Source organism: Rosa rugosa, chromosome 5 (assembly GCF_958449725.1).
Source record: "Rosa rugosa chromosome 5, drRosRugo1.1, whole genome shotgun sequence".
Lineage (NCBI taxonomy): Eukaryota > Viridiplantae > Streptophyta > Magnoliopsida > Rosales > Rosaceae > Rosa > Rosa rugosa.
In genome coordinates, this window is record NC_084824.1 from 48,311,139 (window position 1) to 48,454,811 (window position 143,673).

Below are 143,673 nucleotides of genomic sequence, written 5' to 3' on the forward strand. Positions count from 1 at the left end.
TGTTCAATCTTCATCTGAGAATGCCAGCGAACACGACGTCCAAAATTTAGCAGTTCAAGAAGGCCAAGCTCCTCCACCCCTCTTAGATACAGATAACCCTTGTCAACCAATCCCTGAGGAGCGTCCCAATCTTGAGGTTAGTGGTGTTTCTTCTAACTTTGATAATTGTGATAGTGTGTATGTTTTGCCTCCTAGGTCCACCCGTGGTAAACCACCTCGTCAATATGAGCCAAGTTTAGATGTTAAGTCTAAGTATGCCATAGCTAACTTTGTATCCACCCACCGGTTATCCAAATCCCATGCTTCTTTTGTGAATCAAATATCCTCTGTATGTGTTCCCAGTAAAGTGCAGGATGCTCTCAAGGATCCCAAATGGTCTCAAGCAATGAATGAAGAGATGGAGGCATTGGAGAAGAATAATACTTGGGAGTTGGTGCCACCTCCACAAGGAAAGAGAGTTGTTGGATGTAGATGGGTGTTTACTATCAAACACAATGCAGATGGTTCAGTGAACAGGTATAAGGCAAGACTTGTTGCAAAGGAATATACTCAAACATATGGCGTGGATTATGAGGAGACCTTTGCTCATGTAGCAAAGATTAATACTGTTCGAGTGTTGATGTCTCTAGCAGCTAATCTATATTGGCTTTGCAACAGTTTGATGTAAAGAATGCCTTTCTTCATGGAGAGCTATCTGAAGAAGTCTATATGGATCTACCACCAGGATATGAGGCAAGCACAAGAGGTAGATTTGTGTGTAAGTTAAATAATCCTTGTATGGACTCAAACAATCACCACGAGCTTGGTTTGGAAGATTCTCTCAAGCTATGCGTCGGTTTGGGTACAAGCAGAGCAACTCTGACCCTACATTGTTTCTGAAACGCAGTGAAGGTAAATTAACTGCCTTGATTATTTATGTTGATGATATGATAATTACTGGTGATAATTCAGAGGAGGTTGAAAGATTAAAAGATCTGCTTGCATCAGAGTTTGAGATGAAAGATATTGGTTCTCTTAAATATTTTTTGGGGATTGAGGTCGCTAGTGGGAGTTTAGGAATTTTCTTGTGCCAGAGAAAATATGTGCTTGATTTGTTGACAGACATAGGAATGCTAGGGTGTAGACCTGCTGATACTCCTATTGAGCAGAATCATAAATTGGCTGAGTACCCTAATCAAACTCTTACAGAGAAAGCTCGCTATCAAAGATTAGTTGGTAGATTAATTTATCTCTCACATACTCGGCCAGACATTGCATATGCAGTTAGTGTTGTGAGTCAATTCATGCATAATCCAAGTGAAACTCATATGGAAGCGTTGATCCGTATTCTGAGGTATTTAAAGTCTGCGCCTGGAAAAGGCTTGATGTTTTCAAAGCATAATCATCTGGATGTTAGTGGTTATACAGATGCAGATTGGGCAGGTTGTGTTACAAATAGAAAATCCACTTCTGGTTACTTCACTTTTGTAGGTGGTAATCTTGTTACTTGGAGAAGTAATAAACAAAAGGTTGTGGCAAGGTCAAGTGCTGAAGCAGAGTATAGAGGTATGGCTCATGGAGTTTGTGAATTACTTTGGTTGAGAAATTTACTTCGTGATTTGGGATTTAAACCCAAACGAGCCATGGATTTGTATTGTGATAATAAGGCAGCGGTGGATATTGCTCACAACCCAGTTCAACATGACAGAACTAAGCATGTTGAGGTTGACAGACATTTCATTAAAGAGAAGCTTGATGCTAAGCTTATCTCTTTTCCGTTTGTCCACTCAGAAGAACAGTTAGCTGATGTTCTCACGAAGGCAGTATCGAGCAAGGCATTTCATGACTCACTTGGCAAGTTGGGCATTCGTGATCTGTATGCGCCAACTTGAGGGGGAGTGTTGGCGTGAGTCATACTTACCTTATTTATGTAGATATTCTGTAATATTATGTGATCTGTAATATTCTGTAATATCTGTAGTATTATTAGATTTACTACTTGCCTTAGGAGTAGTACTTGTCTTATTAGGCACAATTGTAATTTGTATATAATTCATTCTTGTAAGGTGAATAAAATATCAAAAAAGTAGTTCAGCCAAAATTGTCTCTTGTTTCTTGTTATATTTTGACTTATCCTGGCTATGTCCAGCAAGGGAGGATTTTGTTCCTCGTTTTTCTTTATTTTTCTTCTCATTGTCAGAAGATCCCTCACGTTTCCAGGTCAAAAATCAACCAACCTCATATCAGATCTCTTCTCTCTATCCTCAACCTCCAACAGGTATCTCATGGCTGCAATTTAAAAGTGCAAGTCACTTACCTAGGCGAGTATGGGTGCTCACGCATGGGTTTTTCACCCCCCATTCTCCATTGTTACTGTTCTTGTTCTGGTTCTTTGCTTTGGATCTCTGATCCTGTTCAGCCATGGCTTCTTCTTGGTCTTGATGGTGGAGGAAACGATGTTGTTATGAGGGATCTCATCCCTTTGGTTGTTGGTTCTATTTTGATTTGTGTTGTAGGAGTTGAATGGCAACAGTTCACCATTACAGAATTTCTGGTTGTTCTGCTTATGGCGTTACTTCGACGATGGTTCGTGGCTGGCAGCGCGGGTTGGACAGTAAGGGTTTCAGTAGTGGGATGGGCCTCTTATTGGCCCTATGCTTTAGTTTTCATTGTTTTAAGGATTAATTTCCTGATTCTGGCTCTTTTGGAGCTCAGGAGGAAATTAATTTTCCTTTTTAGTTTCTGTCTGGTTGGGCCTGTCCAACAGACTGGTTAAGTATTTTTATTATCTGCCCATTGGGCTAGATTTGGGGCAGCTTAATCGATCCCCTTGACCAAAAAAAAAAAAAGAGAATGGGCTGCAGCGTTTCTTTCTTTTCTTTTCCCCCACGCACGCCAGCTCAGTAGCAAGTGCCCATTTCTTGGTGAATAGCAGACCTCATCCTATCTTCTCTTTCTTGGATTCGTGGAGACCATAGATATATATAAACCACGACCTAATTCTTCCTCTTCTACCACCAAACACCCACCAGCGCCGGCTCTCTAAATTTCCAAAGGGGAGGGCTGCTGCCCTCTCCTTTCCACCCTTCCATTTCTCTTATTTTCTTTAATTTTCTTGTGGGTATTTGGAGGATTTCTCACTCAAGCTTCAAAGAATCATCATCAAGAGCATCACACCTCTATTTTGGGTAGTTGGGTGAAGAAATTACTTGGTTCATACTAGCTCATAGCTAGAAGTGACTAAGCTAACTCTCCCCTCTCTTCCTTATTATCTATTCCATAATTTTATTTGCTATTGATGATGTATTTGACTATGGATAGTGAGTAGTTCAATTTTGGGAGTTAGGATTGTGAAGCTCTAACTCATCTTGTGTAAATATTGATGCTTTAATGTTAGTGCAATGTTTATTTTGATTGGCATTTCCTAAGCACAACAACCAAGAGTCATGTTTTCATGTAATAACTTTCTACTCTTGGATCTTTAGAAGAATGGAATGCTTCAAGCTTCAGGCACAACTCTCATCAATCAGGTATGTCTTGCATACATGTGCATGCTTGTGAAGTGGTTAGGACTGAACTTGTCTTTAAATCCTATTGTAGGATGCGAAAATATTTTCAATCCTAATGTACTAATCTGCGAATTTTCAGAAGGTTTTATCCAAAGCATTCAAACTTTCTTAAATTGGTTTATGGGCTTTTCTAAATGATGATTATATTTTAATCCATGCTTTTTAAAAGACGTCATGAAGCCCATGTACATACATCAGCAACCCTAGCTCGTCCTCTCCTATGTATGTGTTTCTCTTAGGGTTGTTTAAGGTGTGGAACATATCAGAATATTTGGTCGTTGCCTTCTTGAGAGTTTTCTGCCTTTATCTTCAGAAAGCATTGAGCTAAAGGTTCATGTGAGAATCCTTCATAAGCTGTTCCTTGTTTAGCTTTTGAAGGATTATCAAATCTCAAGTTTTTCTGTCAAAAAAGTTTTCTGGTTTTATGCTTCATGTGTGTTGGTAGTTCATGCATGATTTGTGCCTTGAGGTGATTGACAACCGAGGTGAGAGTTGTGCCATCTCAAGATTGACAAAGGAGAACAAGGTCGCTGATTTGAAAGTAGCAAAGACGAGAAGACATCGCTGCCCACTAGATTGGTTCTAGTAGATGAGTTGTGTATGATCTTTATGTACTTTCCTATTCATATAGTGGATTGTTCACCGGCATAGTGCCCGCAGTTGTTTACCTCTTTAGAGGGTTTTACTGCGTCAACAGATCTTGTGTTATGTGTGATGATTTTACTTTGGATGGTTTGGAAGATTGAATAGATCATAATATCATCAGAAATCTGCATCTTCGATTAGGACTCAAGTTCTACTGCAATCCTATATTAGGATGCGAATAGGCCTGCACTCCTAAGACTGATTTCTAAAGTTGTTCACATTTTGATCAGTTGCTTTAGTTAGGAAATACATATATCCATTCTGTAATTACATTTAATGAAATAAATGTAATTTTTCTTGTGTATGCTTTAAATCCGAATTTATTGGTCCTTAGAAGCATGTTTCTAGGCTTTGTCACCCTTTGAAATTATGTTGTGGGCAATTGTGATGGTTAGATTGATAAATTGACAACTTATTAGTCTATGGCATCTAGGATTTAAGTGTGATAACCATTAGCTAGCTTAATTGCGGCTAAGCTTGCTTGAGTCTATATTATCTTGCTCTCTAGGCCTCTAATTTTAGATTTTGCGGCCTTGACCGGCGTAATGCCCAAATTAGAGAGTTGATTGTGGCCCTAACCGGCATAATCGATACACCGAAAGGATAATCGGTTTAGTAGCCTTAACCGGTACTAGATACGGGACTCGATACATATAGGAAATGCATGCATTTGTGAAGTTGGCATCGATATTTGCAAGATAGTTAGTGTGAATCATCCGACACTCCCATGTTTCCATTAATTTGAAATCTGAATTTAATTTTCTTGTTCGTTAATTAGTTGTTTAGTTTACTTTTCGGTTGCATTTAATTTAGTTAATTCACAATTCAAAACTTCCTACAATTTTCGACTCATTTGTGCATATCCACCATTAGGCTCTTAGTTTTGATTAGGCTTTGGTGAAAACCAAAGCCGAGCATTGCTAAGGATTGGTGCCTTAGAATAGCATTTTTATTTATTTTCTTTTACTTTTTCCTTTATTTGCTTAGTGACTCTAGTTCCGACTACCCAAGGATTATGGGTTAGCCACTAATCCCCGTGGTACGATAATCTTGGGTTTAATACTTTCCTATCTTGACAATGATACGTACGCTTGCGTATATATGTATCAAGTCAACCCTTCACCCTCACTTTTGAGTGTATGAACATGCTGGATCACAAGAGTAGGTTAGGTAACATTGCTTTAAAATTAGGAATATTGCCAAAGCTTTTGATACAGTTGATTGGTTTTTTCTTCTTAAGTTGCTTAATGCTTTTGGTTTTGAGGGGTTGGCATAATGTTTGGATTGATTCTGATTCTGTAATGTTTGTGCATTATTTTAATAACTCAAAGCTCATTCCTTAGAGGTTGCGGATGAAATCGGTTAATGGAATGACAATGGCAAGGAACATGCAGCTTCGGGTCACACACATCTATAGGGAGGATAATGTTCCAGCTGATGTCCTTGCCAATTTTGGTGCTTCTTAAGAGGGCAGTCATGCTTGGTGATTTTAATGCGTGACCAACTTATAAGTTCAGGTAGCTTGATATTTTATGTACTGTCTTCTTTTGTTTGTTCCTTTTTTAATTTGCTTTCTAGCATGTACACTCAATTTCTTGCTTTAGGCTGTTTTCTTGAGTCTAGTTTGGTTTGGTCCGCCGGCTTCTATGTACTTTCACTTTTTTATTAATAAAATTTCAAGTTAGGGCGCTGAGTTAGTCTTATTCCCGCTTCCTAAAAAAAACAAAAAACAAAAAAAAAATTAGTTTGAGCTCCCTACTAAACTGATAAAAACAAAAAAATTTGGTTTTGTGGACATCATTCACTTTAATTAAAGCTATTCTAGAAATCAAGTAAATAGGATATTATATGTCTGCTCCCTTTAACAAACTCATGCCTCAAACTCCATTACTCATGATTCCTAGTGGTGAAATAAAACGATGTCCATACTCGTCGCTTCTTCAACCTTGTACAGAACAAAGCTTACAATCTCGAAAACTTGTTCAGAGATTTTCCAGATTGTTGGTGTGTGGTTTCATCACATGGATGAATGGTGAATATGGAGGGGAAAGAAAAATCGCATCTTTTTAATCCTTTTCCTGGTCATTGGATTGAAATCCCATTGATTTGGACTCTTCCTAACTTCACCAGGACAACTATTTACCCCATCTTTTGGGAATGTCTTAAGTTTTATATTGTTAAAGTTGTCGTCTCTTCTTCTAATTTGTCTTTCAACAAGAACTTGTTAATTTATAGTGCCGTTAAATGTTTATTTTGTAAGTGTAGAGACCACACATGGATCAGCTTTAGGGATGAGTCTAAAAGTGGCTATCGTGATATTACCTTCCACTTGGCCACTTAGTTGACTTGACAATATTTTTCCCCACAAAAACTTTCAATCTTCAGCCATTTGTAGATCGGTCAGAGATAAAACACTTTTCCCCTATCAAATTTGATGTTCACAATTATTTAGTAGAGTTGTTGGGTGACCTTTTTTTTTTTTTTTGGTGATTTATACAAATTAGTATTTGTCGTGAAAGCAAAGCTAAGCTCTCATATCACTACTACAAAAAGGTCATCAGACGACGGTGGATTTGTGTTGTGTGATGACCAAGCTCACCGTGGTCTAAGTGAGTGTTGTGTGATTGAAACATCAGACAACGGTGATTTCACCGTTGTGTGATAGTACTTTGCTCAACAGAATACTAGTTTCCGTTGTGTGAATTCTGCGCAGGCATGTGCCTGGCATGGCATGCGCGGGGATGCCGTGGCATAGTCAGACAACAGAAAAGAAAATTTGCCGTTGTCTGAGATTCATAACACACAACAGATATAACTCATTCTTTGTTGTCTGAGATTCATAACACACAACGGATATAAATCATTCTTTGTTGTCTGAGACTAATAACAGACAACGGATATAACTCATTCTTTGTTGTCTGAGACTAATAACAGACAATGGAAATAACTTAATATTTGTTGTCTGAGGTAAGTAACACACAACTGAAGTAAAATTATCTCCCTTGTCTGTTGATTACTTAGACAACAGTGATCATTTTATTTCTGTTGTGTGTTATGAATCTCACACAACAGAATTTTGTTTTCTTTTGTTGTTGGTTGTTAGTTCACACAACAACTATATTTGGTTATCCGTTGTGTGAATATTGTAATCAAATTGGGTACCAACCAGTGACTGTTGTAGGAGAAGCCTCAATTTTGAACTCTTTTATCATCATACAACACATGGTTTTGTATTGTGTTGTATGACTTAACCTTGGACAACTTGGATTGCCTTAACAAATTGTGTGAGAAGAACTCAGACAACATATTATTTTTATTAACCATTGTGTGAGCATTATAAACCATTCAGAAAACATAGAAAATTGAGTCTGTACTTGTAAAATGTTCTAGCTAGGAAGACCTAAAATACATAGATTACTGGCTCTTTCCTTTAATGCACCTTCATTTGTTCTTGCCGAAGCTCTCTTGTAGGCAAAGATGATAAGTACCCTCTCGATCTTTTACGTCATCGATCCTACACATGATGGACAAGGACCTTGTAGAAGCTCTAGTATTGACTCCAGTTCTGCTCACCCAAAGACCTTACCCTTTGAACACATTGAAGACTCTCTAGCTGATTGAAACATTCTTCAACAAGTCCTAAATGCTTTGCCCACAGTGCCACTCTACCCATATATCTGCACGTCTGCAACCATGCAGGTTATAATAATTTTTTACATTAGTTTCTTGTGGCCATGCATTTAAAATGCCATTAATTGCTTGCTGCTATTGAACACAAGTTCTGAGTGAGTACCTAGCAGGTTACCAAAGAAATTAACAACTGAAATATGTTGGAAAACATAGGTACTGGAAAAGAGACCAACTAAATATGCTCAAAAGAAATGTAAGGGAACTTACTTCAGGAGTGTTTGCTGTATTTGATAATACACAAACACATATTCCGAGTAGATTGACGAGTACAATGGAAAGCTGATCTATTTCACATTTAGAGCAGACAATACCTTTTGAAGAGATTTGTTCTCAGCAATGAAACATTCACCATAACGATCATCAATGACTCCTTCATAGACCCACCTATAAGAAGTTTCATTTCCAAACATTGAGATCAAACCCACCACAGATCAAATGTACCACATACAGAGCACATAGAAGGTAAACGTTGATAGAATAAATTCTCAGTTTGTTTAATTTAAACAATAACAAGCATAAGATAGCAATTAATTGTCTAACCTGCAAATCCTCGGAAAGAGCCTCTGAAACTGCAAGTGTAGCAAACTGTTCAACCAAGCAGAAATTGGAGAATAGAACTGTACAAGTGTTAATAGAATCTTAAGAAACTAAAGATTGAGATATTTGACAAGACAAACAAAGCATATAGTAAATAAATAAATAAAAAAGAAAACATATTGTTTGATGCAGATAATTGTTTACTTAACTAACTTTCTATCATAAAACTGTAAATTGGATGTGTTTGACTAGTCGCAAATCTATGAACTTAAGAAGTTTGGAACATGTGCACAATTACTGAGATACGGGGAATAACAAAAAGCAATATCACGGAGTTTCGGCTATCTGCCTCTTTCTAAATTATCTCAAATGAACCATATTTATCTTGCAAGTAGAAACCAGAAATCACAAGGTTATGATGACGCTTCATTCAACACTTCTAACAAATTCAAACGGAAAAGTTCAGAATCTTGGTCATATAGTACTACAGTCAAGAACACAAACATCTAACTTCATTTATTTGCAAGCAATCAATCATATAATGCTGGAAACAAATTATTCACTGGGACATCTAATAAAAACAACATCAAAACAAAGGTCATTTCCAATTAATCTTGGACTTGGACTATTTTCAAGAGCTGCCCAGCCACCAAATCAAAAGTCAAGTTCATTGGAGCTCATTTCGCAGCTTGGTAAAATGCCTAATCCAACACCCAAATATGCTTAACACCTCAAACAACCAATTATTCAAACTTTGCAAACAAATCCCAGCTAAGAACAAGAACATGTTCAAGAATTAATTAGTACTACCTTGACATTAGTGTTTCTGAGCCTAATTGCTTCCTCAGCATCAGTAAGAGCATGTCTGTAATTACCAAGCTCCTTCGATAACATCAACACATCACAGGAAGTCAGGAACCACGCTACAATAACACAACCAAGTGGAACACTCCCAGATAATAATAATCAATCACTGGAACAATCACTTCACCAAACACCATACAACTGTTCTAAGACAAAGTCAACTCAAATACACAAGCAAACCACATGGGAGACGCATGTTCAGACCCAACAAAGCATCTCAGTAATTCAAATCTCGGTACGAAAACCCATAAATACAAACACGAAACGATTGGAGTGGGTTCATTGTTCAAAGATGTACACAACTGGGCATTAACTTACTTGGAGTTCTATGGATACAAGTTATTCAATATTACTAGCGGCATTGATATTCAAGATGGGGCCATCTGATATCCTGTTTTTACTATGAAACTACCATAAATAAAGTTCATGGATTGAAACTATATATAGTAAAGGGAGAAGAAGAAGGACAAGAAAGTTACCTTACATAAGCATAAAATGCCCAAGAGTTTAGCAATTTTTACAATCCAGCAGTCCTAGCAGCATTCAAAACAAAAAATAGAATTGACACATTCAAACCCAGTACTGCATAAATTCAGTAACTATTTCACTGCCTTAACTAAACCCCATCCAATTTTACACACTATCTTCCAAAAAATAACTACACTCTCATGATCATCATCTTCTTTTAGTAATGCTTATATGCGCAAATCCAATAACTTAAAGAATCGTGGCATACAAACCCGACGTTGAACAAATTTAGTAACTATTTGACTGGCTCAACTAAACCCCATATTCATTTTACACACTATCCTATCCTCCAAAAAAAGTTGCTAAATTCACAATCATGATCATTCAAGTATAAGCTTTACCTCCTCTCGAATCTTCGCAGAGCTGTTCTCAACTTGGCTGGCCATTGGCCAAGCTCTCAATCTTCACAAGCATCTTCTCATACAACTCCTCCACTCCACACAAATGTAATTCACAGCCTCCGAACCCATCAGCCTACTCAGGCCATTCACCTCTAACCCCTTGGCGCACATATCCAACTCACTCTGGGCCTTCAACCCCTGCTTTTTTCATTGATTTGTTAATTAGGAAACATGTTGTAGATTATATGATCCATAGAATATGTATCCATAGAATGAAGTGCAAACTTACCCTTTCATTATTGAAATTTCTGTCAGCTGAGCGTTTTTCTACCATTAGAAATAACAGAACCCTGGCTACTAACTAAGGTCACAAAAGTAAGCATACAGCAGATACCAAAACATAAGCATAGTTCATTGTACGAGAGGAACCTCTAAGACAATTGCTTCAATTCAAATCACACAGAAACATAACAAAATGGAAGAAATTAAGGGAAAACATCAAAACAGCACCCAAACTCATTTCATCAAAATCATGGTACTAAACCCAAACCCAAATTTCTCATAAGCATTTCAAACTAGAATCAAAAACAACCAACCCAAAACCCCAATTCATACCAATTACCCTAATTTCTCAAAAACCCAAGTCACCAACGAAACCAAAATCATCAGAAAGAAAAGCAACTCAGTGGAGGAGAAAATGGGAAACTGACGAGATGTTCATTTGGCGGAAGAGAAGGCCGAGGGTGACGAGAGAGCGGAGGAGGACGATGAAGACATCGGAGACGAGAGAATAGGTCGTCGAGAGCTTGGTCATCGCTGATCTCGACTCAGACGGAACGATGGCCATGGAGATGGTTTCAACTGTAGGAGATTTTGGGGATTTCTTGCTTGACGGCTGAAACGATGAAGGCCATGGTATTATGCGATGGATTGAGATGAAGGCCATGGTTGCAGACTTGCAGATCGAGATTGAGAGAGCTTTCACGAGAGATAGGGGTTTCGTGCAGAGATAGAGAGAGAGGATGGTGAGAGAGATCCAAATAGGCCGCTTTAGGGTTTGTGAGAGAGGATTGAGAGAGGACTGAGATTTAGGGTGTGTCTGAGAGGACTGACTGGGAGTTTCATTTCGTTTTGTCGAGAGAGTTTCAAGAGTGTGGGAGGCATAATTAAACTTCAAATAAATTCTAAAGTGACTCACACAACACAAACCTAACAAACTGTTGTAAGAGTGCACTACAAAAATCAAAATGCCAAACACATGGAGGGAAATGTACCGCGCCCATAGCATTTTGGCTTAAAATGTTGCCGGCTATATTCCAACTTCACACAACAGAAAAGTATAACTTCTGTTGTCTAATTTCTACAACTTGCACTAGGTTTACCTTGTGGAAGACATTCAAGCAAGCTTCCTCAAAATTTGGCATCCAGTTTTCAATCACACAACGGAAACCTCAAGCACCGTTGTATCAAGTAGCCCAAATTTCAGATTTCAAGAGGCAACCAAGACTCGAGAGTGGAGGGAAATGTGCCGCTCAATTTTTAAGGCTCAGAGCCTCAGACGACGGACCATGCTTAATTCCGTTGTGCAATGTAGTTCCGATAAAAAAGTTATCACTTTGTTGGCATTCACACAACAGACTATAATCAGCACCGTTGTATAATAAAACTGACTTCAACACACAACAGATGATTTGTGTTCCGTTGTGTGATTAACTTTTTGTAGTAGTGTATGTTTGTCCCTATAGAACCTTTGACTTTTATGGAGAATTCTTGGGTACCTTGGTGTTTGCCATACCCTCATTTTGTTAAATATTTTGGACCATTGGATTAGTAATATATCCAATGGTTCAAAATGTTTATTACCCAATAGAGGGGCAATATACCTCTATTGCTCCCCAATAGACAACTATCAGTCATGTATTGCCCCCCAATATATGTCTATTGCCCTAGTAGTGTATTGCCCCCCAATAGAAGGGTAATAAAGGTCTATTGCCCCCTAATAGACATCTATTGCCCACAAATAGATGTTTCAATTACCAAAATGGGAACTAATCTTCCTAAAATTACACAAATAAAACTTTGATTAAAGAAAAAAACGAGGCGATTACATCAATTCAAAACGTCTATTGCCCCTCAATAGACATCTATTGCCCCGTAATAGTAACTCCCCCTCCCTTCTGGGCATTCTGCTCTGCCCCCATTTTACCCAAAAAAAAAAAAAAAGGTGCACAAGCAACATGACAATGATATGATACTGCTGTTGTGAATACAAAATGTTTCCTCCATTTCACCACCAAATAAGATCTATTGAACATATATGCACAACTGTTTCCATTTCCCACAAGTCTGCAACTATTGAACATAAAAATGAATCAGACCTCTTCAATACTAGCAGTATACTCATCAAGGCGCAAATCATTAGCTTAGTAAGTGCATTGGCAGCACATTTTCGAACATACACAGACGGATCTCTAGCACATTTTCCCACAGCAACCACAACCAAAGGTGCAATAACATGCAGCCTAATCCCGGCCATGGCTAGCAGTGCCCATGCCCTCACCAACGGGTTTGGATCCCCTAGATCCTTCTGGAAGCAATTAATCAATAGCAAAGCCTCATTCGGACGCCTGCAACATGAAATTTCACACACAATAACTCAAATTCCAGCTCACAAACAACTCCGAAAGCTTATCAAGTAGTCAGTAATTCAGATTAACATACTTCTGAGCATGATGCAATAGGTACAAGTAAACTAGCCTCTTGACCTCCAGTGACTGAGTGGCTACGTTCTTAATAACCTGCAATTCCTATTCAGGAGCTTCAGAGTATATATACGATTTGCTCGGATCAAAATTTGCTGCCAAACAAGGCCTTAGGAATTAGATTTTCAAACCTGAGGGAAGAAATTGGAGACATCGAAGCCATGGGCGATGAGAGCGAGGAGGCGTTTGAGAGCTCCCTGCGGAGGAGAGAGAGCGTCGGCGTGGAGGAGAGAGAGAGACGGTGCCGGAGGCGAGAGAGTCGGCGTGGAGGAGAGAGAGAGAGCGCGGTGGAGAGAGAGAGCGCCGGAGGCGAGAGAGACGGCGCGGAGGTGAGAGAAACAGCGCCAGAGGGGGGAGAGATCGGGATGAGAGAGTGATTGATGTCGAATGGCGTGATTGTTAATCTTTAATTGGGTTGAGGGTAACATGGTCATTTGGTGTCAAATTGTGTATGTGGGAATAAAAATTTGTTGCTGGGGTAAGTAGGATAACTTTTGCTCATTTTGGGGCTTTGGGTCAAGGACCCTAAAAAAAAACAAAAACCTTCTCACCTAAGTTCGCAAAATTAGTATTAGTTAAGTAATCTTTATTACCAATTAATTATATCATTAGTAGTTTCCTTAACCAAATAAAATTCTTTTTAGGGCAAATTACTGGTCACTCCCTCAACTTTTGGGGAGTCGACAGTTCAGTCCCTCGTATCATAATTTTAACAAATAACTCCCTATACATTCAAATCTCACACAATTTGGTCCAAAATGACCATTTTACCCTCACTTCTTTTTTTTCTTTTCTTTTTTTTCTATCCTCTCTCTCACTTCCTCTTTTTTTTTTTTTCCTATCCTCTCTTTCTCTCTCTCTCATTCTGCGAGGCATCCAGCCTTCCCGACCCAAAGCAGCGAGGCATCCAGCCTTCCTGACCCAAAGTAGCAGCTTTGTCGCCACCCTGCCACCAACACCGCCTTCCCACCGGCGTGGAGCCACCCTCACGCCTTCCCACCAACACCGCCTTCCCACCAACACCGCCTTCTCATTCTGCGAGGCATCCAGCCTTCCCGACCCAAAGCAGCGAGGCATCCAGCCTTCCTGACCCAAAGTAGCAGCTTTGTCGCCACCCTGCCACCAACACCGCCTTCCCACCGGCGTGGAGCCACCCTCACGCCTCCGACGTCGTCCAAGCAACGGTGGACAACTTCAGGCCACCCAACACCCGCCGGCACATGGAATCTCTGCAAAAGGAGCCGGAACCATCGTCTCCGCAAGCCACCGATCCCAACCGGGCTTCGATCTGCACCAGATAGCCATCGAATCCGGCCGGCCAACCATCGACCCCCAACAGACGCCGCTCCGACCCAAGAGAATCCAATTCCTCTTCCAATCCCAGCTCGCTTCCCCGACTCATCCACTCCCTTCGACCCAGAAAGACACCGAACACCCACTGATCCAAAACTTCGAGCTTGAGACACAAACCTGAAACAAACCACCCGTCCGGCCTCACCGGGTTCTGAGTCGAAGAGGAAGTGAGAGAGAGGATAGAAAAAAAAAAAAAAAAGAGGAAGTGAGAGAGAGGATAGAAAAAAAAGAAAAGAAAAAAAAGAAGTGAGGGTAAAATGGTCATTTTGGACCAAATTGTGTGAGATTTGAATGTATAGGGAGTTATTTGTTAAAATTATGATACGAGGGACTGAACTGTCGACTCCCCAAAAGTTGAGGGAGTGACCAGTAATTTGCCCTTCTTTTTACATGCATTTTACGACAACGACAACAATTAGTGTAAAAATAAATAGGGCTAAATACTGACTACTACCCTGTAGTTTGGGTCTAAAATCAATTCAGTCCCTGAACTTCTAATTTCATCAAGAACACCCCTGCACTTTCAATTTTGATATAATATGTCCAATTTGTTAGTTTTCCAATAATTGAAGTTATGTAACTTGTTAATGTGGCTCATATATGGCCTATGTTTTATGATGTGATGTCGAGGTGGCCTGCATAGTCAATTTAGGAGTGAGTTCTACTATAAAATAAATAGTTTTTTTTAACAAATAATCCAACTATAACTTAAACTCATAACAGAATATTAACGAATTGGACCTATTAGATCAAAATTGAAAGTGCAGGGGTGTTTTTGATGAAATTAGAAGTCCAGGGACTGAATTGATTTTGGACCTAAACCACAGGGTAGTAACTAGTATTTAGCCCAAATAAATATTATGTAGTCAAATGAGAACCTACTTTAGGACTTAATTTACTCAAATGAGAATCTACTTTACTCTAATGAGAACCTATTACAATTACCACTTTTAGGACTTAATTACTCAAATGAGAACCTACTTTTCTCTAACGAAGACCTTATTTACTTTAATGCGGTTTTTTTTCTAATTACCACATGTGTCCTCAAAGTGGTTACATGAGTCCTCAAAGTGGTAAATATTATATAAAATAGAACATGTATGAAACTTTATGTTTTTATCATTAGTGAAATTATTACTACAATGACTACACATTTTATCACAACCCACAACACTTGATGTAAAAGCGGTAACTTTTGTTCTATTTGTAGTAATTACTCCACCTAAACTAATGTACTAATTTATAGACAATTTAATAAGTATGACAACAAATTTGTTGTCATAGTGGTAAATCTTTATGTTTTTATCATTAATGAAATGATTACTACAATGACTACACATTTTACCACAATCACAACAATTGATGTAAAAGTGGTAACTTTTTTCCTATTTATAGTAATTACTCAAGCTAAACTAATGTACTAATTTATGGACAATTTAACTAGTGCAACAACAAATTTGTTGTCAAAGTGGTAAATCTTTATATTTTTATCATTAATGGAATAATTACTCAATGACTACATATTTTACCATAACTCGCAACTATTGGTGTAAAAGCGGTAACGTTTGTTCTGATTGTAGTAATTACTTCAAAAACTATACTATTTACAAGATTACCAAACATTTTACAATTCCGACAACATTTGTGTTGTGAACATGGTAAAATTAAAATTAGACCAAAAGATATGTAACAACTCAGTATTGTAAGGAGCTTCTCCACTTGATAATCAAGGTTCTAAATTTGATAAAAGTTGTCCAAATATGATATTTACATCTTTGACCACTCAATTACAATAACCACAACAACTGTTATCATAAGTCGTAATTGTAGTTCAACTATGTGTAATTTATTATTTTGACAATACTTGTTACATGATTTTTAACAATGTTACATATCAAGAAAGAGTGTGTTGTTAATACGGTAAATTTTATTTTTAAAAATGACACATGTCGATATTTAATTGGGTAACCTGTTGACCAGTTCAGTAGGTTTCCACTATATTAATTTACTAAAAGTAAAAAAAATAAAAAAATAAGAGTATGGCAAACACCAAGGTACCCAAGACGACCCCGACTTTTATATATATATGTCACCGGTGAAGTGTGCAAGAAAGTGGAATGCTTACCTGATCGAGCTTTGTACATTTATGGGTGGAAATCATTCAATGGCGTTGTCCTCCCAAGAGTTTCTAGAATGCCAAAAAAACTCAATATACTTTACAGATGATAAATATTGAGAGATGAGTATGAGATAGTTTGCGAGTAATGGTGAATTTAATTACGGTGGTCATGATCTTAGAACATACAATTTGAAAGGCGAGGTGTGAAGTCAATGCCATGTTATAAAATGTTCAATAAGAGGAGAATTGATCTACCACCCTGGTGGAATATTGTTCCTAATCCATGATCAGCTGGTATGTCTATTCCAGGCTGAGCTATATAATACATTGATTTTTTTTCTTTTCTTTTTTCTCAATTGAGAAATAAAATTATGAAAAACATGAAAACCCTATTCTCTCTATTCTCTCTAGCAGCGCCTCCCCTTGCGCTCACTCCAACCCATCCTCCTCTTGATGGCGAGGTGCTTAGCAGCTCCGGCCGGTCTCCAATATCAGGGCACCTCTGCCCTTTCATTGCTTTATCTTTGTCGGATCTGACTGCCACTTTTGACAATTATTATGGCGTCGGTCTTGTAGCCCTGTTCATTCGGGCGGGCAAAAGCCATGGCGGTGGTCATAGGGTGGAACGCTTCATCCACAATGGAGACCCAGTTTCCTCATCCTGGTTGCCTCCTACAATTGCTGGGACCGGTGTGACACCTATGTGGCTGCGATTGAACATCCCTGAGGCTGCTGAGGGCGGGCTGCTAGTAGGCGGAGGAGCCAGCGGAACCTTTTGGCTGCTATGGAGTGAGGAGATATGCTTTGCCGATGCCACTGGGTATGGCGGCGATATTGATCTTGGGTCCTTGGGGTTTCATCTATTCGGACAGGAGACCAAAGCAAAGGGTGGAGGAGTGCTGTTGCCGGCGAAGCTGGATGCTGGTGGCGAAATTTCATGGGCTCGGGCTCTGGTGCATAATTGGCTCTGGGTGTCCAGATCTGTATGGCAGGCAGTCTGCCGCTTTTAGGCTCCTATCTGTGCCCACCTCTCGATGGCTTTGACGGCGGAGACTATGTCAGTGTTCATACCATGGCTGGTTGAATGGCCGTCGGCGATTCTGGTGGCAGGGGAAGCATGCTGGTGGGTCCTTGGGCTTCTTGGGCCGCTGGTTGAGACTGCAGCTCTGCACTCAAGTTTTGGGCCAGGATCTCTTGGGTCCAAAATGAGTATTGGGTCTTTGTACCCATTTTTAAATTAGTTTTGTTTTTAACTAGCCTATTACTATGCGAGATTAGTTCATAGTTATAGGCTTGCTTTAAATAAGTGAGCATGGGTACCGTCAAATGATCGGATCTAATCTATGTATCGCTGTGGTTTACCACAAACTCTTTATCTACCCATAGATGGTAGAGGGAGGATATGTAATGGTCCTTTCTGGCCTGAGTATTATTAATATATCGACATGATATTCTTCAAAAAAAAAAAATTGAGAAATAAAATTAAAAAGGAAACCATCTAAAACAACCTAAATCTAAACTGTGAAAATGGAAAGCATTAGCAGCAAAAAGAGGAAGAGAATTCCTCCAGACTTGAGCTAAGGATTTGTGTCTTGTATCTGCAATAACATCCACCAAGAAATTTGATTCCCTTTTGATGTACCCGGAAGTAACAGAATGTAGTTACTTTGCTAAGGAGTTCTGGAGTTTGGTGTCTTGGACAATGAATTTGATCCTCAAGGGGGAATGTTGTAATCCATTATACTATCCGGCAACACTTTTGAGTCACCTCAACCTCTAGATCCTTGAATTCATGAATCACAGTAGTGCAAACCAGCTCTTAGGGCTAGAGCTTCTGTAGTGAGAACATCAGAACTTCTCAAGTTTTTAGAGGCAGTTAAAAGGGCTCTCTATTTGCATTTTTTGAAATAAAGCCACCAGCACTTTGACAGTTAATTTTAATCGATTTATCACAAGTCAGTTTAACATAACCATTTTTAGGGGGTTGCCATTTTATCACTTTTGCAATGAATTTCTTCCTATTAGAAGAAGGAATATTTCTTTCAAAAAAAAGAAGGAATATAATTTCTGTAGTTAGAAAACAAACGTAGCAGCTGAGAACATAAATCAAGCCAATCCTTGGCCTTCAATTTTCCCAAATTTTTGTCTCTTTTCACGACTAGTCTCACTCTACTATCAAATATCACCCTCAATTCTTTTTTTTTGGTCTAATGACCTTTACTCTAACCAAGTTCAATTTGTATGAACCTTTAAATAACTCGGATGCTTCTTATTCATCTTTGATAATTAGAATATTTCAATAAGTTGATATATCATAGATAACTAGAGCATGCTTGTCCGGTAACGTTTTTAAAAATGATTTTTCAAAAACCGATTTTGAAAATGAAAACGAGAAAACAAGATTGGATTTTTGAGATCCGAAAATGTGTCCGGTAGTTTATTCCGAAAACAATTTAAAGACCTTCATATAATAGACCAAACAAATGCAAGAGCGACGTGAGAATATGGAAGTAAAGAGCACGTTCTTTTTTTTCTTTGTTTTGGAAAATATATCTCCGTGTTTTCTAAAATATGAGAATGAAAAGGTGAAAACGTCTATTTGTCGTTTTCCTGTTTTACGAGTAAAATAAAAAATTATTTTCAATTTTTATTTTCTGCATTTTTTAAAACAGACCAACGAACGCATTTTCAAGCAATTTTCATTTTATAAAATGAAAAAGATGACTTGAAAACGTTACCGAACGCCACCTAAGTATGCAAAGAAAGAAGAGTAAGATTTTTTAATTACCTAACAGTAGATAGTCTGAAATTTAAAACTATACTTGCAAATAAGAAAAATATATTTTACCATAATATTTTTAAATTATTTAGAACTAGGTCAAAAAAACATTCCGACACTTTGAGAAACACACTATATTTTCTTAAATAATAGTATATATAATATTTTTTAATTATTAAAGTACATACATATAACTAACTAGGTTAAAGGGCATTATTGTAAATTTTAAACAAACCTTCAAAGGGCATTATAAGAAATTTTCTATAATACCCTTCTAATGGTTTATTTGGTAGTATAAATTCAACCACGTACATAGCCACAATTCTTATCTTTTTCACTCACCCCTCACAGTCTCTTGTTATCGTAATAAAAAATGGGAAAGCTCTCTAAGGCCGAGAAGAAGATCAACTACGATGCCAAGCTCTGCCGGCTTCTCGACGACTACGCCCAGGTTCTCATCGTCGCCGCCGATAACGTCGGCTCCAATCAGCTCCAGAACATCCGCCAGGGCTTACGCGGCCACTCCATCGTTCTCATGGGGAAGAACACCATGATGAAGAGGTCCATCAAGATCCATGCTGAAAAGACCGGTAACAATGCTATTCTCAACCTCGTCCCCCTCCTCGTGTTAACTTTCTCGCCCTCCCTCTTAACTTTTACCGCACATGTTTTTACTTTTTACTGCTATTCATCATTTGCGTGATTTGTTGCCTAGGGTAATGTGGGTTTGATCTTCACCAAGGGGGATTTGAAGGAAGTGAAAGAAGAGGTTGCCAAGTACAAGGTGAGATTTTACTCGATCGTTTTTTATTTTTATTTTTTTGTTTATATAATTTGTTTGACATGTTGAGTGCGTATTGGTCTTGATTGTGTTACGTTGATGATATGATAGTGTTGTAATATTTGGTTTAGAGAAATTTGGAAATGAATTGGATGAGATTCTTAGTGTTAGTGATTTCCTAGTAGATAATAGTAACCATACTCCTGGCCTATGGTATGCGCCTCAACCCAGAAAAGTGTTTCTTTGGCGTCACCGCCAGCAAGTTTCTGGGTTATATCGTCAGCGAACGAGGCATCGAAGCTAACCCGGACAAGGTACAAGCCATCCTCAACCTGGAGGACCCTGAGTATAAGGTAAACGTCCAGTGCCTACAGGGCAAGTTAACCGCCCTTTCTCGATTCATCTCCAGACTCACTGATAGGTGTGCCCCATTTTTCAAAGTCCTCAAAACGACCCACAAGAAGGTCATCGACTGGAACCCAGAGTGTCAGGCGGCGTTCCAGGGCTTGAAAGAATACCTGGCAGCAGTCCCACTCCTTTCCGTTCCTGTGCAGGGAGAAACACTGTACATATACCTAGCGGTATCAATATCAGCGGTAAGCTGCGCCATTGTCTGGCGTGAGGGCCAGGAAGAACTCCCAGTATTCTACAGCGGCAGGGGCATGAACGGAGCAGAAACAAGATATCGTCCCTTAGAGCAACTCGCTCTTGCACTCATCGTTGCCGCCAGGCGCCTCCGCCAATACTTTCAGGCCCACACAATCCATGTGTTAACTAATCAACCGCTGAGGCAGGTAATGCAGAACCCTGAACATTCGGGACGCCTCAGCAAGTGGGCCATTGAGCTCATCGAGTTCGACATTGATTACAAACCAAGAACCACCATGAAGGGCCAGGCGGTGGCGGACTTCATTGCTGAACTCACCGAGCGTCAGCCAGAACCCGGCGCGGAGACAAAGCCCGGAAAGGAAATAATAACCGCTGAAGAATCAGCTCCCCTACATTCAGACTGGAACCTGCATGTGGACGGCTCCGCTAGCGCCAAGGCCAGCGGCGCCGAAGTCATCTTAACAGGACCCGGGGGACTGAACGCGGAGTACGCATTGAAATTCAACTTCAAAGCTTCAAACAATATGGCGGAGTACGAAGCACTCATCGCCGGCCTACTCCTCGCCATCGACTCAGGTGCTGACAGCGTCAACATCTTCAGCGACTCTCAATTAGTCGTTAACCAGGTCAACGACAGCTTCCAAGCCAAGGACCAACAGTTAGCGACATATTTGGGGTACGTCAAGACACTGCTCAAAAAATTCAAATTTCACACCATCACACAAATCCCCAGGGAAAAGAACACCAAGGCTGATTCACTGGCGAGACTGGCAACTGCCCAGCCACATCAGAGTCCAGCGGACACAAGAGTGGAGTGCCTTGACAAGCCAAGTATCACAAAGACCCTGGCGGAGATCTTCAACATTGAAGTCAATCCCAGCTGGATGGACGAGATTATTGAATACAAGCGCAACGGGACATTGCCGGAGGACAAAGTCAAGGCGCGACAGCTCAAGCGGAGAGCAACCCGCTACAACATCCAGAATGGCAAACTCTACCGCCAGGGGTTCACCCACCCCAACCTCCGCTGTTTAACCCCAGAGGAGGGAAAGGTCGTGCTGGCAAGGATCCACGGCGGAGAATGCGGAAACCACTAGGGCGCCAGATCCTTGGCCAATCGCACAATGCGACAAGGCTACTTTTGGCCCACACTCGGTGATGACGCCCGGCGGATATTGAGATCTTGCCACAAATGTCAACAGTATGCTGATCTCCCACATGCACCGGCAGATTAGATGTCAATCATCATCGGCCCATGGGTTCACTCTACGTGGGGCCTCGACTTGATGGGAAAATTCCAAACCGCCAAGGGCCAGTTCAAATACATCATTGTTGCTATCGACTACAACAGCAAGTGGATAGAGGCAGAGCCACTGACGGCAATAACTACCGCCAAGGTAATTCACTTCCTCTGGAAGAACATCTACTGCCACTATGCTGTCCCACATACAATCATTACAGACAACGGCACACAGTTCAACAACAAAGAACTCATCTCTTTCACCGCTAACCTTGGCACCAAGTTGAGTTTTGCGTCTGTCGCCCACCCCCAAACCAACGGCCAGGTCGAAGCAGCAAACAAGATAATCAAGAAGTTGCTGAAAAAGAAACTCGACAACGCCAAGGGTTTGTGGGCGGAGAAGCTTCCAGAAGTTCTATGGGCCATCAGGACAACTCCAACTTCCTCCACCGGCGAAACGCCTTTTTGTATGATGTTCGGAACAGAGGCTGTCCTACCCATTGAGGTCACTCAACCTACCTCTAGGGTCGAAGGCTACTGCCCAGAGACCAACAGCGACGGCGTCAACCTGGACAAGGACCTCCTAGAGGAAAAACGACACAAGGCCCACTTGCACAACTTGCAAAACAAGCAGCGGGTATCGCGTTTCTACAACGCCAGAGTCAAAGCCCGGAACCTCCAATTGGGGGACTGGGTAATGAAGGAAGTCATTCCACCGCCAACAAAACTCCGCCCAACTTGGTAAGGTCCATACAAAATTGTGGAAGTCGTTAGCCCAGACACTTTCTACTTAATGGGCAAGGATGGCGTCACAACGACCCACCCTTGGAATACCAAACACCTTCGGTATTACTACAAATAGTCATGCCGCTACCCAGGAGCATCTTGACTTAGCTAAATTTTTGTTCAATATTTAGCTAAGGGAAGCTACCCAACGGGTACTACCCCACTTTTGTACACGCTGATCAATCAGCTATCAATGAAACGAGGAATTATTCAAACCATTGTTACCAAGTCTAGCACTGAGGGCAACTGGCAACGCCAGCAATCGTCAGCGGACCACGTCCGCTACATAGTGCACTTGGACCAATCTTAATTACTTTAATGTTTCATTGATTGACAAAAGAAAACTCTAAGTCAAAACCCTAGCGGTACAAGCATATCACGACAAACACCAAATTTCAAAACTTCATTCCATATAAAGGGCTGGGACTCCCCACCCAAAAATGTTCATTACAAAAAAATTTACGCCTCAGCGGCCACAAAAAAAAAAAAAAAAAAGAGGTTCCAACATCTGTCAGTGGTTGGCCTCAGCATCTTCACCTTCAACATGCGGCGGCGGGTGTGCGCGGCTTGTTTGGTCAGACCCTCGGGCGGTGGTACTTGGAGTCTCTATGGTACCATCCGCCCGAGTATGAGCCACCAGGAAACCAACACGGGACACCTCCGACTGGGTAGGAGGAGGAGTTCGCTGGGAGCCATCCGCCGGGCATGCGCCACTCTCTCCGCTTCCCGAGCGAGCGCCTTCAGGTTGGGCGGGGACCACACCCTTCGCCGGCGGGGCATTCTGAGCTGGCGGCACGTTGGGCTGTGACGCCTTCGCCCAGTCGATAGCGCCCTTCTGTTTCAGCATCTCCACATTGGATAGGGCCCCAGCCCTCGCCGCCTCAGTCATTGCCTTTTTATAATCCGCCGACTGTTTGAATGCCTCAACAGCGGCGGCCGCGGCGCGGGTCCCTTCAGCTTTCAAGCCGGCGACCTCACCCTCCAGCTTCTTCACCTCGGCTAGCCTGACAGCGGACTCCCGCTGCAGGATATCAATCTTCTTATCCTTGGCGGCCACCCGTTCCTGCAGCAGGGACATGTCTTGCTCCAGCTTGGAGACATGTTCATTCCGCTCCAAGTCCCGCTTGATGGCCACCGCCAGCTTGCCGCGGGTGTCTGCGGCATCACAGTCCGCCTTTGTCAGGCGCCGTTCCACCTCCGCCAGCCTGTCCTTTGCCTCCGCCAGCTCTCTCTGAAGACCCTGGACCTCCTCCCTGAGCTCCCGCTCAACCCGGGGCTGCTTCGACGCCGCCAGGAACATTTCATGCAGCCCAACTGAAAAGTGACCAAAGGCCGAGCTAAAGGGCGACTGGTTAATGGCCGTTGGGCGTGAAATCCCCACTAGGCCGCCAAACCCCAGCCGCTCGCAGAGGTGGTAGAGAAATTCCCGCTCACCGTCGGTCATGAATTCTGCATACGCGGCGAACGAGTCTAGGTCACTCGCGGGCGCCTCTCTCTCCTCGACCACGGGAGCCTTGAGCGGAGCTTGCCGAGCCCTCTTCTGCTGGCGGGCCCCAATGGTCTCCACATCGTCCCCCTCTTCCTCATCAGGGGAGTCATTCTGCCGGCGCCTTCGCTGGAGCACCCTTATGTTCCTAGCAGCAGGCCTCGATCCCCTCGCTGGCGGCTCCTCCCTTGCGGCGGTGACGGTCTCTGCCGGCGGCACCGTTCTCTCCTTATGAGAGCCGCGCCTGTTAGCAGGCACCCTCTCCTTCTGCGGCGCGGCGGCAACAGATCCCTTCTTCCCGCCATCCACATTGGCCCCCGCCTGAACGACCGGCAGGCCGTCACCACCAAGGTGGGAGTGGTGCGGCATAGGTAGCACCACTGGAATCTCGGACGGACTCAGTGCCAGTGTTTCCGGGTTCACGACCGTCTGCTGGGCCACCAGCCCAGAGGCATACATGGTCTCCAGGAAGTTGTCGATCTCTGCGCGGTCCATTGCCTTATCAAAAGCGTCGCGGCTCGCTTTGTTACCTGGCGGAGTTTCTAAAATAAAAAACAACAAACCAGTCAGCCTGAGGCACTCTGATCGAAAGCACAATGTGGCAGAGATTTCTTACCAAAGGCACGAGTCAGTCGTTGATCGACCAACAACTCCCAACCGGTAAGAAGGCGAAAATCCAGCAAGTTACGATTCCGCCAACAGCCTCTGATGCGTGCCACGCGACACTCTTCTTCACGAGTCAGGTTATAGCGCAAGCCCGCTGGACAAGCAAACAGTAATCGTTAGCAGAAATACAAGGCTATGCATAAGAGAAACCGCCAGCTATGTTCAGCGGAGACCGGTAAACAACCTCGGATATGTTGAAACTCCGACTTAATCCTAAACGTCGGCTCCCCCTCGTTGGACCCAGCTTGGTATTCCCACCTCGCCGTGGAACCATAGAAGGTCCCCCGCCAGTAGGACATGGAATCCCTTAGGTTCTCGATCAGCTTGGGCGCTCCATGGCGGCGGCTCAAATTCACCTGCCCTCTGCAACCTTGGCGCTTCACATACACCAGCTCGTAGAAATGAAGCACTTCCGCCACAGTAGGTCCCTCACAACCGGACAACCACCATAGTGAGTTCAGCGCCAGCATTAACCGCCACATATTGGGACAAATTTGCCCAAAAGCAAGGCCAAATTCGCACACCAAGATTTGAAGATTTGGCACCAGCGGGAGTGTCACTCCTTAGCGGAATATCGCCTCGTGCACGGCAGCAAACCCCTCTGGAAGAATCGATGCCTTCTCGTCCACCGTCGGCGGACACAACTTCACCTAACCTGGCAACCGGAACATCCGCTTCACCCGATTAACGGCGGCAACATTCATCCGCCCTCCTGCCTCGTCAACAGGGGTGCCGTCCTGGAGGACCCATGCTGACTCAGCATCCTCCCCCGCCATCTCTCCCCCGCCAGCGGAGCCACTGGCAACGCTGTTACTTGCCAACCGCTCATCACGCCTATTTTTGGCAGCGGCGACCTCCCCTGCCCTAGAACTCTCTGGACGCGAGGCACGACCCATAGCTACTTCCCAGGGTATGATCTGTAGCGGCTCAACCTCTAGCGGTTCTGGCAGTGAGGTTCCTGCATGGGCAGACGGATGCAAGGAATCAATAAATATTCTATCCGCCACGCTGAACGACACGTCAGACCCGGAATCCTCACTACTCGAAATCTCTACGACGTTAGCCATCCCAAACCCTAAAACCCAAATCAGTTAGCTCAAACAAGATCTAGCCTATGCCTATATCAGTTATAGCCAAGAACATCAAGAACAGTTTACCAAGAAAATGCCAAAACAAGAACAAACACACTCAACCCAGATTCGACCATCTAGCAAATCCCTAAACGCCAACTCTATGCCATCCCAAACCCTAAAACCCAAATCAGTTAGCTCAAACAAGATCTAGCCTATGCCTATATCAGTTATAGCCAAGAACATCAAGAACAGTTTACCAAGAAAATGCCAAAACAAGAACAAACACACTCAACCCAGATTCGACCATCTAGCAAATCCCTAAACGCCAACTCTATGCCAACCACCATAACCCACCCCCCCCCCCCCCCAAATCTCACTTCACACCTCAGAGCACACTAAAGAAGACCAGATAGCACCCCAAAAACAGAAACAAAAAAACCCAGCAACCAACAGATCCAATGAAACAGGGAAAAGAATCAAAATACCAACCTTGGTGGCGAAAACTCCGGTGTGATGGTGAGCAATAGTCTTCAATGGGGAAAATCTTCGTTTTTCTGGGAACGGTATCTCCAAACTCCAGCAGCCACTTTCTTGAGTCTCGGACGAGCAAAGCGTGAAGACGACGAGTAAGAGTTTGAAGCAAAGTGTCAAATCTCGCTGAGTTCCCCCTCTTTAATGTTAACATCAACGAATTCTAAACCGTCCACTGAAAAACGACATCGTACACCAGCCGTACACGTGTCCCACGTCTCCATTTACTCTCCGGATTAACCGAGGCGTCGCCTCGGTTACGGAATCCATAATTACTCGCATTAATGGCGAGAAGACGGCCAAGCTTAGGAGACAAGCCTCCAGACGCTAACCCTCTCTAGGAGTTGGCCACGTGTCTACCACCATCACACGAAGCGTCTACTGAAAGTAACCACTTGAGAAGAAATCACCAACCGTCCGAAGTCTCCGCTGAGCGAAACCCCGCCAGCGGAACTTCTCCCTTGTCACCTTCCAAGTGACGAAGTCTCCGCTGAGCGAAACCCCGCCAGCGGAACTTCTCCCTTGTCACCTTCCAAGTGACGAAGTCCCCGCTGAGCGAAACCCCGCCAGCCGAACTTCTCCCTTGTCACCTTCCAAGTGATGAAGTCTCCGCTGAGCGAAACCCCGCCAGCCGAACTTCTCCCTTGTCACCTTCCCAGTGATGAAGTCTCCGCTGAGCGAAACCCCGCCAGCGGAACTGCTCCCTTGTCACCTTCCGAGTGATGAAGTCTCCGCTGAGCGAAACCCAGCCAGCGGAACTCCTCCCTTGTCACCTTCCGAGTGATGAAGTCTCCGCTGAGCGAAACCCCGCCAGCGGAACTTCTCCCTTGTCACCTTCCAAGTGATGAAGTCTCCGCTGAGCGAAACCCCGCCAGTGGAACTTCTCCCTTGTCACCTTCCAAGTGACGAAGTCTCCGCTGAGCGAAACCCCGCCAGCGGAATTTTCCCTTGTCACCTTCCAAGTGACGAAGTCTCCGCTGAGCGAAACTCCGCCAGCGGAACTTCTCCCTTGTCATCCTGCAAGCAGGGCGTCTTCCGCTACACACCTCTAGCGGAACCCCCTTTTCATCTTGCAAGTTGCGTACTTTGTTCAGCGCAATATCGCTCAATAAAATACCACCAAGCATGTCTACTGGACGCTGCTTCCTGCTACAGTCAGCGGGGGGATATCCGCCAGCGGCGGATCCCGCTGCCACGCCTTACTCTGACAACGACCGCCATGCGGCGTTACGGTCAGACCGTCCCTGCGGGACACGGGGACTTGTCAACAGTCTACGACGGCCCTGATCAGGCACGTTGACCCCCATCACTTGGGTACTAAAGATTGGGCTCGCTACCCAACACCCTCTGCTCCGTGTAGCTCCCCCTCAACAAACAATTTTCCGACCATCCGGAGGTCCATCTTAGCCGGGGAGTGGGGGACTCCCTGGAGGGCCTAGCAGGGGCCCACCCGAAAGGGTATAAAGCGTTTGCTCAGTAAATCCATGGTTGACAACGCACTGACGCTAATTATGTTGTTGCAAGTCTAGCGGAAGATAACACTTCAAACCGTTGAACAACTCCCCAACCAAGATTGCCCTCCTTGACTGGGGACTTGGGGGACTTGTACATACATGTACATTTACAAGCATAATTAGCTATAATGGGCTACGCTCATTGTACCATCAGGACTACTAATTCCCGCCAAAGGAATAACACACAGATACACAGCCAGGCGAGCTACAGCTTGAGCCTCGGATCACCCCCAGATCACCGCCGACGCGCCGCCACACGCCGTGCCAAGATGGCATCAGAAGCTCCTGAAGCTGGGGACTGAAGCACATCAGTCCCACATCGAAAACAAGGAGAATATCAGTCTCCTCCTCACCTATAAAAGGTTCTCTCCTCTCTCCTCATTAATTACGCATTTACTACTCATTTATTGTTATGCTGTCTATATGCATTGACTGACTTAGGCATCGGAGAAGTGAAGACCGCCCAACGCGGTCTCCCTCTGACACCCTGTCTTTCGTTTGACAGCTAGCGAAGATCACCGAATCCACAGAGTAGCGGTCCGCCCACCGGACCCGCGTTAAACGAAGGTTTGGCTACCGCCAGACTTTGAGCATTAACACAAAAAAAAAAGAAGGAATATAATTTCTGTAGTTAGAAAACAAACGTAGCAGCTGAGAACATAAATCAAGCCAATCCTTGGCCTTCAATTTTCCCAAATTTTTGTCTCTTTTCACGACTAGTCTCACTCTACTATCAAATATCACCCTCAATTCTTTTTTTTGGTCTAATGACCTTTACTCTAACCAAGTTCAATTTGTATGAACCTTTAAATAACTCGGATGCTTCTTAGTCATCTTTGATAATTAGAATATTTCAGTCAGTTGATATATCATAGATAACTAGAGCATAAGTATGCAAAGAAAGAAGAGTACGTTAGATTTTTTAATTACCTAACAGTAGATAGTCTGAAATTTAAAACTATACTTGCAAATAAGAAAAATATATTTTACCATAATATTTTTAAATTATTTAGAACTAGGTCAAAAAAACATTCCGACACTTTGAGAAACACACTATATTTTCTTAAATAATAGTATATATAATATTTTTTAATTATTAAAGTACATATGCATATAACTAACTAGGTTAAAGGGCATTATTGTAAATTTTAAACAAACCTTCAAAGGGCATTATAAGAAATTTTCTATAATACCCTTCCAATGGTTTATTTGGTAGTATAAATTCAACCACGTACATAGCCACAATTCTTATCTTTTTCACTCACCCCTCACAGTCTCTTGTTATCGTAATCAAAAATGGGAAAGCTCTCTAAGGCCGAGAAGAAGATCAACTACGATGCCAAGCTCTGCCGGCTTCTCGACGACTACGCCCAGGTTCTCATCGTCGCCGCCGATAACGTCGGCTCCAATCAGCTCCAGAACATCCGCCAGGGCTTACGCGGCCACTCCATCGTTCTCATGGGGAAGAACACCATGATGAAGAGGTCCATCAAGATCCATGCTGAAAAGACCGGTAACAATGCTATTCTCAACCTCGTCCCCCTCCTCGTGGTAACTTTCTCGCCCTCCCTCTTAACTTTTACCGCACATGTTTTTACTTTTTATTGCTATTCATCATTTGCGTGATTTGTTGCCTAGGGTAATGTGGGTTTGATCTTCACCAAGGGGGATTTGAAGGAAGTGAAAGAAGAGGTTGCCAAGTACAAGGTGAGATTTTACTCGATCGTTTTTTTTTTTAATTTTTTTGTTTATATAATTTGTTTGACATGTTGAGTGCGTATTGGTCTTGATTGTGTTACGTTGATGATATGATAGTGTTGTAATATTTGGTTTAGAGAAATTTGGAAATGAATGGGATGAGATTCTTAGTGTTAGTGATTTCCTAGTAGATAATAAGAAACTGATGCCGTGTGTTTGTGTATATAGTGAGTTTCTGGATGATTATTCACTCCTTGATTACGTGCTTTATTTATGATTTGCGTTTAGCTGATGGAATTAAGGTGATAGTTTTATTATTGTTGGTTCTTTCTTTGATTGATTGATTGATTGATGATCACAATGCCACTTTGTTTGCGGCAGTGTGATACTCCGAGGCTATCCGAGGCTATAGATGTTTATGAAAGATGCTGTGTTTATTTAGGACAGTGCACTTCTGTGTTTGATAGTAACAAATTGGTCTTCAAAATGCCTTTATATGTGCTGTTTTGTTTGGGGAGGTGTAATACATTGTTCTTTGTTTATATGTTTTACCGCAACTAGCTGATCTTACAGTTCATTCTGATTGTATAGGTTGGGGCCCCTGCTCGTGTGGGTTTGGTTGCTCCAGTTGATGTTGTTGTTCCTCCTGGCAACACTGGACTCGACCCATCCCAGACCTCTTTCTTCCAGGTTTGTTGCATTCGTTCAGGTTCACTAACTTCTTTTATTATTTGTTGAGGACTTGGGAATTCTGACCTGCACATTACCCATTTCAGGTGCTTAACATTCCAACTAAGATTAACAAGGGAACTGTGGAAATCATTACCCCTGTTGAACTTATTAAGAAGGGTGACAAGGTTGGGTCTTCCGAGTCTGCTCTGCTTGCCAAGCTCGGGATCAGGCCATTCTCTTATGGTCTTGTTGTCCAGATGGTGTATGAAAATGGTTCTGTTTTCAGCCCAGAGGTGCTTGATCTTACTGAGGATGATCTTGCGTTGACGTTTGCTTCTAATGTCTCCAATGTCGCAGCATTGGCATTGGCTATTTCCTACCCAACAATTGCAGCTGCCCCCCATATGTTCCTCAATGCCTACAAGAATGTGTTGGCAGTTGCTGTGGCTACTGAGTATTCCTTCCCTCAAGCAGATAAGGTCAAGGAGTATCTGAAGGTAATACATCATATACTTGTATTCTTTTCTACTCCCTCTATCCATAGCTTTTGTGTTGTTGCTTTTCTAATACGTTCCTTCCTCTTGCATGTTACTAATTGTGTCATGCAAATGCAGGATCCTACCAAGTTTGCTGCTTTGGCTGCCCCTGCCCCTGCAGCTGCTGCTGCTGCCCCTGCTGCGGCTGCTAAGGTGGAAGCGAAGAAGGAAGAGCCTTCTGAGGAATCAGATGAGGACATGGGTCTTGGTTTATTCGATTAAATAGTTATGATTACGTAGTTATAGCCTCTTAGGTCAACAAGACTTTAGAATAAAGTTTATATTTTGTTCCTTGAAATTTTTGGGTTCCTGATACCGATCTATGGTAGCCTTAAGCCCTCCTAGCACTTTATGTGTATCCACAAAAATGATTGGCAGGGTGACTGGTCTTTTATCTTGTTCATTGTTTTTTCATTTGCAGGTCGACTATTTATGATTCCTTTAAAGATCCATTACTTAACAGCCACAGCGGCATCCTCTACTTAAAAATTGATAGTAGGGATAATATTGACCTTTACACTTGGAAGTCACAACCAATGTGCGAGAGCCGTGCTGTGACATGTAATCCGGCTCATTTGAAGTTTAAGACTCCCCACAGCTTTGTTTTCGATGGTCTTGTTCTTTGCTATGCAGATTGGTGATATGTCGATATGTCTGGCACCCGGGTTAGCTAGGATGATGGGCAGGGTCTTTAGGCCACAATAACCATATCAACATATTCCTCCCGCTTTCCTCACATCATCAAAATCACGTCTCAGTATTCGGTATTTTAGTGGCGCGTCAAATCACGTGACATGGTGATGCAGTTTGATTGTAGTACTGAATATCTTTTCGTGATTTTTTGTTTACATTTATCTATTGTGAAGATATATGATCGACCAAATTAAAATGAAGGCTGGATAAATATAAATAACAACTGCATGACTATCAACATATATTTAGGATGAAATTAAGGAAGCATTTCAAAAGAAAAGACTCTTGAGAACCTATTAATGGCATGACTATCGAGACCCTGTTACAAAAGTTGAGGAACTGATCACCACTACAAATTTTTGAGTAATTTTGCAATTTAATTGAGATGTTGGAAGAAACTAATAGTGAGTAACGAATTATTAATTTTTATTGCCTAAAGAAAGAGAGAGTGGAAAGAAAGGGAGCGAAACAGAGAGAAACCTAATAGGAGATCGAATGAGTTTTGTCACCAAAAATATCCAGGATGTCTTGGCCCTTTGATTCTCTAGGATATTCTAGGATAGATTTTGGCAGGGCTTCATGATCTTTAAAAATGTTGAATTACTTAGGTAGTGACTCTTTTGACAGTCCCCCAGGGATGAGTCATTATGTGTAATTTCGCTGATCAATATTATGAGTTGACAATTATCTCAAAAAAAAAAAAAGGAGATCGAATGAGAAACTCATGAGGGGGGAAGGAGAAATCCAAAGGGAAAGAGAGTTTTTTTTTCTTCTGTTATGAAAAAGTGTTGGAAATTAAGCTAGGTGGTTCTTTATATATATAGATAGTAGCATATGGATAGTAACTCAGTTACCCTATTGTAAGTTTGACAAAAAAATTCATCCGGACTATATTCAATACGGGGTGTGAGTTTTGGACTTAGATCCAATGAACTCTTATTGGTTTTCATGTACTTTTACTTTTAGTATCTTAGTAATAACTACTGCAAACCAACCTATTATCAATCTAATTCTCAAAATGTTGAATGGTGTATAATTCTTGTTAATATTTGATAACTCTCTGTAGAAGATCACAAGGGCATAATATTTTTTTTTTTTTTTTTTTTATGTTTAATTTAAAAAAAGGACATCTGAAAGTAATGAACTCGGGCATTTGAAATTTACCCGAACTTCCTGTCAAAAGTACATAGTTGGGCCGTTCATAGGTATAGGAAATCTCTCTGTTCCATAAGCAAGGGTTTGAAATTTTGATTTTGAGAAGAAAAAAAAATTGAGTACTTCATGTTTATCATAATCTCGATAAAAACTTCAATACATTTCCGTTAATATTGATACCTAAAAGTTAATTTTAAAGATAAAAATTAATTAAATTATTATACATAGCAAATGGGGAAATTGACGTAACCAATGTGTGGGATGCTAATTAAAAAATAAAATAACAAAAAGTAAAACGCCATTTTCCAGCTTTGAAGGAGCAAACTGAGACAAACCAAAATCAGACAGAGCAATGGCATCACTAGCAACCCATTTCTCAGCGTTCGTGCTTCTCTCCCCGGTGGGCCTCCGCCGCCTGCTCTGCTCCTCCTCCCTGTACCTGAGAAACCCATCTCAGTTCCGCGCCAAAACTTGGTACTTCTCCGACCCCAAATGGAAAAACTTCGATCTCTACTCTCTCATCATCGCCCTCCCCATCGCCTCCTTCTCCGAGATCTTCCTCTTCCTCGCCTTCTCCGGCCACCCCACCTACCGCTTCGCCTTCTTCCAGCAGTCCGCCATCATCTTCCTCTTCTGGCTCCTCCTCCTCTTGATCATCTGCCGCGAAAACCTAGACCCCATGCACATCGACGAGGGCTTCGTCTTCGTCTTGGCCGCGATCACGTTTTTCATCGAGTATTCCGTCATCGGAAAAGGTATCTCCGGTTTGGGTGGGACCATGTACGACATGTTGGGTGCACTCACTCTCGCATGTGCCTTTTCTTGCTTGTACTTGTCGTTCCGCCCGTGGTCGTTTTTCGCCGAGTTTTTCTTGTCGTCCGGGTTGGTTTTTAAAGGTACGTGGATGTTGCAGCTAGGGTTGTCATTTTACACTGACACGTTTGGGCTGAAAGGGTGTAAGAAGATGGCTGTGTGGCCCCATAAGTCTGAGAATGCCGAGTTGAAGTGTGATCTTGAGGAGGATGGGTTGAGGGGTTTGGCTGTGATGACATTGTTGTTTATTGGGCATGCAATTGGGGTAATGGTGTTGAGTTTTGTGTTGTTTGGGTGGCTGGCAAGGAACTGGAATTGGCGGAGCGGCGAGGCTAGCGGACCGTTGCTGCAACAGCTGGAATCAGAGCACCAACTTGTGTTGATGCGTGCTACGAGTCAAGAGATTGAGCTGGAATGAAATGTATGATTTAGCATTTGTTTTGGTTAGTTCATTCGCTTCAGGTTGGTAGTCTTTACCTCCTTTCTTATAGATGGCATTGCTTTGTGTTGATTTTGGGATTGTGTCTTTGAATGCAGATTTAGCAATATATGCTTCCTTTTTATTATATAGCTGTAGCCTCCGGTTATATACCTTTCTTGAATGGTATAAGAAAATCGAATTAGTGGAGATGAATATGTTTGAGCACAAATTGTATGGTACTCTCATAGTGTAATAGATTAAGACTTACAAATTAGGCTATTTTGTCATTTGAAGAACATGAAGGTTCTAAATGGTACTGACTGGTATTAGCTATTTAGTAAATATTGATGACACACTTAACTTGTATTCATTCTGTATAAGAATTAGCAGTAGTGGAAATGCTTCTTTATCCTAAGTTATTCTAATTTGGTATACCCCATTGAAGAAGAGAACTTTGGTATTTTCAACCATCGGTGACGAAATCGCCCGAATCCATGGATTCTAATTCGAGATCGGATTCTCTTGATCGTCCTGCTGAATCCATTATATCTTTGTTTAAGGACAGAAAGTTTTGGTAGATTGGCTATCTTTATCGTACACTTGAATCCTGCATTTTCTTGAATGCATACAATGAATGAGTAATTATAACCAGATTTTAAGATTGCAATGTTGTTTAGTGCACCCTAGTTCTGTGACAGAAGCTAATATATAATAAAAGATATAGTTAATGAGCTTAGCTAGGTTCATTTCCGACTGTATGTCCAGTAGAAACTGGAGGCATCAGCTGGTGCCACCGTATGGGAAAAAAAAAGGTTTACTGCTCATTCCTTTCCCTTATAGATATATTTTAGTCTACTAATTGTGATGTTATGGAAATAAGCTGAATATACCTTGAATCTTGTGTCTTCGCTTTTCTTCTTCTTCATCTTCGACTTTTATGTTGCGCTTATGAAGGAGCTGCAAGTGTGTAGAGCAGGTTAGTGTTCTCTTCTTATTAGGGTAGGTAATCCAAAATATCTTTGATATGACACAAGGAAACATATATTATACTGGCAGACTTTTAAGTACTGAGTTGCTTTAGTATCTAAAGATATCTGTTCAGCACCTCAACTAGTCCCTCCAAACGCTTTCTCATCCTTCTCTGAATAAAACTTCTGGTACTCTGTTTAGACAATCTTGTCAGCTAAAGGTGTAGCAGTTCTAATGGTTTCCAATTTCTAGAATAATAAAGGAGAATGTTCACAGCAAAGAAAAACACAGAAAGAATAAGATAAAACTTTACCTTTACATGGAATTTAACATAGGCATAGAAATTCAATAAGCTCCATACTGTCTTGTCCAGCTTTTTACCTTTGACATGCCTTGGAGAAATCTCTGTAAATAAGTTAATATCAAATGGCTTAGGGTGAGTCTACCCAATCTTTATCTGGTCTGTGGAAAGCAATTCATACCGAAAAAGCTAGTAGCTGATGTTATTATTCAAACTAGCAAGTTATGGGGTTAGCGAAAGGTATTTGCTCTTCCTCTGTAACTTCTTGTTGGATAATCTGTACGGGAAGTTTGATATTTAAAGCACTTGCTGTTCCGTATATATGTACACATTCATTTTATTAAAATTTGGTCTGTAATCACTTGATGTGTGGTTTCTGCACAAAAATATTGGGGAGTAAGTATATACCAAAAGACACAAATCCTCCTGTAGTACTCAAGTCTTCAAAAAGTTCCCCTCTTAACTCTGGAGGTGGAATTGGTGACCAGCAACAAGGAGGTGCTTTGGCCCATTTTTCAGAGCTTCCAACATCCATAAGTTCCTGTTTCCATTCCCCAGAAGGGGATAAAAAGAGAAAATCGAAGAAAAAAGGAAAAAGAAAATTGAAAGGATTAGCCATAGAGGTGTCATCTAATTAGCAGTCTTGATAGGAAAATCTGTAGTTCACTTTTTAAGCCACAAACCTGAAAGAAGGTTGTTGCGATAATGACATCTGGTTTGTCTGTAAAATGTATGGGGAATACTGCTATGATTTTCTGTGTCTGCAAAACCCAATCAATATTTTTAGTGTAAATCCAGGTATTAGAATGTAATGAGTTAATTGATCAGAGTAGGCTTAGTTGCTGATAAGTTGCGTAGAATGTGGTTAATGAATATTGTTGGGTGGTCTTTGTTCATGTTAGATGCATGTTTTAGAGAAAAGAGAAATAAATGTAATTGTTGCCACCTTAGAAATGTAAAGTTGTAAATCATGTATAGATATTAATATAATTTTTCTAACTGCATTTTCCATATTCTGGAAACTTCTCAACATGCTAGAAAGAGTATATGGGAAGCTCACATATTAATGGCTACTGGGTGTTTATCTGTAAGTGACAAGCATTGTTATTCTGCTGTTTCATTGTGTTTATCAGCACCTTATTACCTGTATAATTATGAAGAAAGGCTCACTTGGGCGATACACAAGCTTGATTGGCTTATACATCCCTTGATATGAATCTTGGGAGTTGACATTCATCAAAATTTCTTTAAGCCGAGAACTTAATATTCTTGCTTGCACAGCAGAAATCTCAGCAATTACCTTCAGTGACTCTGGAGAAGGAAAAGGAATTGCATGAATACAATAAGAAATTCTTAGCATCAGTTCAATATGCTTATTATATTATTGAGTAATTCTTCTGGCATACTGAGTATCATTCGCTAACCAATTACTTTGAGAAAAATGATAATTTTTCCTTCTTTTGGTTCTGGTTAAAAACATTTCATAAAGTTCTTATGCTCCTTTAGCCAACCTACTAGTAGGAGGAGAACGAAAACTAGTCATGTTTTCAGTGTTCCACAGATTACCACATGACTATTCCAGTTCTTCCCCAGATAGTTATCTAAGATAAGTTTGCATTGTATTTGACACATGAAAAGTTGCTCCTGTATATTTTATGGAGTTCTATGAAGTCTCAGCAAACGAGATCTCTACTAGTGACACAAAGCGACTACCCAAGGTCAGCAAATCTGCTTTTAGTTCTTTCTTGTCAATTTAATAGAGTGAAAACCTCAGGTTATTGAGAATCTTTTGCTGTTTTATTTTAATTCCTCGGCACCAAATTCTTATTTTCCAGTTCACCCTGTTGTTCATTAACTCGTTTCATCATCTCTTAGTTCATGTATGTATGTAAGACATGTTTACAAATACTTGGAAGAGCTTTTCTCCTTTCACCTTGTTTGGTGGGAAGTTCTATCATTTCAGACTTTATGTTGTCTAAACTAGACTCCTACCCTGTCTTAGGTATGTTATTGATAATGATTAACCTTTTCTATCTTTGTACGTGTAATGCACTGATGACTGGTTTTAAAGGGGAAGGAGCTTATAATTCAAGAATTATCAGAATAACATCAAAATAAATATCATCATCAATTCTGCTCTTTTGGCTAACAACTAATCACTGATTTATAAAAAACAAAATTGTTAATGTAACAGCAAAGAAATGCAGTCAATGTATATTACTTATGCAGCAAAAATATCGATATTTAAGACAGACAGTATGATTAAATGTTTGTATGCAGTGATGAGGCAATGTGAAGGATCAACAAACCTTTTCCGTTTGGCAATTTAGCAAAATCAAGCCTTAAAGTAAGCTGGTATCCTTCTTTTGCAGGTTCAATGATCTCAACAGCATCAGGACAAATTGCTGTTACCATCTGTTTGGTACGATGTGAAAACCCATATGGTAACAGGACTTCTTGGGTAAGTAGTGGAGTTGATATTGACAAGTATGTAATGTGTTCATCTGAAGCTGATGACTGTTACATTACAGGACAATCATCAGAATTCTGAACATACTTATTTGGAATCCCTTGGGATTCTTTGTTACCACTCACCCAACCATTAAGGTTCCACTAAAGGGGATTTGAAATGAAAACGAGAACATTGTTTCAAGAATTTGTGTGAGAGTAGTGCCTTTATCATGCATTATGTCCGAGATATGCATATTAGATCAAGACATACTTTCCTCTTTTCCTTTGTTTGATAATACAATTATATGTTTATATATATATAACATATGGCATACTTGTATGAACACTATAAGTCTATAACATATATCACATACCTCTTTCCTGTGTGATTCACAAACCTGACATTGACTAAGTGACCTTTAAATTCATAGATGCTGAAATGCTAATCATGCTATTCAATTTTAGTCATTTGTTTGATGCTTTTCTATTGAAGGCTACGATAGGTAAGGAAGCAGAAATGACACACATAGATCCACATTCATTTTGTGAATACCGAGTTGTTTACCTGGATATGGTATTCCACAGACCCAAATTCATACAAGTGATGATCAATCTCTGTGGACTTGTTGGCACTGCTGTGAAAGCAACAATAATGATCATCAGAATGAGTATCAGTATTGCAAGAACACTAACAGGTTTTGAGCTTTTGATTGTTTCCTTCTTTTTCATTACTAAGCATATGAAACAAAAACAGTAGGACTATAAAAGGATTGAAACTATATGGCCTCTACTTTCTGAGTTTAAATCCTTACTTTCCTGCTGCCTCCAGACATTTTGATCATCAGCATCTAAGTTATTCACTTTGAAAAATTAAAACCATTTCATATTCACGAGGCATTGACTACAACAAGTTTTCTTACAAGTTTAGTAGGCGTTTTTATTGAAGTTATACCCTTTTTTTTTTGCTGGTCTAATAGCAAGTTCATGTTTTTGGCTATCTGCAAGTATGATTATTTTTTAACATGCAGTACAGATTATTTGGTATGATTAGTGGCTCTACATGCATGCTAATTATATATATGTAGGGATGCCCCTCCTATTCTGGCATTGTGAGAATGAAAACTGAAATGTACTTACTGGTATATTTTGAGCAGGATTTCCTTCAAAGCTGGGGAGGCTCTCTCTAAACATGCCATACTGAGAGATATCCCCTTCTTTCTCATCAAAAATGGGTGGTGGGATGTATGATGTGATATATACAATGTCACGCCCAAACTGCTTTTTGTGGTTGTGGACTTTGAGTAAAATTTAAGTTCAATGTTGTACTCAAGTTTATCAACCTCTGAAGCAAGTACCTAACCCTCTCCTTTTCTGCAACCAGAAAATGGGGAATGTTATAGTACTCTAGAGCATAAAAGCTCCTCAAAATTCAGCGGTTGGATCTAGTCAACAGGTATAAAAGCAGAATCTATTGACGGTTAAAAGCATAATCTAAAGAGAAATTCAGCATCAGTCCCTCAACTTTGGTGTTAAAGTCAATTTGATACCCAAACTCACAACACTATCAATGTAATATCTAAACTCTTATTTTGCTATGAACGACGTACTTCCGTCTATTTTCCATAACGTCGCCGTTAAATCTAGTGACGTGGCAAGCATGTGAAAAAAAGAAGAAGGGCAAATAGGACTTTTTTCCCCAAATATCATGCCTTAATCTATTGAAACTCCATTTCTCACCCACCGCTCTAATCAAGGAAATCCCAAACCTCATCTCCTCCATAATCTCTCACCTTCTCACAATCTCACCCACCGAACCTCACTCTTCCGCCTCTCACCCTCTACAACCCCCAAAACCACTTCTCTCCGATCTCCACCATCTCCCGACGTAGCTTCCTCCGCCTCTCCGCAGCCGCGTATCTCTCTGTACAGCTTAAGCCAACATAAAAATCCCCAGCTTCTCATCGATTGCACCCTTCTACAGTTCTACTACACAACTAACTTTAGATTAGTAGTCGGGTGGAAACTTTCCTTTTTTATTCAATGCAATTTATGTATAAGTAAATTGGGATTAATTTTGATCAATGCCATGAAATGCCAGCTGCAATTAATTTTCAGTTTTGTCGAACAATCATCAAGATTATTCTATTTGGAATCTTGCTGCTTTGGGTGCATGTTGTTTGGCTCCAAAATCAGTCTGGTTGCAAACAGTCTCTTTTGAGCGTGCGCAGGTGTGCCAGCACCGTGGGGTGTAGTCGTCGGGGAGTCCCTTGACCTGACTTCTGAATCAAACGATGTGGACGAGGAGAGCACCAACCTCGTCACAAGGTTCTTTTCTATGCCTTTCGGAAAAGGACTTCTTGCATTACGGATAAGGGCTTGTGTTGTGATCTCTTGCGTCACCGAGTCGATACTTAGTATTGTAGACTAAGCAGAGCAATCACCGGGAAGTAGGAGAAAGTACAGGGTTTGCTAAAGCGTGACTTTAGCTTCGCTGGGTTGCGAGGGAGTTACCCTTGCTTCGCTGGTTTTCAAATAGGTTGAAGGTAGGTTTGCTCCGGAGAGACTTTGATAATCGTTGCGATTAGTTGATTGAAAAGTTGTGTTCTTTTTTTTCGTCCTTGAAACCAGGTATTTATACCCTAGGGTTTCGACTGTTCCTTGCCACAGAAGGATTATTTATTGAAGTTTCCTATTCAATCTCCGCTACTTGATTACAATAAGGGCTCGTTTTCTTTATGGATCTCGGAATGGGTGAAGCTGTAACCCAAACCCAAGCAAACTTATTTTTGGGCCGCAGGTATCAGCCTGTTGTGCTAAATCCCCACGGATCCAAACATTAACATTGACGCCGTCTGTGGGAAGCCGATACAATGACTTCGTCACTTACCATGCGTTAAGTCTGCTTAACGGAGCTCAAAGAAATTTTTTCCTTCTTCTTTGAGTTATTTAAATCTCACTGGGCACCCATTTCTTTAATCATCATCCTTGAGTCATCATTGTCTCCCAGTGAGTGCAAATTTGAGTTGATGCTTCTTAGCGGCAACTTATACCCAACTATGATCAACATCATCCTAGCGGTAAAACAAAAACAAAATTTTGCATCAAGTTCAACTTGGGGTCATTGCTTGCAAAATTCCAGGTCAAGATGTGGTCCCCCGCCAACTTAAAGGGCTGATCAACCCCGGTCAACGCCCATAGAGCTGGTCAACGTCCATACAAAAATATATATATATATGGGCAGAGACCAACAAAATCATCCCAATTCTTGGAGTCATTAAGACAACGATGAGCCTCCGCCAGGAGACCTCGCTTCCGCTAGGAGCCTCCGCAAAAGCAAGGTAAACCAGCCTCAGTCGAGCAAGCTTCAACGTCAATGCCAAGCTTCACAAGCGGCACTCCGCCAAGAACTCTGCTGATGTCCACGCTCCGCTAATATGCTCCGCTGACTAGAGCACCTCCAAGCCTCCTCCGCTAAGCGCCATCAGCGGCAACTTCTTCCGCTAAGATACTTCCGTGGCAACTTCTTCCGCTAGGATCCTCCTGCGGCAACTCTCTTCCTCTAAGCTCCATCAGCAGCACTTTTTTCCGCTAAGCTCCTTCCGCGGCAACTTTCTTCCGCTCAGCTCTATCAGCGGTAACCAATGGCAATCCCGCTCCCAGTGAGCTAACTTAGCGGCACTTTTCAGCGGCAAAGCCCAGCAGCAACCCACCGCCAGCGCCTATCTGCCTGCAACGCAGCGGTGAGCTGCGAGCTTCGGCGGAAGTCAGATAACTCTAGCGGCAATATTTAGTGGCAATCACTGTCGGTGACCCAGCGGTAGCTACCATTAATCAGCGATCATCAGCCCAGCGGTAGCGCCTGGCTGCCAGCGGTCAACGGCCCAGCGGCAGCGCCTATCTGCTAGCAACCCAACGGTAATCCAACACCCATAACCCAGCAGTAACCTTGCACAACCTTAACGCACAACACACCACTGTCTGCTATGGGCACCCACGAATCTTCTCTTTACACCCATGGCCATTTCTGGGTTCTTCCGGTGGCTCAGTCCGGCAACACTTGTACTTGTCGTCGATCTTCTATAATGGCCGCTCCATACTTTCATTAAGAGGCTTAGTTTGCTACACTAAGATCTTGGGAGTTCAGGCACCAGAGTTCCCATCTGGAGCAGCCCCTTCTGCATATCAAGCTACTCTTGAATCTGGAGACACAACCCAGTCGTCCCTGTGTCTGTTTGACGCTTATGCTCTCACGGTAGAGCATCCTGCTGAACAATCTCTTTATCCAGATAAGTCTTTGTCTTCGTCTGATTTACCTCCAGTTAATAAAAGATCAGCATGCCTTCCATGAATTAAAAATTCGTTTTCAGCCCGTATGTGCTCGTTTAATTATTAGGAGCATGCTGACCAGAAGGTCATGATTCATCCCTATTATAATTATTAGAAAGCACACATGTCGAGCATGGCTTTCTCGGTACATAGCTGCTACATGCAATATCACACGGGTACATTACCATGAAAATATCACATGGTTTTCTTATCACACATGTCAAGCATGACAAGTACACGTACTTGGTTACTTGTAGCATGATTTCATCAATTTTCGTTATCACATTGCCTAGCATCTCTATGACAATTCATAGATACCAACTATCATACCAAGTATACATGGTCAAGCATCATCCCGTGCAAATGTACACTAGCGGATGTTACACAGTAATATAGTACATTTGTTTCATTTCTATATTTTACCTCTTCACTTTCACATGAAAAATGTTGATCATTACATGCCATACTTACCCATGATTACTATTTCCATGCAATGGTTGTGATTAATACGTGAGGGGACCATGTCACCCACGATTGTTATTGTGCACTCAATTCTTATTAAAACATGATCATTTAATCTCCTATTATTGAGCATGATCATACTTATATGGACAAATTCGAACTTGTGTGCTATCTAAATCAATTCAGATAGCCATTACATCTCTCATACTCTATTAGAGCATGCAAACACTTTATGATTAGTTCATCAGTTAAACCATTTGAATGAGCTGCCAATCATTTATCTTACTTTATGTTAAGGAGACATAATCACCGATCACCTCTCCAATTGGCGAAATCATCACCCTTCTACTAGGATGATTCGCAGGAGCAATGGATCGTCATGCTTGGACAACTCCAACATGATTTGGGTACTTATATCAAATCCAACTCCAACTCGCTCCAAATCGGCATAAGATGAGTAACTATATCTTCTCTTTTACGCTCTTTCAATTTGAGCTATTGCCATGCCATGCTTTCATAACTTTTGAGCATGCCTACAACATTTCATAGATTTAGCAACACTTGCTAGGCCTCACATGCTATCTATGCCATGCTTTATGTACCAATCTCAATGATTCCTATGCATGTTCACAAAATACAAAATGTTATTAGCAACTACGCTACAAGTACATGCTAACATGCCATGTTCTATTTAATTACAATTTAATTAAATAAACATGTGACCATCAAACAAACTAGGCCATGTCTAGAAGCTTATGACACTTATGACTTAATCAAACATGCTCGGATAAACACTTACAATGGTTACGACTCGCTTGGGTATCGAGCATGACCACGACTTGCTTGGGTCACGCCCCGCATGCTCGCATAGCGCCTATCCGCTCAACTACACCCAACTTCCTCGAACACAACCTAACTCGCTCAAACATATCCAACATGCTTTAGTTAAGCTCTAGGTTCACAATGCTTCATAGCTTTCATCGGAAGCTACTCTCAAAATTTTATGTGGACACCCATCACACTTGCCACTATCTATTGTGCATGTTACATTATAAGATCCATATATTATTACTTGCTATACTTATTTGTCATTGTTCATACAATTACAAACTTTACATATACTCTATATGTAAACATATGGTCTAGCCTCCGGGCACCATACTTTGTCAAACTCTCCCCACGGGAAAGAGACCTAAACGGGTCTAGGCTTCACGAGTCTATGGTCTACGACCAACCCCCAAGCGGTAAGGCAACACCTCATAATGACGATGACCGCTACGCGGCATTACAGTCAAGCTTTTCTCCTCCGGGAAAGAGTAAAGGGACCGGTTAACACAGCCCACGGCAGCCATTGATCCGGCGGTTAACCCCTGACGCTTGGGTATCAAAGATTAGGTTCGCTACCTAGCACCCACTGCTTAAACGCAGCTCCCCTCATCAAACAATTTTCCGACCATACGGAGGTCTATAGCCAAGAGTGGGGGACTCCTTGGAGGGCCTAGCAGGGGCCCACCTGAAAGGGCATAAGCGTTCACTCCGACCAATTCTAGATGGACGACGCACTTGCACTAATTATGCTCGCAATACGGCGCAAAGCTACGCTTTGGTATCAACCCCGCAAGAAAACCCTCCTTCACTGGGGACTTCGGGGACTTGTACATACAGCCCAGCATAATTAGCAACGTTTACGTTTACGCCTCAGGGCATCACATTCGAGCTTTCCGCTCACGAGCTTATCGCTCCCGCCTTCCCAGCACCCGAGCTTCCGCTCACGAGCTCCGCGCTCACGCCTTCGTGGCACCTCAAGCTTCCGCTCACGAGCTCCGCGTTCACGCCTTCCCGGCACCCCGAGCTTACCGCTCATGCCTTCGCGGTACCCCGAGCTTCCGCTCACGCCTTCGCGGCACTCCGAGCTCCCCTCTCACGCCTTCGCGGCAACCCCAAGCTTCCCTCTCATGAGCTCTAACGCTCATGCCTTCGCGGCAACCTCGAGCTCTAACGCTCATGTCTTTGCGGAAACCTCGAGCTTCCGCTCACGCCTTCGCGGCACACCCGAGCTTCCCGCTCACGAGCTTCCGCTCACGCCTTCCCGGCACCCCCAAGCTTCCCGCTCACGAGCTCTAATGCTCATGCCTTCGCGGCAACCTCGAGCTTCCGCTCACGCCTTCGCGGCAACCTCGAGCTTCCGCTCACGCCTTCGCGGCAACCCCGAGCTTCACGCTCACGAGCTCTAAAGCTCATGCCTTCGCGGCAACCTCGAGCTTCCGCTCACGCCTTCGCTGCACACCCGAGCTTCCGCTCACGAGCTTACGTTCGCGCCTTCCTGGCACCCCCGAGCTTCCCGCTCACGAGCTCTAACGCTCATGCCTTCGCGGCAACCTCGAGCTTCCACTCACGCCTTCGCGGCACCCCCGAGCTTCCCGCTCACGAGCTCTCCGCTCATGCCTTCCCGGCACCCCCGAGCTTTCCGCTCATGCCTTCCCGGCACCCCCGAGCTTCCCGCTCACGAGCTCTCCGCTCATGCCTTCTCGGTACCCCCGAGCTTCCCGCTCACGAGCTCTCCGTTCATGCCTTCCAGGCAACCCCCGAGCTTTCCGCTAATACCTTCCAGGCACCCCCGAGCTTCCCGCTCACGAGCTCTCCGCTCATGCCTTCCCGGCAACCCCGAGTTTTCCGCTCATGCCTTCCCGGCAACCCCGAGCTTTCCGCTCATGCCTTCCTGGCACCCCCGAGCTTCCCGCTCACGAGCTCTCCGCTCATGCCTTCCCGGCACCCCCGAGCTTCCCGCTCAGGCCTTCCCGGCAACCCCTAGCTTTCCGCTCATGCCTTCCCGACACCCTCGAGCTTCCCGCTCACGAGCTTTCTGCTCATACCTTCCCAGCACCCCTGAGCTTCCATGCTCTTGCCTTCCGGCATTCCCAAGTTTTACACTCACATCTCCTCGACATAATACACATTAATGGAACATTGAATTCTTCTACCATTTGTCCTTGGCAACAAATCAAATTCTTTTCGCGTTCCATTAATACGAGCGAAAACCAAACTAAACACAAGCGTTCACGTATTCATCGTTCGCGAATCACAAACGCTTGCCTTCATGGCACTCATGCAACTTAAACCGAGTGTAACCTCGTCAACTCGATCTCATTCGTTTTCTTGCCCGCATCACGCATTTATCATATGCAATTCATATGTTCATACAACCATATGCGTGCTCGAGTTTATATGTCATACTCGATCATACTCGGCGCCATTCACATGTATACATCAACATGTATCATGCACCTCGTACATTCGTATATGCCAACGCATATCAATGCAACGCACAATTGTGGCCCAATACAACAAGCATTCTACATATGCGTGCATTTGTCTTTGTTGTGCAGGTTAACGAGTCCCTTCTTGCTTACGGAGTTCGGGGACTTGTAGGGGCTAGGCGCCTCTCGGACGTTACTTATGCTTGATGACATCATGTGTATAACTCCCCAACCAAGAAGCTCCTCTTACTTGGGGACTTCGGGGACTTGTACATACTTCCAACAATATGGAGGATTAGCTACATCACCAAGCATAAGTAACACCCTCTTGGGGGGCCCACAAGCCATGGTGGGGCCCAACCGAGACATGCATCCAGTAGCCCGATGTCCAAGCTACGCCACGGTAGTCGGAAGCGGCCAATACCTCGCCGGGAAGCCACCTTCCCGGCCTTGCCAACATGCCTCCACAATATGGCTTTCTAGACTAGAATAGTGGTTTCTTATCCCACATTGGAAAACATGTAAAGGAAGGAGCCTCCCTCCCCTATAAAGGGAGACTCATTCCCACTTACTCAACATCCCATTACACACTTTGTAATCACCTTTGGGCCGCAAGGCCCAACACACATAGTTAAACATTCAAGTGGATGTAGTCTCCCGCTAAGGCGGGAGACAAACCACTATACTTCTTGTGTCTCTCTTTATCTCTCTCTCTCTTTCTCTAAAGCTAACTAGAGCCTTCGGTTCTAACGTTAACAGGCTCCACCAAAGAAGGTCATCATCGATCAAGAGGAGGAAATCAACGAGGAGGCTGCTCACACCTGGGGAACCGGCATCGGTGCCGCTGCTTTATCCACACCACCATCCAGAGACCTCTGCTACTCAGACTCCCCAATTTCCATGCCGGACTGGGTCCTTCCCCGCTAGATTCCATTCCAGAAGACGCCCTCGCCCTCTATGGTCTACCCATCCGTCGACCCATTCCAGTCCTCTGAAGGACCCCTGGAGATTTCAGTAGCTGGGTTGCGCATCTGCATAGAGCCAAAATAGGGTTTTGGCCCGCCATTAGTGCGGCGGAACTCTCCTGGTATCGTGAAGCGCAAGCAAGAGATCTGGCTCGCTGGAACGCAGCGGGTATTACCCACACCATCCATTTATGTTTTCGCCTTCCACGCGATGGCAATCGCTCACCGCTGGCCGCCATTCTTTGCTTCTGGAACACCGCCAGCAATACTTTCGACTTCCGATTCGGCCAGATGAGCATCACATTGCTAGATATTCTCACCATCACTGGTCTACCCATCGACAGCGAGCCCTACGTGCATGGCCAATTTGACTCCGTCAAATTCCCTTTGCCGATGATTCAAACCGGCCGTGGCACCTACAGCGGCTCCTACCCACGGTGGTTGGCCCATTATCGCAAGGAGCACAACGCGACCGGTGGCATTGCTTTCCTGGAATACTGGCTCTGCAAATTCATTTTCTGCACTTCCTCTAACAAGCCTACTGGTCCCTGGACTTCTCTAGCCACGGCCCTCTACAACGGCCAACGGCCGTCGCGTAGGCATCGGACAACCTTTACTAGGCGCGCTCTACCGCACTCTGTACCAGGCCACGATGCATCCCTTCGAGACTGGCATTTCTGGCCCCTTCTGGATCCTCGACCTCTGGATTCAAATTTATTTCCCACACTTCCGCCGACAGGACATTCCACCGCTTCCTCCGGCTGATGGGCTTCTGGGTCAATGGCTCTACCGCGAGGCAAGGTACACATCCCCACCTTACTTTGAATGTTTCTCATACTTGTACCTCCTAGATGAGATGCCATACTTAGACTTGGTACTTAGTAGAAGATTCCTGCCCCCGCTTGAACATGGGTTCCTTCCCAGGGACCCTGACTACAGCGATCGCGCGCGCTTGGCCTTTCGCCGCGCGATCTCCTGCTCAGATATCAGGCTCGCCGCTGATGACATCAGCTACGAGCTTTATGCCCCCAGCCACTTCGCTCGCCAACTCGGGCTGGCCCAATTAGTGCCATTCCCTCTCTATAATGCTTGGAACTACAACACCTCCTGGCGCAGAATTGGCCCCGCAACTGGACCTCCACCATCCCAAAGCATACTCGCACTGGTTGACCTCCCCAACTGGGCCAACGAAATCATCCCCGTCGACGGGACCGCTAAGGATTACGACCACTGGTGGTCAGAAGTTTCTGTTAATTGCTGGAAGCAACGGGATGATGAGCTCTTCTCGACCCTCTTCCAAGACTTGAGGTATCCTTATGAGAATGATGTTGAACTGCTCGCTCGCTTCCCTGAGGATGAAGCACAACCTTCGCGACCTGTACAGGCTCCGCGACCTGCGCGAGCCCCTCGTCCTGCTCAAGCCGAAATCATAATCCGCGAGCCATCTCAAGAGGTAATTTCCTCCGCATGTTCTCCACTTTAACTCATATGCTTTCACCCCCTTAACTCATATCTTATTTCAGAAAAGAAGTCTACAGCCTTCCGACAGTCAAGCGGTTGATGCTCCTCCGGCCACCGGTCAGGCCGCGAAACAAAAGGCTATAGTGACAGAGCCCGAAGTCGAGGACTCTTCTGATGATGAAGACCCACAGACGGTAAGGAGTCCTTTATAGATCTTACTACCTTGATGCTTTCTTTCAAAATTTAATCTGACTTCGTCAATCTTAATAGATTGCCGCTGCTCTGGCCCGCAAGCGCAGTCGCTCCGAACCCCGGACCGATCCCTGAGAAGACGATGAACCACTCGCCGATCGACTGGTATAACATACTTAACTTAAAACAAGCATTGAAACCCTTGCCTTTTGTCAGTCCCCACCATAACGCTCTTCATTCGCAGGTCCGTCACAGGTCCACAGGTTCTCCGAGGCAGAGCGGGGAAAGACCATCCACCGCCGGCGGTGGAGCATCCTCTTCGCAAGCCCAGATGCTACCGGACTCTACCAACTCTCCACCCCCGACCAATGTCGCGGGTGATTTACATTTGGCCCAGGTGCCAGTGCAGATTCTAGATGACAGCTCCCCTGAGGCTGAAGAAGAAATGCCGCCTCCTGACACCCCTCGCGAGCAACCAACCGCGACTAATATCCTGGAGCAAGTAGCCTCTGATTCAATTCCTGCTACTGTCGGGGTTGCTCACGAACAAACGACACCAGAAACTCCAATTCCCCTAGTGGTAAGTCACAGCGCTTCGGGCACCCTTCGCGAGCCAAACACTGAAAGAGGTACATTTTCTCATAACAACCTTTGTTCTGACTCCCGCTTTGATCCTTTTGATATTCTGACATCTCTTTTCAGGGTCAGAACCTTACTCCAACCGAGGAGATGGCCATGAAACTACGCTTAGAGGTAGCTAGCGAAAATCCCGCTGAGCCAGATGTTGGGGATGTGATTGACCAGGAACCTGCCCTCCATGCCCCCCAAGTACTTGAAGGAGGGGAAAGAGTGAACCCTGAGCCAGTGCCAGAGGCAGTTCCTGCCGCGGAGCCTCCTGAGGCTCCTATCGTTGTTGCTCCAATTCCACCGCAAGCACCTCCTACCCGACTAGAGCGGTTGGCCCGCGTACTCGAAGTATCTCCTCCTGGAGTTGTGGATGATGCTAGGGAAGGTCTTCGACGTCTCCTGGGCCCTGAAATTCTGACGCCCGGCGCGCCCGCGAGAGCTTTAGAGTACCTTCGAGTACTTTTCCACGAGGGTGCCATTACTGAAACCCAGTTCCGCGATATAGATAAGCTGTTAGAGGATCTCCCCAGGTGGCTCAATGAGAAAACAGCCGCGACATCGCAGGCCAGGCAGGCCCAGACACATTATCAGGCCCTTGCCCAACAAATGGACTCTTCGCGCGACTTCCTGGGTGAGCGGGCCTCTCTTATCAGAGACTTGAGGCTTGCGGGGAATCATTTTCGGTCCCAGATTCAAGACCTTCAAACCCAATTAACTGCGGTGATGGCCAGGCTCACCCATGAGGAATCCCAGCTGGAGCAACCCTTAGCTGCTTCTGAGACGCTGTCTCAAAATCTGGCCGAGGCTCTCAAAGAAGCCCAACAGGCCGAACAGGCCGCCGCTGACGCTGGCTTCCGTCTGGACGAACATTTTCTCCGCTTAACTTATGCGGGCCGCGGTCTTTAGGCCTTTAATATTAGGCCCATTATCTTTGTAATATGAATAATATTAATATTAATACTAATTGCTATTCGGTCCATTTTATTTAGCCCACTTTGCTGGCCCAAATCTCTCCTTTACTTTCATAGGCAACTAAGTGTTCAATTTTGCCTTAACTGCACATTAAAACAGTTTCAAAAAGATAATCTCGAAATGGAGCGGTTACCTCCTTGAAGACCGTTCCGTTACCCACGCATCTTCAATTTTCCCTCGTTTCCGAGATCATAGCATTGAATTCTCTTGATGACCCTATTGATGGCGTTGAATCAATTCCAACTACTCATCAAAGGGGCTGAGACCACTGAAGTTGGCCCTATATATACCTGTACTTCGGGGATGAGAGTAGACACCACCATGGCCTACCTAGAAATAGCCCTGCAAGCCTTGCTTCTCTTTCTTCTATTTCTGAAATCCTCTCCTCACAATCTCGCTTTCAGCCTCTAGATCTTAGGCTTTATGGCGAAATCTCAGTTCCTGGGTAGGCCTTATGGCTTAATCTCAGGCAACCTCATGTCTTTGGTTTCTGAAAGCCTGGATGGAACATCCTAGGCTTCGGATAGGCTGAAGAACACGAGGAGCTCCTAGCGCGGGATACCACATTCTGAGGAGTCCCTCTCCTTAGGTTCCCTTGCGCGGAGCAAACTGAGGAAGGGTGGGAGGCCATTCAAGGCCGTACGCTCTTCTTCGGCACCCTACCTCTTGGACTTAACGGATTTAACCTCCGTTTTGTCCCAGAGGGAGATGGGGCAACTGGGTTGCGCTCTCCTCTGATGACCGCGTTCGGCCCGGAGGATGGATGACAGCAGAGGTTGGGATAATTATTTCCTTCCCTCTCCTTGCAGTACAAACGATAGCAGCTGCAGCTAAGGTTCAAGGAAGGTGAAGAGAGGAAGAGTAAGAGCGATCATCTCACTGACCCCCTCCTGACAGAAAACCCAGAAGATCCAGAAGCTCTTAGAAGATCTGAAAGCATCCTATGATTCTCAGCCACTTTTGGCTTTATAATTTGCAAATGTAATTTTTCGCGAATGTCTTGTATTGCTTCTGGCCGCAAAGCCACTTTATGAATACAATGAAATTCAGCTATTTTGAAACTCTTGCTGTAAATAATAATGCCTCTAGTATAGGCCTTGATGCACATATTGGTAACACTTATTGTCAAAAGAATAAACGTTGAAAAATTTGCAGACAAAATAGTTTTTTAATAAGGCCGCGAATACAAAGCCTAAATGCATAGAGGGTTGCCCCCCTAGTCTTACTAGGTGAAGCGAGGACATGAGAATGGGGCCACTGAGTAGGCCCAAATGTAAAGAAGGACGCGAGATAAGGAAGAGTATGTTTGCCCCCCTGTCCCAGAAACTGGTGTATCGGGCGGATCTTCGAATTCCCAAACACTTGGGTAGTATTTCTTCAGAAAGCGACCATTGATTGGGTTCCGGTGGATTTCGCCGTCCAAATCTTTAAGGTGAAAAGCCCCTCTTGGCAGAATTCTGTGAATCACAAAGGGTCCTTCCCAGCGCGGAGTCCACTTGCCGCGGCCGGTCAATTTCTCACCCAGCGATAAGACTGCTTTCCAAACGAGGTCGCCCTCCTTGTAACTGCGGCCGCGTGTCCTCCTATGATAGGCACGAGCGACGCGTTGTTTTTCCATGACCAAGCTGTCCAAAGCCGCCAGACGCTTCTCGCTAAGATCCTCATGCTCCTGCCACATAGCCTGGACATAATCCTCACCGATCAGGTGGTGTTGGTCTTGCACCCGGAAAGACTGAACATTGATCTCCAATGGTAAGACCGCGTCGTGTCCAAACATCAGAGCATAGGGTGTCGTGGCCGTGGGACTACGCTTAGAGGTGCGATAGGCCCAAAGGGTCTCGTACAATGTCTCATGCCACTGGCGAGGATTTTCTGCCAGCATTTTCTTTAGTAAGGTGATGACAATCTTGTTGCTAGCTTCTGCTTGTCCGTTGGACTGAGCATAATAGGGAGTGCTATGAATGAATTGGATGCCTAAGTCTGCAACGAGCTGTGCCATGTCGCGACCGATGAATGCTGCTGACTTATACATATTTACGCAAGCGTACCTATCATTGTCAAGATAGGGAAATATTATGCCCAAAGTTTATCGTACCACGGGGATTAGTGGCTAACCCACAATCCTTGGGTAATCGGAAATAAAGACACTTAGCAAACAAAGAAAAGAAAAAGAAAATAAATAAAAATGTTATTCTAAAGCACCAAGCCTTAGCAATGGTCGGCTTTGGTTTTCACCAAAGCCTAATCAAAACTAAGCCTAGTGATGGCTATTTACAATGAGATAGAAATTGTCATTCAAAATTGTGATTTTAATTTTCTAAAAGACTAAGTCAAAAACTAAATTAACAACAACAATTAAAAACAAAGAAAAAAAATAAAGAGTTAAATACTGTTTACTCCCTATACTTATAGGGTTTCATCGTTTCAGTCCCTGACCTTCGAATTTCACCTAAAAACTCCTCAAACTCTCAATTTCCTCCCAATCAGTCCCTGCCGTCAAGCTCCGTCCAAATAGTCCGTTAAATTGCTGACGTGGCATTTTTTACACACCGAAATGTCTATTATACCCTTACCTTATATTTTTTAAAATTTATTTATTTTCTTTTTTCTCTCTCACCTTTCCCCCCCCCCCCCCCCCCTTTTTACCTCTTTCTACCTCTTCTTCCAGCTCTCTCTCTCTCCAAGATCCAAGATCCAAAATAGACAAATAATCTGCGCCAACTAACCAAAACGACCAACCTCCCACCTCCCTCATCTTCTTCCTCACCATCGACTCATCATCATCACATGAACCAATCTCTCTCACCACCTTAACCAGAAGAGAGAGAGATGCAGACCCAGTTCTCAGCCCTGACCCGAACCATAAACTCCATGACCCGATCCTTCTCCTCCTCCACGCCGTCAACCACCTCCTCCTCCCAATTGCCGCCTCCGTGCTCAACTCGCCGCCGATCTCCCACTCACAGAATTCGTCGAAGGCGAAGGTCAGTACTCCGTGGAGGTCGACACGAAGAAGAAGTCGCTGCCGAAGCCAAAATGGATGGAGTCGATCCCGGCCGGCGAGAAGTACATGCAGATTAAGAAGAAGCTCAGGGAATTGAAGCTCCACACAGTCTGCGAGGAGGCCAAGTGTCCCAATCTCGGCGAGTGCTGGTCCGGCGGAGGTTTACGGCGGCGAAACCGCCACTGCCACCACCACTATCATGATTCTTGGCAACAAGTGTACGCGCGGTTGCAGGTGAGGTGTTCGACGAAATGTGTGAGAGAGGAGGCTTTCGTGTTTTGTGGTTGAAATGTTGATTGGAAATGTGTGCAGGTTTTGTAATGTGTAGACTTCTAGGACTCCGCCGCTGCTGGACCCCAATGAGCCGGCGAATGTGGAGGAGGCGATTGCGTCGTGGGGGTTGGATTGTGTGGTGAATACTTGAGTGGACCGAGATGATATGTCTGATCAAAGGAGTGGACATTTTGCTAAAACTATGATCAAGTTGAAGAAGTTCAAACCCAATATGCTCATCGAGGCTTTAAATATGTTTTCACTTTCGAGTAGCTGATAGATAGGGGTGTGGGATAACTGTGATCTGATCTTCCATGGTCATGGGGGCATTGGTAGCGGCGGCCATGACGCCTGGATCAGGTCTTTGAAGGGATGGACCAACCTTCTGAGAGAGAGAGAGCAGATCTAGTAGTACAGAAGAGAGGAGAGGAGAGGAGAGAGGAGGCCTATTCTTTGGAAGATCAACGAAGAGATCAAAAGGAAAAAAAAAAAAAGGTGAGAGAGAAAAAAGAAAATAAATAAATTTTAAAAAATATAAGGTAAGGGTATAATAGACATTTCAGCATGTAAAAAAATGCCACGTCAGTAATTTAACTGATTATTTGGACGGAGCTTGACGGCAGGGACTGATTGGGAGGAAATTGAGAGTTTGAGGAGTTTTTAGGTGAAATTCAAAGGTCAGGGACTGAAACGACGAAACCCTATAACTATAGGGAGTAACCAGTAATTAATCCAAAAATAAAAGAGAGATGGATTTGGGTACTAGGGATCACTCTATAGCAATTTCAATGCAACGAACACATTTCAAGCAAACAAATAATATATCTTCATGAGAACCAAATCCCGTACTTAATGCCGGTCAAGGCCACTAAGCCGAATTTCCTTAAGTGTATTCACATTTTCAGTTAGGACAAATATGAACTCTCTAACTCAGGAATTAGTACCTTATCAGGGCTACCAAAACATGAACTAAAGGCGTAGAGCTCTAGAAATTAGGGATTTAAACATGCAATAGTTACAACTTAGAATGTAACGATTACTTAGTTCTCTACCTAATGACGGTTAAGGCCATTAAGTCAATTTCTCTCATTTGGTATCCATTCTTCCGACTAAGGCAAGAATGAACTCTCTAACACTAATCATTATGCCTTGCTAGGGCCACAACGTCTAGGATTAAAGGCGAAGGGCACAAGAAAATAGAAACTTAGGCAATCATTAATTCTCGATTAAGCAACTACTTGACACACCACACTAATTACATGAAGCTAGTGAACAAAAGAACCACCAATTGTATCACACAACACAAATCTCAAAACATAACAAAGAGAGTGGTCAATTCCCTAAAATTCATGCTCAAGAATCAATTGACATAGTAATTAGAGTGCGCCCATATGAAAATACATTATTTATCACTTGAAAATATGTCAATTACATCAAAATTGAGCTAGAGTTAGAAATCCTAGCTCCCAAAAGTAACTACTCACAACCCATATTCATGAACATCAAAATTACAAAATTCAAATAGCAAAGAGTAGAAAAGTGTAGGAGAAAACAAAGATAGTCACAAGTAGCTATGAAGCTAGCATGACTAGCCTTGAATTACAACCCCCACAAAATACCCAAATCTTGAATCTTGTGAAGATTGAGCCCTTGATGGATCCTTGAAGCTTTGGGTGAGTAGCTCTCTAAATATCCAAAAGAAAACTAAACAAAATAAGAAAAATGGAAGGGAAGGAGGGAGAAGAGAGCAGCCCAAAGGGCTGCCCTGTTTTGGTGGTGTGCGGCTACTGTTCTTCTGTTTGTTGGGTGAGAAAAAGGGTTGATTAGAAATGGATGGTCTTGATTGCAAGGGAGGACAACAATGAGTGGGTAGGATGGGTAGGATGGCACGTGGTTGGCTTGAGAGAGAGGATATAAGTCTGATGGCAGATGCCATGCACAACCCACGTGCCTGCCTGGGGATAGAGAGAAAGACAAAAAGGTTGAGATTAATTATAGCTTAATTAAAGCTATAGCCATGCAGCTCCGTTGTAATCAAACTAATTTGGTTTAATTAATATCTAATCAAACCATTGTTCCATTCTCCAATTAAGCCCATGCTTAATTAATGTAATTAAATCTGCCTTCATTTCTTTCTCTCTCTCATTTGTTGGACGAAGGTGACTCATGGTTGACCAATTGACCGGTCGCCTACTTGTCGAAAACTCCTATTTGCTCTAATTTCGCATGATTTCTTCTCGTTTTCGCAACTCCGCTTATTTGCTACAAAATAAATAAAAATAGATTAATTACGTAATAATTGACTTGAGGATTAACTTATTTATAGTGTTTTAGACACAATTACATGCATATAAATGCGTGTAATCAGCTGCCCCCCTGTCCGAGACCAAAACCTCTGGCACGCCAAACCTGCAAACAATGTGATTAAAGAGAAACTGTCGAATCGTGCACTACTACAAAAATCTTGATTCGGGACACCCGCTTCATTTTTACAATGACACATAATTAAAAAAATGTCTTTATATGTCTATTACGACATGATAGACTGTTTGGCCTTTAATTAAAACAAAGGCCCTCACTCCTTGAACCAAAGGCAACGTCCTTATATATGTATAAGGACAAAGTAATGATTGAGTCTTAAAACATTTAAAATGAGCAAAACACGCTGATATCTCACTAGGCTTGAGGTCTAGAGTTCGATTCCCCTACATTTCTAAAAGTTTTGAAGACTTTTTACTTCTATCCCCGAATCACACACCGATTGAAGAAACAAAAACCTCTCAGCGCCAAAGCGCCAAATCTTTCCTGTTCATCTTAAGTTTCCCTCTACAATTTTTGAGTATCCCCAAATCTTCTCTCTGCAACACTTGAGATTTGTACCCAAATGGCAATATACCAAATTCACTTTCCCCCTAATCCTATTCACTTCATCAAACCTAACATTCATATTTGTGAGCAGAAAAGAAAAAAACTTACCTTCCTCTCTGATCATACGAACACCGATTATCCAAGCCTCCGGGTTACCTCCGCTTTGAGTACGCAAAGTTCTCGTAAGGTACCGAGTTCCCAATTTTCTATTGTTTAAGTAATTGCTTTGAATCTGTTTCTGGGTTGTTTATTTCTTGGATTTATTCATGATTTGGATTGGGTATTTTGAGTTCGTTTTTACTTTTCTGCATGCATCTTCGTTTTAGGTTTTGTTATATTTCATTACTGTTTTGTTTGTTTGGGAATTGATATTGACTCTGCAATTAATATCTACAGATGACTTGATTGTTGAGAACTGGTGAACACGCTTAGAAAGATGAAGTAGTTTGTGAGATCAATTTTGAAATTGCATCTTGGTAAGTGTCTTCTCTTCTCATGGAAATATGGCAGCTAAAGGCATGTTCTTTTCTTCTTCTATTTTGAGATGATCCATTTAGAAAATGTACAGTCATCGTGTTAAATTTCACTACTTCTAGGACAACATTTCAGTTTCAATATCAATTATAAGATAGCAATCTTATGGAATAGAGTTTAGGAATTTGTTATTTTGTGCAGTTCTAATGGGGTTCCTTGATTTAAAGTAGACATATTCAGCATGGAGTTTTGTGTAAGGTTTGAATTTTGTTATTTTGTTACATAGGTTCCTTTCTTGAATTTGATTGAGGTGTAAATTCTGACTGGGGATACATACTCAAGAAAAACTTTCATTTTATGTACTGTGCATCTCCTGCGAGACGGCCCAAATAGTATGTTGAAAGAGATAGGAGTGTTTCTTCATGCTTTTCTTTTTATTGTTGTAAGCCTGGTTAAGCTACTGGCTCTTATATTTCTTATGGAGTTTGAGATTTGTTTTTTTTTTTTTTCTCTATGAATGGCCCAACTAGTTCGTTGTCTATGACTAAAGAAGTAAGGTTCATGAAAATATGGGAAATAAGAATGCATTCTTAGGTCTTGTTGTGTTTTTAAGTCAAAATGTCATGCTTCACATTTCGATACTGAAAATTTGAGCTAGCTTTTGGCTAAAAATAAACAAGTACAGAGGAAGCAAGTCTTTTGTAGTGACAGCATGGGGTTTCCTTACTAACGTGAGTATTGATTGGTGCATGCAGCTGCCTCATCTTAGATACCTTGCCTCATCGAAGAGATTTCTCCTTACTTAAATCAAGCTCTAGGAGATTTCTCCTCACTAGGATCTATATCGAGGAAATTCCTCCTCATTTGAATCAACCTCAAGAAGATTTCCCCTTCACTCGGATCTGTTTCGAGGAGATTTCTCCTTCAACCTGGAGAAGATTTCCCCTCACTCGGATCTCTCTCAAGAAGATTTCTCCTTAAAGAGTTTCTTTTGAATCCAATAGAACATGATAAGGTCTGAAGAGATTTTTCTCTTCTACTAGGATCAGCCTAGAAGGGATTGCACCTCATCTAGATTTTTCTCGAGGAGGTTTCATCTCACTCGTATCTTTCTCAAAGAGCTTTCTCCTTACTTACATCAAGCTCGAGGAGATTTCTACTTACTCAAATCTTCATCGAGGAGATTCCTCCTCATTTGAATCAACCTCGAGAAGATTTCCTAACTACCCTTGAATCATCAAGTTTTCAGAACACATGTTATTATAGAGAAGGTTTTGAGTTGCTTTTGCCCAAAAAAGGAAGTACCTCCATACATGTAAATTTTACTATTATTTTTGTGAATAGATAAGTTCTGCACACTTGTTTATGGCCTTATTGTTCTTGAATGTAATAGAGTAAGATTATGATTAGTCTTGTTGCTTATGATAACAGGTTGGTGGCATTGAGAGGAATTTAGATTACGAGAATCTTTCCATAAAATTTTCTGGAGCAAACTTTGATTGGATTGGAAAGGTATGCTAATTCTAATTCAATATACTATATATATATACAATTTACCTAATTGACTTATATAAACAATAATATTAGAGGAATTCAATATATATATATATATTGTACATAGTTGATAGGGAAATTCGTCCAAACAGTGTCTGAACTTTTCCAGACTATTAATTTTTATACTTTGAAAAATCTCATAATAGTACCTGAAGTTTTGGCCCCGACCCAATTTTTATACCTAGCAACAGTAAAAATGTTAACTCTGTTAACTTTTAAAGGGTTTTTTCGTCATTTTACTATTCATCCTCCTATCTTATCAGAAACCATCCTCATCTCCATCCTCTTCTTCTCCTCCACCGAAACCATCTCCATCCTCATCTCCATCTTCTTCTTTCTTTTCTCCCTTCTCCTTCCTTCTGGTCTGCAGCAATGGATGGTTTGTAGGGAGGCGAGGTCGGGCGAGAGTGGATGCTGTCAGGCGGGGAGGCGTACGCGGGGCCGCGGAGGCCTGGGGTGCAGCGCTGGACAAGGCTGAGGCCCGTGTGGGCTGGCTGGGATTGGGGATGAGTGGGCTGCTACATCGTCGCCGATCTGGGTGCTGCGACGGTAGGGAGCTGACAAATCCGATCTGGGTGCTGCGACGGCGGAGAGCGCCGGCGAGCAGTGGCCTTCTCGGGTCGTGCGAGGCTAGGCGAGGTGGGCAGTCGGCCGTGCGCGGCTAGGCGAGAGTTGGGCCATGCGTACAGGTGCAGCAGCGCCGTTGCAGGTGAGGAGGCGGGGTGTGCAAGGCGCGGGCTGTCGGACGCGAGTCTACTGCAGGCAGGGAGGGTGGCAGGCTAGTCTAGGGAAGCCGAGGTGAGGGTAGGCTACCTTGACTTGTGTAGTTGCTCAATTTTGCATTTGTTTGGTAGAAATTGAAGAATTTATGGTGTTTTAGGTGGATTTGGCTTGGTGGGTGTGTTGGGATAGCTGAAAGTTGTTTGATTTTGTGTAATTTTGCAAAAAGTTTGAAGCTTTATGATGCATAATGTATGTTTGGGAGGAATGTATATGAATGAGCTAATCGGTCTGAGTTGAAAGTAAGAGAAATTGGCTTTAGTGCATTGTTAATTTGTTATAGTGAGCTAATCAATATATGGGAAATGTAAGGGAATGCTGAAAACTTTTTTGGATTTTGTGTGCAAAGACTGAATCTTTGAGATGCTTTCGGTGGAGGAGAAGAAGAGGATGGAGATGAGGATGGTTTCAGATAAGATAGGAGGATGAATAGTAAAATGACGAAAAAACCCTTTAAAAGTTAACAGAGTTAACGTTTTTACTGTTGCCAGGTATGAAATTTGGGTCGGGGCCAAAACTTCAGGTACTATTATGAGATTTTTCAAAGTATAGGTATGAAAATTAATAGTCTGGAAAAGTTCAGATACTGTTTGGACGAATTTCCCTAGTTGATATTGCATCCCTTATTTTTGCCTTACTTGAATGTACTTTCTGCTATTTCATATATGTTGTTTTCTGATATATATATGTAATAGATTATAATCATTCAAAATTTGGTCAAATGAAAAAGTAAAATAGTCATAACTCTGCAGCCCCCTTACTACTAAGAGTTAGAGTTGGTCTTGTTATTACTAATAATTAGTTTGTTATTACTTGTCTTAGAATGGATAGAGCTTGGATCAAAATGGATAGGAGATCACCTGAGTATGAGGTCGGGGTTGATATGTTCTTAGATTTTGTTAGTCGTCATGCGAGTGATCCTAACCAGATTCGTTGTCCGTGCTTGGATTGTGGGAATGTTAAACCTGGTACAATTAGGACGATAAAAGATCATCTGTTTTGCATTGGTATCATTAATACCTATGATGTCTGGTATTATCATGGAGAAGATGTTCCAAGTTCAAGTAGTACAAATGCAAAGAGGGAGAATTATAAGGAAGACCATTTTAGAGACAATACTGTAGAGATGGTTCAAGCTGCACATGAGGATTTTGTTAGTAATCCAGAAAAATTTGAGCAGTTACTTGTTGATGCTGAGAAACCAATCTACCCTGGTTGTGTAAAGTTTTCAAAGTTATCAACTCTTGTGAGATTGTACAACATGAAAGCAAAGGGTGGGTGGCCTGATGTTAGTTTCTCAGAACTATTAACTTTCTTGGAGGAGTTACTTCCAGCCAACAATGAAATGCCATTGAACCTTTATGAAGCGAAGAAAACATTATGTGCATTAGGCTTAGAATATGAGAAGATACATGCATGTCCAAATGATTGCATTCTATACCGAAAGGAATATAAGGATGCAATTGCATGTCCCACTTGTGGTCTATCTAGATGGAAGGTTAAGAAGACTTCAGATGAGACTTTAAGTGAGAAGAAGAAGAAAGCCCAGATTCCTGCAAAGGTTCTTTGGTATTTTCCCCCTATTCCAAGATTTAGAAGAATGTTTCGTACTAAGAAGACAGCAGAGAACTTGATTTGGCATGCTCAAGATAGGGAAGATGATGGTAAATTACGTCATCCAGCAGATTCTCCCCAATGGAAGCTTGTGGACTACATGTGGCCGGAGTTTGGGAGTGAGCCAAGGAACCTTCGACTTGCCATTTCAGCTGATGGGATAAATCCTCATAGTTCTCTTAGCAGTCGTTATAGTTGCTGTCCAGTTATAATGGTGAATTACAACCTTCCACCGTGGTTGTGTATGAAAAGAAAGTTTATGATGTTAACAATGTTGATTTCTGGTCCTAAGCAGCCGGGCAATGATATTGACATTTATTTGGCACCCCTAATTGATGATTTGAAAACTCTTTGGGAGGTTGGTGTAGAAGCTTATGATGCATATGCTCAAGAGAGGTTTGTATTAAAAGCTGTTCTTTTGTGGACCATCAATGACTTTCCGGCATATGGGAATTTGTGTGGATGTAGTGTAAAGGGGTACTATGCGTGCCCAATATGCAGTGAAAAAACACATTCCAAATGGCTAAATTCTGGTAAGAAAGTGTCATATACTGGTCATAGAAGATTTCTTCCCCGCAATCATAGGTTTCGAGCAGAAAGCAATACTTTTTATGGTGAGCAAGAGTTTGGATCAGCACCTGAGCCATTAACAGGAGAGGAAATCTTACAAAAAGTTGAGGGGATCAAATATGAATGGGGTAAGAAGACCGTAAAACTACATCAGGAAAAAAAAGCAGCCAAGGAAACAGTGAAGCTAGGAAAAAGGAAAATTAGAGATGGAAAGAAATTGGCAGGAACTAAGAATAAGGTGAAAAAAAAGAAAGATGATCTTAAATCTGCTTGGAAGAAAAAATCAATTTTCTTTGATTTACCATATTGGAAAGAGTTGTATGTTCGTCATTGTTTGGATGTTATGCATATAGAAAAAAATGTATGTGAGAGTATTATTGGCACATTGCTCAATATCCCTGGAAAAACAAAGGATGGTGTGGCAGCTCGTGAAGATCTCATTTCTTGTGGTGTACGGGCTGGGTTGGCACCTAAACCGGGGAAAAGAAAGGCTTATCTTCCACCTGCTCCTTATACATTATCTAAGGACGAGAAATTATCAGTTTGTGATTGCTTGGCTGAAGCTAGGTTTGCAAAAGGATGCTGCTCCAATTTCAAAAACCTTGTGTCAATGCAAGATTTGAAACTCTTAGGCCTTAAATCTCACGACTGTCATATGCTGATGCAACAACTTTTTCCTGTTGCAATTCGTGCTGTTCTGCCTAATCATGTTAGATATGCCATTACAAGGTTTTGCCTCTTCTTCAATGCCTTGTGCAGCAAAACAATGGATATCATCAAATTGGATGCAATGCAAGATGAAATTGTGGTGACTTTGTGTTTGCTTGAAAAATTTTTTCCACCTTCTTTCTTTGACATAATGGTCCATGTTACGGTACATCTTGTTAGGGAAGTACGCTTATGTGGACCTGTTTACCTGCGATGGATGTACCCATTTGAACGGTACATGAAGTTTTTAAAGGATTACGTTAGAAATCGTAATCGTCCGGAAGGATGCATGGCAGAATGTTATATTGCAGAGGAAGCCATTGAGTTTTGCGCAGATTTCTTATCAGATGTTAGTACTGTTGGAATCCCGTTAAAGACCTATACTCTTCAGAAAGGAATTGATACACCACTATCAGTTGGACGTGTTCATAAGCCTGGCAGAAAGCTATTGCGTCAAGCACATCTATGTGTTTTGATTAATACACCTGAAGTTATGCCTTATCTCATGTAAGAGTTCCTGCATATGTGTATTTTTTACTTAACATGTTTGATATTTCTACTCCTTCAATATAGTTATAAGTAAAAAGGAACTAACTGACATGCCTTCATAATTTTTTAGTGAGCATGAGGAGTTGTTGAAGATTCAGCATCCTAAAAAGTCAAAAAGTGAGAAGTGGCTTCGAGATGAACAAAACAGAACTTTTCAAGATTGGTTGAAACAAAGAGTAAGGACTTTCCTTCAAAGCTAAGATGCTCAGATTTTTTTTATTTGTTATTATTATTTTTTATTTAAACATAAAAGATAATCATTCAATTATGTACAGGTTGAGAATGAGCTTGCTGATCCCAATAATGACATATCTAATACTTTGAAGTGGATAGCAGAAGGGCCTCGGGAGACAGTGAAAAAGTATGCTGGATATTCTGTAGATGGCTGCCATTTTCACACAAAATCTCATGATAGTTCTCATGTCCAACAAAACAGTGGAGTGACTTTGGTAGCAAAGACAATGCAAATATCCAGTTCTAAAGATAAGAATCCTAAGGAAGATGATATGACTTTCTATGGAACGATTCATGAGATATGGGAGGTCAATTATAATGATTTCACACACACAATATTTAAGTGTGATTGGGTGAAAAGTACAACAGGTATCAAAACAGATGAGTTTGGGTTTATATTAGTTAACCTTGGTAGCATTGGACATAAGAATGATACCTTTGCAGTAGCTAGTCATGTGAAAAAGGTATTTTACATTAAAGATCCAAAAGATTCAAGGTGGTCAGTAGTACTTGCAGCTCCTCATACGGATTGGCTAAATGAAGATGATTTGGGGGACACAGCAATTGATCATCCATGTTTTACTCAAGCATTGCCACCTTTTGAATCATTTGATGCAATGCCTGAGAATGAGTTAGTTTATGTACGAGATGACTGTGAGGGCACATGGGTCGAACACTATGCTTCGTAATCTGACTTATTTACTACTTGAATGGACTTTTGTCTATAATGGTGGTATATGTAAAAGTTTTTCATATTATTATCTGCATATTAATTGTTTTGCATTTGCCCATCTCAGTATTAATGTTTGAGGAGTAAGGCTTAATATGTCCCCTCCTATGTGTAAAATTGATGTTTTATTAAATGGAAATGTTATAAAGTTGTTGAATTTATTTTATGTGCTCATGTAGCAGTGAGTTATTTATTTATTTATGAATTATATGTTTGTACATTGTCTTTAATGTGTTATTGTTTGTAGAATCTTGCAGTTCTAGCCAAGATGAAACACTTCGAAGACAATCCTTTAGAAGATGATGATGAATATACAGATGAGGATGCAGATGACCAGGCCACAAACAAGAGGAAAGGGAGAGGTCCAACTTTGATGTCAGACTTGGTCCATCGTAGGGGCCATAAGGGTCGTATAGAAGTTGGATATAACACAAAGGGACAGCCAGAAGGCAAGCATGGATCAAATTTAGCTAGTTTCATTGGAGTAATGGCGCGAAGCACTGTTCCAATTATATATGAAGATTGGAAAGTGGTACCAGCTTCTTTAAAGGATAAGATATGGGACATGGTTCTGGTCAGTATCTTTACCATCTTTTTTTTATGCTTGTATTTCATTATTTGATAAAAAAATGTGAACTTTTTTATCTGCCAATTACCAGAAAGCATTCATCGTGGATATGAATAGTAGGAAGCATGTCATAAGCAGTGCTGGAAAGGCATGGAAATCATTCAAGAGCACTTTAACAACATCATATATACTGAAATTCAAACATCAGCCTCTCAAGCTGAAGACTCCACCGTCTGGCTATGATTTCATCCTTCAAGCACATTGGGATGCCTTTGTGAAGTCTCGATTAACAGAAGAATTTGCGGTATGTATAAATAAATGAATTAGAGTCAAAATGTTTTATTTTATTTATGTTACTTATACAATATGAATGATTCAATTATTGGTGTGGGTGTGACTTTGATAGGAAATTAGAGAAGCTGCATCAAGGAGGCGAGCTCTCCATGTATACAACTATCGAATGTCTAGAAAAGGCTATGCCAATTTGGAAGAAGAACTAGTAAGCTCTGATTTTGTTTGTAGAATTTTGGCATGTAACTTTGTGGCAATACTATAATCTGAGCATTATTTTAATATTGAGCAGAAATTGGCGTTGGGTGACCAAACTGATATTGATCGATCAGTTCTGTGGAAGAAAGCACGTGTTGATAAAAATGGAAACTATTCAAATGAGGCAGTGAAACAACGTGTTGATAAAATTGTAAGTCCTTATTATTTAGATTATTAGTATTCCAATAATCTAATTACAGATGTATACATAACCTCAACAATGAGAACTTTATGCTTACAGGATGAAGTGACTAAACATGTTAAGGATGGTATTATATCAACAGCTGGTAGTAATGACATACTGACAATGGCTTTGGAAAAGCCTGAATATTCCGGTCGTGTAAGAGGTGTTGGAAGCAATGTCACACCTATTTTGTACTTCAATACTCCAAGGTGTCGATCTCAATCCACCCAAAATCAGTTGTTGCAACAAATGGAGCAAATGCAGAACCAGCTTTTAATGTTTACTCAATTGCTACAACCTGATCAATTGTTAATGATGCAACACATGATCCAAGGTAGCCGTGTGTCTGAGAAATCTAGTTGCTCAGTTCAGAAGGACAAAGTTGAGACATTATCTAAGGAGGAGGAGTCTAGGGTGGAAATGATGAAACGAAAAGAGAAGAAGTCTAAGAAAGCTACATTTAAAGTCAATGTACAAGAGGCTTTGAAGACTAGTACTAAAATTCCAGAAGAAATCGAGCAGGTATGCTACTTTTGTATATTTCATTTATTTGAATAAAATTTCATGATTGATTTAACAAATTCATTAATTTTTTTCCAAGGTAAAGCAACACAATAAAGAAGAATCAGCTTTGAAACCTGGAAAAAACAAACAAGATGGCTATACAGAGGTTCCCAAAGACAAGCCACAAGATATTGAAAAGGTACATATAATCTTTCAGATGCTTAACTACATTTATAATAATTAATAAAAATGATGTAAACACTTTTTCTTGGCCAGTCAAAGAAGTGCAAGTTAGCTGTGGGGAATATCAACAATGTTGTTGCAATGGGAATGGTGATTCCGTTAGATGGACCAATTCATGGAGTGCCATTAGGGGATGGTAACGTACGAGTTTCTGTTGAAGTACCTATTAAGGGTGAGGCTCTTCTGCCAATACCTATTGGCGATGAAATTGTGACTCTTAGACAAGCAATTGGGACTCATGTGGCTTGGCCTCGGAATCTTGTTATAGTGACCAATGAAAAGGTATGACGTACATTATGGGATTTTGTTTTCTATAAATAGTAGCGATTTTCTATGACCATCATATATATTAATCTATTTCTTTGTGTCACTGTTGGCCCAAGCTAAAGACTCCAAATGCATCATTTAAACCCATGTTGCCACAAAACTTGTACAAGATGCCTCTATCTGTACGATTTCTATTGCGATTTGCTAGGACAATGCGAGAAGAAAAACCATTGAAGGTGGCCATTGATTCTGGTGTCTTTGGATATGAACAAGAAACTTACCTTAACAAAGATGACATCATTGAATTTTGTTCGATGGAACCACTGTCTACTGTTTGCATGACAATCTACATGAGGTTAGGCTATAACCATGATTTTTAAGTATCTACTTCATTCAAAATTGTTAGTATTATCTATTAAGATGTTAATTGTTGGCTTTGTTTTGCTTAAGACATCTATGGTCATCATTAAAGAAAGATCATAAGGATAACTTGTATGGATTTGCGGATCCATCTTCCTTCTCTCATGATTCTGGAAAACGAGATGAAAGATCGTTTGCGTTGTCAGTAAGATTAGAGAAAAGCAAGGAACAACAATTGATTTTTGCTCCTTACAATTTTGGGTAAGTTAATCTAAAATTTCCATGTTTAATTTCATTTAGTTTTGTGTGTGACAATAAAGAGCTGTAGAATTCATTTGTTTCATGTAGGTTTCACTGGGTTATGGTTGTAATTAATCCTTATAGTGATATGGTGTATTACTTGGACTCTCTTAATCCTGTTGACATAGATCATGGATTAAAAGGTGTTATAGACGTGTACGTAATTCTCTTACTTTGTTATGTGAGATTTCATTTGGTTTTGACACATTATTCTTAGTGTATAATGTGTTCATATACACGTGTACGTGCAGTGCTCTAAGAATGTTTAATGCCCAAAAAGGAAGGAATCGGAAAAATGCTATTTGGAAAATCATACAGGTTATAATCTGTTCAAATTATGATCTCCATATTGACTGCTGTAGTTTTAGTTCAGTTCAATTTTAAAGCCGAAGTGCCTTAGACTAATACACCTCTTCGTTTCTCTATCTCTCTTTTTCCAAGTGTTTGTTTCTTTCAGTTTCAGATGTGTTGTTGTAGCACCTGACTGTTGAATCTATTATTGTTATTGTTAACAAATGCAAATGTGAGATGGACAATAAATGCCAAAATATGCATGGACCATATTATATAATTGATCTATATAGCTTGTTGCTTATATGTTGAATGATAAATTGACAGGAGATGTTCTATGAATGATGTTTGGAAAGTGTTTATACAAGTATACACACCTTACAAGAGAATCTTCTTTTTGAATTCATATTTATCTTACTTGTTTGTGATTAGGAGTATGCCTTCTATTATGATGATTTGTCAAATTCAATGACTGATCATCATCTCTAAGCATGTCTATCTTTAACTCATTATTAGGAAAGAGGGAAAAAAAAAAAAAGATCTGCCTTCTTATTGGTATTCCATCTTTCTATATATCTATAGTGATATGCTTACCAATTTACTTAACTGAACTTTGTAGTGTCCTACTCAAGCGGGAAAAGTGGAATGTGGATATTACGTAATGAGGTTCATGAAAGCAATCATTGAAGATCCAACCATATTAACAAGAAGCAAGGTTAGCTCTTAAATGATCAGACTAGCTAGCATAATTACTATTGCAATTAAAAATTGTTTCTATGTTGGTTTTGGTAAAAATAACAAGACTATTGTACATGGTTGCTGGTATTACTTGTGGAAACAAAGAATAAAAGGAAATTTATTGCTTTATATTGATTGTTGTTGCAGTTCAACAACCAAAGTTACAATCAAGAAGAGATAGATGATGTTCGAGTAGAGTGGGCTGATCTTGTTGAAACATTACTCCAAGATGATGTAGAATAGTTTGGTTAGTATATTTTGAAATGTATATATTAAGCTGAGTTTTTGTGCATGCCCATGTAAAGTTTAGATCAGCTAGCTTTTTGTAAGCACTAGAAGTACATGTAATGTGATCTCACCGAGACTTGTGGTTGGCATGTGTATTTTGGATGCCACGAGGCTTGGGATAATTTGTACACATTGCTTGGAATCTCCATGACAAAAATAGTGCGTCCTAATAGTTAATAGAGGACATTTATTTGTCCTTTTTTTTTAAATCATATAATGTCTACAATGACGTTTTTTTTTAATTTAAGGACACACACTGCGTGTCCTCGTATATAATATATGACAGTTTTTTTTACCTTATAAAGACATCTTTTGCTAGTCCTTCAATATATACAATGACATCTTTTTTGGCTAAGAGGACATTTTCAAAATGTCCTAGTAAATATTTCAGGACATTTTTTTGAAGATTTAAGGACACTTTAAATGTGTCCTAATAAACTTTACATGACGTTTTTTTAAGTTTTAAGGACGCTTTTATCACGTCTTAGTAGACATTAGACGACATTCTTTCAAAGCTACAAGGACGTTTTTTAAGTGTCCTAATAGATATTTTAGGACGTTTTTCAAACGTCTTAAAAAATGACTTACAATGACTCCTTGATAGATGACTTTTTTTTGCGTGTCATCTAAAGTTTTCAAAGACGTTTTTCGAACGTCCTTAAATGCTTTTTTTGTAGTAGTGGTGGCACCAGAAGCCTCTTTGAGCGGCTCAGCCTCAACCCACTTAGTAAAGAAGTCAGTGGCGACGATGATGAACTTGTGCTGAAGAGATGAATGAGGATGAATCATCGCAATCAAGTCGAGTGCCCAGCCGCGTGCCGGCCAAGGCTTAATAATAGGCTGCATGGGTATGTTGGGAATGTGCTGGACTGGCCCATGTGCCTGGCAATCCTGGAAACCCTTCGCGAATGCGATGCAGTCTTTTAGTATACTGGGCCAGTAATAGCCATGTCTTCTGATTAACCACCGCATCTTTGGACCCTCTTGATGAGCTCCACAGATACCTGCATGTGCTTCGCGCATTAAGCACTTAGCTTCACGGCCATATACACACCTGAAATCCAGACCGTCTTCTCCACGGCGCCGCAGCTCGTCATTCCTGAGAAAATAATTAAGCGCGAGAAAGCGTATCTTCCTGTCGGTAGAGGAGTCAGGCTGCTTAAGGTAGGCGATTAAGGGGACCCGCCAATCCACGTCAATAGGGTCTAAAACAGACCTCGCGAGCCATGAGGGAAACGTGCGGCCCTTTACTTTGAGAATCCTCTCGCGAACCCCATATTTCAAAGTAATGCCGGTAGCTATCTGAGCGAGTTCATTGGCCGCAAAGTTGCGCTCGCGAGGAATATGTTCTAAGTCCACGTCATCAAATTGGACCAGGAGCTCAAGAGCGCTGTCCAAGTATAGCGCAAGCAAGTAGCTCGTGCACCGGAACTTCTCGCGAAGTTGATTAATGACGAGTAAAGAGTCCCCGCGGACCTAGATGTCTTTGACTCCTAGTTTCAGTAGCATCTCTAGGCCTATAATGAGGGCCTTATATTCAGCTTGGTTATTTGTGCACCGGAACTCCAGTTGAAAAGAGTATGAAAAGCGGTCGCCAGCCGGGTTTTCTAAGACTACTCCTGCCCCTGCCATTGTTTCTGTTCGTGAACCATCAAAGTATAAGACCCAGGGTTGGAGTGAAATTGTGGCTTGATATAGCGCGGCGAACTCTGGTAAGCACGCCAAGTTTGGTCGATCTAGTAATTCAGCCGCAACCTCCAAATCTCGCACCGCTGGTACGTCCAACATAGGGTGATGTGCCAGAAAGTCTGCGATGGCTTGCCCCTTAACTGCTTTCTGTGGGACATACTGTAGGGAAAATTCTGACAAGGCGAGTACCCACTTACCAATGCTACCTCTCAGGATAGGTCGCGATAGCATATATTTGACCAAGTCAGTCTGAGCGATAATGCAAGTCGTAAAGGATAACATGTAATGTCGCAACTTGCATGCTGAGAAATATAACGTAAGGCAGAGCTTCTCCATTGGAGTGTACCTCGTTTCACAATCTGTGAGTGTCTTGCTGAGGTAAAAGATAACATGCTCGATGCCATCCTCATCGTCCTGAGCAAGTAGGCTGCCAATGGAAGCCTCAGCCGCTGAAATGTACAACTTTAGTGGGAATCCAGGCCGGGGGGGGGGGGGGGGGGGCGGGGGGACAAGGACCGGCTGGCTCGCTAAGTAGGCCTTGATTCTGTCAAAAGCCTCTTGGTGCTTAGGCTCCCAGACAAATTCAATTTGTCCTTGTAACTTCAGAAGTGGGGAAAAAGGCTGAATTTTTCCTGCAGAATTAAAAATAAACCGACGCAGGAAGTTGATCTTACCCAATAACCTTTGTAATTCTTTCTTGGTTAGCGGGGGAGACGCGTTGATGACCGCGTTCGCCTTGTCCTCGGGGACCTCAATGCCCCTTTGGTGAACAATGAACCCCAGAAAATCCCCTGCCTGAACTCCAAAAACGCATTTGGCAGGATTCATCTTCAGTTTGTGCAGCCGCATGCGCTCAAAGACCTTTCTAAGGTCTGTAATGTGGTCCCCTCGCTCTTTGGACTTTACGACCACGTCGTCTATGTAAACCTCTAATATCTTTCCAAGTATGTCACAGAAGATTACGTTCATGGCTCTCTGGTAGGTGGCTCCAGCATTCTTTAGTCCAAAGGGCATGACCACATACTCGAAAACTCCCGCGAACCCTGGGCAACGGAACGCGGTCTTGTGTCTATCCTCCTCCGCGACCGGAATCTGGTGATACCCTGCGGTTCCGTCCATGAAGGACAACAATTCATGCCCTGCAACTGCATCTACCATGTCCGCGACCGGCATGGGATAAACGTCTTTGGGGGTAGCCAAATTAAGGTCTCTGTAATCCACGCAGACCCTCATTTTGCCATTTTTCTTGCGAACAGGCACTATATTGGATAGCCACTGATTGTATTTGGCCACTCTGATGATGCCTGACTTGTGCATCTTTTCGACCTCCTCTTTGACCAAAACTTGGGTCTCTGAGTTCATCCTTCGCGGCTCCTGCTTCACAGGCCTCTTATCAGGAGACGTTGGCAGTTGGTGGCAAACCAAGTCCGAAGATAGGCCTGGCATGTCTTCGTACTTTTCCGCGAAACAATCCTTGTATTCCAACAGCAAGTCAATGAGCCTCTGCTTCTCGCTAGGCTCCAAATAGGTGCTGATAGCCACTTCCATGGGCTCATCAGTCGTTCCCAGGTTGACTTTCTCAGTAGGGTCCCTAACCTTTGGAGGCGTGTCATCCAATGCTGCTGGGGCGAGTTGAATCTCCTCTTCTTCCTCTTCATGGTCAGAGAATTCCTCGTTAACAATTTCTAAGGTCGCGACTCGATCATAGGCCTCTTTTTCCACCAAGTACGAAGATAACCTTTCGTACAGAGAATGGAAGGCCTCTACCCCTTCCTCTGGAAGGTCGCGATTCATTAATTATTCAATGTATTGGGCACAGCGTGGCCAGGCCTTTCCAGGTATTCTTTCGCGAGCGTGAGTCCCCACTGTGGCAATTCAGAGGCCGTCACCCCTGTGGGGCGGCCCTTGTTTTCGATGCCACTGACCTGTAATGGAGCAATGGGTTCCAAGTAGTACCTGGCATCTACATAATTCGCAGAAACAGGGAATGGGAGAGGATCAGCCTTAATCACCTCAGCCTTGTCAGTAACCCTGTTCCGCATAATCAGTTCCTGGTGGAGAGTAGACGAAATACAATAGCTCCGATGAATCCAGTCCCGGCCTAGAATGGCGCTGTAGGCTGCATAGCAATCTGTTACAAAGAAAGCATAAACCCCTTCTGCGGGACCGACCTTGATACGCAGGAATAGTAGGCCCAGTGTCTTCGTTACAGTTCCGGTGAAGTTTTTAACCTTGAGGGACGTGGACTGGATCTTCTCTTTCTTGATTCCTAACAGCTGCATGGTTCTTGTAGTAATGACATTGACCGCGGCTCCAGTATCGACCATGATTTTGCTAACCTTGGTGCCGCCAATCTCTACCGTGATATACAAAGGCCTCATGTGTTGTACCATAGCAGGAGTTGGTCTTGTGAAGCTCATGAAGGGACCCTTGCTATTAGCATCTTCAGTCTCAAGGAACAGTGCCTCTTCCACAGGTGTTGTTGCTGCTGAGGTAATCTGCAGAGGCTGTTCGCTAGCTTCCTCAACTTCTACACACTCCTGCGCGGTGACTGGCAGAGCGTATTTCGCCGGAAGTACATAAACCATGTTGCAGGAGGTGTCAACCACTTCTGTCTCGTCCATGTCATCTTCAAGGTTGAGCTTGGGTTCATCTACTGGGATTTCAGTGTTGAACTGCCTGGCCACCAAAGCCACCAACGACTCTTCCGCAGGGATCAGCTTCTCATCCTGTTTGTGTTCTTGTATCACGGTGACTTGCCTTGTGGGTCCGGCTTCTGTTCCGCTGTTGGGACCTCTTTTGGGGCCGCGACCACTATGCTTTGAAATTTCTTAGGTCTCCACTGCAAGGTGTTTGAAGTGTTGTCCTTGCCCCCCAGTCTCTCAAAAACTGAGGACTTGGCTTCAGGCTCTTCGCGGAACAACCTGCGCCGGACGCTTGGTCGCCTGGTTGGCGAGCTTTCTTTCCTAGCCGGCGACGGTGTCCTCTCTTTGGTAATCCTGCAGAAAATACTAGGCCTGGACATCCCTAATACCTCGCTGGCTTGCTTCTGAAAGCCACGAGGAACCACTAATGGCTTGGCGGCCAGCGCTTCCATCTCCTTTTGATATTGCTCAGGAGATTTAACCAACTGCGAAGGCTTGATCAGGCCCTGATCCAGAGCCTCTAGCGTTCGCTTGGCTTCCCAATGGTGGCGATAGCGAAGAAATTCTAAGCGTGGTCCCACTGGGCATGCCAAAATGTTTGGCTCCAAAACCAGTCTGGTTGCAAACAGTCTCTTTTGAGCGTGCGCAGGTGTGCCAGCACTGTGGGGTGCAGTCGTCGGGGAGTCCCTTAACCTGACTTCTGAATCAAACGATGTGGATGAGGAGAGCACCAACCTCGTCACAAGGTTCTTTTCTATGCCTTTCGGAAAAGGACTTCTTGCCTTACGGATAAGGGCTTGTGTTGTGATCTCTTGCGTCACCGAGTCGATACTTAGTATTGTAGACTAAGCAGAGCAATCACCGGGAAGTAGGAGAAAGCACAGGGTTTGCTAAAGCGTGACTTTAGCTTCGCTGGGTTGCGAGGGCGTTACCCTTGCTTCGCTGGTTTTCAACTAGGTTGAAGGTAGGTTTGCTCCGAAGAGACTTTGATAATCGTTGCGATTAGTTGATTGAAGAGTTGTGTTCTTTTTTTTTCGTCGTTGAAACCTGGTATTTATACCCTAGGGTTTCGACTGTTCCTTGCCACAGAAGGATTATTGATTGAAGTTTCCTATTCAATCTCCGCTACTTGATTCCAATAAGGGCTCGTTTTCCTTATGGATCTCGGAATGGGTGAAGCTGTAACCCAAACCCAAGCAAACTTATTTTTGGGCCGCAGGTATCGGCCTGTTATGCTAAATCCCCTAAAGGGATCTTGGCAAAATTACTTTTGGGCTCAAACACATGTTTCGGGTGATGTTTGGTTTGCATTGATTGACGGTCAATTCCAGTTGGCTTTGGAAAATTTCCAATGCTTTTCTTTTTCTTGTTCTTTTTTGATAAGTTGAACTTCTGGTTATGATTTGTTGCAGAGGAAGAGAGAAAACAAAAGAAAAACAAAGGAAGAAGAAGTGGAGAGAGAAAAAATTATACATAACCATTTAATTAAATTGATAAAGAATTTGAAGGATATATATTTTTTTTGGGGTCAGAATTTGAAGGATAATTATGTCATTTTAGTTAATAAAATAGGTGAAATGTCGAATCTAACATAGCATTGATGGAAGAGTAACGGAAGCATGTCATTGATAACAAAAATGGAGTTCAGGTATCACAATGGTAGTGTTGTGAGTCTGGGTATTAAATTGGCCTTGGCACCTAAGTTGAGGAACCGGTGGTGAATTTTTCTCTTAAATAAATGGTTGGATAACTTGTGTGTTAAAGGAATATCAAAACTAAAATTTGGACAACTCAACCAACCGTTGATTTAAAAGTCTTCATGGAGTCCTTTTTTTTTTTTTTTTTTTTGAATCAAACCCAAATCGGGTGCCAATATATATATTCATTACAAGCCAGAGCAGACCGTTACATACCCTTCCGCAGTAGACAAGAAGATAGTGGTAGTACCCACAGTGGTACATACATATAGACCCACTCATTAGACAAAGAAATATGTAGACATAGCGAGAATCCTCCTTTGGTACTACTGCAGTGGCTCTAGATCGAGATACATAAAGTGCGCAAAAATGCATAGCTTCCTAATACAAGGAAATTATTGTAAATAGATAAACTAAAAACATAGGGATGGGCTTAGGGCAAACCACCTCAGCCCAAATTAGAAAGCCTAGAGGGCAACCCAAGAGAAGAGGCCCAACTCTAGGCCCAGCAAGAAATGGTTGACCCAAGCCCTGACATCATCTCCTTCACCCATTTGCTACATGTACAGGTTGATGCAGTTCCTCTGCACACGACCTCCGCCACCAAACCATAGTCCCGCCGCCGAGCTCCGCCAAGAGACAACCAACGGCGCCACGAGCCATCGCCGAAGCAGCGCCCTGACACTACGTCCCACGAGCCGCTCCGCCGATTCAGCACCGCGTACCGCCGCCCCTAGAAGCTCGAAAACCACGCCGCAGCTGGATTTGGAAGACCTCGATAAGCGCATACAGACAAACAAACATCCACGCTCAGAGATGCCGCCTAAAACCTTTTGCCGACCAACCTGCCAATACCACGAGCCAAAAACCTCTCTCCTGACCTCCCAAGCCATAACATTCAAGCACTCGTCCGGCAGCAACTCGATAGTGGCCAGGCGAACCCAAACCTACTCCAAGCCGCCACCGGATGAGCAAAAATTTGTCAAACCCTAGACCAAGAGAATCTGGATTTTTTGGAGCTGGTAATTAAAGGTTATAGTCTTCATGGAGTCCTTATTCTATAGTCCTCATTAAAAACTCTTCCTTAAAATACATTCGTTTAAATATTCTTATCTTGATTGATTTTCAGCATTCCTTTTGAATTTCCGTCCATGGATGATGTTGCATTTGTAGACCCAATCTGAGGATGCTAACATGGAAAATTTATCTGTCCAATTTAATGGAAAATTTTACTGTCCATTTTAATTGTTAGACCATGTGGCTTATCTCTTAGGCCCCGTTTGTTAGTCAGGAAATCAAATATGGAATGTGAAATGGTTTCCCATTTCATTAAATTGTCGTGTTTAGTTAAGTTATAAGTCTAGAAAGGAAAGTAAAATAAATGAGTTGACCGGAGTTCAATTCCATAAAAGAGGCGGAATAGAAATACCATCTAGGGTGTGGTATTTCAATTCCTTCACTCAATGGAATTGAAAATTTACTTGTTTAGCCCTTATAAAATCTGGTCAATTAATAATTCTCATCTCCTCTCATTTATTTTTCTCATGACTCTTGCTATAATAGATCTCTACAAATTTAAAATTCAATCCAAAAATTTGTTGATGGAATTCAACTTTGAACTCTATCCTTTGTTCCAAAGCTTGTCTCTTAGATTCATATTTTTTTTTTAAAAAAATCTTCCATATTTAATTTGATTGGGCATTATTGGAAAATCATTAACAAATTAATTCTCTCAAACCATTTCCTAATCTCAAGTCTTGAATTCTTCAAAACACTACAAATTGAAATGCTAAATCAATTCCATTCCATCCTTGAAAGGAAAATTAGTACAATTCCTTTTCCCATTGTAACATTTCGGTCAACCAAACGGAGCCTTATGTTTGGCATCCTCTAGGGCTTTGATTCAACATTATCTTGATTCATTCCCCTGAGAAATTACCAAATTATTCGACTCTTCAACCGTTCCAAATTTGGATAATGAACACATGTTCTATGGCTTATGGGATAGATTGACAAGTTATTACAAGAAAAGTTTGATGAAATTTTTAGACGAATGTCACAATCTCTCACTATTCTCAATTTCTCATTAGGGGTGAGTTCGGTTCAAATCGATTTGGTTTTAAGCCAAAATTGAGAACGGTTCAAATCGATTTGGTTTTAAGCCAAAATTGAGAACTGAATCAATCTAAAATTTCAGTTCAGTTAGTTTTTTTTTTTTTTATAAAATTTTTAAATTTTTATAAATTTTCAACACTAAAACTTGAAGTAAACCGAACTGCTCCGGTTTGGTTCGGTTACCTTTAAAGTTTGTTTATTTGTTTGTTTGTTTTTTTTTCTTTCTAATTTTTAATTTTATTTTAACTATTAAAGAAATTTTGTACTACATTGATCTTTTCATTTTGAGCTTTTGTTTTTGAGAATAGCTACAATAATGATTTGCAATGACCAATATATATAAATGAATGCTTGAAAGTTCAAAGTCCATTAACAGATAACCAAAGAAAAATTGATTTCTGGATTTAATTATAAAATTAATATTTTTTTTTTGAAAAAATTAAAAAATTCAATGGCATTTGATAAATGTCATGGAAAACTTTTCTATGACGTTTACTACATGTCATTGAATATCTTTTCCTGGCGTTTTTCAAATGTCATAAAACTTTTTACCATGACAATTACAGAACGTCATTGAAAGAGGTTCTATGGCGTTTAACAAACGTCATTGAAAGTTTTTTAATGACGTTTGAAAAACGTCATTGAAAGATTTTTAATGACGTTTTGCAAACGTCATCATAGTGTGAGACCAAAGACGGCACCAGTAGAGACGACGTCGGTTGTGGCGTTTGAAAAACGTCATGAAAACCTTTCTATGACGTTTTTCAAACGTCATTAAATGTGTTCTGTCTAGTAGTGAGTCCACAACGCTTCAATAGTTTATCATAAAATATAAAAAATATTCTTGTTTGACTTGAAGCTTAGGTACTTGATTTTGGCCGAGTCCTCTTCAGTTTCTAGTTTTCTACAGGAACTCCCTTGAGTTCCTTCCCTTTACTCCTCTAGCCAAGTCTTATGACGTACAAAAAAAATTGTCATGTCCGCCTGAAGATCGTCTCTGCCTGAAACAAAGGCTAGAGATAGAGATAACGTTCAATATTCATGTCTGATTTAATACATATGCCTTAGAACACTCTATGCCTCCATTATTGGCCAGCTGTTTGTGCAATATAAACTCTTATATTAGTTGCCACATTAAACTACCCCGACACAACCTTTGGACTCTGATTCTGTTTCTGAAAAACACAACCAATATAGTCCATTATCGATGTCATCTAAGCTAGATCAAATAAAAGAATTATTAAAAAGCAGAAATTTTATCTCGCACAAACATCGTATCAGTATAATAAACAAATGACAAACAAGGAAATTGATTTAGACGAAGTTTTACAATTTTCTATATATATGCTCTTAACTCACATGATACATTTCTCTCATTCTTAACTCACATGCATATTCATGCAGGAGGGTTTGACATATAACTAAGATAAGTGAAAGATGAAAGTTGCAGTGATTGGTTCTGGTATTAGTGGTTTGGTCTCAGCCTATGTTCTTGCAAAAGAAGGTGTTGAAGTGGTTCTATATGAGAAAAAAGACTACCTGGGTGGCCATGCCAGGACTGTCACATATGATGGTGTTGATTTGGACCTTGGTTTCATGGTCTTCAATCATGTAAGTAGCACTCTGCTTGATCTCTGAGTCTCTTCCTTAATTCTGCAACTATAATATATTCTCATTATCCAAATATTAACCATCTGCTTGTCTTGGTACTTTTTAACTTGAATTTGAACATAATGTAAATGTATGCACATAGTTAGTTCTATATATATGTTAGATCAGCTGTGCAACTTCTATAAACACAATCCTTAAACTTGCACTAGACAGTTTATTTTAAACTATAAACAATACGAAAGAATAAGCTTCAATGATCCAGCCTTCTTGGTTAATTGGTCAATGTTAATTCTCCTCATCATCCTTGCAAATAATCTATCAATTACTACAAAATAAAATACATATGAATAACGTTGATGTTGGTTTGTGGACTTGTGGAATGAAATTTAAAATTGCAATGTAGGTAATAATGTATCCAAATATGATGGAGTTCTTTGAGAGCCTTGGAGTTGATATGGAGACATGCAACATGTCCTTCTCAGTGACTTTAGATAAAGGACGGGGCTGTGAATGGGGTAGTCGAAATAGTCTCTCAAGCTTGTTTGCAGAAAAGAAGAACTTGTTCAACCCATACTTCTGGAAAATGCTTCGAGAAATCACCAAGTTTAAACATGATTTGATCAGGTAAGTAACTTGAATGATTTATGAAATGCATGCCATGTTTCAAAATGTCCTGTTGCAGTGACATGTCATATTGATGTCTGTATTTGATTTTTCTTGCAGTTATCTTGAGGTGCTTGAGGGTAACCCAGACATTGACCGGAATGAAACCTTGGGGCAGTTTATTGAATCACTACTCTGAACTATTTCTGAAGGCTTACCTTGTGAGTTAAGCATGAATTGACTGAAACGTAGCTGTAATATCTTTAATTAAAGCTTTTCTTAGTCACTATCTAATATATCAGTTAAGTTTATTAGTTACTTGGTGGCAAAGTAATGTGATTATGCACCTGCAGATTCCAATATGTAGTTCAATCTTGTGGTGTCCTTCAGAAGGGGTTATGAGCTTCTCAGCTTTCTCTGTGCTTTCAGTTTGTCGCAATCATCATCTACTTCAGGTGCATTATTTTGTGTCCTTTTAGCTGAACTTGATTAAGAAGCCAATATATATGAAAAGTAGCATGTATTGTATGATAAATTAGATAGCAGAAAGCTTATTATTGATGTTTTTCCATTTTAATACTTTAAGAGTTTTCATGTCTATATGTACTTACTTTCTTGGCCTTGCTGGTTTACCCTGCAGCTATTTGGCGGCCCACAGTGGCTGACCGTCAAACAGGGTTCACATTGTTATGTGAAGAAGGTACTAATTTTTTACTTTTGAAATAATCAATAATATTGTTTATAAGCTTATATATATACCGTACTTGATGCTGCTTGTGGAGTAACAGTGTAACACCTGAAGGAAAAAAAAAAAAAAAAAACACATGGTTTCAGGGTCTTAACTGAAAGTAAATGGTTTCTCTAGGGCTTTAACTCATGTTTGGTTGACAAGTTCAGGTGAAAGAAGTGTTGGAGAGTAAAGGGTGTCAGATAAGAACTGGCTCTGAGGTGCATAAATTAAAGTTTCCACAACTGGTGAGGGTGAGTGGTTAGATGGATAGTTGAGACTCTTTTTCTGATCCTCTCTTCAATTGTATTAATAGAGTTTCCATGAGAGATAGCAGGTTGCACTGTTTTTACTGGAGATGGTATTGAGGAAATTTACAATGGATGCATAATAGCTATCCATGCCCCTGATGCCGTGAGAATATTAGGGGAACAGGCAACATCTGATGAACTGAGAATACTTGGCGCCTTCCAAAATGTGTACTGGTATACCTTTGTATTATCACTTGCACAGTAGTTGCACCTCTTCAAATTAGTACCTGTAAGGCTGTAATCTTGCAAGCTATGTTTTGCTGCTCACGTGAAGTGTACTCTGAAAAATAATCAACTCATAATATGCACCTTATCATTTGCTTTAATTTATCTACCTTTTCTTATTTTGGAAAAAAAGTGTATATGCTGAAGTTGATTTGCTTATTTGGTCTCGTGGCTAATTCACTGAATGCATAATTGTTCAATTCTATTGGCAGTGATATTTTCCTTCATCGTGACAAAACTTTAATGCCCCAAAACCTAGCAGCATGGAGTGCATTTAACTATCTTGGAAGTAGTGACAACAAAGTATGTTTGACATACTGGCTCAATCAGCTTCAGGTAGTTAGTTTATGTGTTCAGTACGTAAGAATTTGTGGAACTTCACTCTTTGAAATTGCTCCCTTCTTCGGTTGAAGACTTAACCATTCCTGGAATTTTTGAATGTGCAGAATCTCAGCGAAACAAGTCAACCATATCTTGTGACACTCAATCCAGATCATACACCAAACCACACCTTGCTTAAGTGGTCAACAAGCCATCCAGTCCTATCTGTTGCTGCATCAAAAGCTTCGCTGGAGTTTCCTCATATTCAAGGAAAGAGAGGAATTTGGTTTTGTGGAGCATACCAGGGTGAGATTCAGAACTACCTCAATTTTCATTTCTCAGAGCTGATATTATCCTATATGCTGCTAAAACTATGCTTAGCTTTTAACAATCATCTGATACTTATCATACACTTTTTCAGGTTATGGCTTCCATGAGGATGGGCTAAAGGTATGTTATTTTTCAAGGAGTTAGTTATTAGAATTAGATCATATTATTGTATAACAGACTGAAATATGTTATAGTATAAGATATGAAAGAGTGATTGACCTCCTCAGTAATTATTCATTTTGATGAAGAAAATGGTAAATTAGTTGATTTAAGAAGCTTAATAAATTGGCCAAGTGGAATTGCAGGCTGGAATGGCTGCAGCACATGGTATGCTTGGAAAAGGTTGTGCCCTGTTGGGAAACCCAAAACATATGGCTTTTTCAATGACGGAAACAGCGGCACGTACGCCTGTTTGTTATTAGATTTCTTAGACATTATATATCTACCGGATGTTTAATGTGAGTAATACTTATGTTCTTGAAATGTACTCTACTTCCTTTTAATTGGACCCTTATTCACAGGAAAGCTCAACTTGAATCATTTAAGTGACAAGCTTATAGAACTATTACCTGCATTGCATGTGCCACTTGTTTTCTCTTTTTCTATCTTCTATGTCAGCAGTTTTCCTATTTTTTTTCTTTTCATCATCTAGAATAAATTTCATCAGATATGAATACAATTAGTATATTTTGAATGTCGTTTTATATGCATGCAGTTTATTAGAAGAAGGAGGCTCGATGTTCACCTTTGAGGGAAGCAGAAAGGACTGTTCTCTAAAATCCGTTCTTAGAGTTCACAGTCCTCAGTTTTACTGGAAAGTATGCATATACTTTTAACTGACTTTGACACTTCTTAATGTAAATTCTAGTTAAAAGAAAGGAAAAGGTTTCTAACTAAAGCTCAGGAAGACAGTATATCGGATTATTGTAAATATGAAAAAACCATTAAATCCTCATGCACTTTCACTGATTAGGAAAAGTTTTAATTTGACAGGTAATGACACTGGCTGATTTAGGCATTGCAGATGCATATATCAGTCGCGATATTTCTTTTGATGATAAAGACCGAGGTTTACTAATTAAATCTTTTTATGGTAAGATAATTGAACATTGGAATCTCGATCATTCTCCTTACCATGCAGATTTTGATAAAATTTTGCCTTACTGTTTCTTCTTTCAGCTTCTCATTGCCAACGGAGATTCTAATGCCTCAAAATCAAACAAGAAAAGGTGCAATTAATGCGCCAATTATCTCAAATAGAATTGTGATATAGCTGATAATAATAATTCAGGTCTCATTACATTGTTGTATGTAGGGGATGGTGGCAGCCTTTGTTTTTCACAGCCACTATAGCCTCAGCCAAATATTTCTTTCAGCATGCTTTAAGGCAAAATAATCTTACACAGGCTCGAAGGAACATATCTCGTCATTATGATCTGGTATACAATTTATGACCTGGGAATAGAAATAAATTAAAGGATTTACTTCAACAAATTAATCTCTCTATTATCACTTTGTATGTATGGGAATAGATTTCACTCTTCTTTAGTAGCTATTTCAATGACATGCTAGCATGAGACTTGGTTTTTTAGTTCACAGAAGTTCACTATTCGCTTTTTGTGTGTTGTAGAGTAATGAACTATTTTTGCTGTAAATGGGCGAAACAATGATGTATTCCACACTTCAGGTATAAAATTTTTGAAACTTCAGAAACTTATTTATTCCAAGAAACTTCATTTGTTATTTGAATTACTTTATAACAGCACCGGATCAAGTTCCTTCTGTGTGACTACCGCCAATTGCCTTCTGACCACAAATATGACAGAATCATTTCTTGGTGAGTACTGTTAAACAGCGACAAGCGTGGCCAGTGGCCCACCATTGTACCGATACTGTCCCAACTTAACCACCCGTTAGGTGTTGGGTTTTAATCACAAAAGGCCTCGGTACAATTGGGTGAGATCCACCCACTTATAAGTTATATTTTATTTGTCACTTTTCCAATGTGTGATCTTTCCTCTCCAACACGCCCCCTCACGTGCAACCTAACTCTAGGTCTGCACGTGAAATTCATTCATCCAATTCCCATATTGGAAATTGGGACACAAGTCTCATATTGGAGACTTGGTCAATACAATCCAAGGCCCACATGGCCACATTGGACACTTGGTAATTTCAATGGCAATACAAGGAACCCCAATTTGGGCTCATGATACGTGCCTACGTGGAGACGCAATTGGAGAGGGACCCGCTCTGATACCATGTTAAACAGCGACAAGCGTGGCCAGTGGCCCACCATTGTACCGATACTGTCCCAACTTAACCACCCGTTAGGTGTTGGGTTTTAATCACAAAAGGTCTCGGTACAATTGGGTGAGATCCACCCACTTATAAGTTATATTTTATTTGTCACTTTTCCAATGTGGGATCTTTCCTCTCCAACACGCCCCCTCACGTGCAACCTAACTCTAGGTCTGCACGTGAAATTCATTCATCCAATTCCCATATTGGAAATTGGGACACAAGTCTCATATTGGAGACTTGGTCAATACAATCCAAGGCCCACATGGCCACATTGGACACTTGGTAATTTCAATGGCAATACAAGGAACCCCAATTTGGGCTCATGATACGTGCCTACGTGGAGACGCAATTGGAGAGGGACCCGCTCTGATACCATGTTAAACAGCGACAAGCGTGGCCAGTGGCCCACCATTGTACCGATACTGTCCCAACTTAACCACCCGTTAGGTGTTGGGTTTTAATCACAAAAGGCCTCGGTACAATTGGGTGAGATCCACCCACTTATAAGTTATATTTTATTTGTCACTTTTCCAATGTGGGATCTTTCCTCTCCAACAAGTACTTTTCCCTTACCAACTTGAGTCCATTCATTATACTCCTGAAAATTTCTTGATTAGTGGCTGCATTTTTCAGCGAGATGCTAGAACATGTCGGCCATGAATTTGTGGATGAGTTCTTTTCTTGCTGTGAGTCTGTACTGGCAAAAAATGGGCTTTTTATACTCCAGGTAGTGTTTCAAGACATAACATACTGGTTAAATATAAGTTCTATAACTGCAAATTGCTTAACTATTTTGACTAATAAATTTGACTCCTATGTACGATGGCTTTGAACATATTGCTAATAGTTAAGGGTGATTGATCTTTCTTTAGTTCATATCCACACCGGATGAACGCTACGATGACTACAGGCGAAGTTCAGACTTCATAAAGGAGTATATATTTCCTGGTGCATGTGTACCTTCATTAAGTAGGGTAACATCAGCTATGGCCGCTTCTTCCAGACTCTGGTATGACCTGTCATGAGATGAAAACAATCTCATACCTCCAACATTTTGTTATAGTGTTTTTATTTCGATCAAATTTATGAGAATTTCATTTCGCAGTGTGGAGCACATGGAAAACATTGGAATTCATTATTACCAAACACTAAGATGTTGGAGAAAGAATTTCTTAGAGAGACAGAGGTAAGAAGATCGTCTTGTCTTTAGTCTAATGGCAATTATCTGTCCTCTAGCTTTAGGGCATCTACTTGATCCTGGTGGCTTTATATATCAACATATTGTCCACATTTTGATCAATTTTGAACTTGTTCAACTATTTTAACCAATACATTCAACTCTAGCTTATAAATTATTAAATCCATTATATTCTCTAATAAAAGTCTTCATTAATTTACATGTAAACATATTGAATGTATGGAATAAAATGGAATCTAATATCTATGACTGCTACACTTTTAGCTTGTAATAAAATGCAATTACACTTTTGTGTTTACAGTGACATACTTGCTCTTGGATTTGAAGAAAATTTCTTTCGGACATGGGAACACCACTACAATTTCGGGCAATAGCCACATGCACTATTGGTGACAATTTTGGGCCAAAGGCCACATATGTGTGTGTCTATGACCCATTGCCACATTACAGCCACGTTTAAATGGGTCAGTGCGCTGTAGGCCAGTTGCAATGGTCTGATGTAGTCACGTTTCTATGCTTCCGTGGGTTACAATGAGTTTGTCATTGTGGTGGGTAAAGCTGTCAATTCTGACACGACCCGATAACACGACTCGAAACCCGCACGATTAAAAAGTGGGTCGGCCGTGGGTTAATCCGCCATGACCCATTTAATAAATGGGTTGGCCACGGGTCAACCCGCCAACACGAAATGAACCCTTTTAACCCGATTATGCTATATTTCTTCTTGAAATTTTGGATGTTGGGATATTTGATCATAGGATTAGACAATTTGAAATATTTTGTTTTATAATAATTGAATTTAATTATTTATGAATTATATATAATTATTTATATTCTTCGTCTTGTGGAGTTTTTAGTGAATTTAATCAATTTGTGCATTTTTTTAGTTAAATGGGTCGCATTGTTAACCCTTAAATGATCATTTTGTCTAACACGACATGACCTATTTATTAAATGGGTTAAGCGGGTTGGAAACGGGTAACCCGTTTAATAAATAGGTTGGGTTTGGATTTAAATTTTTGACACGATTATTAAATGGGTTGGGTTTGGGTTTGTATCTTGCGACACGACAAATACCTTGACTCGACATGAACCCAACCCGACACGACCCATTGACAGCCCTAGTGGTGGGTCATCTGGTGGGTCCCCTTAAATATTTTAATTTCTTTTTTATTTTTTGGTTAATCATGAATTTGTTCTAAACCTTTTTCATTTTGGACACAAACCAAATTGGTCCGTGGCTTTCATTCAAAATACCAAAAAAAAAATTCACATGAATAAAATTTTAATTACAAAAACATATTGAATCCTTCATTTAATACTTTAATATTACATTAACCACTCCAGGTATAATATCTGACAGATATACACAAACTACTATAGAGTCCAAATAGTAGTTGAACACTACTAAACTAAATCAGACTTCACAAATATACATCCAAAACCTAAATTTGCCTATGAAGCTAAACTTAAAAGCCACTGTGCACTTATCCCATGATCAAGTAGCTACCACCAATATACTAGAGAGATCATAGATTAAGTCCTAAACAACAAACACACAGAGGCCTTAAGCACAATTGTTACTAACCAAAAGGTGAAGTACTCTGAAGTGTGCCTCAATTTCTGGTAACTTGCTGCTGCAATTCTTCATAGCAATGTGGTATGTAAACATCATCCAAGTTCTACTCATATGAAGATTGAATATGGCTCATCGATGGTTGGAGAGAACCACCCTTCGTTCTTAAAGCTGCAGCAAGCATATCACTTGACTGACTCATATGCCCCAAGTAACAAAGCCATAAGAGCTTCTAGCTTGTTTTTTCATTGCAATCTCCATATTTTTAAATTTATCTTTTGTGGCCAGAGTTTGTTTGTTCATTTCTGCTTATCTTCCTTTTCTTGGCTCTTCTTCCGAATCGTTTCAATCTCAAGCCTCATGTTGTTCTCTCATTGCTTGTACCTCTAAATGAACACATCTCTTCTGCACTAGTACACCAGGAACTTGTTCAGGTATGGCTCCAATGCCAAATCCTCGCACCCCTCCACGTGTCTTTTTTCCAAGCATAGACGCATATACTTCATTGATTTCAAAATCATTAAGAACCTCTGGAAGTTGGGATGCCCTCTTTGTAGTCTTCATCTTGTCAATCTTGTCCTTCATCAAGGCCTATATCAAACAATTGGTACAACTAATCACAGTAAGTACAATATCAATGCTGAGTATGCTTAAGAACTTGAAAATAATATGTCAAGAAGTCATAAGTGATGCTTACAATAGCTTTAGAATTCGGTTCATCAGGTTTTTCATTATCGTGGACATGGGTAAGCTCAAACATTTTGCAACGGTCTGGGTTTACACCTCCATTTTATTTTTTCCACATACATATGAACCAAGAATCTAATTAAGAAAAACAAACAGAAAAAAGCAATATGAGATATGTGAGTACCATGAAGGACAAGTAAATAACACCCTGCAACAGCCCTTCTTATTTAATTGGAAACACTAAAAAAAAAAGGTTGCAACAAGTAGAGTACAGGGTATGCAAATGGCGATTAAGGTCTCACATGTTTTAAGAGCAGAACATAAGAGAATACTTCATGATCAAGGCTAGTGAAAATTGAAAACCAAGCAATTACATAAGACAAATGGTAATCAGTAGTAATTATGAAATCAAACAACTTAGAATAAAAGAGGTCCTTCATAACATGATTAACAATAACAAACTAGTTGAGGCAATACAACAATTGAAAAAAGAATCTATAACTAGGAAAACTAGAAAACAAACTGCTCTTACAATGACATAATAGTTATTGAAAATAAAAAAACTCATCTGCCACAAAGCAACAGGATTTGAAGTCAAAGATGTTTCTTTATTTTGGTTGGATAACTCATCTACCGCAAAGCAACAAAATAAGCCAAACAATACATGATTATACTTCCAAACCATTTTGTTCTAATCACAATCCAAGAACCAACCAGATTACAACAGTGAGTAAGATTCACTGACCAATTCACTTTTCCCTTACAGCTTACTAACTAAGAATAGTACAATTTATTAGCCCTGGGAAGATCCCTTATGTAGTTAGATAGAACAAACTATGATTCAATATACGTTAGTGTTCACAGAGATTCCAATTAACCTTTAATGGGATCTTGGATAAAGCAATTGATAACCAAGTTCTGCAGTATTCACAATAAGGATCTACTTTTCAGAATATAGACCGGACAAGGACTTACCATCACTCCATTTTTAGAAGATGCACATGTACTGCAATGTTAACTCAAAGATTCGGCTAATTACCTCATCCTCTTTCTCGCTGTCATCGTCTTCGGAATGATCGACCGATGCAACTCTCTCCTCCAAAATCAAGCAAATCAAAACTTCAATTTACCGTAATCCTAAATCAAATCATACCCAAATTTCTCAAAAACACATAAACAAAATTCCATCAGAGTTAAACATTCAAGATCTGTAACATGCAAGCTTAAAGATTGAAGCTTTAAAAACATAGAGAGAAGATCAACAAGTTGGTGGAAATAGAAACTAATTTGCATATCCAGTCGAAGACGAAGAGCCCGTGCAATCCGAATTTTGGTTTCAGATCGGATGCTTCTTTACTTTCTTTCTGTCCTCCGAACCCTAACTCCACCCAGAGGAAGAAATTCATAAGCAGAGGAAATAAAAATTGAATAAATGAATAGACAACAAAAAGAATCGCTGAGAATCAGAGAAACAAGAATCGCAGTGGCCATCAATTTGGTGGTTCAGATGGAGATGAGATGGAGAAGAAAAAAGAGTCGGCCCTCTTGCTACGGAGAGAGAAACAAGGGAGACAAGGGTTTTTTTTGTGGTCTGAGGGAGACAAAGGGTTTCTCTTTCTCATATACATATACATATATACATATATATTCTATCCAGAGCGGAGTTCCGCTTTGAAATTACGGAGTGAACTTCGAGTTTTGGGTCGCTTTTAGGTCGCATATCCACATCTCGATCGTTCAGTTTTTAGGTACTAGTGTATAGATCATCTCTGCAAATTTTCAGCCAAATTGATGATCGTTAAGGTATCTAACTCGCTTAAACCAATCGACGAACTGAATCTGTCCAACATGAACCGTACTAGCTTTAAGGCAGTTATCAATGCCTTAACGGTCATCAATTTGGCTGAAAATTTACAGAGATGATCTATACACTAGTACCTAAAAACTGAACGGTCGAGATGTGGATATGCGACCTAAAAGCGACCCAAAACTCGAAGTTCACTCCGTAATTTCAAAGCGGAACTCTGCTCTGGATAGGATCTGTATATATATATATAAGCAATAAAATGAGATAGAGTTCCCACCCTAAACCGAGCCTTAAGGAAAATTTGTAGTAGTGGTGGGCCCTGTCATACGTCTTTCCAGGAAAGAACAGTTGAATAAATATAAAATAATACATCAGCCACACTTCATGCATGTACGTGAGAGATATGGGCACCAAACATGTTGAAGAGCAGTGGGTATGACCCCAATTCCCACAGTTTATTCATTATGTGGCAATGGCATGGGTCAGTGGCTGTTGCCTAGTATTGTTGTAGTGGAATATTATTTTGATTATTGCGCTGTTGGTTTCAAGTCATATACACTTGGAGATTACCAGGTAACTTTTATACTCCACACATTTTCCGAATTTCTGTTGTTGGATAATATACACTTAATCTTGCATAAAAATATACACTTATATGCAATCACTCATTTTATGTCACACCTGCATCACACCACCCGATATAAGTTTTATTTTGTTGCAGATTGTGTTTTCACGTCCTCGTAATGCTCTCACATTCAACAATCCTTATAAGGGTTTCCCTTCAGCATATTGAGGGTTATGCACTATGAACTACTAGGAAGAATAAGGCGCAAAGTAAACAAGGCTCCATTTGAATGAGTGATTATAAATCTACATATTCATTTGACATGTATTATTGCTTAGATTGCCTGTCAAACATGTAAATATTTCAAGTTTGAATAAAAAAAGCAAATAAAAAAATGGAGTTCGAATAAATATTTGTCTGTAATTTAGTAAACTACATTTTATATAATGTCTGGGTGTTGTGTTTAAACTAAATCACAACATCTCTTTCCATAGAGAACTAACCGCTGATTACTAATGTCTTTCTAACAGATTGGGCCATTTGTTTAAAGAATTGTCACTAATGAATATGTGTATCCAAAATATCTTTAATAGAAAAATGACACAAATTTTTGCAAGAATATATACTTTCCTAAATTGGTTTTGTTGCTACTCTCTATATTTCCTTCCACAATGTTAAGTTGGTTTTGTTGGATACATGCTTTACACAAACACAAACAATATTAATTACTTTGTTTTGGTGGTAAATACAATTAGCTAAAGTGATGACATAACTAGGGATACTTTGATAATTAATTACCTTGTTTCATATACCAAATAATCTATCTGAATTCTGAGTCAAAGATGGTTCTTGTATTTAAGAAAGAAAAGATATGCAAATGTCCTGATGCGGTGGTCCATGAAAGCTTCGCTGAAAGTATCGTGGGTAGCTATTCGTCAATGCATAACTCAATATAAATAAACCTGAATTAAAGTAGATAATTTTACAAGATCCGACACAAATATTCACAAATCTTATTTTCCTTGTGATGATGAGAAATATGATTAAGGCTAGGATGAGATCGACAGGAGGGAGGAGAGGAGAAGCTTCGAGCTTTTTCAACCCGGATCGACAACCCGACGACTGGGTCGAACCGGAACTCAGTTTTCCGGCCATTCCACGGCGGCGCACAGGTGCCGTTCGAATCCTCTCCTCGTCATTGTCTTCACTATGCCCATGGATCATCCATACGTGGAGTGAGGAGAGAGAATCAAAGCTAAAATGCTTGAAGCTTTTTCCGGCGGGTTCTAGGATTTTCCGACGACTCCGGTTATCGTTGGCCGTGTTTGACATATGAAACCTCTTTTACTCATTGAGCTCTACACGTTGGTATACATGGTTTTTGATTTTGATCAAGTTTGAATGAGTTGCCATTTTAGGAGATTTCGGCCACCGTCGAAATCACTTTGTGGTTTGTGGTGGGGGTTTCGGGTCTTTTGAGGTTATTTTCAATTCAATTATGTATGTTGGAGTTGATTTGAGGCCTTCACACTCAAGGTGAGTGTGTGTGACTCACACACACTCTTAACTTGCCACATGTGAGAAAAAAACTCATTCAAATTCGGTATTTTATATTTCCTTTCTTACCCCTCTTTATATTTCATGATTTTCATCCAAACTCTTTTTTATTCTCTAGGGTGCGCCTTCCCCCCAACCGTCTCCTCGCCGCCTTAGCCTAAAACACTGTCGACGCCAACCACGACCAAGAGTCCTCCACCCCGGAATTCGCCTACGACCACCCCATCGACATCGTCTCTGGGATTGGATACTAGGATTATAGTTGGAATTGCTATTGGGGTTGTGGAGACCCAAGAATTGAAAATACAAATGAACGAAATTAAGAGGAGAAAGGTAGAAGATAGAGTGAGTGATGGGTGGGTGGGTAAAGAAAAGAAATGGAGTGGTGGCCGTGCTAGTACCTGAGAGAAAGAAAAGAGGATAAGGGAATAGAAAAAATGGGTTGGTCGCGATCTGTGGCTAAGAGGAAGAGAGGCAATTGAGTGTGCTGTGTGCAGAAAAAAAATTAAGTGGATAAGGCTAGCTGCATTTTTGCTGCAAGAAGAAGAAGAGATGAGCCTGGCTATTATTTATCTCTGCAGCCGCCGCCTATTGGCCTTAAAGTTATAAGCTTTGCTTGAATTTTCAGATTTTTCATTTTGGAATTGCTTATATTTTCCGGGTTTATGTTCTACATTCAGTGCATGTTTAAACCAATTTGATTACTGGAAATGCGTTTTCAAAGTTGCTTCGAAAATGAAATCTCGCCCAATTGGATCTGGGTTGCACCTAGAGTTTTTTTTTTTATGGGTTGCATCTAGAGTCTTTTTTTTTTGTTTTTTTATAATTTAAAGAGGGGTAAGAAGGGAAATATAAAAGACAAAATTTGTATGAGTTTTTCTGCTCACACGTGGCAAGTTAAGAGTGAGTGTGGCTCACACACACTCACCTTGAGTGTGAGCCTAGCACTCTCCAAATTGTTGTAAGCTTTATGAACATGATGATTTTATCTGGAATTTCTTGTTGTGGATACTGTTAATTTAAGCTGTTGTTCAAAGACACTGAGATTAAAGATAATCACTAAATAGATTTCACTTTAGAGTAGATTATCTTATGCTTCTGAATAGTTTGATAAAGTAGCGACTGCTTATTAAAATTGGGTTGGTAGAAGACTGGGTTAGATGTGCTCTGTGAAGAGGAAAACTCCCTACTTTGTTCATTAACTAGAGCTTTCTTTCATTGGTGAGAGGAAGAGATGGGGACGTCTCGTGGCTTCAACAAAACACTTGGCTATTAATCCCCACATTATTTACTTGGAGGCCACCAATTTAACCATAACGACCATCAACTGTGAAATTACCTACTGCCCCTACTTTCATCCATTTTGTGGCATCAGGAGAGCCACAGCTGCTCTTCTCAGTGCCTGTAAGTTACGACCAGCCCATTCTAGCCTCTTCCCACTTCTAACACTCATTATTCTCATATGACAATTACTAAAGCTCAAGATCCTATCTGCCTGAAACAGAGGCTAGAGATCGCGTTCACTATTAATGTGTGTGATTGAATACATGTGCCTTAGAACACTCCATGCCTCCATTATTGGCTAGCTATTTGTGCAATATAAATAAGTTAATGCAAAAAACTAGGGTGCGGCTATGGTCACCCTACTAACTACTTTCTTATGTCTAATTGAATACACTTGCCTTAGAAGTTAGAACACCCCATGCCTCCATTATTGGCCAGCTGTTTGTGCAATATAAACAAGTTAACGCAAATAACTAGGGTGCGGCTATTTCCACCCTACTAACTACTTTTTTGTGTCTGATTGAAAACAAGTGCCTTTAAACATTCCATTCCTCCATTATTATTGGCCAACTATTTGTGCAATATAAACAAGTTAATGCAAATAACTAGAGTGCGGCTATTGTCACCCTACTAACTACTTTCTTGTGTCTGATTGAATACACGTGCCTTAGAAATTAGAACACTCCATGCCTCCATTATTGGCCAGTTGTATGTGCAATATAAACAAGTTAACGCAAATAACTAGCTAGGGTGCGGCTAGTACCATGCACCCTACTAACTACTTTCTTGTGTCTAATTGAATACACGTGCATTAGAAATTAGAACACTCCATGCCTCCATTATGTGGCCAGTTGTTTGTGCACTATAAACAAGTTAACGCAAATAACTAGGGTGCGGCTATTGCCACCCTACTAACTTCTTTCTTGTGTCTGATTGAATACACGTGCCTTAGAAATTAGAACACTCCATGCCTTCGTTATTGGCCAGCTATATGTGCAATATAAACAAGTTAACGCAAATAACTAGGGTGCGGCGCTTGCCACCCTACTAACTACTTTCTTGTGTCTGATTGAATACACGTGCCTTAGAAATTAGAACACTCCATGCCTCCATTATTGGCCAGTTGTTTGTGCAATATAAACAAGTTAACGCAAATAACTACGGTGCGGCTATTGCCACCCTACTAACTATTTTCTTCACCCTACAAGTTTTCGATTTATTCAAAGACTAAAATACCCTAGTATAAAATTACAATAAAGAACAATATCTTATTAAAAATTACAATACGTTTTTCTTATCATATCCTACAAAATACGTACTTAAACTTCATTCTTAATTTCTTCATTCATCGTTAAACCTTAACGCTTTCGTTATTAACATTCATTATCTTCAGTCGTTCTCATGCTATGCTAACAGTGTTAATGTCTTAGATCCAGCGGTAGCTGAACCTTTGGTCAAAGCTGGTTTGAGGGGCGAACCATTACTTGTGATCTCTTGATTGCTTCCGCTATCTGTCAAATAAAATACAACGGGCGTTAGAGGGAGACCGCGGTTGGCGGTCTTCTCTTCTCCGATGCCTAAGTTAGTCAATGTATTTGTGTTGACAGAATAACGGTAGGTAAGTAGTAAATGCGTAATTAATGAGGAGAGAGGAGTGGACTTTTTATAGGTGGGGAAGAGACTGATCTCTTCCTTGTTTTCGATGTGGGACTAATATGCTTCAGTTCCTAGGTTCTGATGCTTCAGCGAGGTGGTCTTGGCGCAGCTCGTGGCGGCGCGTCAGCGGTGATCTCGGGATGGGCCGGAGCTCATGTGATAGCCTGCTTGGCTGTGTCCTCATAGGTCACACCCTCGATACCTGTTGGTGTCGCTGGCGGCAGTATGAGCGTGGCTCATTGTAGCTATTTATGCTTAGGCAAATGCTCATGTAAGTACAAACATAAAAAGAATTCGACACGCGGAGGAAACCAAATAGAAAAAGATTCGAGTTAAACTCTTGTACGTACCATTGGAAAAGGGTATTTTGGGTACTGTAAATGGGTGAACTAAGTAAACTTAAAATTAAAAAATATATGTAGAGTGAGAAGAAAATGTAGGCTGAAGAAAGTAGTTAGTATGGTGGAAATAAAATCTGCGTTAATTAACTTGTTTATATTGCACAAACAGCTGACCAATAATGGAGGCATGGAGTGTTCTAAGGCACGTGTATTCAACTATTATATTAGTTGCCAAATCCACAATCTATTAAACTACGCAGACCCTTTAGACTCTTATTCTGTTTCTGAAAAACACTATCAATATATGGCTCTATTGGGAAACCCAAAACATATGGCTCTTTCATTGACGGAAACAGCGGCACGCTTATTTGTTACTAGATTTCTTAGACAATATATATCTACTGGATGTTTAATGTGAGTAATACTTCTTCTTCTTTTTTGTTTTTTTTTTAAAAAACCCTTAACCCATGACCTTTACAATGTGAGTAATACTTATGTTTTTGAAATGTATTCTGCTTTCTCAACTTGGATCATACATGTGACAAGCTTAGTACTGTTACCTGCATTGCATGTGCCACTTGTTTTATCTTTTTTGTCAGCTGTTTTTCTACTCTTTTTTTTTTTTCATTATCTGGAATAAGTTTCATCAGATACTAGCCACTTAACACACGCTCATGTGTGTGTCAACTGGCCTTTTTTATTTATTTTTATACTTTATTTGTGTCTATAATATTTTGTTTGAGTTTTTATTAGTATTTCTAAAAAAACAATTAGTATATTTTAAATGTCATTTTGTATGCAGCTTATTAGAAGAGGGAGGCACAATGTTCACCTTTGAAGGAAGCAAAAATGACTGTTCTCTAAAATCCGTTCTTAAAGTTCACAGTCCTCAGTTTTATTGGAAAGTATGCATGAAATTTTAACTGACTTTGATACTTCTTAATGTGAATTCTAGTTAAAAGGAAAAGGTTTCTAATTAAAGCTCAGGAAGACAGTATATCGGATCATTGTAAATATGAAAACACCATTAACTCCGCTTGCACTTTCACTGACTAGGAGAAATATTAATTTGACAGGTAATGACACAGGCTGATCTAGGCATTGCAGATGCATATATCAATGGCGATTTTTCTTTCGATGATAAAGACCGAGGTCTTCTAAATCTTCTTATGGTAAGAGTAAGACAATTGCCCGAATTCAAAAAAAAAAAAAAAAGAGTAAGACAATTGAACATTGCAATCTCATTCTCCTTATTATGCAAATTTTGATAAAATTTTGCCTTGCTGTTTCTTCTTCCAGCTTCTCATTGCCAACGGAGATTCTGATGCCTCAAAATCAAACAAGAAAAGGTGCAATGCACCGATTATCTCAAACTAGAATTGTGATATAGCTGACAACAATCAGCCAGGTCTCATTACATTGTTGGTTTTTTGTAGGGGATGGTGGCAGCCTTTGTTTTTCATAGCCACTATAGCCTCAGCCAGATACTTCTTTCAGAATGCTTTTAGGCAAAATAGTCTTGCACAGGCTCGAAGGAACATATCTAGTCATTATGATCTGGTATACAATTTATGACCGGGGAATATAGAAATAAAAGGATTTTCTTACACAGATAACCTCTCTATTATCACTTAGTACGTATTGGAATAGATTTCACTCTTCTTTAGTAGCTAACTAGCTATTTCAATGAGATGCTAGCATGAGACTTGCTTTTTTAGCTCACCGAAGTTCACAATTTTCTTTTTGTGTGTTGTAGAGTAACGAACTATTTTCGCTATTCTTGGGCGAAACAATGGTGTATTCCACTGCAATATTTAAGGTCAGAATCACCAGCTTCCAGTCAGACGTTTACGACAATAAACACTGCATGGAAGAAAGTACATTAACTATAATGTAACTTATCTTTTTCTTTCTGTGTCAAATTGTCATTTTTAAGACAGAAGATGAGGAACTGAATACTGCACAGCTTAGGAAAATCTGTACTCTCATTGATAAGGTGAGTTCAGTTTTGAGAATTCTGTTAAGGGTTTGATTTCTGTTTTCGTCTCCTATTTCAAAGTGTTTCTTCTTTCAATTAAACTAGGCTAGAATCGATGAGAACCATGAGGTTCTGGATATTGGATGTGGTTGGGGTACCTTAGCTATTGAAGCAGTCAAACAAACGGGTTGCAGATACACTGGCATCACTCTATCTGAGGAACAACTTAAATTTGCTGCAAAGAAAGTGAAAGATGCTGGACTACAGGTATCAAATTTTAGAAACTTCAGAAACTTATTTATTCCAAGAAACTTGATTTGTTATTTGAATTACTTTATAACAGCACCGGATCAAGTTCCTTCTGTGTGACTACCGCCAATTGCCTTCTGACCACAAATATGACAGAATCATATCTTGGTGAGTACTTTTTCCTTACCAACTTGAGTCCATTAATTATACTCCAGAAACTTGATCAGTCGCTGCATTTTTCAGCGAGATGCTGGAACATGTTTGCCATGAATTACTGGATGAGTTTTTTTCATGCTGCGAGTCTTTACTAGCAGAAAATGGGGTTTTTGTTCTGCAGGTAATGTTTGGAATTTTGACTCCAAGCTGCTTTACTATTTTGACTAATAAATTTGACTCCTATAAATGATGGCGTCGAACATATTGCTAATGGTAATTGATCTTTCTTAGTATATATCTATACCGGATGAACGCTATGATGAGTTCAGGCGAAGTTCAGGCTTCTTACATGAATATATATTTCCTGGTGGATGTCTACATTCATTAAGTAGGATAACATCAGCCATGGCCTCTTCTTCAAGACTCTGGTAATGGCCTCTTCTTCAAGACTCTGGTATGATCTGTTATCATGAGATGAGAACAATCTCATAATTAGGTCCGACATTTTGTCATAATGTTTTATTTCTAACTTATGAGAATTTCATTTTGCAGTGTGGAGCACTTGGAAAACATTGGAATTCATTATTACCAAACACTAAGATGTTGGAGAAAAAATCTCTTAGAGAGACAGAGGTAAGAAGATAGTCATGTCTTTAATTAGTTTGATCGATGACAATATAAATAAGAATTCTATGTATAATGAGGTTGACATGCACAAGTTTATTATGAATTTATGATATATAGCATATACTCTTAAGTCTATATATAGATCGAAAATGATAGAAGCAGCAATGGGCATAAATTTTCCAAAGGAATAAGTGTCAAAAACAGAAAAGAAGGATGATCGAAGTTCTAATTCTCTAATCTAAAAGTCGGGACACCAATTACAAAATCTAAATGGGAAAATATTCATACTGAGTTGATAAAAAAAATAAAAACTCAACAAACTACATCATTATATAAACTGGGAAAGAATTTTCAAGAAGTACAAACAAATTTAATTGTACAAACATATTTTCAGCGAAAAACAGTTCATCCTACATAATTTCAATAGAAAGCATTGAAAGCAATAAAACAGATCTTCAAAAATGAGCGATCCAACATATTTTAATAGAAAAACAGTTTGTCCAACTTAAAAAGTTGCATCTATTAGTTTATCTCATGCAATTGGAAGTAACGGGGTTTACAAGCTAGTTCTGAATATGAGTTTCGGCTGTTCACAAGTTATGATCCTGAGACTAGATTAGGAGGGTGGGACAATTAGGAACTCTATTCTCATGTGCCTGACACTGGTAAGTGAGATTCATTGGGGACGCTTCTCTCGTGTGCGCTAAAATATGTGATGGAACCCTTAAATGTTCTGTATCATGTCACTATCTATACATGTAGTCTTTTCATACGGTATGCTATCTTACCTGTGTACACATTAGCACAGGTTATGGAGACAGTGAATAGACAAACTTCATCAGGACCAAATATTTAGCCGCAAAGTGCTGGTGTTTGTTTTTTTTCTTTCGGCTTTTGCAAACTTCTGATAAAGCATAAAGTTCAAAAAAAACTTCTGATAAAGCATTGGTGAAAATTTCTTAAAAAAAAAACAGGAGATTTTCTCTCACCCTAGTTTTTCTCTCCAAAACCCTAGCAAACGGCAACCTTGCCGCTCTCCCCTACCAGCCTAGTTCTCTCATGTTTTTCTCCTTCATGGCATCCATTGACGCTGTCACTGCTAGCTTCGCTGCCTCCTTGGCTCTTGCTGAAGGTGGTCAAGCCCTGAACCTTGGAAAGATTTGTGGAGGCCCTGTTCGCAAATCCTCCCAATCTTTTCTTCTTGGAAAACCTCTCACTCGCAGGCCTGTGGATTCTGCTGTCTTCAAGTCTCACTTCCTCCGAACATGGATGGTGGAAAGAGATTTTAGGGTATAGGAAAGAGATGACATTGTTCTCATTTGAATCAATCCGGGATAGGAATAGGGTTCTTAGAGGAGGAGTTTGGTGCTTTGATCGTGCTCCGATATGTCTGGAGGAGTATGACGGAGTCCTACCTATTGCTGAGGTTCCAATGAAACATGTTTATATCTGGGTTAGGGTTTCGGGTATCCCTCCACTATATGAAGAACCTGATAACTTTATTCTCATTGGGAATCTTTTGGGAGGTTTTGTGGATTATGATAAGAAAGAGTATCAGAAAGGAATTATTCGCATCTTCTTCTTGCATGGTATCTCCAAATCTATTCTCTTTGAGCGTAAGATTTTCTTGACTGCAGAGGTTGAACCTGTATTGAAGTTTCAGTTTGAAAATCTCAAGGGTAGGTGCTCTCAATGTGGCTTGGTTACTCATTCTGGGGCCAAGTGTGAGGAACCTAATGTGGCAATCTCTACTCCTAGGGTTTTACATTTTGGTGGCCCTTCAACAGCTGGAGGATCCTTCTCCTTCTCGGCTCAAACTAGCCGTGAGTTACCTAAGCCTTCATCTGCTTTGCTAAAGAAAAAGAATCCTATCATTCGAAGGTTGGAGAGATCTCCATCAGGTGTAGATCCAGCTGTTGTTACCGTGCAAGACATGGCTGAGGAGTTGCCATAATGGTGTGGAGGCTTCGGGCTAGGCCTCAATGGATGGTATTTTTGAACCCATTCCTCCTACTCAAGTTGTGCAGATGGAACGTAGTGTTTACAAGAAAAGAAGCAGGAATGGAGGTTGTACTCCCTCCCCAAAGAAGTTTAAAACAATTCTGGGTGGTAAGCTTCTTACTCTTCAAGCAGATGCTCTTGGTTTGGTTGAAGCTGACAATGAGAGTGAGCAAGGAATTCTGAAGAAGAAGGTTGGAAGGCCTCTTGGGAGCAAGCACTACTAGAAAAACCCCCCAATAGAGACAGAGAAGAATCTGTGTGAATTACGACTATTGCACACAAAAATCCGTGTGAATCGATTAATTCACACGGTACAAGCACGGATTTAAAATTTGTATGTATTGCTGGCGTCGCTAATGCTATTTTCACACACCCTAACAAATCCGTGTGAAATATATGTACGGGTCCCACTCCAGTTTCAATACTGCATCTGCAGTCATGTCCCATCAACAATTGAATTCGTAATTAAATATAATTCATCAATTTAATGAATTATTCAAATATTAGGATATTTATTTTGGGGTCCTCCATTTAATTTCATTTTGTTTTGGGTCCTTCATTGAGATTTTGCAAATCTGGAGTCTTTCCTTCATCGTTCTTCATGGTAATTTTGTAGATCTAAGGGTTTTCCTTTCTTCTCCTTCAGTTGATGACGTTTGCATTTTATAAATTCCTACAAGAAAATCACGCAAAGATAGCAAATCAATTTAAGATAGATGCAAATTTGAGGTGTTGAACAATTTACCTGCCGATCTAAAATTAAAAATGCTGTGGTATGAAGTTGATTTGAGGCCATCTCCTTTTGCCTGATCTGTCTTTAATTGAAACGTGAAAGGTTCTGTGATTTGAGGGTATAGCATCAGAAAATCAAAGAGAGAAAATCAGAAGAAAGAGCAAATGAGGAAATAGCAAAGTATTACATGATAGGCACCAACGCCATCGCTTGATCACCCCCACCAACAATAATGCCTAGCTTGATCTTCGTTTGTGTTGCGGTAGTTGAAATCCATCAATTGCTAGTTCTCTCTTCTGAGTTTTGAGAAAGGAGAAATCAGAAGAGAGATAGGTGAGAGAGAGGCTTAAGAGATGAAACTACTTGAATTATAAAGAAAAAAGGGAATCTCGAGAAAGCTTTTGATAAGGATTCACACAGATATTGTGTGGCACCAAAGGTCTACAGGAAATATTCTGCCAACTATAAATACGTTCATAAAATTATGTAATTGTTCAAGGAAAACCTAATTTGTGTTTAGCCCAAACTCTAGGTTACTTGACCTAGTGGTAATAGGATTTAATTAGAAGGATCTAGAATCCTAATCAATGTAGAATTACTTTCCTTGTATGATTGAGATTCTATGCATTGTAATCCTCTATATAAAGAGGCCCCTATTATCAATGAGAATACACAGCAAATTCCTCTCAAATTCAGTTTCTCTACAACACGTTATCAGCACGAGCCCTAACCCTGAAATCCTAAATTCGTAGCCTTCAAATCCCAGATACAACCGCCGCCCACCTTGAAGATCTCAACTCCAGGAGTCCAGAACCGGCCGGAAAACCACCGAACCGGCCACCAGAAGTAGCAAAATTCCCTCTGCCCGGTTCAAAGCTTTCCTCACCACCTCCTACAGCCATACTAGACCACCTGCAGCGTCTCCACCCCAGAAATCCGGAACCGGAAATTTCATCACCAGAACCGGCCAAAATTCCACCGAACCGGCCACCGGAATCCTCCTAACCTGAACCGGCAGAAGAAGGAAAAAAAAAAAAAAAAAAAAAAGGGACCTGTGCAGCCCACCTGCTGTAGGCCCAAGCCCATAGGTTGAGCCCACGTGCAGCAGGCCCCAACCCAAGCTGCCAAGCCACCAAGCCAAGCCGCCAAGCCGCAAGCCTCAAGCCGCCAAGAAACCTGCCACGTCAGCAAGCCACGCAGGCATCCAGTCAGCAGCCACGTCAGCCACCTGTGCCACGTCAGCAGGCCGGTCAACCACAGGACAACGCCGGTCAACCCTCTGGTCAACGATCAGTCAACGTCGGTCAACCATTTTCTGGCGACTTTTCCGGCCGACTTCCGGCCACTTTCCGGCGACTTTTTCCGGCCAAATTCCGGCGACTTTTTCCGGCCAATTTTCCGACGACTTATTTCGAGGTATTTTTTACTAAACGTTCCCGTTTTTTTAGAGTTTTTAAATTCAATTTCTCTTCTTTTCTCGGGGACTTTCAACCTCCCTTCTTCTACCCCCCTTTCTTCTTCATAGGGGAGACCAAAAGCCAAACTGTGGGGGTTCGTGCTCACTCCAAGCTTGGAGCTTGTAGAGTCCTCCAAACTTAGAGTTTGTTGAGAAGAAAAACGATCGACCACATACATCATTGTTTCTATCTAATCCAAAACCCCTCTTGGAATCGGATTTTCTTGGAAGCGACTATGCTCAGAAAATCCCTAATTTCTTGGAAGCGACTACGCTCAGGAATTTTATATGTTTTCGTGGTAGCCTTTCACGCTCCGAAACTAACCCTAATTTCTTGTTCTCTTTCAGGATGAGTAACCTGAACAAATTGGACTTTACTCCATTGGGAACAACTGGCTCTGAATATCACAGGTGGGTTCGTGATGTCCGCCAGCATCTCAAGGCCGATGGAATCCTGGATACGATTCTCGAGCCTAGCCAGGACGTGCTAACTGTTGAGCAAGCTCAAGCTTTGGAAGCAAATAGAGCAGCCTTAGAGGCAAATAAGGCGAAAGCCATCATCCTAATGACTCATCATATGGATGATTCGCTCCAGTACGAGTGTATGAATGAAGAAGACCCCAGAAGGCTATGGGTCTCACTCAAAGAAAGATTTGGCAACGTCTGTGACTCCTTCCTTGCTTCCTGACCTAGAAGTGAGATGGCATAGCCTCCGCTCCTATGATTTCAAGTCAGTTCTTGACTACAACTCGGAAGCACTTCGCATTAAATCCTTAATGGAATTCTGTGGTAAAGAGATCACAAATGCGATGTTGATTGAGAAGACTCTCTCTACCTTCCCCGTTTCTGCATTGATGGTTGCTAAGAACTATCGAATTGATGTTACTGCATGACGGATCACAACGTTTCATGAGCTCATTGGAGCTATGAATGTCACTGAAAAGTATGACAACATCCTTGTGAAGAACTATAATTCGAGATCCGTGGGAACAGAGCATATTCCGGAATCCAATTATAGTTGCGCCCCTAAGAGGAGGCGCCAAGAGCGAAACCCTAACCTTAGGGATACTTCTGGACGTTCTGGTCTATATAATCGCTCTACTTGGGAAGGTAACCGCCAATATAGGCGAACACGGAACCGAAGAGGTGAACGTGGAAAGAGAGAGGGAGGCAACGCCTCTGGCCATGTTGGTGGCGCCACCAACACTAAGAGCCATCTAAATGACGCTTTCAAAGCGCCTCAATCAATGGAGTTTGAGCAAAGAGATGTATGTTCTCAATGTGGAGTGTCTGATTATTGGGCACACATTTGTAGAGCTCGTGAAGAAACTGTCACCGCCTACAAAACATATTGTGAAGCAAGAGAAGCTCACTATGTAGAACAAGAAGATCAAGAAGATGATCTAGAGTGAAGGGTTGAAGACTACGAATCTGGCTGGGATCAATAGATCGCCAATTCTGTTTAAGTCTTTATTTTCCAAGAGATGTAGGCAATTGCCATATTATTATTTTTTTAGTAGATGCCTATGGTTTAGTCTTTCTTCAAAGTAGGCGTACTCAATGTAAATGTGATGTCTAGGAAGGTTTTGAGATAAGTGGTAATTAAGAGAGCTTTGCTCCACCGACATCTCCCTACTCACCTGGTCACATTTGCGTTGGAATTACCGAAAGAAGTTAGACGACTACCATTGTTTTGCATTAGCTAAGCATTTGGATTAGATTCTCCTAATGGTTAAGAGACAATGATGTACTCCGTTGGCTTATGAATAAAATTTTGAGTTCTTTTCATTATGACTCCATTTTTGATTCATGAGCATGTTACCTTGTGACTACGATGGCTGGGCCATCAGTATTAATTCAAGGACATGGAATAGCCCAAGTTCTCTTTGCCAAATGGCACCTTGATTAATGTCACAGACACTCTCTACGCTCCTAGGGCAACTCGCACCTATGGATAGCCAACGGATTCCATGCGAAAACGCATGTAGAGAACAGAAATGAGTTCCTTTGCAATGCCTCTAATGATTGCGAACGATGGCGCATCTTAGAGAAGTTTATGTGTCTCTAGTGGACTCTATGTCACTATTCGAGCTATTAAATCCAATAAAGTTATGAGAGAAGATCTCTTGGATTTAGACACATATTGGCTTTGTCTCGATAGGATAAGTCACCCTGGTCATGATATGGTGATCCGTCTAATAAAGACTTCACATGGACACCCTCGAGCGAAATGAAGCAAGAATCAAAAATTGATTCCTGGACTTAGCAAGACCGCAACAATTGCAGCATCTGGCGCTGCAGCTGTCTTGGGGCGCCATATGGCCGCCCAAGTCCCTTGTGACAACGCCATATATGGCGCTACCTATGGCCATGACGCCATGGATGTCAATCCCCATGGTTATAACGCCATGGATGCCACCATGGTCATGACACCATGATGGGTGATGTAGTCACAAACTTTGCTTCAATGTGCGTTTCAAACGCTCAGGCCCAACCAAAACTCTCCTTGGTTGCTTCTAAGGCCTCTCGCTCATTTTACAAAGCCACTTCCTTAGGAAAATTAGGACTCAGACCGTCCTATGCAAAGGATATGAAAATACTCATTATGTTCTTACATAGAATCCGTAGGGATTCTGTGGACTGATTCCACCAACTTGCGGACGTTTAAATATATCATGATGTTGGTTGATATGCCCACACGCTGGTCCCGTGTTGTGCCATTGTCCACCTGTAATGCTGCTTATGCTACACTCCTAGCACATCTCATACAACAACGGGCTCACTCCCCGGATTATCCTATTCCGTCAATTGGACTTGACGATGCTAGAGAGTTTACATCGAAGACTTTTGATGGTTATTGCATTGGGACTAATGTTAGACATTATATTCCCATGAACACACCCAAATGGTCTCGCGGAAACGACTACGATGGTAGTCCGGACATTGGTAATGCACACCAATTTCCTTATATCCGCCTGGGGTGACGCAATATCGCATGCAGCCATGCTAATTCGTCTACGACCTACCGCCACTCAATGTCTCTCTGCGTTACAGCTAGTGACTGGGTACAAGTATTTTGTACTTACGCACATTTGAGTGAGCCATTTATGTGCCAATTGCGCTGCCACAGCTCACTATGATAGGTCCTCATAGACGAATGGGCAACTACGTTGGTTTTGAGACTCCAACTATCGTCCGCCACTTAATGTCCTTGCTAGGCGATCTCCTTACCGCTAGATTTGCGGATGTCACTTTGATGAGACAGTCTTCTCGTCGTTAGGGGGAGATACGAACACGAATGTTCAACAGGAACGACAGGAATTGTCGTAGTCTGTCCCCACTATGTCTCATCTCGATCCCTGTTAAAGTGACGAGATCACACAAATATGCTGCAAACATGCCTGCAAGGAAGGACGTCCCTACGAGAGGACGTAGTGCCACCCTACACCGAGGTAGGCATGGCGCCAACGCCATAGAGAGTGGCACTCTGGCGTTACAGGTCATGGCCCCAGCTAGGATGCATGGGAGGCCCGTGGGTTCGAAGGATACTTTGGCACGTTCCAATCCTTTGATCATCGACACTCAAAATCCGTCTTATGAGTATCTTCCGGGTTATGGTTATTGTTGGGGGACGCCTCAACGTTAGAACCCTATTCCTGAGAATATAGAGCTCTATGAAACTTACATTAGTGTACATGAGACGTGGGATAGAAACTCCATCATAATTGATGATGTAGTTGCGCATTTCGTTGCGCATGAGTTTGTTGAGTTAGATGATATCGAACCACGCTCCGTTGATGAATGAATGCCAACGTAGAGAGATTTGGCCTAAATGGAAAGATGCGATCCAGGTTAAGTTGGATTCTCTAACGAAGAGGAAGGTTTTTGAGACAGTGATGTCAACACCTCCTAACATAAAACCTGTTGACTAATGGGTCTTCGTTAGAAAGCGTGATGAGAAAAAGAGATGGCAATCTCGCCTTATGGCGCAAGGCTTCTCAAAAAACGCCCTGAAATCGACTACGATGAGACATATTCTCTCGTAATGGATGTCATTGCACTCCACTACCTTGTCAGTTTGGTAGTTTCTGAATAACTGAACATGCAGCTTACAAATGTGGTCACTACGTATCTCTATGGGGATCTAGATACGGAATATACATGAAGGTTCATGGTGAACTTCATTTACCCAAGTCAAGTGGCTCTAGACCACGGAGCGCGTTTACAAAGAAGTTGAAACGCTCACTAAAGTGACTACTTGATTGGGAAGGGATATGCCCCCGCGTTTCCATAACAAGTTTCAGATTCTATCGCCGTTCATGTTGGACATGATCTTCATTGGAAGCCCTTAAAGGGTTAAGGGAAACCGCTGAACATTAGAAATCCGAGTTTGAGATGAAGGATTTTGGGAGAACACGATTATGTCTCAGTTTGGAACTTGAGCATCGTGTTGATAGATGCTTAGGCATTTTGACAAGGTCAAACCTTCAAGCACCCCCATGATCGTACGTAGTCTTGATCCTGAAAAGGATCCTCTTCGTCGAAAGGATGATGACGAAGATGTGCTAGAGGCAGAAGTGCCTTACTTAGTACAATTGGCGCATTATTGTACTTAGCTCCATGCACAAGACCGGACATCTCATATATTGTGAACTTGTTAGCTAGATATAGCTCTGCGCCAACGCGACGCCATTGGATTGGTGTAAAAGATATCTTTCGATACTTGAGATGTACGATTGATATGGGCTTGTTCTATCCCTACAGAGAGATGATGGATTCGGACCCATCACACACCAGGAACGCCGCCAACACTGGCCTGCGTCCCCTCTCCCCATCCCAAAACGAAGTTAGCGTTTTGGAAGGTTTTGCTGATGCTGGGTATCTCTCTGACCCACACAAAGGTCATTCCCAATCTGGTTAAGTGTTCACCATGGGTAAAGACTGCGATATCTTGGAGGTCTACATAATAGACCCTAGTCGCTATATCTTCGAACAATGCAGAGACTATTGCTCTTCACGAAGAGATTCGTGAATGTATATGGATTGGATCCATAATTACGCATGTTCGAACAATTGTGGTTTGAAGTCTACCATAGATGAGCCTACGAGCATTTAGGATAATGCAGCTTGTTTTGAACAAATGAAGCAAGGCTACATCAAAGCGACAACACCAAGCTTAATCAGCAACAACAGACTCTCCTCAAGATCAAAATGAACTAGGTTCGATTTGAGGACAGTGTGGCAGACTTGCTCACTAAGTCATTGCCTAAATTCCACTTTCGAGAAACATGTTGGTAGCATCATTTACGGAAGTTATCCGAACTCCCATGACCGTAGTCATCAGGGGGAGATGCAGACATCAGGGGGAGATGTCTACATGTATGGTCTCGAAACGTGAAGGGTGTGTTGTGCTCTTTTTCCCCTTCGACCGAGGTTATTTTTGTCCCACTGGGTTTTTGTTACTCGACAAGGTTTTTAATGAGGCAACGAGAGAAGCACCGCGTTTGGGCAACACAAGGGGGACTGTTCAAGGAAAACCTAATTTGTGTTTAGCCCAAACTCTAGGTTACTTGACCTAGTAGTAATAGGATTTAATTAGAAGGATCTAGAATCCTAATCAATGTAGAATTACTTTCCTTGTATGATTGAGATTCTATGCATTGTAATCCTCTATATAAAGAGGCCCCTATTATCAATGAGAATACACAGCAAATTCCTCTCAAATTCAGTTTCTCTACAACAGTAATTAATTTTTTCTTTTTGTTTATTTGAAATATGATTCATACGGATTGGTTTGTAAACTTTAAATATGACACTATTTTATATAAAACTATTCTTATATTTTAATACATTCATACGGACTATTGTATCTAAATAAGAATATTTATATAACTGTTCCGACACATTTGCAGAATTTACAGTCACCCAAGTCTAATCAAAGACATTCACACGGATATTTGTGTGAAATATCCCAAAATATTAATTATATTCCACTTTTACCCTTCATGTGATACGGAATGGTCCGTATCTAATATTTTGACACGGATAAGTGAGTGAATATTGAGTTATTCACACGGATTTTTCTCTGTGTGTATGTCTGTGTGAATAATATCTGTGTGCAATGGCCATTGCGTTTCACTTACCCTACTGTTGTTGTTGTTCAGGAGGTTAGCCACTAAGGATAAGGGCAAAGGAAAGCTCTAAGCTTTCTGTTTCTCGGTACCTAGCATTTGAATTCCATTATGTTGCTATTTAAGTTTAGTTTCTCTAATTGTACACCAATTGAGGTTTCTAGGCGATTAGGGTTACTCTAGCAAGGATTTAGGTAGTGTTGGATTTGTCTTCATATGGTTAGGTCTAAATATTGTGCTCACTTTGTTTACAATGAGGGTTACCTGTCATGTGCTTGGTAGCTTAGACCATCTAGGTTTTATTTGGTGTAAGACAACATATGATGTACGTGCCTTCTGGCCATAGATAAGTAATGAAATTATCTCTCTTCCTCAAAAAAAAAAAAAAAAAAAAAAAAAACGGGGTTTACAAGCTATAAGCCTTAGAACAGATAGAATTGGAATCTACCAGAAAGATGAGAAAACTCTAAAGTTTTATTGATAATAATATGAAAGATAGATGTAGCCGTTTAAGGATACTTATATAGTAGAAAAGAAATCCTAGGGCAACTAACAACCAATCTTTTTAAAAATAACTCAACACATACATAATAAAGTTTCAAGGAGGAAGAAAAGAAAGCAAGTAAGAACTAAAAAACTTTTCTCTCCAAAACCCTAGGCGGCGTCTGGTCTTCCCATAAGGTGTATGCCCGGTCCGACGGCACGCCCCTGCGGCGGCGTCGCCGGACGGGCTAGAAGGGACCTTATTATCCGGTCGGGGAGCTGGCAGCAGGGCAGCGACGTTATTATCCAGGGCGTTTGTGAGATTTATCGGCGACGGGCAACGGTGGGCTGATGGATTGGATTCGGGGCCGATGACGCCTGACCAGAGGAAGGAGCGCAGACGAGCTGGGGGGTGTTTCGCGGTGGGGTGGTGGGACCGGAGATCGCCTGAGGGGGATAACCGGACGGCGGCGTCACGTCACGGCTATTCACCGGTGTTAGATCAGATCGATTAGACCCGAGCTTATCAGATCGGATCGATCACTGGGTTGGGGGTTCTGGTTCTGATCTCAGGAAGGGCGTTGTGGCTAGCCGGAAGGTGGTAGGTGATGGTGGTGCTACTGCCGGAGGACAGGGGAGGCGCCGGAGCGTCATGTTTTCTGCACCGGATCTTGGCTTGGGCCGATTAAGAGTTGGGTCTGGGCTTTGACCCTTGACCCAACTTACTTTTCTATTTTGCTTTATTATTATTTACTTTTACTTTTAGTAAGCTATGGCTCTATGGCGAAAATAATTCCCTATCACTTTTGGATAGGGCGAAGTGGGCTTTGGCCCGGTATGCACACTCTGTGTGCCTTGACTGACCTAGCGAGGCGGCGAGTTATTTGCTTGATCAAATGGACGCAACCTCCTAGTAGCAGAATGAAATTGAGTGTCGCCAGATTTATTTCCGTGCGGCAACATGGTGGGGAAGCTGCGCTATTTGTAATGATGCTTCTTCATGATAGAGTTATCTTTCCGGTATGTCATCGTTATATCAAAGCAAATGGAATAGCCATTCGTGCACTCTTTGCTAATTGGTACTTGTTAGAATACGTAGGTTTCGTGGAGTATCTTGGTATTATTTCAGGATGTTCTCTTTATGCTTATTGTAATATGGGGTTCAGGCTTTATGTCCCCCCCTTGTATTCTGCAATTTCATTAATCAAGGCTTGAGGGCAGCCGCACCAGCCCCCTTTCAAAAAAAAAAAACAACCAATCCTTTTTTTATTTTTTTATTTTATTTAAGAAGCGGGTAGAGGACTAACTCAACATCCCCTCCCGAAATATTATTGATAGGAAAAGAGAATTACAAACGGCTGGAGGACAAAACCAAAGCTGTGCCTGAAAATAAACCCCATTACATCATTAAGAAGACTCTAGAAAGTTCCAAACCAATATACTAGCAAACAACCCAAAACGTGAAATACCAAAATGACAAACTCAACTAAATCTTTACATTCATGACAAGAAAAAGCAAAGGCAAGACTCATCTGAACCTGTAAGCCAATCTTCCGGAGAAGTCCCATCCAAAAGGCAGGGGCAAGAAACTGGGGTAGAACGTCCCACACATGACTTCCAATATGTGAAGCACCATAATTAGCTAAAACGTCGGCGGGAACATTTCCTTCTCAAAAAATATGAGTTACTCTTAGTCGCATAGTACGCGCTAAAGACAACCCATTTAACCACCTAGTCCGCAGCCTCCAAGGTATAAGATTGGTGAGTTGAAAAACTGAACAACTGCCATGGAGTCCGACTCGATCCATAAGTCAGTCCATTCCCGAAGCCTTGCAACATGAACTGCTTCAAGGAAAGCTAAAATTTTCGCATCCAAAGTGCTGGAAACTCTGACCTTAGAAGCAAAGGCAAGCACAAACCCACGGTCATGATCTTGTACTATTCCACCGAACTCCGCAAGCTCCGGGTTTCTGAAGGAACCATCTATATTAATCTTTAGGCAAGGATGCCGCGGCGGAGTCAATTCCACGCAAATGAAGCGTGGGGCCCTAGCTCTCAATTGTGACAACTGTAGAAATGTGAACATTAATTGGTAAGGAGGAGGGAGACACTGAGGGAGAAAATGCCAACCCCGTTGATTCCGAAGAAGTGCTTGAAACAAGCAAAAGAGAACAGCCCCTCATCAAATTTACGTTTATTCCTTTCATTCCAAGTGCACCACAGTAAGGTACAACAAGTTATACGCCAAAGAATCTTTGTGGCTCTAGAGAATGAAGCAATAAAAGCATTAGAGAGAAGGTCCAATAAAGAAACCTGTGGGGGAGGCGTTAAGTTGAACATATGAAAGCACCATCTCCAAAGCTCAGATATGACTCGACAATCCCGAAACAAATGACTCCAAGTTTCACCACTTGCACAACAGAGGTGACACCGACAGCAAAGCGAGACTCCCCGGCGTTGTAAAGCCTCATCCGTTAGAATTTTCTGATGGAAGACTTTCCAAGAGCAGAGACTTTTACGAGGTTGAATAGCTGGATGCCATATAAGGTTCCCCCAATCCAAGGAAGGGGTAAGCTGCAGAAGAGACCTATAAGCTTCCTTTGATGTCAACACCCCGGCCGACGAATCCACCCAGACTACCTGATCACTCCTTGGTTCATCTGGGAGTACATGAGCAGTAAGTGATGCAACAATATTTGGAAAAACTTGAACAAATATATCAGGCAAGTCCCACTTGCCAAGGACTATGAAGTCACTGATTTTGTTGTTCAAATGCTTAAGAGTGCTAGGATCAATATTAAAAGCTTCCCAAAACCTCTCCCATCCAATTATCCTTCCATAATCTGATTGTCTTGCCATCACCAATGACCCAACGAAGGTTAAAAAGAAGAGTATGCCAAACTTTCTTTAACCTAAGCCAAACCGAAGATTTCTTGTAGTAGGTGCAAGGCTGAAATCCAAGTAGTAGAAATTTGTCATGTAGAAAGCAATTTGAAGGAGAGGCTTTAGACACAACATCTCAACCCCGTTTAAGCAACAAAGCTTGATTGAGAATAAAGAGATTCTTCAAATTCAGTCCTCCCTTTGCTTTAGGCTGGCATACCTGCTCCCATGCTACCAATGCTACACCCCTCTTTAACAGATCTCCATTCCAAAAGAAATTCCTAATCCATCCTTGCTGTTTGAGAAGGGAACGGGGCCAAGAATAAATACGAAAACTGTGGATGAGGAGGCCATGCATGGATGACGTAATCAATAAGTTGAAGCCGAGTAGCTTGAGATAACAATTTCCCCTTCCATAAACTTAATTTGCAGCGAACTTTGTCTACAATAGAACACATATATTTACACATAGGGCTTCCCAAAAAGATCGGAACTCCCAAGTATATAAAGGTTAGTGCCCCCAACTGTATTCCCATTGTGTTTTGAATGTTTGACGACCTTGAGGCCGCATACTTGCCCAAAAACAAAAGAGATTTACTTTTATTAACCAACTGCCCAGAATTTACTGCATATTCATCACTGAAATTAGAGAGAGCCCAAATACCGCTAGAGCTAGCTTCCATGAAGATCATTACATCGTCTGCAAAAAGGACATGTGAAGGGGGAGAACAGTTTCCAGGAGCTGCAAAGCAAGAAATCTTACCCTGAGTCACCAAGAGAGATATACCACGACTCAACACTTCCTCCGCAAGGCAAAAAAGAATAGGCAATAAGGGATCTCCTTGACGCACACCCCTAGAACAGGTGAAGAAGCCACAAGATTGTCCATTCACCAAAATAGATAGATGCGCCGACTCTAGGATACAACGGACCCAATTCACGAAAATTGGATCAATTCCAAAAGCTCTTAGAACCTTTAGAAGAAAACCCTAATCCAAAGTGTCGAAAGCCTTAGCTATATCAAACTTAATAGCCATATTCCCATACCTGCTCCTATGATCAAGAAGATTCATGCATTCTGAAGTGAGAGTAATAGGATCTACAATCGACCTACCTTTAATGAAAGCACTCTGATTGGTAGAGATTATTCTAGAAGTAACTTGGCCCAAACGATTTTCCATAATCTTGGTAATTGTTTTGAAGACAAAATTCGCCAAAGCTACAGGCCTATAATCAGAAATACCTTCAGCTTCTTGCTTCTTCGGGAAGAGGATTAAGAGATTAGAATTAAAATGATGGGGAATAAAACCCAATTCAAAGAAGCTGCGCACCGCAAGTATCACATCTCTTGAAACAATTGACCAGCAAGTCAAAAACAAACTATGGTAGAGTAGCACTCTATGAAGGTATGAAAATGGCTCAGACTCTACACTATGATAGAGTAGAATTTGATCGAAACAGATTGTATGTTACTTGTTCATGCTTTGAAACTAGAGGAGTTGGATTATTCAACTCTAGCTTTCATTCTTGAAGAAGTAAAAGAATCGCTGAGAAGCCATGTGCATTATATAGTTACTTATGCTCCTAGAGATGCTAATAAGATAGTGCATATGTTAGCTAGTCGCTCTTTGTGCAACGATGATAGTCAGGTCTGGTTTGCAACTGCTCCCAAATTTATATGGGATGCCATTCTAAACGAGTGTTCTCGTTAAGTATCAATGAAAGTTTTATTTCAAAAAAAAAAAAAAAACTAGAAAACCTAAAATGCTGTTAAAATAGTAAAATTGTTTAAGACAAAAGAGATTCGGGAAAATACTTGGATACTTTCATTGATAATAGGGATCTCTTTATATAGAGGATTACTTATATAGAGGATTACATGTACAATATATTTGAGTACAAGGAAACCTAATCAAACATTGATTAAGATATCTAGAAGATTCTACCTTGTTACAACTTAAACAAGTAATCCTGTTTGGGTCAGGCACACATAATTCGGGTTTCCTTTAACACTCTCCCTTGTGCCGTCCAAACATCGGTTCTTCTCTTGTTGCCTCGTCAAAAACCTTGCTGAGTAACAAAAACTCAATAGGAAAAAAATAACCTCGGTAGACGGAGAAAAAAAGTACGACACACCCTTCACATTTCGAGATCAAAACATGTAGACATCTCCCCTTGATGTCTGCGTCTTCCCCTGATAACTATGACCATGGGAATTTGGTAGACCAATACTTTTCACATGTTTCTCGAAAGTGGATTTAGGCAAGGACTTAGTAAATAAGTCCGCCACATTTTCCTTAGATCGAACTTGGTTTACTTTGATCTTAAGGAGAGTTTGTTGTTGCTGATTGTAGAAGAACTTAGGCGATATTTACTTGGTGTTGTTGCCTTTGATGTAGACTTCCTTCATTTATTCAATGCAAGTATCATTATCCTCATAAATGCTCGTAGGCTCATCTGTGGTAAACTTCAAACCATAAGTACTTCGAATATGCGTAATTATGGATCTCAACCATATACATTCACGAACTGGTTCATGAAGAGCTATAATCTCTGCATGATTCAAGGATGTAGCGACAATGGTCTGTTTTGTAGACCTCCAAGAAATCGCGATGTTTCCCATGGTGAATACATAAACTGTTTGGAAACGACCTTTATACAAGTCAGGGAGATACCAGACATCAGTAAAACCTTCCAAAACATCATTCATATTTTGGTGAGGCGAATGAGGACGCCGACCGGCGACATATGCGGCGGCGGCGCTCTCAATGCATAGTGGGTCTGAATCCATCATTTTCTCTTAGTAGGGATAGAAAATGCCCATATCTATCATACCCTTTAAGTACCGAAACTAAAAGAATTCTTTACACTAGTCTAATTGCGTCGCTTTGGCGCAGAGATATATCTAGCTAACAAGTTCACAGCAAATGAGATGTCTGGTCTTCTGCATTGTGCTAAGTACAATAATGCACCTATTGCAACTCATTAATGGTTCCGATGATGTTCATTTCATCGACATAAACCTCGATAATAGCAGATCCGGAACTTCTCTTCTTAATGAAAACACATAGGCATATATAGTTAGTTTATTATTGATATATCCCTTCCAAATCAAGTAGTCACTTAGACGGATACCACATCCGTCCGGATTGTTTCAATCTATATTGTGAGCATTTCAATCTTATTGCAAACGTGCTTCATGGTCTATAGCCATTTGACTTGGGTAACTGAAGTCCATCAGGAACTTTTATGTATATCTCTGTATCTAGATCCCCATAAAGATACTCTGTGATCACATCCATAAGCTGCATGTTTGGTTTTTCAGAAACTATCAAACTAACAATGTAGCGAAACGTAATGAAGTCTATTACGGGATAATATGTCTCCTCATAGTGGATTCCAAGGCGTTGTGAGAAGTCTTGTGCCATAAGGCGAGAATTGTATCTTACAATCTCGTTTTCTCATTACGCTTTCTAACGAAGGCCCATTTATGTCCTACAGTTTTTATTTTAGGCAGTATTGGCGCAATGGGCCCAAATATCTTCCTCTTCGCTAGTGAATCCAATTTAACCTGAATTACATCTTTTCATTTAGGCCAATCCGCTCTATGTTGGCACTTATCAACGGAACAAGGTTCGATATCATCGGACTCAATTGATGATGGAAACGTCTCATGTATGCTAGTGTAGTTTATAGAGATTTCTATATTCTCAGGAGTTTCTGACATTGAGGCATCCTCCAACGATAACTATAATCCAGAATATTCTCATGAGACAGATTTTGAGTGTCGATGATCAAACGATCATGTTGTGCCAAAGTCGCTCTCTTTCTTGGGCAAGTATCATTCTAACCCATGGGCTTCCCACGCTTCCTAATTGGGGCCATGGCCTGTGATGCCACAGTGCCACTATCCATGACGTTGGCACCATGCCCACCTCTATTTAGGGCTGCGCCACGTCCACTCGTAGGACATCAATCCTTAATTCCAAGCATGTTTGTAGCAGGCATGTGTGATGTCACGCCCCGAATTTTGAATAACCAATTCAAATCCGAAACATGAATAAACAATTAATACAAATAACGTTCTGAATTTTTTTCTCAGAAACAAACACACCACTCGCCACTCAACACAAAACTCGAAAACCTCGAGTTAATTATTACAATTCACTCTTACAAAGTAAAATTGTAAAGCTCTAAATGAGCATAACAAACCTCACAATATAATGCTGTAATTCACATAACACTACTCTAAGCTGCCCGATCACCGTCCTGGTTCTCCTGACCTGCAGGGTTATCCGCTACACCGTTTGAATAGTGTACCGGGATTGCAACAACACAAAACCCGGTAAGCTTTTGACAGCCCGTATGAGTAAAAAGAAAGAACTGTTGATTTATTAAATTTCAGTTCAAGTAAAATTCAACAGTATTACGTCTGCAAAGAGACATCAAACCACTCATGTAAAACCACAAGGAATACATTTTCACAATCCTCAAATCACAATACACCACACTGGTCCTGCAAAAACCCAACCCACATAACACCACTTTGGTCCATCCCAACAGCACGTTAGAGCTCTAACCACATCGCTACCAGTCACCTTGGCCTAGGTGCAAGTAATGCGACATACTTCGGTTAATAATAAACCGTCGCGCTTTGGACATCCCCGTCCTCAGCACCATATACTTCGGTTAATAATAAACCGTCGCGCTTTGGACATCCCCGTCCTCAGCACACAACTTCGGTTAATAATAAACCGTCGCACCTTGGACATCCCCGTCCTCAGCACACAAACACTCCGGTTATCCTTAACCGTCGAACTTCAGACACCTCATCCTCAGAACCCTACATTCTCTAACTCTATACATCCTCCAATGTAAATCATGAATATTAACAAGAACTCATCAATCATGTTCATCACATATAATTATGGTAAGTCACATGTCAATTCATAATAATTTAATCATCCCAATTCCACACTCTTCAATGTCACACCATTCACATATAATCACGTAAGTATATATATACGTAATTATCCGCTCAGGGATAATCACTAATACCAACTATAGTTCACATGCAATAAAACCGAGAAATTCATTTGTATAGTAAAAATCATTTTACTTACCCATGGACCGTAGTTGATCAAGTCCATATGATTTTAAAACAAATATTTATTCCATAAATATTTTCACGCAATTACGACAAAATAAGGTAATTAAATTTATTCGGTTCGTAATATGAACCACGTGAGGTTTACTCACCTCTAAATTCCCGCTGCGTCTTCTTAACAGCTCAAAAACAACGATCCGAAATCGTTCACCAATCAATCCATCAACCACCTAGTCAAACACGATCTTAACTTAGAAATCATTCATAGACCACACATATACAGAAATCCAACGGTCGGATTCTAATTTAATGATGATCCAACGGTCAGATCAAATTTATATGATGATCCAACGGTCGGATCCTCACAGATCGCCCTTAGGATCATCCTCCAAAATTATCACGAAGATCCAACGGTCAGATCTTCCTGAATCGCCCTTACTAACATCTCCACAAAATTATATGAAAATCCGACGGTCGGATTCTCACGAATCGCCTTCCGAATCACTATTTCTCAAATATACGAAGATCCAACGGTCGGATCTTCGCCCGTGACCTCACAAAGTCACCGGGACAGTCATACGATCATCATATCAAAATTATAGGTTCATCTGACGGTCCTAATTCCACAGATCATAAATCTAACGATCGAAATCGATCGAAATCTCAAAATTCATAACTAATTCATACGATAACCGAAAAATGCGTATAATACGCCGAAATGATCGTATCGAAACATAGAATCATAAAATGGACAGAAACTAAATTTTTGACCTCCGGAGGTGGCCGGAAAGGGCCGCCGGAGTTAGGGACAGAGCCACCGCCGACCACCACAATTGGTATCGGGGCTGTGCTTGTCCCCTTCGTTTTCTCATTCTGGACACTTTTCATAACTAGCACAAGACCAAAAATGACAGGAAGGGATCGAAATGTACCAAAAACCAGTCGGTGGCCGGAATTTTTCCAGAAACCGGCGAGCTCCAAAATCGACGTGAAAATTACAACCTCACGCCTCGATCCCTTCTGGAGAATTGTTCAGAACTTCCTTATGAACTCAACAAGCCAAGAATCACAAGAAACGATCGTGTATAGCTCGAGATATCTTGATCCGAAGGTTGGTTGTTCGATCCGCACGGGTCGAGCTCCGACGAACGTGAAAACGTTCGATCCAGTTCCGATCCTTCTTGGTGCTTGTATAGGAAGATGAGGCGAGCTCAATGAGCCAAGAATCAAGTGAAATGGTGCTCTGTAGCTCGAGATATCGAGTTTGGAACGAAAACGAGCTAAACCGGACTCGGGGTCGCCGCCGTCGCTGCCGGCCGTGCCGCCGCGCAAGGTTACCTCCGGTAGCTGCGCAAGGTCGAGGCGAAGCCGTGGAAGGTGGTCTGAGGTTGTTTGGTGGTCTGTGGTGGACGGTGCAGCACGATGAACAAAGCTCTGTTTTGTTTCTTCGACTGTGACGAGAGGAAACGAGAGAGAGAACGAGAGAGAAATAGAGAGGAAAGGAATTAAGTTTCTGCTGTCGGTCGATCGAGTGTCGGCAACAATTCATAGTGCTCTAATCGACAATCATCATGAAAGGTAAAGAATGAAATGATCATGTTCCTTGCTTTTGATTAATTATAAAAAATCCGGTTATTACATGTGATCTCATCACTTTAACGATATGATGATTCGCCGCACTTCGGACTGTGCGGTTCGGGGTTCAAGATGAGACAAACTGGGGACAAACCACGACAATTCATGTGGACTCTATTGAATGTTGACATTCTTATCTCCCTCTAACTATGGAAAGACTGTCTCATCAAAGTGACAATCAGCAAAACGAGCGGTAAAGAGATTGCCTGTCAAAGGTTCTAAGTAGCGAATGATCATTGAAGTCTCAAATCCAATATATATCCCCATTCGTCTCTAAGGGCCCGTCTTGATGCGTTGTGGCAGCGCGATTGACACGTAAACCGGGCACTCAAATATGCATAAGTGTGAGATATCAGGCTCGTACCTAGTCACTAGCTATAACGTAGGGAAAGATTGAGTGGCGGTGGGTCGTAAACGAATATTCATAGCTGCATGCAATATTGCATGACCCCAAGCAGAATTAGGGAGATTGGTGGGCATTACCAATGTTCGGACTACCATTTGTAGTCGTTTAATGACGGCTTCCGCGAGATGATCTTGGGTGTACACATGGGGAATAGGATGCCCGACCAACATCAATCCCTATGGACATGTAATAATCATCGAAAGTCTTCGATGTAAACTCTCCAACATTGTTAATCGAATTAACTTAATAAGATGATCCGAGTAGTGAGCCCGTAGCCTTATAATCTGTGCTAGGAGTTTAGCATAAGCAGGATTATGAGTGGACAATAGCACAACATGTGACTAGCGTGTCGACGCGTCAACAAACACCATAAAGTATCCAAAATATCCGCAAGTTGGTTGAATTGGTCTACAGATTTCCCCTTAGCTTCTATGTAAGAACGGAATAAGAACTTTAGTATCTTTTGCATAGGATGGTCTCAGTCCTAATTTCCCTAAGGAACAGACTTTGTAAAATGAACGAGGGGCCTTATAAGCAACCAATGAGGATTTTGGTTACGTCGGGGTACCAGAAATATCATTCAAAAGGAACATGATGGCACAACTATTGGTATCATTATGGTGGACGACGCCAGTGCTAGGTATGGCGGCGGCTGTCCCACATGGTCCAGGAATCAATTTTTGATTCTTGCTTCATGTTGCTCGAAGGAATGGATATCTGTGTGAAGTCTTTAATATAGGGATCATCATATCACGACCAGGATCATCATATCACTAAATTCAACTATTTTCCTAGACATCATGCTTACTTTAGGTGAGCCTATTCAAAGAAAAGTTAAAACCAAAGGCATCTACTAAAGTTTATGGCAATTGCCTTATTACATCTTGTATGCATTAGCTACGTTCTGGGATGCACTACATATCTTTACCCAATGTCCGAATGCTCCACATCGGAAACACACGTCTTTGTGTTCAGACTCCCAATGGAGCAAAATCCAATTTGTTCAGGTTGTTCATCTTGAAATAGAACAAGAAAATGGTTAGTTTCAGAGCTTAAAAGCTAACCACGAAAACAATAAGAATTTCTGAGCGTATTCGCTCCCAAGAAATTTGATTCCAAGAGATATTGGATTAGATCAAAACAATGATGTATAATGGTTGATTGTAAGAATAATCTCAACGAGTCAATACTCGAAGATAGCACGAACCCCCACAGTTAGGCTCAAATCCCATGTTACAAGAAAGGTGGAAGTTAGAAGAAGGGGTATTAGAATCCTCAAGTGTAAGAAAGCATAATTTAAATCAAAGAGGCAACGTTAATCATAAAAATTACCTTGAGAAGTTGCTTGCGAGGCTAACAGTAGGCTGCTTGTGAGACTAACTGAGGGCTGGCATGCTTGCGTTGGGCTGGCAGGGGGTGCGCCGAGGGGTCACCAAGGGTGCACAAGGGCTCGCATGTGTAGGGCAGGTGCGCAACGGTTCCAAGGCTAGCAAGCAGATATGTTGTACAGAGTAGGCACATGGTAAGCTCAGGTTAGGCTCAGGGGTTTGCCAAGGGTGCTACGAGTCAAGCGGTGAATAAAGGGTTGCGAGGCTAACCGAAAGGGTTTTAGGATTTTCTAGGATTTTTGGCTTATTGAAATAGGGTTAGGGCTTCGTGCTGATAACATGTTTAAGAGACAAGAGATGCGGGAGAATACTTGGATACTTTCATTAATAATAAGGGCATCTTTATATAGAGGATTACAAGTACAATATCTTTCAGTACAAGGAAATCTAATCAAACATTGATTAGGATATCTAGAATATTTTATGCCATTACAATTGAAACAAGTAATCCTGTTTGGGTCAGGCATACATAATTCGGGTTTCCTTCAACAAAAATTCAGTTTTGAGGCTCGAAATGACTTCGGAAGCCCGAAAAAGCCCATACATCGTGGCAAAGGGACGAACTTGACTCCTGACCCCCCTTCTCAAAAAGATATAATTATTAGCATTCTAACACCAAACACCAAATCTGTAGTACGTGTTCATGTTTTGCCATTTTCACGATCAAGTTGTTCTTCAGTCCTAGCTACCGTCCATTCTACATCATTATCCAACATAATTCAATAGAATCACCAAGTCTTGAAACTTCTCATAAATGCTTGACAACATTGTTTTTCAGACGCATCACTACCATACCCTTTCAAATGTAAAGGAAATTGATGAGTATATATTATATTGTTAGTGTATTTCACACCTTCTAATGTAATTGAGAAAGTCATTGTGAACTGTACCAATAGGATCTGAAAAATCATCACTAAAAACTCGGTAAATCGTACGTGGAAAGCCATGCATATATATATAGATGTCCTCTAAATGGCCTCTACTTGCTTCCGATAGCAATATCAATATATTGTCGGCAATTTTGATTCGTTTTGATCAATTTTGAAGTTGTTCAATTATTTTGATCAATATATGATTGTATTCAACTCTAGCTTATAAATTATTACATCCAATATATTGTTAATAGTCAAGGCTAAAGTCTTTGTTTAGTTCATAATACCGGATGAACTGTTAAGGATGATTGGTATTTCTTTAGTTCATATCAATACCGGATAAACATTATAAAGAGTATAGACCACTTGATAAAGGAATATATAATTCCTTGTGGATGTCTACCTTCTTTAAGGAAGGTAACATCAACCATGCCTGCTTCCAGACTTTGGTATAATCTGTTATCATGAGACGAGAACAATCACATAATTAGGTCCAACTTTTTATTATAGTGTTTTTATTTTAAAATTATAAGAATAATTTCACAGTCCTGGAGCACTTGAAAAACATTAGAATTCATTATAATCAAACACTGAGATATTGGAGAAAAAAATTCTTAGATAGACAGAGTTAAGATAGTTATGTCTGTAGTCTGATGGCAAATTTCTATGTAAAATATAGGGAAATAAGAATTCTATGTAATGAGGTTGCTGAGGACCATGACATGCAGCATATACTCTTAAGTCTATATATGGATTGAAAAGGATAAAAGCAATGGGCATAAATTTTCCATTAATTGCAACTTTCTTGTCTGACCATGGAACTCTCTACGCTCAGTATTGGTCTTTGTTCTTTGCTTTTCATTGAATATATTCTCTAATAAAAGTCTTCACTTACAAGTATATATATCAAATGTAATAAAAAGGAGTATAATACTTATGACTGCTGCACTTTTAGCTTTTAATACAATATTTCAATTTCTCTTTGGTGTTTATAGTGAAATACTCGCTCTTGGATACAATGAAAATTTCATTCGGACATTGGAATATTATTTTGATTACTGTGCTGCTGGTTTCAAGTCATATACACTTAGAGATTACCAGGTAACATTTTCTGATTTTCCGCTGTTGGATAATTAATATACACTTAATCTTGCATAACAATATACATGTATGTACAATAATATGATCTTTACTATAATTTTTTAAATATTATGTATGCCTTAGTTACATGTGCTTCACATCACTCAATATAATTAATTTGATGCAGATTGTGTTTTCACGTCCTGGTAATGCTCTCACATTCAACAATCCATATAAGGGTTTCCCTTCAGCATATTGATGGTTATGCACTATGAACTGCTAGGAGGAATAAGGTGCAAATTAAACAAGGCTCCATTTGAATGAGTCATTCTAAGTCTACATATTCATTTGACATGTATTGTTGCTTAGATTGCTTGTCAAACGTACATGTAAAGATTTCAAGTTAGAATAAAAGAAGCAAACAAATATATGGAGTTCGACTAACTATTTGTCTGTAATTTAGTAAACTACATTTTATATAATGTTGGATTGTTGTGTTTAAATTAAATCAAAACATCTTTTTTCATAGAGAACTGACTGATTACTAATGTCTTCCTAACAGATTGTTGGACCATCCCTTTAAAGATTTGTCACTAATGAATATGTGTATCCAATATATCTTCAATAGAGAAAATGACACAAATTTTTGCAAGAATCCTTGCCTAAATTGGTTTTGTTGCTACTCTCCATGCTTCCTTCCACATTGTTAAGTTGGTATTGCCATCTATTGCTTTCTTTAGTGCAATGTCTTGTTGGATACATGCTTTACACAAAGCCCAAACATTAATTACTTTGTTGTGGTGATAGATACAATTAACTAAAGTGAGGGAATAACTATGGATCCTTTAATAATTACCTTGTTTCATATATCAAATAATCTATTTGAATACTTTTATTCTCTTTAATTTTTTTTTTTTGACTAAGGCGCCGCTCTGACGCGCCTCTCAACTCCTAAGCAAACCCTAACCCTAGGTTCGACGTTCTTGGCGTCGAACAAACCTATTCGGCAATCCGCCTACCCCTGAGACACTGATCTTTCTGTCATGTCGACGATTGATGATGTTACGACTAGTTTTGCAGCATCGTTGGCTCTGGCTGGGGGAGATGTCATTGACATTTCCCATATGAACAACGCTGGGGTGTAGCGTACCTCTCAGGCCTACCTGCTGGCTAAGCCTCTAACGGCGAAGCCTTTGATGCACTGGAGGTCAGGAACACCATCATCAATGTAGCATCAGTGGCAGGAAAGTTTTTGGACATGGACACCAAACTGTTCGATGCAACAGGCAAAATAAGGGTACGTGTCTCTCATAATATTGCAAAACCTTTCTTTCTGAAAAGAATGCTGAAATTGGCTCCAGGAATTGTGGAAGAGATATCCTTTTACATTGAGAATCTGGTTGGTAGGTGTAAACAGTGTCACCTAATTTATCATGAAGACGACATCTGCAAAATGGCTGGGGCACCAGCCTTGCCTATGACTGTGATAACTGAGGCTGCTCCAAAACTGGATCTGCCTAGTCCGTTCTAGAGTTTTGCTGACGGGTGTTTCTCTAATGGAACATTTAAATTTAAGGGTGTGCAGACACCGGTGTTAACCCCTGTTGCACGGTGTCTGTTTAACACTACTGAGGTTGGTAAAACCCGCAAACCAGTGGTTATTCGGAGTGATGTTTTGAAGCCTCGGTTGTATGAGTCAGATGCTTTGGCTCTTGTTCCTGTGCAAGAGAGGTTGCTGGAACCTCGATGACTGATCCCTCAGGATCCTTGAAGCGTGACCGACCTCCATCCCCTTTCACCTTCCTAAAGAAATTAAAAGTTATGTTTGAAGAGGCACTGCAAGACACTGCTCCTTTGAAGAAGGTAAGAATGCCGGCTTTGCAGCTCGGTGCCAAGTCCCTAGGACTCATGCAAGCACCGAGTGATTTGCTTGTTCCAAATGCAAGTGTGAAGGCAAATCAGGAGGTTAGGCTGGAAGAAAGGAAAGAGGTCGTCCACTAGGTTCCAAGAATATGAACTCATCCAAAGCTAAGAAATTAAGTGCCTACGGAGGATGTGTTAAGTGTGCTTTATTCCGGCAAGCCGCCTAGCCCTAGTTTAAAGGGCAAGGATCAGAAAATCTAGTTTTATGCTTTGTAGCCTATTACTATGCATTCTAGCTCATAGTTGAATATGCTCGCTAAAAATAAGTGAGCAAGACATGTCGAATGAATAGATCTATCCTATGTACCACGTACCGTGAACTATCACAACTCTCTGTCTGTCTATAGATGATACCGGGAGGGTATGTAATGGCTATTCTGGCCTCTCCTTTATTAATGAAATCTCTATGATAATATTATTCAAAAAATAATCTATTTGAATTCTGAGATGGAGATGGTTCTTGTATTTAAGATAGAACAGATATGCAAATGCCCGGATGCGGTGGTGCATGAAAGCTTCACTCAAAGTATCGTGGGTAACTATTCTTCAATGCATAACTCAATATAAATAAACCTAAATTGAAGTGGAAAATGTTACAAGATTCGACACAAATATTCACAAATCTTATTTTCCTAGTGATTATGTGAAATATGATTAAAGTGTAAAATGTCATTCATTATAAGAGATAGGACAGAGTCCTGATGTGTGAAACAAAGATCCATTTAAATCTATACTTATGTGTGTTTGACAATATAACTATATGCGAGATCTGTTGTAGGATGAGCACCGAGCGCCATTTCGCTTGATTAGGCAATTGCAAGTGAGGGATAAACTTTCTTAGTTCGCTAGGAGGGGTTCTGAAAGAAAGAGATCTAATAATTAGAACATATTACACTACTTTTGTAGAGACGTAGGTGAAAGAACATACAGTGGCTGGCGACGAAGGAAGCCTGAAGTACAAGTCCTTTTGTCTATGTTTTGATGAGAGAAACTGGCCTATAGTTACTCACAGTATTCAATCTGTCAAATTGAGCCACATGCTAGCAGCACATAATGATGATGAGAATATACTAGAGCTAGAGGAAGAGGATTTTAGAACTGGTCCGACAACTGCATGCTTACTAGATATTTGGACAGTTAAAAGGGTAAAAGATTACAATCTTTTTACTTTGAACCTTCATTTCGACCTTTTTAGAGGGCTTCCAAATTGAATTTTTCTTTCGTTTGTATTCTAGGAAATTTTCTTCGTAAGAGTTGTAGGGGACGTTAAACCGAATCTGTGAACACGTGGCATGCTCAAATCAGAATTCGTATGAGGAAGTTATGATCTAAAAACCAAACTTACCTTTTTTCGAAAACCCTAGTATAAATAGGTAGTTACCCTTGGTAACTTTATATTTCTGTCGAAAATCACCAAACCCTCATCCCAAATTCTCTTACCGTGACTCGAACATCAGACCTGACCTGACCTGACTCAGAGACCAGACAGGTTCTTTCTTGTACGGGTGTTCTTGTTTGAGTATTGAGCATGCAGGTTTGGAATGCACATAGTCAAAGAAACCACTTTCTTGCAGCGTCACCAATGATCTTATCTTTGTGGCAATGGTTTGAACTGAAGCGTACATAAACGCATAATAGATTGAGATTGAGCGATTGCGCTCCAATGATAGAGATGAATTAAATGCTTCATGCCTATTGAAGGAATACCCGAAGGTAAGTTTTCTAACTCTTCTAGTACTCAAGTGTGCTTTAATCTCCTTGAATTGGTTCAACTTTCACTCCCAATGTGCAATGATATTTGATCTTAGTTTGAACTAATTGTTTTGTGCTCTTCTATGCTTATTGAAACTCCTTGATAATTCTTATTTTGAATCACTTGCAATTTCTTATGGATGTGCCTAAAAACTCTGATCTTCTCCCTCAAATATTGAGTTTGTTTGCATCTGCATATACATACTGTGTGATTCTTCCATATAGCATAGGTGCATTGTTAGTTTAGCTGCATTGTTTTCTTTCCAATTAATTTAGGGATTCCATGCATGTCATCAATCCCTGTGATGGTTGTGTGAAGAAATTGAACTAAGATTGAAGCGTATGATTCATGATTTCATGCTCTATGTTAGTACAATAAAAAGTGATCAGATTATGTTAGACTTGCCAGTCTGGGGTTTTGACATAGCTAAGGTCCGCTGCTTGCTCTTGTTCTTTGAATTTTTCATATGCACACCTGTATCTCTTGTGGGAATAACACCTTGTTAAGATTGTTTGAGCTTGAGTCTTTACAAAAGCTAAGTGCAATTGTGTTTGTGTGTGTTACTTTAGCTCCTTTAAAAATAAGAAATATTCAATGTAGGAGCATGGCCAGAGTATTCCTAAAGTAAATAGGTCTTGGTCATGACAAACGATATGAGGAGGGAAGAAACAGGAATGGTTTGGTCACCCCGGTGGTAATTTCTTCTTGACTAGAGTTGATATGTCCTTTGGAGTGTACTTGTTACACTTGGTGCCTTAAAACCAACTGGTTTGAGAGCCACTGGCGTAAAACTTGCTACATGGGTCACTAAGTTTGTGCATTATTGATATAAAAAAAAAAAGGAAAAAGAAAGAAGGGGGGCTATAAGGAAGAGGATTCAAGTTAAATAAAAAAAATATGTTATTATGAATCCTTGCATCTGAGTATGTTTTTGTGAACTCTGTTTGGCTATTTTGATAGGGTTAAAACCCCACACTGATTCTTGTTCACTATCAAGGTTCTAAAAATTGGCCTAGGCACTAGGCGCATCAAACCCGTTCCGATTCTTCCCTAGTCGAGCGAGCTGGGCGCTGGGAATAAAGTCGGCCGCCTAGGCAGGGTTGGGCGGTTCTAGGCGGGAGCTAGGTGGGTTTGGAGAGCTAGACGGATCTGGGCGGATCGGGTTTCGAAACTAAAAAAACCTTTGCGTTTCCAGAATCAAGAATTATTCTCTCCTCTAATCATCTGTGTGAGGCTTGTCGCTTGGTGAAAGCATATCAAACTCAGAGTGGATTAGATCGAGCTGCTGAAGACAGAGAGGGACGGGAGGAGAGGAAAGGAGGAGGAGGAGAGAGAGAAATATAGAGAGAGAAAACTCCGCCTGTACAGTGAAAGTTTTAATCTTTCTCGTGTTCTCTCTTTCACGGAGAAGATGGGCTGGCGGCTAGTCCCCCTTTAATTCATTCATTAATCATTATCTTGGAATCATCTAGGCCTTTGGTTTTATGTCGTTGGTCTGTGAGCATTATCCCACCACTAATGTAGTGTTTCATTTCCCAAAAAAAAAAAAAAAGCCCTCACTGCTAATCTCAACGTTTCATAATCATGTCATATCAGCTCAAAGCATCTCAAAAATACACGTCTCTATTCTTATTTATAATTTTATATGTTGTATAATAAAAAATAAATAAAAATTAAAAACCGCCTAGGCGCTAGGCCCTTGCTCGCCGCCCGACTACCGCCTAGCGATTTTTAGAACCTTGTTCACTATACCCTAAAGTCAGAATTTAGCTAGAGGTAACCGTGTCAGGTGTTATTCGAGAGGTTGTAAGTTTACCTTGTGAATTGTTTGCTATCTTATAGTGTGTGCTTGAGCATTTGGCCTTTAAGAGTTAAGGCCCACAGTTGTTTACCTCACGTTGAGGGTTTTACTGCGTAAACAATTCCTATGTTTTTGCTCATTTTGTTTTCTGTTCTTGTGTGTCGTTGGCTGATCACTTAAAGTTCTGATTTATTCTATTTTCATTCATTAGGGATAGCAAGCTTATTTCAATCCCTTAGCAATGTCCAAAAAATTATTTGTACTTAGGAGTGACTTGCCTATTCACACCCCGCCCCCCCCCCCCCCCTCTAGGCCATTCTAGTACTTTCATTTGGCATCAGAGCAGGTCACTAGTCTTTCTAATGAGATCTGTGGGTAACCAAGGATGGATTGTGATAGAGGGCGTTCAGGGCCTATTAATTGTCCTCCCTATTTTGATGGGGAAGATTATGCTCAGTGGAAAACCATGATGCAAGCGTTCTTGCATGCATAGGATGAGCACATCTGGAATATTGTTGAAATCGGGTGGGAACTTTCCACAAAGAAAATTAAGTCAAAGGCTACTGAGAGTTCTGCCACTGTAACAGAACTCAAGCCAAGGGGTGAATGGTCAACAAGTGAGGTGCGTGACTATAACAATGATGTTAAATCACGACACAACCTGTATACAGCCCTTTCTAAGAAAGAATAGAAGCGTATTGGGACTTGCAAGACTGCAAAGAAGGCATGTGATCTTTTCCAAATGAGTTATGAGGGTAATAAGAGACTTAGAGCTCAAAAACTTCAAAGACTAACTCTTGAATTTGAAAACATGTTCATGAGAGAGGATGAATCGATTGATGACTTCCTCTCTAGGCTAATAAATGTGACAAATGAATGTGTGAGCCTAGGTGATCCTATTGCTGAACATAGAATTGTGAAAAAGTTTCATAGATCCCTGCCAGCAAGTTTTTTGTCAAAACAAACTGCCATTGAAGAAGTTCAAGACTTAGAAACTTATTCTTTAGATGAACTGCTTGGAAATCTTCAAACCTTTGAAATGAAGATTAAGCCAGTTAAAAAGGAAAAAGAAAATGACTTAGAGTTTACTTCTAAGGACTTTGCTCTTCTTTCTAAACAATACAAAAAGTTTCTTAGGGCTGAAAATTCCTTTTAAGAAGTCAAGAACTCATTAGGATCAAGTTCTAGAAAAAATTCTTAGTGAAAATCCTAAATGTTTTGAGTGTCAAGGTTTTGGTCACCTTGCTATTGATTGTGGGAATAGGAAGTATAAAGCTCGCACAAGTAAGGCCATGAAATCTACTTGGAGTGATTATGAGAATGAGGAGAAAAACATTGCTTTGACTGCTACTCTTCAGTCTACTTCCTCAAGTGATTTTGACGATGATGAGCATAAGGATGAAGAGATGGTAGATAAGTATGAGGAAATGTGCAGAGCTTCATCTAAACTGATCAACATTAATGAAGAACTGAACAAAAAACTGATTCTAGCAGAAAAAGAAAACAATGGGATTGCTAAGCGTCTGCAATCCCATGCAGAAAATTGGGAGATTGAGAAAGCTGCTTATGCTGAACGTATCAAGACTTTACAAGAAAACTTGGATGCTCAAGTTAGTCTTGTGAACTCCCTGTCCTCTGAAAAACTGAGTCTAGAGCATTCCTTGAAAGAATCACAAGAAAGGTTCTCAAAATTTTCTATAGGTTCCGAGAAAGTGTCAAAAATGATTGGGATTGGAAAAACTGAAGGGGACGAAAAGGGATTGGGATACTCCCCTTGTATAGCTTCCAAAGAGTCTAAGCCTATTAGGTTTGTGAAGGAAACCATGGTTCCCAAGACTGAAAACTCCTCAAACTTGAGAAGATTCATTCCTATATGTCATCATGTGGTACACGTGGTCATATTAGACCCAAGTGTAACAAGTTTAGGAAAAATTTTCAGAAAGTGAGGCCTCCCCAACGAAGCATGCACAATCAGTTTTTGAAGCAAAATATAGAGAGCACTTGAGAGAAGTTACCAGGATTGCAAACATGATTTCAGGCCCTATTTCATATGTGCCTAAACTGAAACAAATTTGGGTAAGGAAGGATGAGTATCACGTATAGGTAATTGAACTCTTTACCTTTGTGATTGCTAAATTCATGTTTTATTTGCTCTTGTAGTATAGGTGTTTGCATTTTAGTGTCATTTTATTTCCTTAGTTTTTGGGATTGCAATTATTGTTTTAATCTCTAATTTGTTGAATAATGTTGACTTTAGTGTGCATTGTCCAACTAGGTTTAGTTTCTATAGTTGTAATAGGAGAGATTTCCCAATTCAAGTTAGAATAGGAATCCTTGTACTCTAAAAAATTGTACTTGTATAGGGCTCCTATTATCAATAATAGAACACACAATTCTCTCATCAATCTCTCTTGCATTCCATATTCTTAAACACGTTATCAGCACGAGCCTTAACCCTGAAATCAAAACCCAAAAACCAAAAACTTTTCTCCACTGTTAGCCTCGTCACCGCAAGCTCCTAGCCCACGCTAGCCTCACCTGCTGCCGCATACGCTCCCCTGTGCATTCTCCCGACCAGCCTTCGGCCAGCATCGGCCAAGTACTGGCCCCCGTCCAACAAGCACCGGCCACACCTCAGCCACGTACCAGCAGCACTCGGCCAAGCTTCCAGTAGCCTTCAGCCAAGCTTGCAGCAGTCCTCCAACTCCGAATTGCAGCCTCAAATGGACTCCAAAGTTCAAGTTTTCAAGGTTTCAAGCTCCGATCAAACAAGTAAGTATTTAAGATTAAAGTTCTAGCTTTCCGTACTTTAAATTCGTCTTCTTATTCTTCGGAGACTTGCAAGCTCCCTTCTTTCTACATCCCACATTTCTGTAACGTGGGTTCGATTCTTTAAAAGCGAAATCGTGGGGATTCACGCTATATACGAACTAAGAGCGTTTGTAATTTTCGGACTAAGAGTGTCCGTAAGCATCGAATTTGACCATATATAAACATCATTATTTCGGTCTAATCTAAATATTCTTGGAAATCGATTTCTTAGTAGCATAGCTCGGAAATCTTATTATTATTAGTTGTCGTGGAAGGTTTGACTCCGAAACTAATCTATTTCTCCTTCTTATTTTCAAGATGTCGAATGATCAACAAATGCTCGACTTTCCTAAGCTTGATTCAACAGGCAAGAGTTACGTACCATAGTTGGGTAACAGATGTTGAGAACCATCTAACTGGCAAGGGGATCTTACCCATAATCTAGGAGCCGAATCTGGATCTCATATTTGAGCGTACGGCTACTAGAAATGCCATGGGCCTCATCTTGATGCGATGACACATGGATGAATCACTCAGAATGGAGTACATGTCGATCAAGGACTCAAGAGAACTATGGGTGGCGCTACAAGAGCGCTTTGGCAACGTCCAAGATTCCCTCCTCCCTGACTTAAAGGTTCAATGGAACAATCTGCGCTTCGCCGACTTCAAGTCCATCTCTGAATACGATTCAGAAGCTCTACGCCTCAAATCTATGTTGAGGTTCTGTGGAACAGTCATCACGGACTAAGAGCTAATTGAGAAGACTCTCTCCACCTTCTCCGTCTCAGCACTTTTGGTATCAAAGCAATAAAGAGGTGAAGTCAATGTTGGGCGGATCACGAGGTTTCATCAGCTAATCAAAGTTATGTCTGTAGCTGAGCGACATGTCAACATACTCATGAAGAACTATAATTCAAGGCCCGTTGGAACTAAAAGTGTTCACGAGGCGAATTATAACGCACCCAAAGGAGGGCGCAAGGAGCGAAACCCTAAAAGTAAGGTACAAAACGGACGCGTGGGTCTATACAACCGCCCTACAAAGGAAGGCAACCGTCAAACTGAAGGACAGACACGTGGCAACACATGGCAACGTGGGAGAGGAGGCTGTGGGGCCCCAAGACGTGGTGGAGACACCCAAAGCCGTGGTAATGGCACCAATTCTTCTACGGGACGCCAACCAAGTGCAAACAATGCACCTCAATTAAAGGGAGGCAATCACAATGACATGTGTCATAGATGTGGATCAAGTGAGCATTGATTCAAGCAATGCAATGCAAGCAACAAGTTAGCTGCACAATACAAGGCATATAGGGACTTGAGGGAGCAAGAAGCCTATCTTGCGGCCACTACAAAAAAGAATTGCAATGGCTACACATGGATAGCGTCGGCACTGATTTGCCGTCGCCAATGGTGCAATATTTGCTTAGGTAAAACATGCAGTGGCCAAAATTGCTTCGGCAAAAGATGTCGTCGCCAATGATCCAGTATTTGTTTTGGTAAAACGTCCCGTCGCCCAAAATTGCTTCAGCAATATAAGGCCGTGGTAGTAATTACGACTGCCTGTGGTTTCCGTCACCATATTCTCTTTTACTTTGCATTAAGCACCAGCCCTAGACATCATATTTGACAAGGAAAAAAAATAGACATCGAACCAGCCAACCACTTTAAGCACAAGTCTTCTCTCTATCTCTTTTTCAATCTCGCCATCGACACCGGTACTCTTGAAAAGTTGCCATCGCCACCACCAGGATCTCTCTCACTGTCGCCGCTGGTCTCAGGATGTAATCTCCACCATCATCACTTTGTGGTCAATTTGAGATATGAATATTTTTTGACTCAGTGGTAAGTCTCCGACGAGATTTGATATCTAATCTTGATAGTTGTTCACATTGTGAAGATTATAATTTATTGATTTTGTTTCATGAGATAAATTGGCGAAGCCCTGGCTACCTCCTTCCACTTTTTCTGCAATTGTTCTTTTGTTTTGAAATGTTAGGGCTTTTACTGCAAAGAAATGTATATTTGTGTCTTCTGTGAAATTGGAAACGATTTCAGACAAATCAATTAGTTTTGTTTTAGTTTCTACTGAATTACTGATAATAGTTGTGGGTACCCAATTCAGTAATCATGAAAAGTTTGAAGCTTTTGTGAGACTGGTTCATGATATTACGGTTTGTGTTTTGAATTGGAGTTTGAGGAGGTTGGAATGAAAAAGATCTATGATTTTGATTTTTGCAAAAGCCAAAGTTTGTTTTGGTAAGTAAGCTTTGAGATTTGATTTTGTCGTGGGATTTGAGAATTGGGGATTTTTTGAGATTTTGAATTTTTTGGGTGCTTCATTGATTTTGTTGCAGGACCATATAGAGGAAGCTGAGAAATCATTTGTTATGCGAAGCTAAGGTATGCACCAACAAATGAGTCTCAAGCTGTATCTCTTTTTTATTTTGATTCATGTGTCAGTTTGTCTCTTTAATGAAATTGGATAAACAAGCCAATTTCATTTGTTAGGATCGTTGCTATTGTTATTATTATCCATTAATAAACGTTCTTTCAAATAGAGAAAGGATTAGAATTGTGTATGTGAACTTAATTAGGGTAATATGTATGAATATGGTTGTGGTGCTAGACCATTCCACATGGGATGTACTGTAAAATGCAAGAACAAATGTTTGGCATTACCTTGAAATTCCAGTTATGTTCATTGAAAGAATCTTGCTTTTGATGATAACAACCCCAAACGAGTTACATTGTAATTTGCTTTGATTATTTTCATCGAAACAATCTTGCTTTCGATTCAGAGTTTTTTAGAAAACTCACGCAGGGGCTCCTTATTTATTGTGGCTAATTGAGTTCTGTTTCTGTCTTTATATGTCCAAGGACTACTCTCTTTTATTTACAATGCAAAAACTACTGTAAAGTACACACAATGCATGATTATGTTCTGGTCTCCGTTGAACTTGCCTCTGGTTTTCTTTTTTTAGTATTTGTTTTGAATTAGATTGAGTAATAAAACTTGGTCCGTTGGAACCAATAGTTGTGTTACGTAGTCTCTTCCACAAAGGGTCAGTCTCCTATTTCATTCATGGTTTTGTATCTGTGCATCAAAATGTGATCTCTTAATCTATTTTTTGAATCTCATTTATTATGCTCCTACAGCTCTGTTTGGTTATTAAATGATGACTTTGCTTTTTCTTTAAAGGTTGCATGATGAAAATGAAGGGTGTTTGGTATATTCACAGAGAAAGTATCTTTGGCTGCACCACCACAGGTCTCTCCCTTTTCTTTTCCTACCCTCCCTCTGCCTCAAAATCTCATTGTACTCAAAACTATCAATTTAATGTCACTATCCACTGCATTTCTCACAGTTCTAGTTTCTAATGAAACTAAAAATGACTCTGAAATTTGTAAGAATGATCTGTTATCAGGCTGTGTTCACCTTAGTGTGCATCTCGGTGACAGTATTAGGTGTTTATCAGTTGATGGTAAGAATCATGAAGATTTGGATATTTATAGTAACACTGAGGAGAAGTCTAGGCATTCACTTTAAAGCAAATACTTATAAAAAGAAGGAAAAAAGAAAAGAAAAGAAAAGGTTGTGCTAAAATAAACAAAAATAACTGTGACAGTAAAGGCTTTCATAGTTTAAAGGTTCACCAATCATCATCCAAAATGTCATACCACTGTACTTGATTATTGTGCAGTGGAGGGAGGGATTGTGCTTGATGAGAGATTTGGTTCAGTGATTTAGTGACTGGGTCTAAACTTGATTTCAACTAGTTGATAAAAAAGTAGTACGTGTTTCTTAGTTTTCTCTTTGATTTCTACCCTTCCATTTCATTATCAGTCGGCCTTCTTGGTGGTTTTTCTTTTAGGTTTTCTATCTGATAAAAGAAAATCAGAACTGATGTCTTGTGATGCTTATGCTTGAGCCTTGTTCTATACTGATATTTTGTAAGGAGCCATTCTTCTATGGACATGATAACTACGATCAGCACGTGAAACTAGCAAAGGTATGTATGCTGTTCACGAATCTGTCTTGTATATTTGCCTTTATTTATCTTATATGATCAATCTACTGCCTCTGTCCTGTTCAATTTCTTCCTGTGCCATTACTCTCCTCCTTTATTTATCTTATATGATCAATCTACTGCCTCTGTCCTGTTCAATTTCTTCCTGTGCCATTACTCTCCTAGCAGCAATCAGTAGTTTAGTTGATTTCCTGTGAGTGGAATACTTTATCAGAGGCCTTAGTTGATTTCTGAAGGCATAATAATAAGACCAGCTAGTGAACAACTCACACTTGCTGAATGCTGACTCAAAAATTTAAAAAGTAACTAAGAGTTCAAGTGAAATATTGAATTTACAGGTATGAACAATATCTATGTCATGTACATCTCCCATTGATTTTCTAGCTTTTCTTTTTTTTTCTTTAATGAATGCTTGAAGATTTCTGACTTTCTTTTATAGGAGGCTTGTAACTGCAACAACACTAGAGTAATTGGTACGTGAAGTACGTAGATCGAAGAAGATTCCTGCAAAGTTTATCTTGAAGTAGAGGAAAATAACTAACTTACAAAACTTAATTATCTTCTAAACTTTGGTAGAAGCTTCATTCCTTTTGTAACATTCATGAGGAAAATTAAAATGTAACATTTCCTTTTATATTAGCTTCATTCCTTTTTGTATAGCTTTTATCCATAAAAAAAAAAAAAAAAAAAAAATTGGCATGTAATTGCTTCATTCCTTTTTGTATAGCTTTTATCCAACAATAGCTTTTAGGGTAGTTCTAGTTGGACCTCCAAATTTGCTATTTGGACCTCTCATACTTAGTACACCTCTAATTTACTTTTTAGAATACTTGAAAAGTTAAGTAGACCTCCTTATTTTTACCAAAACACCATTCAACATGAGATACAACAATTTGTCACTCTACTTTTTCTCTCTATCTTCAACCATGAGAAGAATAATGAATCAAAATCACATGATATTTCTCTCTTATGAGTAGGTCTCTGTGGTGACCCGAGAGAGGGGTCCCACAGTGCTACGACCCCGAGCCAATGAGAAACCGACATGTCACGAATGACATCCCGATAACTCATCAACCCAAAATCGCAAGGCCTTTTGGGTTTAGATTGTTGGTTTACAAAACATTTTCTTGGACAAATCATTCTAGCAACCGAATAACATATTTTCAAAAGCGGAATTTAAAGTGAGTTAAAGGATTTGGGCTTACAATTGGAGCCCAATTTGGAAATAACAAATCACTGAGTAAATACAAGTATGAGAGACGCGCCCCAGGGTTACGGGTCTCCCGGAATTTTGTAAATAAGCGAGTAGAAAACAAATAATTAAATAAAAAGTAAATAAATAAGTTAATTCAAAATCCAATAAGGGACCAAAACCTTCTTTTAATAAATTAAGTCAGAGAAATGCGCCAAGCCGGCCCATGTGCCTCCTCTGTACGCTCCCCGACCACATACTCGGAACCTACGAACCTGCACACTGTTGTAGGGGTGAGCTTTCGTCCTCGCATGCCCAGTAAGGGCCGACCCAACCATGCTAGGTTTGAAAATATTTACTACATAATATTGTGCACATTTATCAAAAATACTTTAAAAGAGGCAACCACAAACATTTGTTCTCTTTTATAAAACATATGCAACATGCTTCACACAACTTGGAGCTCCGAGATACTTACCTGCCGGCTAAACTAAAATAAATCGGTGACCGACCCGGTTCGTCATCCTTTGAGAACCGGCTATGACTGGTTCACTGTCGGTACTCACCCTTCCTCGACAAACATAGGAGCACAGCCCCCTCCGGAGGTTCACGGTTATCGACACCGTGGGATCCCTATGACTACAAGTAGCGAAATTGTCAATTTCCTGGCCCTGAGTCTCCTATGACTACAAGTAGGATCCCTGTGACTACAAATAGCGAAAGTATCCATTTCCTGGCCCTGAGTCTCCTATGACTACTAGTGGGATCCCTGTGACTACAAGTAGCGAAAGTGTCCATTTCCTGGCCCTGAGTCTCCTATGACTGGTTCACTGTCGGTACTCACCCTTCCTCGACAAACATAGGAGCATAGCCCCCTCCGGAGGTTCACGGTTATCGACACCGTGGGATCCCTGGGAATCAACGCGTCTAGGTCTCATTCACTTTCAGGTTACAAGTACAAACATACAATGGGTACAGTACCTCAACATGCAAGTCTAGCCTCGGTTTTCGCATTCAGTAATTATCAGTTATGAAAACACAAGTATCACGAGGCATCGACTAATGAACAACTAAAAACGTACTTGCAGACAACATACTATTATACTAGAGCATTCCACATATATTGAAAAGCCTCTAACAAGGAAGGGACAGCTCACCCTACCTGGATGTGGAGTGCTCGTCCACATTCGGGTTCGTTCCCAACTTTCGATCATTTGTCCAAATCCAAATGCACACGCTCGAGTCTTTTAACAAAAACTAAATCCGATAAGTACTCAATTCATAATTCATTTGCTCAATTTCTTTATGAGTCACCAATTTATTCTGAATCGATATTTAATGGTAACCATTCCCGAACAATTCACTTAACGTAGTAAGCTCATTCGAGAGATGGTGAACACACTTCTTTCCATGTTAAAATTTCGGTCAACCGGTTTGACCTCATTTTATTTAGCTTTTAAACCTTAAGCAAGTAAATAATAATTACCATTCCCGAATGATTTCGCCTTTCAAACTCCTTTCGGGATATGGTGATTAAACTTATTTTCTTAATGTATTCCAAGTCAACCGATTTGACCCTTTTTACTTAATCATTAAATACTAGCAAATTAATAGTAATTACCATTCCCGAATGATCACATTCTTACGATAACTTCGGGATATGGCGATACTAGAATACTCCGATTTTTAACCTTATTACATGAACGTTAATCCAATATCCTAATTTAGCTCAAACAAATAAAATCCACCATTTTCATTACCCATTTCCACTCAACATTGATAGTTACTCATGCTCAACATTTTCTTTCACAACAACAATTTAACTTGCAATTTACAACTTCTTTAAAGAGCTCACTGATTTAGTCATTCACCTTATAACAATGACATTTCCAACATAACCGATCACTCGAATACCACAACCAAATTTATATCACACATACTCAATAAAACCATAACTTTGATCAGTACAAACAGTACACGGCCAAACAGATTCCAAAATACACAGTCCCTTACCATTCTTCTTTTCCCCAACCAGAGGCTAATTCTAGTTGTTGCAGTCCACCACTATCAACCCATTCGGACCTCTACCAGAAAAACAATACTATCAATATTCAACACCCAGCCAATTTCACATCCAGAATAGAGTTCGAGGTGCTTACCCTTTTCTTGACATCAATCGAATTGACCCAACAGTTTCTCTCTTCTCCAAAACTTTCCAGAATGCAGAAATCCACCAAATCCTCACATAATCCAAATATACGACAGAATTATGATCTTTAATCCAATTCAAGACAGAAGCCTTAACCAAGATGAACTTGACGAAAATCCATCTTACCAGACGAAAGGAAATGACCTGGTGGCGCTAACTGCGGCGCCGGGTAGCTCACACAGCATTGTCCGGCGTCGGCGGGCGAAGAGGTTTTTTGGGTTTTGTTCCCCTCTACTTGCTGAGTAGATTGATGGTGGCGGAAGGGTGAGAAAATCGTCGGAAATCGGTGAGGGTCGAGGAACAGTGGTGCGCAGTCTTGGGTTGTCGCGTGCGAAGGACGACGGTGGTGCATGGCCGTGATTTTGGTCGGGTTTGGGTTGGAATTGGGTTCTGGTTGAGTTGGCGGGGGCGGTGTCGTGAAGCGGTAGCCGGAAATGGGATTTTCCGGTGGTTGCAGAGGGAAGGAGAGAGAGAGAGAGCGAGAGGTCGTGGAGAGAGAGAGGTGCGGTCGAGAGGAGAGAGGGAGAGAATGGGAGTCTAGGGTTTTCCCTTTGTTAACTTTCTATTTATACATATGTCCGTGAAATATCCATTTTGCCCTTGCGACGAATTACAAAACTCCTTTAGCTAATTGCTTTCGGTTTTGGGCTCGTAACATTTTCTTTTATTCGTTTTTCTTCGGAAACTTCCTAAGTTACTTATCGACTTCGTCCTAGGCCCAAAACTCAATTTCGTAAAAATTAAAAATCCAAAACTTCACTACAACTCAATTTGCCTTCCTTTCAAATTTTCTTCGGCGATCTTTTGCTTCAATGAACTTTAGTAACCTTCTAGGCCCAAATGAAAGAATTTCGGCCCAAACTTAAATCATATGGCCCAATAGGTGATCTCGACACCAAAACAATCTCCGAAATCGATTTCTTCACTTAAATCACCTTGCGAGAATCTTTTTGGCGAAAAATTACATTCTAAAAATTAAACAAAATTTTCGGGGGCTCACACTCCACCCCCGTTAAAATAAATTTTGCCCTCGAAATTTGCCCAATGCATGAATGAGAGATGTTACTTCTTTTCACCTCAGACTCGAGTGTGCACAAGACATAGTTTTACCTTTCTCTAATACTTTTTGAACCTTTACCTTTCACATGGTCCATCTTACTTCACTTATGGGGACGACCTCATCAAACTCTATAACCATTTGTTTTTTGCAAATTGCAATTTTCCTCAATCACATTGTGTGGGTATACGCATACATTTGATTTCATTGTCTCATCCAACTCCTCTGAGCTCAATACCATAGGCAATGGCATTATCGTTTCAGCATTTCTGAAAAATTCAAAAAACCTTAAAACAAATCAGGGACTAACACTTAGGGCCCGTTCGGTATCATTTTGCGATACTGTTTTTTGTTTTATGAATTCAAAAACTTATGTAATTTGCGTTCAGTGCATTAAATTTGAAAAATAAGGAAAACAAATTTTAGGAAACAATTCAGGAACTATGAATAAATATAGGAAATGACTTTTTGATGTTTTCATTGTTTCTTGAAAAAAACCTGCCCTGCAATTAGAGGTCGTGATTTATTTATTTTTTACTTTTAAGCACATAGATCCACAAACTCTTCTCCTCTCTTTTGATGTCTCTCTTTCTTTCCCACAATTTTCATTGAGACTTATCATCTCTTCTCATGATCTCATGTACTTTATCTGCTATAGATATGTTTTTTTTTTAATGATAGATATGTTTTTAATATTTCAAGTTTTGAAATACTTGTACCGAATATGTATTTACATCTTAAAAACTTGTAGTTTAATTCCCTGTTTTCATTCTACAATCCAGTATTACAAAAATAGTTTCATAAAACGTTACAAGACACACCCTTAGTCACCCACTAATCTCAATAACAACATATTGCAAAGCAGTGGTAAATCCACTCATGAACCTCGTTTCCATAACTATATGACCAACACTTTAGGGTAAGAATTTCTCAAGCGTTACTTGTAAACAATTCGCGTGGAATGCCCCATCACGCATTATCTTACACAACACAATGACATTCATAAAGCTTCCACATTTTGTGCTTCCGTTAGCTACATATCCCAATTTTGGGGCTATTTTTATCACTTCACCAAGTGTTCCTATTATACTTTCCACAAGATACACTTCTCTCCATGAATCATGATTCTTTTCGATAAGTAACTCGCTGAATAGCAACTTCGTTGCAACCATGCGATAATAGCTGACTTTTCAAAATCACCGAAAACATATTGACGTCTACACCAAATCTCCATTCAACCTGATGACCGATCGCTATGCCAACTACAACCTTACCACGATTTATATCGTTTACACCGGCAAGGTGTAGCGAGAGTGTCCACTTACGCTGTATCACCTAGGAGCAGTGCCACACCTCAAAGGATGTCAGACACTCTTCAGTCCATACAGCCCCTCCGGAGGTTTAGGGGATCGAAGCCCAAGGAAGTCGCTATGCTCCTCTCACTCTCAGGTCATCAAACAATAAATCATAGATAACCAAAAACAGATTCTCATGCATCAAATGTTTACTTTAATAACACATGCATAAAATCACTAACTGAGGCAAGTCCAGAGTCCCCTACCTGGAATATTGCAGCTCTAAACCCATTCGCTTTCCTAGGCCAACACCACATTTCACATTTCGGGCATGTTTGGTAACCAGAAAGGAAAGGAATCAATTTCCTTTCCTTTGGGAAAGTGGTTCCTGAGGGGGGAGGGGAGGAACCAATTTCCTCCTCTTTTTCCTTTCCTTTGGGAACCAGTTTCCCTTCCTGGGATGTCCCAAACACAGGAAAGGAAACATTTTCCTTTCCCAATACCCAGATTCTGGGAAACAAACACAGCATTCGGGTAACTGGAGCCCCTAATCCAACAATAATAGTATTCGCGTGTTAATATAAAATTATATTTGATAACACTCAACAATACCAAGTCCATTTGACTAATTCATTCTGAAAATATTCTTGTTGGGTACAATACCTCAAATACTCTGGGCACCCAACAATTTCCATTTCTGAATTCATAAACTTCATATTCTATTATATCAATTCTTGATCAACAACCATACTCATAACTCAATATCACAACATTCCACCATTTGGTGCATTAATCCTTTAATATACTTAATCAATGTCGAAGCACATGAATCAATTGCAACCCACCAATGCCAACAGTAAGCATACAATTCAGTTTAACTACTATGGACACCCCGCTTGTTACCTGACCATTCTCCTGGCATAATTCCAAAACTTAATATCAAATTCATTGATTCCACCACAATGGAGAATCATAATCAAATTCACCAATCACACAATATATACATATATACTTAGCACATGCATCCAGTACCACATTAAATTGTAAACCAAGTATACTGGATACTAGCATATACCAATTTCACAATCAACCCAACCATTATTCCCTGAATTTATTCATCTTGTGAACTATGAGTATATGGCTTAGTACAAACCATTACTTCCAATACCAGTACGTTAGTTCTATTGACCATGAACTCTAACTCAATTCACTTCTTTCTATTTTCTAATGGCCTTAACTTATTTAGTAAATATAGGGCATATCTATACCAAGTTAATCACATATTCAGTACACAGCAAAAGTTTGACGAACAGGTTCAAAACTTTCATATACACCCTTCAATTTCTTGTTCCCTTCCTTTGCAATCAATTCAAACATTCCACAAAGATACGTCACTCAACACAGACAATAAACTTTAAAAACTCAATGGAACCCATTTCACAATATCGATTTGAACCAAGGCCATTTCTTACCTTCATTCAATCTGATACCAACTGGGTAATCTTGTCGTTGTATTTTCCTTTTGAACAAGGCCCTCTGCTGCACCTTAATTTCCAAGATAGAAATAGAATTCAATCACCTAAAGCTCAAACCCGACTTGTATTCACCACAACCCAGAAGTTTACCTTTGATTTAATCCAACACAACTTCTGCTTTTTCAACATGATCGATCCTCAATACTCGCAGTAGGATGCGAATAGTATCAAGTCGAACCAAGGAGCTCCGGAGTCGCCGTCATGCACAGCAACCTCAACGATGGTCGACAATGTCCCAAAATATCAACTCATCAAAACCTGATCAAAATCGAAACTTAGTTATATCGGAATGTAGAGCTCAACGAGAAGACTAATTTCCTTATCTTGCATGTCACCATCGGCGACCGGAGTCACCGGAAAACTCAATAAAACCGCCAGAACCAAAGAAACTTCTCCGCTTCGAATTGACTTCGTCGGAGCCTGTCGATGGAAACCCAGGCCACGGGCTTGGTCGCAACGTCGAGGCGGTCCTAAAGCCGGTGCTGCGCCGCCGAGAAGTGACCGGAAGGAGGAGATACCATCCGGTCTCCTTGGCGGGTCGCTGGTCCGAGAAACAGTTCGCCAGCACTGATATTTCTTGGGTGATCTCGATCATTCGATCTAATCTCAGCATACTTATAGACTCAGTGGACGGCCAGGATGAGGCAGTGGCAGAGATCAACGATCCAGAGATAATCGCTTGAATTTCCTTTTAATTAAAATACATTTCCTTAATTTCCAGACTTCCAAAATTCAAACTAAATAGTTCCAACGTCCGAAAAATTTCACAAAAATTTCCACAAACTCGTCGTGACGCGTACTTTATTATTGAACCTTTAAATTGAAGATTTCATTTCCTTGAAAATTTAGAAATAATTTTCCGAGTGACCTTAACACTTATCGAGATTACAAATTAAATCTCGAACAGTTTCACTTTAACTCCTTAATTATTTCCGGGGCTCACAGTCTGTTTTGCAGATAAGTGAGACCGATAGCGATAGTAACAGACCGATACAACCCGTGTTCAGTTGGATCAGACTCTTCTCGATACAACTGAAACAGTTGTTTTTGTCCGACAGGGTTTTTCACTCGAGCAAGGTTTTTAACGAGGCAACGTTTGAAACATCATCACTAAGTTTGAGCGACACAAGGGGAAGTGCTGAAGAATGTTGACTTTAGTGTGCCTTGTTAAACTAGGTTTAGTTTCGATAGTTGTAATAGAAGAGATTTCCCAATTCAAGTTAGAATAAGAATCCTTGTACTCTAAGAAATTGTATTTTGTAATCCCTATATATAGGGCTTGATACGCTTTGAGCAAGCGCATAATTTAACCCTAAAAATATCATTAGTAGTATAAGCAAGTAGGGATCGTTCTATTCCGGGGATTGAGGGTACACCTGTCATTGTCAAACAATTAAACAATTAAAATTAAAACAAAGTAATATAATCACAAAGATATTCACAAGTATAAACATATTTACGAAAAAGGGGGAATTTTGGATTTTGGATTCGAAAATAAACTAAGTTAAGAAAACAAATAAAAATGCAAAAACATAAAAATACGAATGGAATGAAGGAACAAAGATCAAAACCGAAACTTATGATTAAAATTGATTCAAACCCTAATATTGTTCATCTAAGTCATGAGAAAGGAGTTGATCATGTGAAACATTCGAAAGCAAATGAATTCCCATTTTTTACTTTTCAATGCTAATTAACCTAAGCGAAAGCACCTAGATTAATCCTATCAAACATGCAATCAAACCCTAGAAAGCTAGTCAATCATGTCATGTTTAACGCATTACACATAGAGAAAGGCTATCAACTTAAGTGTACAACTTAGTATGGAAAAGTCCACCTAATTGCAATTCTCTTTAATTAAATTCGATCTTTGTACAAAACCTTTACTACTTTGATTCAAGTTTACACAAAACGAAAAGTCGATTTCATGTTCTTAAACCTAGCACCAATTATATCGAAACCCTAAGTGTTTGCAACCACATAAGATTAAAATACAAAAGTTATCCATAATGCAAATTTAATTAAACAAACCCACATAAGCAACTCTTGAATCACAATATATGAATCTGAAAATTCTCAATTAATCATAAAATTCCAGAAATTAACAATTGTTCAAACATATATGTCAACTAAGGCAAAACCAACGAAATACAAAGCAAAGGTTACAAAGTAGAGGTCGAATTACACCGTGGATGGAAGATGAAGATGGGTGAATAACGTTGAATCCTTTGAGACTCGAAAGCAAGCTTCAAAGGTGGAGGATGGATGATGATGCTCACGGCTTGGTTCTTCTCTTCCTTGGCCTTGCTTGAACTTCGTGGCTTGCCCTAGAGGATGTTGGAAAGGAAAATGGAAAGGAAATGGAGAGACAAAGAAGATGGAATGGATGAAGGAATGTGGTTAGAGTGAGAGGAGAAGGTGTTTATATAGGGAAGAAAAAGAAGAGTGAAATGATAAATGGAAGAAAAATAATGAAAGTGGTTTGTAAAATATGGAAAAGATGGAGTAATGATGAAATGAAAGCAAGGCATGAAGGTGCAGAAGTATGGAAGTGATGATGATCTATTGGAGCAGAAAAATATATCCAAGGAAAAAGAGAAAAGCATCTAGCTTTCTTCATGTGGGTAGGAAACTTGAACATGTGGTGTTGAGCTGTTTTTAGATCAGTTTCTGCCCCTTTATTCCTTCAATTATTTCTCCAACAGGACTTCAGATTTGGCTCGTGACTTCTTCATATGAAATGATCTACCATGAGTGTAGATCATTTTGGTAAAATTTCAGAATTTATTTCCATGCCTTTGGGCCAGAATCTCTGCTGGACTCCTTAAGGGTCCAGTTTTCCAGTTTTGCTTCTGCAGGAAATTGGGCTGACTGTTTGAAGGCCTTCCACTCAAAACTAGCTCTGGCACTCTTCATAATAAATGATCCTTAGGATGTCTAGAATGGATCTGGAAAGTTTCAGCTCATTTAGAGTTCATTTGGTCAGGCGGCCGCTCCTTCTTCCTTGCTTGGCTTGGTTTCTCCTAGCCGGAGTAGGAAAATGTGTAAAATTGACATTTTAGTACATTTCCATTTTTCTCCACCATTTATAGGTAAGTGTGGACCTAATGCTCATTTCACCATCATTTACTCCAATGTACCTAAGAAAATAGAAATTGAGTTAAAAATCGATTCGTTAAGGAATTAACTAAGCAAAATGTGAGGAATTAACTATTAAAATACCACTTTAAAATGCTCCTATCAGGGCTCCTATTATCAATATTAGAACACACAATTCTCTCATCAATATCTCTTGCATTCCATATTCTTAAACATGATTTCAGTTTTCTTTCTTTATCCTTGGCTCAGTTTTGCACTATTAAAAAAAAAAAAAAAAACGTTTTTCCCTTTACATCATTCGTGCATGCATTTTCCTTCTGTTGCTTTGCATTTGCTTAGGGTAAGTTTGGCTATACTAAGTTGGAACTAAAACCCCATATTGTTATATGTTCACACTACCACAAAGCCAAGTGAGAAACTATCATAGTCTGCATCTAAAGGCTTGTTTCCAGTAGAAAGAACATGGTCTTTCTCATGTATATGAGTTATGCATTGAATTGAGTAAATGTTACAATCATTGCCTCTAAATGCTTTGCTTTTGTTCACCATATTTCACTCGAGGGAGGTTATCTTTTCTCATTGCTCGCTCATTATCATATTTATGCATATATACTTGTACTTTTATTGAAGCATATATTTAGGGGGAGTTTTAAAATTTTTGTGTTGGGTCCATCAGATGCAAGTGTTTCAGTGTGAGGATTGTTAAAGGATGTTTAGTACCCTTTGTCATTCCTAGACAAAAAGGGGGAGAGAATGTTATTGTTATTGCCGATACTAATGAGTTATTGAACATGTCATAGTTGTTAAATTGATTTTAAATCTCTTATTCTCTATACGTTTCACAAGGTATATTGTTTTTGAGTATCTCAGGATGGTGAAAGGCAACTTGACACAATTTCAAGGGTGCTGGTTTTTAGTTCTAGGATATGTGGTCTAGTTTTATAGTTTTGTATAGGAATGCCAAAGGGGGCGATTGTTAGTATATGAACTTGTATATGTTGGCATTTCCTTTCAAACAAAACTAGCGAGTCCTAGATTAAGAACTGTGTATGAGAAGAAAGGA

At 40.7% G+C, this 143,673-nt stretch overlaps 8 protein-coding genes, 3 long non-coding RNA genes and 1 pseudogene across 20 annotated transcripts; 9 read left to right on the top strand and 3 right to left on the bottom strand.

The window, feature by feature from the left end:
• Positions 1-19,539: 19,539 nt before the first annotated feature.
• Positions 19,540-20,094, top strand: LOC133711792 (large ribosomal subunit protein uL10y-like). Its single transcript, XM_062137880.1, has 3 exons — positions 19,540-19,791; positions 19,882-19,950; positions 20,059-20,094. Exons 1-3 carry the CDS (start codon positions 19,540-19,542, stop codon positions 20,092-20,094), a joined length of 357 nt encoding a protein of 118 aa, XP_061993864.1.
• A 9,029-nt stretch (positions 20,095-29,123) lies between these two features.
• Positions 29,124-31,147, top strand: LOC133711064 (large ribosomal subunit protein uL10-like). The gene is made up of 5 exons (XM_062137241.1): positions 29,124-29,403; positions 29,491-29,559; positions 30,142-30,240; positions 30,327-30,719; positions 30,837-31,147. Exons 1-5 carry the CDS (start codon positions 29,149-29,151, stop codon positions 30,978-30,980), a joined length of 960 nt encoding a protein of 319 aa, XP_061993225.1. The 5' UTR covers positions 29,124-29,148; the 3' UTR covers positions 30,981-31,147.
• Positions 31,148-32,958: 1,811 nt separating this feature from the next.
• LOC133711793 (uncharacterized) lies at positions 32,959-33,837 on the top strand. The gene has a single exon (XM_062137881.1). The coding sequence runs from the start codon at positions 32,959-32,961 to the stop codon at positions 33,835-33,837; it is 879 nt and encodes a 292-aa protein (XP_061993865.1).
• Positions 33,838-34,142: 305 nt separating this feature from the next.
• Positions 34,143-39,054, bottom strand: LOC133710983 (actin-related protein 2/3 complex subunit 2B). 4 transcript variants are annotated; one of them, XM_062137139.1, is made up of 10 exons: positions 38,699-39,054; positions 38,127-38,193; positions 37,420-37,627; positions 36,255-36,421; positions 35,794-35,871; positions 35,519-35,651; positions 35,123-35,214; positions 34,946-35,002; positions 34,731-34,797; positions 34,143-34,456 (listed from the first exon to the last, which is right to left on the bottom strand). In XM_062137139.1, the coding sequence occupies exons 1-10, from the start codon at positions 38,782-38,784 to the stop codon at positions 34,257-34,259; spliced, it is 1,155 nt and encodes a 384-aa protein (XP_061993123.1). In that variant the 5' UTR covers positions 38,785-39,054; the 3' UTR covers positions 34,143-34,256. The 4 variants fall into 4 exon arrangements, with proteins under 4 accessions (XP_061993123.1, XP_061993121.1, XP_061993125.1 ...); XM_062137137.1 differs by having other exon boundaries at positions 38,127-38,196; positions 38,699-39,052; XM_062137141.1 differs by having other exon boundaries at positions 34,143-34,447; positions 38,699-39,046.
• Positions 39,055-55,783: 16,729 nt separating this feature from the next.
• On the top strand, positions 55,784-65,532 carry LOC133708025 (uncharacterized). Its single transcript, XM_062133473.1, has 13 exons — positions 55,784-56,155; positions 56,365-56,444; positions 57,874-57,954; positions 59,599-62,175; positions 62,288-62,393; positions 62,493-62,820; positions 63,439-63,755; positions 63,841-64,053; positions 64,156-64,248; positions 64,333-64,449; positions 64,540-65,004; positions 65,084-65,185; positions 65,263-65,532. The coding sequence occupies exons 4-13, from the start codon at positions 59,600-59,602 to the stop codon at positions 65,515-65,517; spliced, it is 4,572 nt and encodes a 1,523-aa protein (XP_061989457.1). The 5' UTR covers positions 55,784-56,155; positions 56,365-56,444; positions 57,874-57,954; position 59,599; the 3' UTR covers positions 65,518-65,532.
• Positions 65,533-65,642: 110 nt separating this feature from the next.
• On the top strand, positions 65,643-67,639 carry LOC133708026 (uncharacterized). Of its 2 annotated transcripts, XM_062133474.1 has the most exons (6): positions 65,643-65,851; positions 65,947-66,117; positions 66,205-66,312; positions 66,408-66,474; positions 67,067-67,162; positions 67,333-67,639. In XM_062133474.1, the coding sequence occupies exons 1-6, from the start codon at positions 65,643-65,645 to the stop codon at positions 67,426-67,428; spliced, it is 747 nt and encodes a 248-aa protein (XP_061989458.1). In that variant the 3' UTR covers positions 67,429-67,639. The 2 variants fall into 2 exon arrangements, with proteins under 2 accessions (XP_061989458.1, XP_061989460.1); XM_062133476.1 differs by lacking the exon at positions 66,205-66,312.
• Positions 67,640-77,041: 9,402 nt separating this feature from the next.
• Positions 77,042-78,831, top strand: LOC133712713 (uncharacterized). The gene is made up of 6 exons (XR_009847559.1): positions 77,042-77,230; positions 77,634-77,854; positions 77,954-78,054; positions 78,187-78,288; positions 78,474-78,533; positions 78,731-78,831. It is a non-coding gene; the product is annotated as an uncharacterized LOC133712713 (long non-coding RNA).
• Positions 78,832-78,912: 81 nt separating this feature from the next.
• LOC133711796 (uncharacterized) lies at positions 78,913-88,112 on the top strand (annotated as a pseudogene).
• On the bottom strand, positions 84,668-85,947 carry LOC133708274 (uncharacterized). The gene is made up of 2 exons (XM_062133732.1): positions 85,523-85,947; positions 84,668-85,416 (listed from the first exon to the last, which is right to left on the bottom strand). Exons 1-2 carry the CDS (start codon positions 85,583-85,585, stop codon positions 85,177-85,179), a joined length of 303 nt encoding a protein of 100 aa, XP_061989716.1. The 5' UTR covers positions 85,586-85,947; the 3' UTR covers positions 84,668-85,176.
• A 4,827-nt stretch (positions 88,113-92,939) lies between the features above and the next one.
• Positions 92,940-120,342, top strand: LOC133712711 (uncharacterized). 5 transcript variants are annotated; one of them, XR_009847555.1, is made up of 14 exons: positions 92,940-93,136; positions 93,525-93,627; positions 93,799-93,894; positions 94,022-94,071; positions 94,159-94,282; positions 94,479-94,541; positions 94,659-94,718; positions 94,806-94,967; positions 95,044-95,117; positions 95,193-95,286; positions 95,397-95,533; positions 95,658-95,738; positions 99,219-99,882; positions 100,271-101,466. XR_009847555.1 is itself a non-coding variant. In XM_062138815.1 (14 exons), exons 1-14 carry the CDS (start codon positions 93,027-93,029, stop codon positions 120,164-120,166), a joined length of 1,332 nt encoding a protein of 443 aa, XP_061994799.1. In that variant the 5' UTR covers positions 92,940-93,026; the 3' UTR covers positions 120,167-120,342. The 5 variants fall into 5 exon arrangements, 2 of the variants coding, with proteins under 2 accessions (XP_061994799.1, XP_061994798.1); XM_062138815.1 differs by lacking the exons at positions 99,219-99,882; positions 100,271-101,466 and adding exons at positions 119,823-119,928; positions 120,095-120,342; XR_009847556.1 differs by lacking the exons at positions 99,219-99,882; positions 100,271-101,466 and adding an exon at positions 119,823-119,876 and having other exon boundaries at positions 95,397-95,559.
• A 9,213-nt stretch (positions 120,343-129,555) lies between these two features.
• On the top strand, positions 129,556-132,880 carry LOC133707754 (uncharacterized). 2 transcript variants are annotated; one of them, XR_009845264.1, is made up of 4 exons: positions 129,556-130,037; positions 130,550-130,595; positions 131,395-132,561; positions 132,663-132,880. It is a non-coding gene; the product is annotated as an uncharacterized LOC133707754 (long non-coding RNA). The 2 variants fall into 2 exon arrangements; XR_009845263.1 differs by having other exon boundaries at positions 129,563-130,037; positions 131,395-132,880.
• Positions 132,881-135,191: 2,311 nt separating this feature from the next.
• On the bottom strand, positions 135,192-136,156 carry LOC133712259 (uncharacterized). Its single transcript, XR_009847251.1, has 2 exons — positions 135,575-136,156; positions 135,192-135,499 (listed from the first exon to the last, which is right to left on the bottom strand). It is a non-coding gene; the product is annotated as an uncharacterized LOC133712259 (long non-coding RNA).
• Positions 136,157-143,673: the final 7,517 nt, after the last annotated feature.

Excerpts from the sequence above, each read along its gene's own strand:
- LOC133708274 (XM_062133732.1), bottom strand. The coding sequence starts at position 85,585 with ATGTTTGAGCTTACCCATGTCCACGATAATGAAAAACCTGATGAACCG. Across the intron at positions 85,417-85,522 it reads AACCGAATTCTAAAGCTATT|GCCTTGATGAAGGACAAGAT; the intron begins GTAAGCATCACT and ends TGTTTGATATAG.
- LOC133711064 (XM_062137241.1), top strand. The coding sequence starts at position 29,149 with ATGGGAAAGCTCTCTAAGGCCGAGAAGAAGATCAACTACGATGCCAAG. Across the intron at positions 29,560-30,141 it reads AAGAGGTTGCCAAGTACAAG|GTTGGGGCCCCTGCTCGTGT; the intron begins GTGAGATTTTAC and ends CTGATTGTATAG. Across the intron at positions 30,241-30,326 it reads CCCAGACCTCTTTCTTCCAG|GTGCTTAACATTCCAACTAA; the intron begins GTTTGTTGCATT and ends TACCCATTTCAG.
- LOC133711792 (XM_062137880.1), top strand. The coding sequence starts at position 19,540 with ATGGGAAAGCTCTCTAAGGCCGAGAAGAAGATCAACTACGATGCCAAG. Across the intron at positions 19,792-19,881 it reads TCAACCTCGTCCCCCTCCTC|GGTAATGTGGGTTTGATCTT; the intron begins GTGTTAACTTTC and ends TTTGTTGCCTAG. Across the intron at positions 19,951-20,058 it reads AAGAGGTTGCCAAGTACAAG|TGTTGTAATATTTGGTTTAG; the intron begins GTGAGATTTTAC and ends ATGATATGATAG.
- LOC133708026 (XM_062133474.1), top strand. The coding sequence starts at position 65,643 with ATGTTGCCACAAAACTTGTACAAGATGCCTCTATCTGTACGATTTCTA. Across the intron at positions 66,118-66,204 it reads TTTGCTCCTTACAATTTTGG|GTTTCACTGGGTTATGGTTG; the intron begins GTAAGTTAATCT and ends TGTTTCATGTAG. Across the intron at positions 66,475-67,066 it reads CTATTTGGAAAATCATACAG|TGTCCTACTCAAGCGGGAAA; the intron begins GTTATAATCTGT and ends TGAACTTTGTAG.
- LOC133711793 (XM_062137881.1), top strand. The coding sequence starts at position 32,959 with ATGGCATCACTAGCAACCCATTTCTCAGCGTTCGTGCTTCTCTCCCCG.
- LOC133708025 (XM_062133473.1), top strand. The coding sequence starts at position 59,600 with ATGGATAGAGCTTGGATCAAAATGGATAGGAGATCACCTGAGTATGAG. Across the intron at positions 64,054-64,155 it reads GATTAACAGAAGAATTTGCG|GAAATTAGAGAAGCTGCATC; the intron begins GTATGTATAAAT and ends TGACTTTGATAG. Across the intron at positions 65,005-65,083 it reads TTCCAGAAGAAATCGAGCAG|GTAAAGCAACACAATAAAGA; the intron begins GTATGCTACTTT and ends TTTTTTTCCAAG.
- LOC133712711 (XM_062138814.1), top strand. The coding sequence starts at position 93,027 with ATGGCTCTATTGGGAAACCCAAAACATATGGCTCTTTCATTGACGGAA. Across the intron at positions 93,895-94,021 it reads GTCTTCTAAATCTTCTTATG|CTTCTCATTGCCAACGGAGA; the intron begins GTAAGAGTAAGA and ends TTCTTCTTCCAG. Across the intron at positions 95,534-95,657 it reads GCCTCTTCTTCAAGACTCTG|TGTGGAGCACTTGGAAAACA; the intron begins GTAATGGCCTCT and ends TTCATTTTGCAG.
- LOC133710983 (XM_062137137.1), bottom strand. The coding sequence starts at position 38,784 with ATGAGAAAGAAGGGGATATCTCTCAGTATGGCATGTTTAGAGAGAGCC. Across the intron at positions 35,872-36,254 it reads CTTTCTTCATAATTATACAG|ACACAGAAAATCATAGCAGT; the intron begins GTAATAAGGTGC and ends TGGGTTTTGCAG. Across the intron at positions 35,652-35,793 it reads TCGCAACAACCTTCTTTCAG|GAACTTATGGATGTTGGAAG; the intron begins GTTTGTGGCTTA and ends GAATGGAAACAG.